Source organism: Xyrauchen texanus, chromosome 33 (genome assembly GCF_025860055.1).
Source record: "Xyrauchen texanus isolate HMW12.3.18 chromosome 33, RBS_HiC_50CHRs, whole genome shotgun sequence".
In the NCBI taxonomy this organism is placed as follows: domain Eukaryota; kingdom Metazoa; phylum Chordata; class Actinopteri; order Cypriniformes; family Catostomidae; genus Xyrauchen; species Xyrauchen texanus.
In genome coordinates this window covers 19,593,240-19,705,370 of record NC_068308.1, presented here as the reverse complement: position 1 = coordinate 19,705,370, position 112,131 = coordinate 19,593,240, and the positions used below count along the sequence as shown (strand labels likewise).

The 112,131-nt window shown below is 39.8% G+C and overlaps 6 protein-coding genes, 1 non-coding gene and 1 pseudogene across 16 annotated transcripts; 4 read left to right on the top strand and 4 right to left on the bottom strand.

Moving 5' to 3' along the window:
• Window positions 1–4,568: 4,568 nt before the first annotated feature.
• Window positions 4,569–8,234, bottom strand: LOC127626667 (desumoylating isopeptidase 1-like). Its single transcript, XM_052102646.1, has 5 exons — window positions 8,213–8,234; window positions 7,999–8,031; window positions 5,111–5,181; window positions 4,821–4,930; window positions 4,569–4,695 (listed from the first exon to the last, which is right to left on the bottom strand). Exons 1-5 carry the CDS (start codon window positions 8,232–8,234, stop codon window positions 4,569–4,571), a joined length of 363 nt encoding a protein of 120 aa, XP_051958606.1.
• Window positions 8,235–13,366: 5,132 nt separating this feature from the next.
• On the top strand, window positions 13,367–15,012 carry LOC127626666 (X-ray repair cross-complementing protein 5-like; annotated as a pseudogene).
• A 3,996-nt stretch (window positions 15,013–19,008) lies between these two features.
• LOC127626630 (josephin-1-like) lies at window positions 19,009–24,482 on the top strand. 3 transcript variants are annotated; one of them, XM_052102564.1, is made up of 5 exons: window positions 19,009–19,139; window positions 21,138–21,850; window positions 21,934–22,062; window positions 22,455–22,649; window positions 22,979–24,482. In XM_052102564.1, the coding sequence occupies exons 2-5, from the start codon at window positions 21,567–21,569 to the stop codon at window positions 23,076–23,078; spliced, it is 708 nt and encodes a 235-aa protein (XP_051958524.1). In that variant the 5' UTR covers window positions 19,009–19,139; window positions 21,138–21,566; the 3' UTR covers window positions 23,079–24,482. The 3 variants fall into 3 exon arrangements, with proteins under 3 accessions (XP_051958524.1, XP_051958522.1, XP_051958525.1); XM_052102562.1 differs by having other exon boundaries at window positions 19,015–19,139; window positions 21,120–21,850; XM_052102565.1 differs by having other exon boundaries at window positions 19,022–19,139; window positions 21,141–21,850.
• A 4,343-nt stretch (window positions 24,483–28,825) lies between these two features.
• LOC127626629 (chromobox protein homolog 7-like) lies at window positions 28,826–37,305 on the top strand. Of its 2 annotated transcripts, XM_052102561.1 has the most exons (7): window positions 28,826–29,089; window positions 32,208–32,243; window positions 32,374–32,417; window positions 32,650–32,715; window positions 32,832–32,898; window positions 32,994–33,282; window positions 36,910–37,305. In XM_052102561.1, exons 2-7 carry the CDS (start codon window positions 32,241–32,243, stop codon window positions 37,107–37,109), a joined length of 669 nt encoding a protein of 222 aa, XP_051958521.1. In that variant the 5' UTR covers window positions 28,826–29,089; window positions 32,208–32,240; the 3' UTR covers window positions 37,110–37,305. The 2 variants fall into 2 exon arrangements, with proteins under 2 accessions (XP_051958521.1, XP_051958520.1); XM_052102560.1 differs by lacking the exon at window positions 32,208–32,243.
• A 1,593-nt stretch (window positions 37,306–38,898) lies between these two features.
• LOC127626613 (histone acetyltransferase p300-like) lies at window positions 38,899–82,159 on the bottom strand. 7 transcript variants are annotated; one of them, XM_052102525.1, is made up of 31 exons: window positions 81,740–82,159; window positions 72,615–73,234; window positions 72,285–72,461; window positions 71,553–71,865; window positions 71,306–71,419; window positions 69,803–70,009; window positions 69,575–69,677; window positions 69,288–69,413; window positions 68,978–69,095; window positions 66,106–66,289; window positions 65,876–65,950; window positions 65,458–65,543; window positions 65,190–65,342; window positions 64,507–64,938; window positions 63,430–63,654; window positions 63,139–63,310; window positions 62,864–62,985; window positions 62,335–62,574; window positions 60,546–60,634; window positions 59,432–59,512; window positions 59,045–59,101; window positions 57,956–58,033; window positions 57,802–57,869; window positions 57,538–57,688; window positions 51,374–51,520; window positions 51,149–51,262; window positions 50,845–51,010; window positions 50,550–50,717; window positions 50,296–50,457; window positions 49,822–50,103; window positions 38,899–49,007 (listed from the first exon to the last, which is right to left on the bottom strand). In XM_052102525.1, the coding sequence occupies exons 1-31, from the start codon at window positions 81,831–81,833 to the stop codon at window positions 46,149–46,151; spliced, it is 7,983 nt and encodes a 2,660-aa protein (XP_051958485.1). In that variant the 5' UTR covers window positions 81,834–82,159; the 3' UTR covers window positions 38,899–46,148. The 7 variants fall into 7 exon arrangements, with proteins under 7 accessions (XP_051958485.1, XP_051958487.1, XP_051958489.1 ...); XM_052102527.1 differs by having other exon boundaries at window positions 62,864–62,982; XM_052102529.1 differs by having other exon boundaries at window positions 64,507–64,935.
• A 15,355-nt stretch (window positions 82,160–97,514) lies between these two features.
• trnaq-cug (transfer RNA glutamine (anticodon CUG)) lies at window positions 97,515–97,586 on the bottom strand. The gene has a single exon. It is a non-coding gene; the product is annotated as a tRNA-Gln (tRNA).
• A 251-nt stretch (window positions 97,587–97,837) lies between these two features.
• LOC127626616 (lethal(3)malignant brain tumor-like protein 2) lies at window positions 97,838–104,245 on the top strand. The gene is given in 18 exon segments (XM_052102541.1): window positions 97,838–98,545; window positions 99,594–99,759; window positions 99,895–100,028; window positions 100,345–100,459; window positions 100,600–100,679; window positions 100,815–100,932; window positions 101,038–101,172; window positions 101,772–101,860; window positions 101,960–102,209; window positions 102,400–102,476; window positions 102,604–102,708; window positions 102,799–102,946; window positions 103,049–103,131; window positions 103,222–103,456; window positions 103,570–103,635; window positions 103,829–103,863; window positions 103,865–103,985; window positions 104,124–104,245. Coding segments are annotated over 18 exon segments (2,448 nt in total). The 5' UTR covers window positions 97,838–98,176.
• A 531-nt stretch (window positions 104,246–104,776) lies between these two features.
• LOC127626618 (chondroadherin-like protein) lies at window positions 104,777–111,815 on the bottom strand. Its single transcript, XM_052102543.1, has 8 exons — window positions 111,315–111,815; window positions 108,027–108,198; window positions 107,716–107,910; window positions 107,284–107,585; window positions 106,381–106,882; window positions 105,611–106,297; window positions 105,243–105,409; window positions 104,777–105,074 (listed from the first exon to the last, which is right to left on the bottom strand). The coding sequence occupies exons 2-8, from the start codon at window positions 108,186–108,188 to the stop codon at window positions 104,789–104,791; spliced, it is 2,301 nt and encodes a 766-aa protein (XP_051958503.1). The 5' UTR covers window positions 108,189–108,198; window positions 111,315–111,815; the 3' UTR covers window positions 104,777–104,788.
• Between the last annotated feature and the right edge of the window lie 316 nt (window positions 111,816–112,131).

Below are 112,131 nucleotides of genomic sequence, written 5' to 3'. Positions count from 1 at the left end.
GCAAGAGGTTTGTTGCAATGGTCTGCGGGAAAAAGATGTGAGAGAACATCTCTCAAGAGTTTCTCATACTTAGTTTCTCATCTTCATTTTGGCCTGATCATCTGTATGAACATAAGATCTACTTTGCACATCAACAACAATGCTCCATATACAAAGCCCAATGACATATTAGCAGCCATGCCGTTGGGGCACAATGAAGAGGAAAATAAGTTGCCATTCTTATTTTAGAAAAGGGGAAATAGTCCTGTAACAAATCTGACAGACCTAGAAGCAATTCCACTAAGCTTTTCTTACAGCTCTCTTCCCCTTCTCATTCTCATTCCCATTTGGAAAATGTGCCATGAATAGTGAAAATGATAGTAAGCTCTTAATTAACTCGTAGTTTAGAACATATTCAAAACCTTGTAGCGGCATTTCAGCTGGATCTCTCGCATGTTGAAAATGAGAGGGATGAGTTTTGTTGGTGTAACCTAATTTAGTCAAATTTGACTTCAATAAGACCAGTTAATTTGTATGTTACCACATGAAGCACTTTTTTAGGTTAACGTTTGTTCATTGTAGACCAGCACTAAAACAGCATAAAGCAGCATGGATCAGTATGGAAATTCAAGCAGGCATAGAGATCCCTTCCTATTGTTACTAAACATTGAATCTGTATTTAGAGATAGTTTTCTTATTAGCTGTTACAAATACCTAAAAATAGCATTTTGCCTAAAATACAGATTTCTTTGCATTCTTGTAGGATTGATTAGACCTCCTTTATGTCCATTTTATAACATTCTTACATATACAGTGCACAAATACAGCTAATGAGCCAAAGGGTAAGAATTGTTAAAGAACTTGTTCACTCAAAATAAAACTTGATTATCTTTGGCTAAACTTGATTAAGTTGTGGACAGTGGTTCCACATGTTTGAAATTAGTTTTCTTAACTTAAAATTACTATGTAATCTCAACACAAACACTTTTTGTAGAAAGAACCTTGTTGAATCGGGTAAACCCAACAAAATAAGACATGTCAATGTAACAAAAATAAATCTCTTTTATTCCTTAAACAAACTAGTGAAAGTGATTGTTAGCATGCTAGTTACATGCTGGTTGGAAGCAATACAGAGTGTAGTTTAATAATAATGCTACAGTTAGCACAGCAATTGCTCAAAGAATCAAGCAATCTATTTCATGTGTGACAATCTACCTGTCCTCATTGAAAGCTCAAGCTCCATTCTTCTCCATAATGGTAACCCCCAAAACTCCATCATAACAGAAACTCTTCTAAATCTCAACATGCCAATACATTAAACAATAACAAGTATCCACCTTTATACTCATCTTGCACAAAAACACATAAAATAACACTTCATTTTAACATTTACTCTCCCTATTGAGTCCCATGTAAAGCATGCTGGAAAAAAGTAAATCCCCTGCCCAGTTTCATTAATGCTACATTAACACCACAACAAGTATCCATGTAGTCCAAACACAAATGGATTAAGTAAACTTCTATTTTTTCCTATTTAAATGGATAGAACACAATGAAATCAAGTTGTGACAAAATGTTCTAGAATTGTGTTGCTTTCGTTAATTTTAATTAAGTAAATTGAAAAGGCAGCACAATTATTTTTGCATCCTATCAAAATCCCCAGCTGCACCTAATATACCACAAATGTGCAATAATCATGCATTTTTATGACAATGTTATTGTGAACATTTTAATTCTCATAAAATTGCCAAAAGCATGGATAATTGATCCTTTCGTATTGTCTTTATTTTGTTGGAGATTGCATACAAATAGTGCCCTGATCTTTCAGCACCATTGTGTGTATAATGCACTAAAATTCCAGCTTCACATAACTCCATGCTGCAACATTCAAGAAGACATTCTTCCATAGCAGATTAGTTGCTAAGAGTGTTGAACAAAACCACAGACTCTGAGCTGCAGATGAACACATCAACAGTCAGATTATGTTTAACATGTTGCTTAAAATGCCTCCTACATTTTGTTTGAGGTTTAATACAACCTCATTATCTTTGCTCTTATTCAGACCACTTTCAAATTTCTACGCTTTTTAAAACATGCTAATTGTAGTTCAAATTATTATTTTCTAAAAAATATCTCTTACAAAATGTTAATATGAACAATGGTAACATGCTCTCTCCCTTGCCCTTTTATCCTCTAATTGTAATGTCAAACAGTGCACTGGCTGTACATTTCCCACATGATTACATGTCAAATCTTTTATCTGTTAGGACAGTAACAGATGACAGCCATTTGGGTGGGATCACACCTTAAAAAGCTTTAGTGGTTAATTGGTGCCATGGCCCATGAAATCATATAAATGTCTAGTGTTTTGTGCATGGACAGCTACTAAAATAATGCTGCCATGTTAATGCCAACCATAAATTATATGGAAGTGAGTGACTTTCTGATTTGGTGGGCTTACCTGGAAAGCAAAGCAAATCATTTAATGGTTTATTTACTGTAAGTAGATATAGATAAAAAATAAGTTATCTTTTGTCGTTAAAGAAATGCCTCGGTTAACATCAGCATATTTGAACTTATATGTATAAAGAAGGATGATGTAAGCAAGATGATGCAATTTAAATGCAACATTAAATGTACAAGTAAACTTTAACAATGGAAAACTTTTAGGACTGAAAAAGTTTTTTTGAATTGTTCATTTGAACCATCAGAACAATTTGAACCAGATTGTAAAAAGTAACATATGTAACTTAAAAGCTCAAATATGTAACTTCAAAGTAATCATACAGTTAACATTTAGATGATCAATATGATGATAATGTTTACACATCAAACAAGATAAATGCAGTTCTCTTGTGCCATTTGGACCTAACAAGGAATAAGGAAGAACAAAAACATGCACAAGCACTTCTTTAAAATCTCTTCAAAATGTCTTTATTTGTTTTTCAAGAAGCGACACATAAATGACTCATAAATACACATAAATGACTTATTTGAGACAAAAAGGAATAAAGAGCTCTTATTGATATTTACATATAGAATAAGACATTTCTGGCAGCATAACCTGAACATAATAATTAATATACTGTTAAATGTATTATTATTAATGTTTATAACAGAAAATCTCATATTAAAAAATTGTGCACACATTGTGTTTATGATTTTATCCATTAGGCCATTTAGAGATATTAACCGTTTTTACTGCTGGTTATATAATTATATTATTTATGGTGTGGTGTTAGCCCCACTCCTCTTAAATTTGCTATACCATAAAACCAAAGTAACAAATGTAAAAAAAAAACATAGGCATGAGACACAAGATTACAACTGTCCTGCTTGGTCCATGTTTTGCTGGCTTACTTAACAAGTTTTATAAAGCATTCATTAGCCTAATATTCATGACATGATTCTGGCTTGTTATTGAGCTTCCTGTAATGTCACAGACCCTCTTAAACCCTCTTGAGTATGTATTCACAGTAATCTAGGATTGATATTAGTTAGTTCTGAGTAAAGGTAAGTTCTGACAACTTAAAACATGGAAAAGGTCAATAATCAGCAGACTGATGGAAAGACTGCCTGAGTAAAAAGTGACATCTGAAAATGGGTTATGCACTCGATGGCCTCTAATAACAGTAAAAGAGCATGGATAGTCAAATTATTTTACACATAAATAAATGGCACTAAATAAAATTCCATTTAGTTCAATGTATATCATATTTTACCAATGTCTGATTGCTTGATTTAAAGTTTTACAAAACTAACAAATAAAATGCCTTTAAATTCAACACAATGCAAGTAAATCATGTTATTCCTCTTAAAGCTTCTGAAATAACAGACCTTACTGAGGTAGGACAGAGACACCTGCAGTCTAATAAAGGGAATTTTGCTTTGAAATTTCCTTTGGGCTTCATTTCTACAATTTAAATAGGTCATATTTCCATTGATGATTGTAAAGAGTTAATTCATTACTATCTGATGCTTATGCCAAGAAAAAAGGTAATGATACTTGAAATGTAATCAAATATACTTTTAGGTTTGGAGGATAACATTTTCCTATTTCACATAGGTTAGTAGTGCTAACATTTTTAAAATGTTTTGTCATTAATTAGTAATTACCTTAGGAAGTATCATTGTGTCTGATCCATCTGTCTGCACTGTATATCACTTAATGGAACATTAGATAGTTCAAGAGGAAAATCTCCCATCTCCTTATTATGAGACACTGAGAAGGAAATCTGGAAGACCTGCTTTTAAAAGAAAAAAATGTAAAACAAAAAATGTAAAAAATTTACACTGTGTTTACACTGTTCTCTTTGACTGAAAAGACACAACAGTGAACAGTGTAAACACAGTGTAAATTTTTTACATTTTTTGTTTTACATTTTTTTCTTTTAAAAGCAGGTCTTCCAGATTAAAACTTAAAAGACAACACAAACACACATGACGGACATGTCCGCTAACGATCTCTCTCTCCCGCACAGCCCTCTGCAGTCGACCTTTAAACCTCACGGAGGCATAATTAGCCTAATACGGGACCGGGTGTGTAGGATCACGACCCGGCCCCGCCCTCCGCCCTGCCACAGTCAGACTTACGTTGCAAGCACCTCAGATGGGAGATCAGTGATGTATGAGGGAATCTTGGCTCCAGTTAAAAACTGGGCCACCTCACAACTGAAGTTGTTGCAGTTGTGTTCAAAAAGGTGGTATTTTTCAGGTCTAAGGAAAGAGAGGGGAGCAATATGGGACAAAGTTGGCTGTAGAGATTTGTGAGGCTTTAACATAACTGAATTTGAACAATCAATGCAGTTTCCTGTTACATCCAAAAGCAAAGATATACTGACCTATAAGTAGACTCACTGAAAGAAGAGAGATATTCCAGAAAAAGGTCTCGAGGAATTTCAGTGTTTCCAAGATCCACAATGGAATCAGGCATACCTAGAAGTGTACCACCCTGAAACATGAGATAATTTCATAATTATGCTGGGTAACAATCATTAGGTCCAATTACTTTTGTAATGACTCTAACTTAAGACATACATACATTTCAGATATCTTCTTTGCTTTTCAGATACCTTGAAAAACAAGCTGCAGCACACATCAATTGCATAATAATTCATTAATCATCTCTTACCGGATGGCAACTTGAAATGCCCCCTCCTCCAAAGAAAAACTCTTCCCCATAAGCTACTATAGAGGTGTGCCTTTATTAAATAATCAAAGAACAATACATTAAAATAATGTGCATTTCTTGTTTAGACATAAATATGTACATCTAAGTATTTTTACAGTATATAATTAAAAAAAAACATTTAAAAATGGAAAATCATCACTATCATCACGGTCATTAGTTTATCAGCCTCATGTTGTTCCAAACCAATATGGCTTTCGTAATTGCATGTCAATGACCGTGTCTATCAGTCCCCATTCACTTTCATTGTATTGGAAAGTGAATGAACTATCCATTAAACCTTTCAAATCGATTTACAGAATGTTAAATGCATTTCTTACTCCTTCCTCACTGTGACAGGCACCAACATATAAGCTACAAGAGTCTCAGATGCAATTCATTGTTCAATCAAAATCACAGTAATAGCTACAAAACAATCGGGGACTCTTATTTTGAAATAATGGAGACTTGGCCCCATTACAGTGCTCTTTATTTGGTATTAATTCCATATAGCGGCATTTTTCTTTCCATGCCCTTGCTTCAATTAAATAAAAATACAACTTTTTAAAACAGTTCCAAAAAGCAACTATCGGTACCGATACATCGGCCTACCTCTAGTTGACACTACTCTTTCCAATACAATGAAAGTGAATGGGGACTGATTGACGCAGTCATTAACATCCAATTAAGAAAGACCTATGGGTTTGGAACAACATGAGGCTGGTTAAAGGGATACTCCAGGATGTAGCATTAAGCTTTGTATCAGTAGAAAACCAGTAGTATTTTCGAATTACCCTGCTTCCCCACCTCATATCCCCATGATATGAGAGAAAATTTCATTTTTAGTCTGGAAAAAAATCCTCCGACGACGCAAAAATCGTCATTTTGCGTCATCGGAGGATTTTTGGGACAGAGGCTTTAAACTACAGCCAGTATTAGTAGCTAGTTCCGCATGTTTTCACCATGCCCATATGAGGCGGGATCTTACTCATAGAATGTAAAGATAGTGTCAGCCATCTTTAAGCTAAGCTAACAGGCTCTTGCTCTGTAAAACTTTGTATAATAGTCTAATCACGATGGCGGAAGAAAGTTTTGAAGTAATGACAGATGGGGATTTCGAAGATCTTTTGTGTGAATCGGATGCTCGCGGCTACCTATACGAGCCGCAATACAGCGACGAACAGTTGCGGGAGATGGAGGAACAAGAGGCGGCTGCAGCAGGGGAGCAAGACCTGCTTGGCGGTCAGGAGGAAGAGCCCGGCCAGACTCGAGCTGGGGCCAACTGGTGGTGTCAGTGCTCTCGCTGTGCGTCTATGCAAACAGATAGAGAGTCTTATTGCTGTTGCGAATTTCAGCGATGCCATTTTCTTCTGCATGAGATCGCTGAATCCGCTGATGAAACTGCACCGCTAGCACGTGTAACTGAGCACAGATGAGACACAGGGCCTACGACCGATCTAAAATATCCAGATAGAAATGTATTGCCCATTTTCAATGGGAAAGTGCCCAAGCAACATTGCTCAAAAAGTTGCCCTGTGTATCATCACCTTTAGGCAATTCAGCATAATTTATTCATGCTGCAATGTATGCTGGGAGATATTGATGAGTTTTGATTGATGGCTCCCATCATGCACTGTACTTATATCATCACAGTTGTTGATGATATAAATTCCATTGTGAGGACCAGCAGAGCTGAAATATTCTTCTAAAATTCTTAATTTGTGTTCAGCAGAAGAAAGAAAGTCATACACATCTGGGATGGCATGAGGTTTGATTTTTGGATGAACTATCCCTTTTAGGTCCCTTTTAACAAATTCTCTAAATTACAACCTACCAAAACCCTCAATTAAATTATCCAGATAAAAGTTTAATTAATATGAAAAGTTTGAGGGCAATAGGAATCGTAGCATTAATAAAATGATCTTTGATATGACTATTTGACATTATTCTCCCTTGTATGTAGTGTGTGCGCAGTGTGTACACCAGTAAGATCATAAGCAATGACAAAGACCTGGCCGCTTTGGTATGGTTGGTCACTACCCCTTCATGCTTTCAGATTATGCATTTGTTTAGGTGAATCTTATCTCATCAAGTTGAGATTTCCTTTAAAGGAGCTCAGCGTGTGCAGGATATTGATAAACTGCATGGTGAAAAAGGAGCTGAGTTGGCTGCAGAGATCATAGGCAGTGGGGAAACTTCCCTCTGAGAGGCTCTGTGGTGCTGTTCCAACCTTTACAGTGACATAAAGCTGCGACTGTCACATAAATGCCTCATGATCTTCACTTGTAGGGACAACCCTCATGGAGGAGACAATGCAAAAGACAGACAAACTCGAACAAAGGCTGCTGACCTTAAAGAGACAGGTTGGCTCAACAGAAAAGGAAAATGACAAGATTTCATTGACATTCACTGGAAAGTGTGTAGCGTCTGCCCTTGCTGATGATCGTACCTCTGTTTCTTCCAAAAGTGTGGTTATAGATTGATGCATTTTACAAAGCCCGGAGGATTTAATGTTTCCATGTTCTTCTGTGATATTGTAAGTCCCCCTGAAGCGGAGAGCGAGCTTGGTCTTCAGCTTGAGCCCTGTGAAAAACTTGAGGACTTGCAGAAGAAGGTCAGAGCTAAAGAGTTAAATAAAAGGATTCAGAGCAGGTAAAGGGAGCACTGGATATGCCTGTCTACCAAGAAAAAAGAAGACTTTTATAGCTGCTAGTGTTTATTTGTTTTTTTTTTTATGGAGAATTTACTGTAGTTTACTTAAGAAAATAGTGTACGCATATGTGTTTATTTTTTATGACTGTCAAAACTCAGGAAATTAGTTTGTCTCTTTAATGTTGGAATTTTCTTATAGCAAAGCTTCTCTATTTCTTTACCATTTAAAATAGCTATAACATAATTCCAGAATGCAATCCTTTCATTTACTTGTTTGTTTTTACCGTGTCTCAGGTTAACATTCTTCCCCGGAGAAGGTGTCAATATAGCAGTTGGTGTATATGTGTAGTCCCGGACTGCCACCAAACCTTATGCAGTTAGACTTTTCAGAGATACTAAGGAACTTGTCCACACCTGTAAAAACCCTATCTTCCATACCCTCAATGGCAGCCTTCTTCTACCAAGCAACACAAAAGGGGCACAGGTAAATGCACCTTTATATGACACCATATGTCACCATAATCAAGCCATACTATACCTAAAGTGCCCCGTGGAAACTTGAGAAGTAATCTCAATGCCAGCCAGCTTTTCAAAAGACTTGAGAACTAAATGATGATCTAACTGACAACATAAATACGTAACCAGCCCACAAACGCATACAGCACATCGCAATATCTGCGTACGACAAGGCTGGAGCCGTTGTGTGAGTCCAATTCAGATAAATGATAAACAAGTGAGAAAAAGATAATATATCTATGTTTTGACTATACACTTAGCGTAAAGAATGAAGAACACTTACTCGAGCTGTACATCCAAAGAAAATATATAGAAAATATAAATAAACTCCAACTTTCCTCGCTTCCCGCTATCGCATTGGTGCGTCCCATTCAGATGTGATCATCCCTATGCCCTATTCCCTTCGAACACTATGAATCTTCACTGTGAGTGCTTCAGATGGCTGAAAAGTGATAACGGTTAGTCAGAACACACATTTAAAGCGATTCTTATTTGAAATTCTGTTTGGAACAACCTTACAGCATGCATTGTGCTCCCTTTGAAGTGCCCATGAAGGCATGATCAGCACCATTTAGAAAACAGCCAGACACACTGATCAGTTGTAGGGCGAGGGTCCAGAAAGGATTTGATTGGATAAGGTTTCTGAACCTCTATGTGACATAATGGTTGTTTCTAAGTCTTTTTAGCTGAAAGAGAGAGAATGGAGATTTGAAATGCAAATCTTCTGAAAACATTGGAAAGGACTAAATTGGAAAGGACTAAAAGCAGCAAAACTTAAATTTGTATTTTCACAGGGTATTTAAGCCTATATATTTGTTGCTTGCTATATCATTTGCTATTTGTGTCACTTATTTAAATTTTTTAACTTTATTATTGTGGCAGCGGGGGCGTGGTCAAGCGCCCGTCCGGGAGAGAAAAGCGGTAAGGGCGCTTACACCTGAGCTAAATTATGTCTAACACCTGTGTCTGATTGCAGTAAGCATGAGGAGAGCGGCATAAAAGAGCAGCAGCCACAGAGCCTCGAGAGAGAGAGTGCCTACACCCAGAGTAGCAACTAAAAGAACGTGTGTTATACGATTGTGTATCGAACGGAAAGTGTATAATTAAAAAATCTTACCTTGAAGCCAACGCTGGTTCCCGTGTCTTCCTTAGTGGAAAGCTTCACACTGGTGCCGAAACCCGGGAATTAGCTGAAAAATTTTCTGCAAATTATGGAACAGAGTCGCCCCATAGAGTCCTCCCAGCTGGCGGAAGTCCTCCAGTCCCTCGCTACTCTCCATCAGAGCCACCAACAGTCTCTGCTTGAGCTCCGACAGGACCAGGATTGTCGGTTCTTTGAGATAATGCGGGCTCAAGCAGAGGACCGGCTTGCTATCCGGGGCCTCCTCAGCCAGGAGGCCGCTCCAGACGCAGCCGCGACCCCGGACACCCGCGCCACACTGCCCCCACCCGCGCTACAGAAGATGGGGCCGGCAGATGATCCGGAGGCGTTCCTGGACCTCTTTGAGCGCACGGCGGAAATTTGGGGTTGGCCGCATAACCAGTGGGCAGCCCGCCTCGTCCCTCTCTTGTCCGGGGAAGCACAGCTCGCGGCACAACAGCTTCCGGCAACAAGCCTCCTGGCTTATACCGACTTGAGGAGAGCCATCCTGCAACGGGTTGGTCGGAGCCCAGAAGAAAGTCGCCAGCTCTTCCGGACCTTGAAACTGGATAAGTCCGACTGCCCGTTTGCGTTCGCCCAGCGGCTCCGTGATGCCTGTCGGAGGTGGCTGCTTGCGGGGGACCGCGACGTCGAGGAGCTCATCGATCAGGTGGTACTGGAGCAGTTTGTCCAGCGCTTGCCCCGGAGAACGGCGGAGTGAGTCCAGTGCCACCGCCCGGCGTCGCTGGAGGAAGCCGTACGACTCGCCGAGGACCACATGGCGGCGATTCCAAGGGCGGATGAGCTCTCTCTCTCTCCTTCCCCTGTGTCTTCCCCTGTTTTTCTCCCCTCCCCTCTTCCCTCTCGCTCTGCTCTCTCCCCAGGGTCCGTTCCTGCCCCCCGCAGGCGCGGAGGATTCATGAGACCAACTTCCCGGCTGTGGGAGAACCCGCCTTCCCCTTCCCCGTCCTTCAGCCGCTCTCCTCCTCAGGTGGGGGCGCCCGCCAGCACGGGTGCGGCCGTGGCGCCTGGGCCGGTCTGCTGGAGGTGCGGAGACCCGGACCACTTCCGGGATCAGTGTCCGCTGATGGAAATAGGGACGGTGGTGCGGGTCTCCGATGTCCCGCAGGCTGCCCCGATCGGGCTGGAGCGTGCCGTATTCGGTAAGGATCCAGGGGGTACATACCAAGCATTGTTGGATACCGGCTGTAACCAGACCACCATCCACCAACGCTTGGTTCAACCCGGGGCTTTGGGCTCAGCTAAACGGGTGAGGGTGAGGTGTGTGCATGGGGATGTTCACAAGTATCCCATGGTGATTTTGGCGATCAAATTCCGCGGAGAAAAACATAGTGTGGAGGCAGCGGTTAGTTCCCGCCTCACCCATTTATTTAGAAATTTATTGGAGGGAGTTTGTGCGGATGGGTCCTGCATGAAAGTGAAGAGATGTGTGATATGCGATGCTTTGGCAGGGGAGGCGGAGCCAGGGCCGTCCTCGGCTGCTCTGAATGACGAGGGAAGGGGCGAGGTTGTCACCCCTCCTCTCAGGGAATTCCCGGAGGGGGACTTCCCCTTGGAGCAGTCGCGGGATGAAACCCTTAAGCGCGCTTTTGACCAAGTGAGAGTAATCGATGGTCAACAACTCCGGCCGGGTGTCGCCGTTTCATATCCATATTTTTCACTTATTAAAGATCGGTTGTACAGAGTGCGCAGGACGCTCAAACAAAGGAGGAAGTGACACAATTATTGATTCCACGGAGCCGCCGGGAAATGGTTTTCCAGGCGGCTCACTATAATCCCATGGCCGGTCACCTAGGGGAAAGAAAGACACTTCTCCGTCTAATAGCCCGTTTCTATTGGCCAGGCATTGGCGGCGACGTCCGCAGGTGGTGTGTGGCGTGCCGCGAATGTCAGCTCGTAAACCCACTGGCCACCCCAAAAGCGCCTTTGCGCCCCCTTCCATTGATCGAGGTTCCCTTCGAAAGAATTGGAATGGACCTCGTCGGGCCATTAGAACGGACGGCACACGGACATTGCTTTGTGTTAGTCCTGATGGATTACGCAACGCGATATCCGGAAGCAGTGCCTTTGAGCAACATCTCAGCACGTAGTGTTGCAGGGGCACTCTTCAAAATAATCTCCCGGGTGGGGATTCCGAAAGAAATCCTCACCGACCAAGGCACTACTTTTATGTCACGAACACTTCGCGAACTTTACGAACTCTTGGGCATTAAGTCGATTCGCACTAGCGTCTACCATCCTCAGACAGATGGACTGGTGGAACGATTTAATAAGACGCTCAAAAATATGATTCAGTAAATTGCGTACCGAAGACGCTAGAAATTGGGATAAGTGGCTGGACCCTCTGTTATTCGCAGTACGAGAGGTCCCGCAAGCCTCCACGGGGTTCTCCCCATTTGAGCTGCTGTACGGGCGACGCCCACGCGGGGTCCTCGACGTCATCCGCGAAGCTTGGGAGGAGGGACCTTCTAATAGTAAAAACGAAATTCAATACGTTCTTGATCTTAGAGCAAAACTCCACACACTGGGGAAATTAACACAGGAGAATTTGCTCCAGGCTCAAGAACGCCAACGCCGGCTGTATGACAGGGGTGCTCAGCTACGGGAATTCGCACCGGGAGATAAAGTGCTTGTATTACTCCCAACATCAAGCTCTAAATTACTCGCCAAGTGGCAAGGACCCTTTGAGGTCACACGACCAGTAGGGGATCTCGATTATGAGGTTAAACGTACCGATAGAGGGGCGCACGTCAAATATATCACCTCAACCTCCTGAAATTGTGGAGAGAAGAGGCGGCCTCTGTGACGTTGGCAACGGTAGTTCCGGAGAGGGCGGAGCTCGGACCAGAGGTAAACAAAGCCCGCAATCTCAACACCCCGGTTCCTTGTGGAGACCACCTCTCACCGCGCCAACTCGCAGAGGTTTCCGAATTACAAAAGGAGTTTGCAGACGTGTTTTCTCCTCTACCGGGCCGCACAAACATCATACATCACCATATCGAGACTGAGCCGGGCGTGGTGGTACGTTGCCGCCCCTATCGCTTGCCCGAACACAAAAAGAAAGTAGTTCGAGAAGAATTGGAGGCGATGCTTGAGATGGGAGTAATAGAAGAGTCCATAAGAGATACAGCTTACGCTGCTGCCTATCTAGACGATATCATCATTTATAGCAATGATTGGCAGCGGCACATGCAACATCTAAGGGCCGTCCTGAGATCGCTGCGGCGGGCGGGGCTCACGGCAAACCCGAAAAAGTGCGTGGTTGGGCGTGTGGAGGTACGGTATCTGGGGTTCCACTTGGGTCATGGCCAGGTGCGTCCCCAAATTGACAAGACCGCGGCGATTGCGACTTGCCCTAGACCCAAGACCAAAAAGGGGGTGAGGCAGTTCCTGGGGCTGGCTGGCTATTACAGAAGATTTGTGCCTAATTATTCGGATGTCACCAGCCCGCTGACTGACCTCACTAAAAAGGGGGCTCGATTCGGTCCAATGGTCAGAGCAGTGCCAACAGGCGTTTACACAGATTAAAGCTGCACTTCGTGGGGGGCCGCTTTTGCATGCACCTGACTTCTCTCTCCCTTTTGTGTTGCAGACGGACGCTTCAGACAGAGGCTTGGGGGCCGTACTCTCGCAGGTGATTACAGTAACCATGAGGAGAGCGGCATAAAAGAGCAGCAGCCACAGAGCCTCGAGAGAGAGAGTGCCTACACCCAGAGTAGCAACTAAAAGAACGTGTGTTATACGATTGTGTATCGAACGGAAAGTGTATAATTAAAAAATCTTACCTTGAAGCCGACGCTGGTTCCCGTGTCTTCCTTAGTGGAAAGCTTCACAATTATCTTTTTACACTTAATCTTCTTATAAAGGTTTATGGGAACAAGTAGATTGTGATGGAGATGGATGAGGTGAATGAGATTAAGAAGTTTGATGATCCTGGTTTGGTGCTGATGGGGTTTAAGCCCATGGACCGCCTCAAACTGCACCATCATTTACGGCCTGCACACTTAATATATCCTGAGGAAGAGCAGATATCAGGCGAGTATTCATTTGTTCATGTATTAAGCAAATGTTGAAAAGAAGCAGACTGAAATAAATTCTTCCAGTTCTCAGATATTCATTAGGAACATGGGTCTCACATATTTTGGAAAGGTGTTGTGCAGTTTTATATTTTTCTTTGGTGTACCCTAGGAAGCTCCTGTAAGTTTACAGCTCTGCTTTTGAAGTGCAGTGAGAAAAATGTTTTTGCGTTGTGCAAATACATCCCTGGCTGTAACACTCCACCTCGGTTTGTGGCACTGGTTCCTCAAAGAGAAGAGCTGGATAAAAGTTAAACACAGGCAACACCTCCAGGTAATTACTATCAATCATCATCATATCACGAAATTATAACATGTATTGTAATGTGTTAAGTCTTCGTGTTATTGTGTATATTCATGTTAACAATTGTGCATTTCTGTAATTTAGGCTTTCATGTGATTTTCCTGCCCTATGCTCACGAGGGTTCCTCAGCCTCTGATGAGCTGGTGGACAAGATGAAAGATATTGTGCACATGCTCTGCTTTAAATACAAGTGTGTGGTTTGTCTTGACACACTGAGCACACTCATTCCAGAGCATACTTTACATACATGCCATTCTTCAGTCAAGGAGTGTTAATTGATATGTAAATCTTATGTATTTACAGTGTGATGCATTTGAAAACCCAGTGCTGCAACAGCACTACAGTAATCTGGAAGCTTTGGACATGCTTGCACCAGAGCCCATTGAGGATTTTACAAGTATTTGCAGTGTTCTGAATTGTTTTTTGAAAATATACTTTTTCTCTCTTAATGTATCGCACTCTTTTTACCCTCATTAGGGCCAAAGGTAAAAATTATAGATGATCGTCTTGGCTCGTTGACTCAAGAGTCTAAAGATTTAGTCTATCCTCCAGGCTATATAACCCAGAAGGAAAGCCTGCAGCTAAGCGCAAGCCTGGTGAGATTGGAGAGGATTTTATATTGATATAAAGAATTAATAAAAACACACTGGAGTACCACAAGTGCAAAAACAGAGCAGTATGGTTTAATGTGCTTTGAACTGCTGTCTTTCTTTAACAACACTGTACATCCTTTTGCACAGCTCAATCTGGTGGTGGTGGTGGTGGTGGTGGTGCTGAAAAGAAGCCAACAGTTGAGATGTCTGAGCAAGAGCTCAGAGACCTCGTGGCAAAGGGCACTTTGGGCAAACTGACTGTGCCTGTTCTGAAAGATGCCTGCAAGCAGTTCGGAGTACGAACAACAGGAACCAAGAAACAGGAGCTCATAGATGCCCTGACCATGCAGCTTTCTAAATGAGCTGTTGTTCTTAAAATCTTGCCCATATTTGGATGGGGAAAAAACTTATATGACACTTTGACATTATGAAGACTTATTTTCATACTTTTTTTTTTGTTGGTTTGCTAATTTTAAGTGGCTGTCATATTGAGTGTGTCTTGCCTATCTAGGCCATGTCAGACATAATTAGGTTCAACATTGTGACTGTTGTTGTAACATGCAATAAAGCTTTAATTTTATAGTTTTGACAGTGGCACTGATTGACCTTGTTTCACCTCATTTGTAAGCCTCAGTGCTACGAAATGACTTCTGATTAGGAATTGAAACATTGTTTTTAACTTGGTAGGTTATGCCTCAGTTAGCTATAAACACAAATTGATTTCTTGGGGAATATTGTCTTCCCTTGACCAGTTTCTGGAGGGACTAAAAAGGTATCAAGGCTGCTCTTGCTATTTGTAGCCAGTGAACAGATCCAGTAGTCATTATTCCTGGTAGTTTTGAGAGCAACAAGATGACCCAAGGTTTAAGAGTGCAGGTGAGAATAGTAGAAATGAGAGCTAAAGGATACTCCACTCATTTGTAGCAGAAGGGTGACTGCAAAACTTAGAGAAGTGAGGAGATGAGAGAGGACTTGATATATCAATGTCCAATCTGTGCCCACATAATTAGAAATGCTTGTAATTTGTAAATGTCACCTGCCCTTTGTGTTATGTTTATAAAAAGTCTGGTTATGCTTTCAGCTATCAATTAGTCTTAAGTATTCTCAACTCTGTCACATTTTACTATCAAATTCACCCTACTTGGTTTCCATGCAATTAAACACAATTCACACGAAAAAGAAATCAGGAAAGGAATTAAGTAAAAACAGAAACTCTTTATTGTGGCCCGATAGAGACTGAAAAAAGAATATGAGAACATATGAAATGTAAACTATGTTTATTCCTCATTTTGTTGGAAACTTATGTTAAAGACAAATTGACCCACTCAGTTTAAATACAATTAAAAACAGGTTATAACAGTAAACCTTTAATTTTATGACTTGTCACGGATTACAAAAGGAAAAAACGATATGAGAACATATGAAATATAAACTGTATTTATAGAGGGAAAAAATATATCTGCACAACTTAAAATACAGGCCCATTTATTTACCAATGACAAGTTATATATAGACTTTCCACAACAATTCAGTGTATTTACAATTTGCATGCATGTTCATGACCCTAAAAGAGCTATCAAAAAAAAGAAAACAATTATAATTAATGGAGAACAAAATAGTTTATCCAGTATTTTAGTTAAACTATAAACTCAAAAATGCAAATGAGCTAAATGTTACCATCTGTGTCTGACAAAGTATGTTACAGAAGTGTGTAAAATCTCATTTTTCCCCCTTAGAGGCTAATAGAGGGTCGTGAGAAACCAACATAACAACTTAAATCAAATAAATATTTTAATTTTTGGGCCTTTGAACATGAATGAATGCTGTTCAAATTGATCCGCAAACATCATAATCGCAATAGAAATAATGTATACACATTCTACATCACATCAGTGGGTCCACACTTTGCATGCATGTTCATGACCCTAAATTCAAAAGTCAAGTCAATTTTATTTGTATAGCGCCTTTCACAACACACATAGTTTCAAAGCAGCTTTACAGAAGATCAGCATTAACAGACGATAAAGCTGTAATGTCTATAAAGTCGATGAATCATCATTGTGTAATTTAGATAAAATACGATTCTTAATCGTGTTTAAAAATAATTAAATAATAGTTGTATTAATAACCCCAGTGAGCAAGCTGTAGGTGACTGTGGCAAGGAAAACAAAACTCCATAAGATGTAGATTAATGGAGAAAAATAACCTTGGGAGAAACCAGACTCACTGTGGGGGCCAGTTCCCCTCTGGCTAACATCATGAATATAATGTAAATATTAATTATGTATAGTTAAAATCATGGTTTAAAATTATTAAACTAAGTAAGTGTTAAGGGTCAGTGTTTAAACATCGATTGTGTTTGAACTGTAAGATTAATGACCAATGTATTTGAAGTCCATTCTTGATTAATTGCAGAATTTCACATAGATGCAATTGTCCTTGTTAATTGGCTGATGAAGGCTTTTGTTGGCAATAGTTAGTCTATGTATTCCATTTCAAGATCGTAGTCCATCAATAGACCGAGGTGATGCAGGTTGACAAAAAAGTCACAACATTTCAAGAAGTATTTCAGACAACACAAAAATTGAAATGGTTCAAATAGACCACAGCCAGGGGCGTACCTTTGTTTTAAAAATGAATGTGGGGACAGTTTAGGCAGAGTGCTGGTTGTGACATCACGAAACTCATGAATATTAATTAGGTTATGAACAGGTTATTTCAAATAACCTTTAACTGTTTTGATAAATAGTCATTCTTCATGACCAATTCAAGCGCTTAAATATTTCACATAATTAATTTGATAACTTTATCCCTATATCTGCAACTGTTGGTCCTGGGTTTTTTGTCAGTTTGTGGACAAATACATGTATCAACAATTTTCTACACATGGTGACTGATTGGTCAGGTAGTAAATATTTGGGAATGAGTTCCCAGTTTTAATCTGCCCTAGTTTTGCTATATAATATTAGAGCAGTTACATTCATTTGAAAAGCTTTAACATTTGTAATGTTTTTATAAGCTTTTTGTTTTGTGATCTCATGTTTGAAAGGCTTTCAAAGAATATTGTGAGATCAGTATTACAAAACTTTGACAAGATAATTAAAAGATTAAAAATGTAATTTTGTTTTCATAAAAAATATGGGTTTTGAAAACAAAGCAAAATATCATAAGGTTCTAAATAAAGAGTTTTGTTTATTTAATTTGTAATGTCTATTTTAAAGACAGTCCAAAAAGAAATAGACATATGGAGGATAAAACCTGCAAAAATAATAAATAAATACATAAATAAATAAATGTAATAATAAGAAAATAAATAAAGGAATAAATGTCTTGAAATATATATATATATATATAATTCGTTTTTAATAAGTTATTCCTGAATTTATTTTTGTAGACTTTTTTCCTTTATTTATTATTTTGTCTTTTTATGTTTATTCTTTAAAACTTTTTATTCTTTAATTTGTTTTTGTTTTTATTATTATTTATTTATGCATTCATTCCAACGTGTATTTATTTCCATATTTAAATATTCCCACGTGTATTTATTTTTGTATTTATTCTTACATTTCTGTCTCTTGTATGATAATTATTTGGGCGGGTCCTGCTTACCATTGGTTTATTGTAGATTGAAGCGTGTGCTTGATTACTCTTGACTTGTTTTGATGTGACGTTAGGTCATAGCCATATCGTGCAAACTAAAGCTGTTTGTGGGGCTAAACACATAAGAGCTTAAGTCAATCCAAGATTTATTGGTTATACTACAATCACAAAATAAATGGGGAGCTGTTTCTTCAACAAAACCACAAAATGAGCAAGTTTCATAAATGATATGATTTAATCTTATGCTTTTCTATTTTTCTGTGTATTTAACTTCATATTTTGATGTCCGCAAATCTATAATATTGTTTTCTGTTGTTATGATTGTTCATTGTGAAAGATACAACCATGCTTCATTTCCTGAACTGTTGGCCGTTATGAATGTCGAAGCACATATTGGATTGTTAAACTCTCTGCCAAACGTTTCCTTGCATATTCTAAATCTGTGTGAGTCAGGGGGTGCAAAGGTGGGACGTCCATCTGCTTTCGATAAGTACTATTGAGCTCTCAACCAATGATGCACTGGAGCTACGTAAGGACCGCCTCCCTGATTTCCATGTTGCACACAGAAAAGTAAAAATAAATACATGTATAAATAAATAAATAAATAAATATGGGAATATATAAATATGGAAATAAATATATGTGGGAATAAATAAATATAAAAAATAAATGAACACATAAATAAAAAAATTTAAAACAATGCAAAATAAATGAATAAATAAAAATAAAGTTAAAAATAAATATAGAAAATAATAAAGGAATAAAGTCATACAATAATAAATTCATGAATGCATTTAATTAAAAACTAATTATATTTGTGTTATCAAGACATTTATTCCTTTATTTTTATTATTGCATTTATTTATTTATTATTTTTGCAGGTTTGGGCCTCCATATAGACAGTCCCATGGGACGCAACCTGCTCATGACGCAAGCTCTGACAAGCCATCTTTTGCGCATGCTCATGTTGAGCCACAGAGCTGCAAGAGAAAAAGTACAAGAGACAGGATTAAACAAGGTGTGGAGGCGATAACATCAACTTTGAACAACGAAAGCAAACCAGATTATAAACAATCGCATGTAGGCAGAGGTAAGAGTTAGGAATGAATGTATTTAGGTTTTGGATTTTAGTGTTTTGTCCATTGCTACCAAACGAGTAGCACGTAGCCAGAGTGTCAATTTGGTATGAACGCAGTTGTTGTGATGAAATAAGAGAGACATTTGGAGAGACGGCGTACAGATGTTCAGCTTATATCAAGATACATTTTTAAACTTGTGCGTAAAGTGTTAAATATCGTTTCTCATCGTAACCAATTACTATACACCCATCTAGTTAGCTGGCAGGAAGTTTTGCACCATTCCTGATGCAGTTTTCCTGGGCACAAATTCACATTAGCCTTAAAGGGATAGTTCACCCAAAATTAAAAATTCTCTCATCACTTATTCACCCTCATGCCATCCCGGATGTGTATTGCTTGCTTTCTTTCTTCTGCAGAACCTAAACGAAGATTTTTAGAAGAATATTTTGAATGGGGTCCAAAAAGCACATCAAAGCAGCATAAAAGTAATCGTATCGGTTACCTAACGTAACCTCGGTTCTCTCTAGATGAGGGAACGAGTATTGCGTAAGCTAGCTTACGCTACGGGAAAGATTCATCTTTTCTGAGATATTGAAGCCAAAAAATTATCCTTAATTTTTGTATCCATTGTCAACGCAGTGCGGCAGCTGCAGACCTTGAGCGGGCTAGCTAGCGAGCTCATAGGTTGCTCTGCGGCAACTGCTGCAGCCTATAGACGAGCTTGGGCGAACTCGCATCCAATGAGAGGCGTCCGCGCGCTCACTGCAACAAAGCCCGCCAAAATGGGCGTGACTAGAGTGCATATAAGCGTAGTTCGTAGGCTGGAACCCCGAGTTTCATCTCTTCAGCGAAGCTCTTCGCATCTCTGAACTGGAAGCCGCGTCGCCGTTTGAGGGGCATCAAGCAAGCGTAAAAGTAATCCATAAGACTCCATGGCTGTTTCTCAATGTCTGTTATTTTTGATTTCTAACCTTCTTGTGCACTTGTTTGACGTCTTCACCCACCTCAAAAAAGAAAGTGGTTATGAGGTTGTTGAATACATCTCAAATCTCACATAGATGCATTTTATGCCCTTGTGTAATCCAAGTTCGCTCTTTCAAGGTAGTAAGCAAAGACTGATGTTCGCATTTTGCATTAAGAAACACCTCATGTCTTCTAAAGCGATCCAATTGATTTTGGGTGAGAACAGACCAAAATGTAACCCATTTTTTACTGTACGTCTTGTCATTGCAATCTCTAGGCACTATCATGATTCCAAGCATGATTACACTTCCTAGTGCTTGACACATGTGCAGAGTGCTAGATGCCACTAGGAAGTGTAAACGAGCTTGAAATCATGATCAGCAAAGAAGAATGCTGATGTCAAGATGAAGTGTAAATTGAGTTACATATTGGTCTGTTCTCAACCAAAACTGATTGGATTGCATTAGGGTTGCACCGATACCAATTTTTCTCTTCCGATTCCGATATCGGAAATCTCAGTATCGGCCAATACCGATCCGAAGCCGATACAATGTTGTTTTTCATAATCAGTTTAGAATATCTTTACATTATTGAGTGGAACTAATTGGGAATACTCTTTCATATGTAAAGAAACACAAACCTCTAACTACACATTATTTCAATATAAATATAAATCTTATTAAGAAAAACTTTATTATTAACTAGTATTGGACTCCTATGGATTACTTTTATGCTGCCTTTATGTACTTTTTGGAGCTTCAAAGTTCTAGTCACATTATATGGACATACAGAGCTGAAATGTTCTTCTAAAAATCTTTGTGTTCAGCAGAAGTAGTAGTCATACATATCTTGGATGTGGTGAGTAAATTAGAGAATTTTCATTTTTGGGTGAACTACCCTTTGAGTAAAAGTTTGTGTTCTTGTCCCTTAGGTAAATGTTAATTAATGCTTCATTTTGGAGGAAATATGGTCGCGTGTGTGGTGTGTTTGAATCTCTTTCTGTATTTCTTTCTTACTCATCTGACAAGGTTTTCTCTGCATGACAGCAGTGCTCACAGTGTTGTGACTACTATGGCAGTTGTTTGCCCTTCCAGAATTCTGCACTGCTGACCCATTTACTCCCAGTCAGCTGTACATGTCAAGCTACAAGCCTTTTCCTCCCTGATGCCACCCAAAATGGAAAGAACTGCTTTGCCCTAGTGGTTGCAATGGTACTTAGCATGTCTTCATGCAATAACAATATGAAGAACACAGAAAGAGGATCAAATCAGATTCTTAGCTTCTAAGAATATTCTATGGTTTCACAGACCACGTGTGCTTTCCTTATTTCCTTTTTTAATTAACTTTTAAATAAAAAGGTGCCCTGGCTAACTATTTATCCCAGTAGCTACTTCCCCTCCCCTTGCCACTCATCCCAAGCAGCTGAGATGTTGCTGTGGAGATGATAGTGGTGACATAGCAGAAACTGTGCAGGAATGGGGAGTACTCCATATTCTGGTAAGGGGAGGGGAGTGGGGGGTTTTAAAGATTTGGGCTGTATGCCATGGAAGGTCAGCAAGCAGAAAGGAGAAGCTGGTGGTGGACGTGGGACTGAGCTGGAGGAGAGACTGAAAGCTGGAACACCTCCCACCTCCTCACAACCTCCTGATATCTATCATGAAAAGCAGCATCGAGAACTGTGTGCTCTGCATGCCCTAAACAATGTCTTCCAGGATGGAGCAGCTTTCAGCAGGGATGCACTTCAGGACATCTACCAGAGGTCAGGGTAAAGAATTTAGTGCTTCTAAAAGAGGCTGATTTTGACATTTCTTTTGGCTCAGTTCTGTTTCCTCTCTGTTACAGGCTCTCCCCAAGCACTTTGGTCACACCCCACAAGAAAAACATGCTGGGTAATGGCAACTATGATGTGAATGTCATCATGGCTGCATTGCAGACTCGTGGATTTGAGGCTGTTTGGTGGGACAAGAGAAGGTGCTTTTTTTCCCCCTTATGCTGTCATAATTTTTTCAGCCAAACATTTATATTCTCTTATCATTTATTCACCCTCATGTTTTTCCAAATTTGTAAGACTTTCTTTTATTTCATTGAACACAAAAGGAGATGTTAGGCAGAATGCTGAGTACTGACAGCCTCAGTCACCATTCACTTTCATTGAATGGAGAAAAAAAAAGATGCAATAAAAGTAAATGGTGACTGGGGCTGTCAATACTTGGCATTCTGTCTAAAATCTTTTGTGTTTCAAAGAAAAAAGTCATAGAGGTTCAGTGACTGACAGAATGTTTTTGGGCGAACTATCACTTAAAACAAACTATCGCTGAAGCCTTTCCATTTCCCACACTAAATCTGTATATGTTGTCCCATAGGGATGTTGGCGGCATTGCACTGCCGAATGTCACAGGTTTCATCTTAAACATGCCATCCAATCTGCGCTGGGGGCCGCTGCGACTTCCGCTCAAGCGCCAGCACTGGATTGGAGTTCGAGAGGTAGGAGGAGTCTACTATAACTTGGACTCAAAACTGCGCAGTCCACATGCTATTGGAACAGCCGATGAACTTGGGTAGGTGTGGAGTGTTTAAAGGATAGTAACACCCAAAATTAAACTTCTGTCATCATGGACTCACCCTCATGTTGTTTCAAACACGTACAACTTTTTTTTTTTTTCTTCTTTTTTTCTCTCCATGAAACACTAATGGAGATGTTAGACAGAATATTATCCTCAGTCACCATTCACTTTAATTGCATTTTTTTCCCATACAATGAAAGTAAATGGTAACCAAAGCTGTCATTCTGCCAAACATCTCCTTTTGTGTTCCATAGAAAGAAAGAAAGAGATTTTTTATGTGGAGGTGTGCTTTATCTTCACTAGACATTGTATTGATTTCACAGGAAGTTCTTGCGTCACCAGCTTCGAGGGAAGAACTGTGAACTCCTATTGGTTGTGCCAGAAGAGGTGGAAGTCCACCAGACATGGAGGTCTGATACCTGATAAAAGTTTCACTTTTTGGGGGGGGGGGTTTCAAGTTAATGCTTGGGAGGGAAATATGAGGTTCAATCAGGGAACATTTTAAAGAGCAAATGGAGTTGCCCTCAACCAGTCATGAAAGCACACTGGTCAGACTTTGTTTACACACACACAACTGGACTCTTGCCATGGAGGCTAAAGCAGCACAGAACACGCAGGGATATCACAAGACAACTAAACACTAAACCGATTTATGAGAATTTTGTTTGGTATTTGGGAATCCGATGCATTCTTTTTTTACAGTGATTATTTATTTTACTTTGTACTGTTTCTGACTTGAAAGTGAGAGGTAATGGAAAATGTTGTGATGTGTTCTCCCTGTGCTTCAATTCTCTCTTTCCATGTGACTTCCCATGCGTCCATCATGTGATTGTTTGAACTGTCTGCCACACATCTTAACAACCTCTCTTGCATTACAGGTGACAGTTAAAGGTATATATTTGGCCAACTGGATTTTTAACACAAGGGTGCATATGTACTTATTTTTCATGAATTTAAAGATTTAGAGAATGAACACCAAAAGCCCCTGCATGACTATTTTTCTACATATTTAACGGAATAGTGACTGATGAGATGTCCTGTGTATCTCAGTACAGCATGGCACCACTGCTGGATGTTTCTTATAGCATTTATTACCAAAATGGTCACATGTTAATCTCTTACCGTAAAATGTTGCTCTAAACAACACTCTGGTTTTAATGTTCTTGTTAGAAACATTTAGGCTTGCTGAATCATGGACTACGTGTAGGGACATAGCAGGAACAGGTTAGAATTGGTAGATAAAATAGTTAGACTGCCAAAAACTCTGTACTTTAAAACAAGAGTTGTTCAACTCAAAGCTGAAAATATTTTTACATAGAAAGTGTAGTGCAAGAGGAAAATTAAGTTGACCGTTTCCTTCATTTCGACAATCTAGGCTTTTACCTTTTGTTTATTATTCATAAATTTTGATTGATATTTGATTAACATGACCTTAAACTGTTTACAGAGGGAGCAGAGTACACATTCAAAGGGAAGTCTATTAATGCATCTCAGGTAGATCCAACTTCAATTTTATTCACACTTGGACACCAATATTCAGTCTTCACATGGTGTAAAACACTGCTTCACATGTAAAGACTGCAAAATTGTTATTAATACTCTAATCAGATACTATCATTTAAAAGGAACATTCCAAATTTCCATACACAGGGTGCTTTGTAAAACTGTAGAGATGAATAGGTTCCTTGGCCATGACAATCTAAACCCCCCCCACCCCCACGTTTAAGGGGATAGGCACAGCGTGTGCTCATGCCATATTTTTCCATTCATATAAAATGCGTATGATTGCACTTTATGTACAATGTTAAATGTGCTGTGACATCATTAAAATTGTCTTTGTATGTACACAGTGTAGTTTTGTTTATTTACAATGTTCACACCATTTACATATTTGTGTGAGAGATTTGCATCATCGTTGTTTTATAATACAGGGTGGGAGAGTAACAGACTGTAAAGGGATATAAGGGAAAGGAGGGGGCGAGAACCGGCTTGACAATATACATAATAGTTTAATGAGAAACTTAAACAGAAGACACCCCCTCTTTCCCTGGGGAGCAGCATGCCTTCTACCCCATTTGCCGGCAGGTCATCCCCGTCTACCTGGATGAGGAAGGGGACAAGGGGAGGGAAACAGAAATAATTAAAATGGGGAGGGGGGGGTACTTCCTGTAACCGTGTAGTACCCCCAAAAAAAAACAGTAAAATTTAAGAGAGAGGGAAAAGGCCAACGCGGACCGGCAGTGAGAGAGGGAGAGGAGAGAGAGAGATGGAAAAAAAAAAAAAACTTACTCGCTGGTTCTCTGATACACGTCTCATGGTCCTCCATCACTCCTCCACCCTCTCAGGCGGACGACAGCCACTCCACCACGGCGGACCGGAGTCAGACCCACAACCCCCGGCAGACAGAACGCCCCTCCGCATTCCCGGTCACTTCCCTCCTCCCCTCGCGGACGGCGGTCTTCTTTCAACCCCTTCGCATTTCTGGGGGATGGCAGGGCTCTCCTCCGCCCCGGCAGCGGCTCCATCTTTAAAAGGCTGTCGGGGAGTCCAGTCCCCACTCGCCTCACTGACGGCGGCCGTTCACCGCGTCTGGCCTGTCGGGCTACTCCATCCCCCGTCGGATGGCAGTGACGGGAGTGTCGAGGACTCCGCACCGGGCATCCCTCCTCCTTCCCTGGTTTCGGCACCAGTGTAAAGGGATATAAGGGAAAGGAGGAGGCGAGAACCGGCTTGACAATATAAATAATAGTTTAATGAGAGAATTAAACAAAAAACACAAACACAAACACACACATGATGGTTAGCTGACCGTAAATGATCTCTCTCTCCTGCACCATCTTCCGCGGTCTGCCTTTATCCCTCTTGGAGGCTTGATTAGCCTAATAAGGGACCGGGTGTGTAGAATCTCCACACGGCCCCACCCTCCGCCCTGCCACACAGACTACATGTAATGGGATTACATATTTAAAATGCTAAACGTCTCTGTTACGTACATAACCTCGGTTCCCTGAGATGAAAGTAACAAGACATTGCATTTACTAACGCATATGGGAGTGCCTTCATACACAACCTATTTGAAACCTCTCTACAATAACGCAATATTCTAATATTGGTTATGGTGTTTGAGCCCCGACTGTTTTGGCGCGAAATTGACCGATCATTTTGCCGTGAACTGACCACTATAAAACAGGTGCACAGTCATTTCCTCAGAACCTATGAATGAGAACAAGGAGCACATTGCTTGTGCCTCAAGAACTCTTGAGTCTAGCGTTCACAATGTCTTGTTCCCTTCATCTCAGGGAACCGAGGTTATGTACGTAACCGAGACATTCCCTTACTACTTCAGTCCACTTGACATTGCGTTTACTAACACATATGGGGAACAGAATTCCATCACGCCGCACTACACAACATAACTTCCTAGATAGGAAGCATGGCTGCACAGTCTTATGGGACAGCGATCGACATGTGTATGCCGCAGTGAGTGATCCTCATGATGGTCAGGAGGAGAGTACTCATAATTAATATATGTTCTATAGCCATATAGTATGTATTAATCCTTATGAACCTGGTCAGGAAAGGAGTTTATTCATAATGAAGTGCTTGTGACTTATGGAATTATAACAGCCTGAATGCAGGTGGTTGTGTAAATGATGCGCAGCCCAAACTTCAAAAGGGGGCATAAGTAAGTATGTGTGTGTGTGTGTGTGTGTGTATAGAGCCAATGAATAGCAAGTGCTCTAAACAGAGAGGACTTGCGAAGAAAGAGACGTTACGTCTAGGTTGTAAAACCTTGCAAACGTGTTTTGCGAGGACCATCCTGCTGCAAAACATTTGTCTTAACCATTCGTCCATGCCCACGAGGAGGCCATACCTCTAGTTGAGTGTGCTTTAACACCAATTGGGCAATTCTTACTCTGCGATTCATAAGCCAGAGTAATTGCATCGACATTCCAATGAGAAAGTCTTTGCTTGGAGATGGACTTTCCTTTAGTGCAGCCTCCATAGCATATAAAGAGCTGATCAGACAAATGGTGTGTGCGCTCAACATATGTATGTAACGCCCACACAGGGCATAAAAAATGCAATGATTGTTCCTCATCTGATTTAAATGGAGGAGGGACGAAGGCCTGAAGGTCAACCACCTGCACTTTGAAGGGTGTGGTACATAGCCATTCCTGCGTTTGACAGTGGCTCTTGAAAGACCGGGGCCAAACTCCAGACATGGATTTTTGACTGATAATGCATATAGGTCACAGAACCTTTTTACTGAGGCCAGAGCCAGCAGTAATGCGGTTTTAATGGAGAGCATACGCAAATCAACAGCATACAAAGGCTCGAAGGGGGGCCCTGCGAGAGCTTTTAGGACTAAAGTTAAGTCCCAAGTCGGGACAGTAGCCGGCCGAGATGGGTTTATGGGAACTTTATGATTAAATAGAGGCAGCGGTTTCATGTGCGTGATAGGCAGATTTAGTTGCCACATATAGTTGACGGGGTGAGTCTAATCGCTCTTGAAGAAATATTACAATTTCATGTATAGGGCAGTTTACTTGGGTCCTTGCTGTGTGAGAGATGCCAATCAGCGAACACCTTCCATTTGAGTGCATAGAGCCATCTAGTGGCCGGTGCTCTGGCTTGTAAAATGGTGTTCATGACTGAACACATCAGTTCTGGTGCATATAGTGCGCTCCGTCCAGGGGCCACGCATGCAGGTTCCACAGCTGGGGCTGGGGATGCCAGATTGTGCCTTGCGCCTGAGAGAGAAGATCCCTCCTCAGTGGTATTTCCCATGGTACAGCATCTCCATCATTTCCGTAAACCATGGCTGGTTGGCCATTTCGGTGCAACTAATAGAACCGTTTCCTTGTCCTCTCTGACTTTGCATATGGCAGAGTGGATCATGTATACTGGAGGAAAAGCATATTTTTTTTATCACTGGCCATTTGTGTGCCATTGCATCCCTTCCCAGCAGGCCTTGGGGCTTAGAATAACAGAGGGGACAGTGGGCATTCGCCACTGAGGCAAATAGATTTAGAAATTTAGAAGTCTCTATTCGCCCGGTATCACCCCTTAGCGTGACCGTAGCGTGACCGTAGACCCACACCGTAATTCAGGCAGCCTGGGTCATATGTCACTCTCAGGTAGAGATGATGCTCGCTCCATAGGAGGGGGGTGACGCGTCATTCTCAACAGTGGCGGTGAATGAATTCTGCCTTGACTGTTTATATATGACACAACTGTCATGTTGACTGAGCAAACCAGGCTCACTAATTCTGACTGAAAGCCTTTAAGTCTAGAATTACAGCCAATAGCTCTAAGCAGTTGATGTGCCACGCCCTCCTCGCACCTGTCCAGGTGCCAGAAGTTGGGCGTCCATTGCACACCGCCCCCCAACCTGTGTTGGAAGCATCCATGGTCACCACTTTCTGCCTGACAACTTGAGACTTCGAGTACCAGAGGAGACCCTCTCCATGTTGAATAAAACAGCTTTTATAACTTGAGTCTTAATTTTAAAGTGAGTGGTCATGTTTTCCTACATATACTGCAAAATTACAACGCATGTCTTTTGGAGTTCAACTTTTTTAATGAGCAAGAAATTACTGTGTGCAACTTTAAAATAAGATCAGTTTGATTTATCTCATTTTAGAAGCAACGCTGCATAAGATATTTAGGCTTTTTCAGAGAACGTATTTTTAGTATGTGTATTTTGTCTTACTGTAGCCTACTGGTAGATTTTTTTATTGGTGAAAAAAGGTGACAAATTCGACCCCTCCTCAAGAAGTAATCCATAGTATTTGGATTGTTACTGAACGTTAGTAATCTAATGGAATATATTAGAAATTACATTTTGCAGCATGTAATCTGTAGTTGACTACATTTTAAAAGTAACCTTCCCAATCCTGTTAAAATCTCAAAGAAAATAGAAAAAGAAAAATAATCGATAGTTATTGTAATACAGCAAGTAATGCTAATAGACAAATATTATATTTTATTTTTTGGATTGCAAAGGGAACATATAAATGGGATGTTTCATGGTAAAGCCATATCTACTCTGCACAAAATATAAATATAGGCCTACTGTGACTCTTGCTGGTACTTGTGTGGCGTAAGCGAGTCAATCCTCTGTGTGACGCGCGGGGGCGCGCTGCAGATGTGTCGCAGATTTAAAAAGTCACTTCTCGGATCAAGTGCAAGGAAACGGAGCAGTGCAAAGCATGAAATATTAAATTATAAACACATCAGCGGAAAAGAGGGAAGGTGTTCAGGAAGAGAAGACAGACAGTGTGGTTTACAGTTCGTGATTACTTTAACGACAGCAAGGGAAAGCACAATATTTTCTTTATTTTAGGAGATCAACTTAGCCGATGGAACTGTCAGCAGTTGGTGAGCAAGTGTTTGCTGTGGAATCAATTATTAAGAAAAGAGTCAGAAAGGTAAATGAATGCGTGTGTAGCTGTGTGTTGTTGACAGTGTCTGTGCCTGCTTTGAGGATTTGACAGCATTGGATGTGAGTCAAACCAATGCACTCGTGCGTAACTGTCCCCACCGGAATAAAGTTGGTTTGATGCTTGATGTTTTTAAAACATTCAACCTCGAGAAACTTAAATCGATTACTACACGTTGAGCATAATGACATACATTTTTTTATTTAAATTTCATTAGAGTGCAGAAGAGAGAACACAACCTAGTTTGACGTTATCCGCATTGTTATATTGTAACGCATAGATGTTATAAATGTGTTGAACTGTCGCTGATGCAAATGAGGGACTGTTTTTTTCCCCCTCAATTGCATTAATTCTACAAATGAGAGTAAAACCAAACCCAAATTGTACCTCTAGGTGGCAATGCACATCCACTAGATATTGGATGAAAACTAAAGATTTTACATTATTTTCTAAAATTTCCAGTAGTATTTATTCTCCATTGAAGAATCCACATTAATATACACTCTGGAACTTTATTAGGAACACCTGTACACCTACGATTATCTAATCAGCCAATCATGTTGCAGCAGTGCATAAAATCACTCATGTTCACAAATGTTCACATCAACCACCAGAATGGGGAAAGAATGTGATCTCAGTGATTTCGACTGTGGCATGATTGTTGGTGTCAGACGAGCTGGTTTGAGTATTTCCTTTAACCGCTGATTTCCTGGGATTTTCATGTGCAACAGTCCAGTGCAGTGGTATTCAATTAAAGGTCTCAACATTTCCTTTCCAGCAAAGGTCCGGATAATAATATGTATCTTACATGTTGACAGTAGTTATGGCAAGGAAATTATGTATCTTTCCTTAATAGTTTTTTTTTTAACTTGCCACGTTGGCAGCAATAGTACTTTGTAAAAAAACAAAAAAGGCTAGAAAAAAATCCTGATGAGGATTGGGGGCCCAGAGCAGTTAAAGTAGTGGGGTCTAATGGTGTGTTCACGTACAACACTCGAGTTTGACCACTGGATTAAATTTGTGTTTGAACTCTAGTTTGCGCCAGTAACACACACCTGCGAGTATTCCCCCTTCTCTTCTGGAAAAGGACAGGAAGAGGTGCTTCTATGACAACTTATCTTTCCGCCATCAACCATGGTCAATATCACAATGATTGCTGCTCTGTATCTGTTGTGGAAGTCCCAGATACGTTGACGTTGTGTCATACAATTCCAGGTGCCCAACAACCATTTTTTCATAAATTTTTCCTGATTTCTTCTGCTACTAAGTCAGAACGTCAGTGACATCCAGACAATCACAATGCTGATAGACTTTCGCGTCAACGCGTCATGTGGATATTTCGCTCAAGTTGAAAAATTTTATGGTTTCACGTTTTCGCTTCGCGCCATTCGCTTCATTCGCACTGCCCCCTGCGAATTTGCGTCTGTTCGCATCTTTGCATTGACTTTGTATATAATCGCGCAGCGCGAAACGCTCGATTTGTGTTGTATGTGAACGCACCATAAGAGATCTTTTCTTCCAAAAGATCAAAATATTTAATCATGACTTCATCAGTCGAGGACACTTGGATATGAATATTAAACAATAAGATCAACAGTTTGTTTTGAAGCTGAATGACAGCAGTCCAGTTTTAGTGTTTAAATATTTTTACATTCAGAATCTCTACCTATGTATGGGACATAGGAGGCCTTTTGACAGATAAAATAATACTGTGGGTTCAGGGGTGTCCCCTGAGAGAAAATTTATAAAAATATAAAAGTCTGAATGGAACATTTTTATATTTTCCTTTGAGAATCTACTAACAACAAACAAAATAGGCTTAATTTAAGTATAAATAGGCTTTCTTAGCCATGAAGACATCTTGCAAAATTAGAACAAATATCTGTTTGTTTATTATGAAAGGCTCATAACATGCTGATTAATAAAGCTAAATTTAGAAAAAAACATTATAGTCTAAAGGCGGTACGTTAACTTGTCCTGAAACAGACCTGGCTTAGCTGAACTGTCTGAATCCCATATCAGACAGATGAAGATAGTTTCACTTTGCTTCATTTTTGTTTTCTGCAGTTTTTTTTAAGCTGTAGCGGTGTTTTCGCTACTATTGTTGAAACAACTGCTCCTGCAACTCGTACGCACAGTAAATTAGGCTTTATGGGGCGACGTCAACACGTATGCTTACACAATCACTTAGCCAGGTGTCTGATAACTAGCACAAAAATTTGGATCCGGACCGGAGTCTGCCTATTGAGTACCCTGCTCTAGAGTTTACTCATAATGTTGCCAAAAACATCCAGTGAGCGGCAGTTTTGTGGACAAAAATGCCTTGTTGATAAGAGAGGTCAACGGAGAATGGCCAGACTGGTTGCATCAGACAGAAAGGCTACGGTAAATCAGATAATCACTCACAATTGTAGTGAACAGAATAGCATCTCTGAATGCACAACATGTCAAACCTTGAGGCATATGGGATACAACAGCAGAAGACCATGCCGGGCACTTTAATAGGACCATGGTGTACCTTATTATGTGCTTAGTGAGTGGATGTGAGAATAAAACCACTTTAAGATTTTGAATATACATATAGAAGCGGTTCATGCATCTTGTGTGCATTGCATTTCTTTTTGAGTTGTGTGTTTTTAAATGACAAAGTCATATCAATACTTTGTAGACGGTCCCTATTTTGTTTCAGTGACTGGACAACACATTTACACAACACAACATATATGCTTTGCAATACAGGCAGACTGAATTAAGATGAGATGTCTAATCTCTTACTGATTCTAATCATTATCTAATGCAGTTCACATAAACCCATTTTTATGCCATTATGCCAAACTGCGATTGCGAATGATAGTCAAGTTGGCTGAATTTCTAAAAAATATTAAAACTCAAACATAATCAACTTTATTTTTGTCTCAAGTCACACATGTTATGGGGTGGCACACAAATGTCCCCCTTAGATTAACGTTAAAGTGTTGGTCTGAATAATCTCTGTGGACACATATCGCATTTGGAATATTGTGGTGATGAGAGTGAGGTAGACTACGCAGTTTTATTTTCCTTGGGGCTTCAATAACTAAGGTAAATTTGAACCTTTCGGACGCAGCCAACAAGACCTTCTATCTAGAACACTGTAGTTATGGTATGTTATGACTTCAGAGTACCATTACATAATCTTTTGTAAGAAAAAATAAACCAGGAAAATTCTTATTTGAAAAGAAAAAATAATAATGTTTTTTTTCTCTCTTTTGTATAAATTTCTTGCGGTTAAGGGACATGTCGAGTATTTGTTGAAGTGGAAGGGATGGCCTCCGAAGTAAGTTTTTATTTTTTTTATTTTATAATTTTTTTAAATCATAAGAAGGACAACAACAGTATTAAACTCCTAAACTTAAATGTCTTGATAGTTTTACTACTATTACCATTGTCTAGAAGCTTTGGAATTGTATGGAAATGTATGGAATATTTGTTAAAAAAAAAAAATGTTGGCATGCTCATCTAATTAAATATGCATATAAGACTTGTTTAACTTTTTATTGACTTAATAGGTACAGTACATGGGAGCCAGAGGAGCACATCCTAGACCCTCGACTGGTTTTAGCCTATGAGGAGAAGTGAGCAATTACTGTATAAAAAAAGAGCACTTTCTCAACAGTGAATTTTCCCTAATAACCACTAGTGTCTGAATCTGTCCCATCTGCTTTTTCTTATTATTTCTCATTTCAAACAGAGAACAGAGAGACAGATCAGTGTGCTGGCGTAAAAGAGGGCCAAAACCAAAAAGACTGCTCATGCAGGTAATTAAAACATCCAATTCCTCATTTCTGTGATTTTTTTTCTTTTCTAAACATTGTCTTTAAGTCTTGTCTACCCACATATTCCTCTACCAAAGAGTGCACACCAAGGTGCAGAGAATTCATCTGCACAACTGCCTATCTCAGTGACACGACCGCTTGACCCACAGTTTGGCATTGTGGATGAGAGGTTCCACTCCACGGGGGCATGTATATACCTTGGATTAAACCAGCACAAGAGAAAGAAGAAAGCATCCAGAGAGACTTCTGAGGAAGAATGGGATAGAAGGGAAGAAGATTATGACGAGGGGGTTATGGAAGAGGAGGATGAGGAGGAGGAAGACGCAAGACAGGAAGGAACTAAAACTGGCAGCAACACTTTAAACAGTAAGTGTGTTAGTTGTCAGAGGGCAGGCGTAGTCGTCACTTTGACCTAATTTTATATCAAGACTGCAGTTTTGCTGGCAATAAACCACCACTGCAAGTAAATCTCTTTTTTCTTCCTACTTGACTAGATCCATGATAAATTAGGTGTTTGTTAAACCTGAAAATGCAAGGAACGTCTACTTATTTTTTATTTTTTGATGAAATCAAAGCTGGAGTTTGTGTGGCTTTTAGTCCATTTCTGTTAGCTTTTAAGATGTCTATATGCAGTGCTGGGAAACGGATTATATGTAATCTGGATTATATAATCAAATTACAAAAATCAAGTACTTGAAATAAAATCAAATTACATTTTAAAATACCCGTAATCAGATTACAGTTACTATTGTATGGATAACTTGATTACATATTATTAAGGTAACGGCAGTAAATTTTAAAAACACTGGCCCCTCTCCACTGCCACTCCCCAAGAGCCCTCCAAAAAGGCCTGATAGCCTCCCCACTACCTGATGTATATATCCAGGTTGCCCAGCCTCCTATATACCATCTTCGCAAATGCCACCACCCTGGCCAACTCGAAGCAACACTTATGAAATGAGGGCGCACCAGACGACCTCCATCCCCTGAGGATTACCCACCTGCCAATCATCATGCCGGTCAGGACCCAGCTCTCCCTATATCTATCACCCACATTCAGGACCACCCCATCACCCAAAACACACAGTGTGAGGAAAAACGAAAACCAAGTGTCAACTGCATCACACACGAATCTGAACCTTCGACCAAAACTCTTGGATCTTAACACATTCCCAAAATACATGGGTCCCCGTCTTCTAATTGGCATCGCCAGCAGGTGGGTGTGTCTTTAAGACCAAATCTATACAATCTAGAGGGGGTCCAATAGAATCAATGCAAAATCTTAAAATGCATAAGGTGCACCCTTGCATCTCTAGATGTAGACTTGTTTTTTTTTTTTTTATCTTAGCCCACACTCCCTCCTCCAATACCAAGTTTAAATCTTTCTCCCAAAATCTCTTGAGAGAAGTTTAAGCTCCATCCCCCAGACACTAGATTAACAGGGAGTAATACACTGATGCCTCATGACCTTTTCCAAAAGCAGTAATCACCACTTCTAGAGTATCTGCCGCTTTAGGGGGGTGTATGCTACTCCCAAAAATAATACAGAGCAAGTGGTGCAGCTGTGAATACCTAAAGAACTGAGATCTGGAAATCCTAAAATGTTGAACCATCTTTTCAAAAGATCTCCACTCTCATATATGTCACCGAGCGTCTTAACCTTTCTCAGAATCCACTCTGACCAGCAGAAAGGAGACTTGTTAATACTTAATTTTGTGTTCAGCCATATGCTCGAGGCAACATTTAAATAATTGTCCGAATTAAACACTCTGAACACTTTTGTCCATACTGCATGCAAATGCGAGATAATGGAGTGTGACTTAACTTCTCCGGTTAGTTTGATAGAAAGGCTTTGCAATGGCAAAATAGGGGAAAGAACTTCCTGTTCAATAGAAAACCAGGGAGGGGCTCTCTCAGGTGGGAGCGACCAATGAGCCAAATGTCTGAGGCCAAATGCATAATAATAAAACAAACTCTTGGGTAGACCTAGCCCACCTCTGTCAACTGGCCTATGTAACTTATTGAAGTGTAATCTGGGATGTTTACCATTCCAAATGAAGGACTTTGCTGTTCTATAAAATTGCTTGAAATAAGAGAGGGGGACATCTACAGAGAGAGATTGTAGTTGTACCAGGTAGCTGAAATTTGGAATACAATTCATTTTAATAACATTAACCTTCCCAATAAATGTAATGAGGCCCACCTACTCACATTGCTCAAAAACCTTTTTAATAAAGGGTTGAAATTAACAAAATCATACAAATTTGCTGGGAATAAAATGGCCAAATACTTAATGCACTGTTTGAGCCACTGGAAGGAACCCGGCTGAAAATGTATCCCATTATTGTTCTGTCTTGCCCTGGAACCATTAGCAGCTGCGATAAGGAATTCCAACAATTTGGACGTTGTTTCGTTGATTACGATTCTCCAAATCCTCCAGTTTTGCCCAAACACGTTCCAAATCCACCGTGGTCGCTTGCAGATTAGCAGTTTCTTTCAGTTCACCGTCCAAATTGAGTCCGGGGCTTTCAGCCTGCCAATGAGGGGAATCGGCTTGAGCACGTAAGTGTCTTGTAATGTCTCCAGAGCCCGAGTATTTCGAATTTTTGGAAAATTGTTCCTAGAACAGTTAAGAAGCAGGGTGTATCGAATCTCACTGGTTTATTACACAAATAGTAATAAAATTAGCAAAGTGCGCAGAGCTCGCCATTCACACGTCTGCTCCTCGCATGGTGTCACATGACCTCTCATTCATAATTGTTTTACTTTACATTGCATATGTAAACTTCTGACAAACTCATTTTTATTATTATTTTAATTATCACTGTCATATAACCATGTGTCACTATGTCTTTGGAAAGGTTTTGTCCATCAAATGCATCTAAATGCCAAAATACACATAATTTTGAATTCACAATCTAATTTCTGGAGCAAGACCACATTTGTTATACAAGTTCCAGACAACCTTTCCATAATTCTAGAAACTCTCAAATAAAAAATGGCATTATAATCTTCTTTTTAAATAGGAATATTGATGGTGTGAATTATTCTTATCAGTTAAATGTGTTTTTGTATTTCATGACCCTTTAAGTGCCAGTTTCAATCATGAAGAAACAGACCAATAATGAGTAAAACACAAAAATAATCATATCAATTCTCACATTTTGATTTATTAAATTTTCTTAAATGCATTTTAAGCATTTTTTTTATTTTTTATTATTACCTGTTTTGCGGGTGGTAGGTGCTATATCACACCCTGGGTGCACATAAAAAAACGAACATTCATAAAATCGCTTGTAGAAAATGCTTTTAACAGCTAAGATCAATAGTTATTGGGAAATGAGCCCTAGAACTATGAATGCGTGTTTTGGAGAAGTGCTTCAGAGAAGGTACATCAGCAAAATATTCCGCATGAAAAATCTGCATTTGGCGGGTGTTCATTTCAAACCTTGTTCACTAGGAGTAGCTGTACGATACAAATATATACAAATTCGGAAGAAAGGAAATCAAAACTGTCATTGACTTCAAGCTTTGCAATCGCACCCACACTTACTGCTGAAAAAGTACCTCTAGAAAATTTTAAAGTTTCATGTGTTGGTGAATGGTGAGACACCCGGCGAGCCACTCGTGAGCCATTGGTTCCCGACCCCTGCTCTATATGCTAGTCTTCTCCTAAAAGTTGACAAATTTTACTTTTTGCAGATATGCAGATTTTACATTTGCAGTCTTGCTCTTCTGGCAAAAGGACAAAAAATATTGATGACTCATCTTGCAGTCACTAATTTTTTCAATAGAAATATATTTACACAGGAATGGAAACTGCATTCGTCAAGCAGTTTCATGGGGTCTTTAATGTATCTGTTACATAAATTTCATTGCCTAAAACAGTACCCTGCCCATACAGTGCATGACTATTTATGATCATGTTTATTTGACATTGAAATCATATGAGAAATTTGTTTATATGTATAAAATGTACTCTCGCTGTCTCAGAGCATATCAGAACAGAAGGCTGGAGTCCAACCACTGAATCAGAGAAAACAACTGCATCTGCTTTGTCAGAGCACTGGAGTCCAGTTATGGGCCCTGAGGAGGTAACTGTGACTGATATCACCATCAACTCTCTAACAGCGACTTTTAGAGAGGCCTTGGTTGCAAGAGGCTTCTTCAGAAGCTGGGATATGGAGTTCTAATAGGACGAGGAGAAGGTGAGGTGAGGATGGTGAGATTGAAAGAGTATTATTAGTACGTCCGTTTTAGCAGTTTTTATTATGTTGTTGCATGGTTTCTGGCAGTGTTTCAGACTAAGTCTATCTGTGCTGCAAATACAATATGAAACATATTTTTTATCATATACATGTATTTGCACTATACAGTCAGATCCATAAATATTGGGACATCGACACAATTCTAATCTTTTTGGCTCTATGCACCACCACAATGGATTTGAAATGAAACGAACAAGATGTGCTTTAACTGCAGACTTTCAGCTTTAATTTGAGGGTATTTACATCCAAATCAGGTGAACGGTGTAGGAATTACAACAGTTTGTATATGTGCCTCCCACTTTTTAAGGGACCAAAAGTAATGGGACAGATTAATAAATCAAACTTTCATTTTTTAATACTTGGTTGCAAATCCTTTGCAGTCAATTACAGCCTGAAGTCTGGAATGCATAGACATCACCAGATGCTGGGTTTCATCCCTGGTGATGCTCTGCCAGGCCTCTACTGCAACGGTCTTCAGTTCCTGCTTGTTCTTGAGGCATTTTCCCTTCAGATTTGTCTTCAGCAAGTGAAATGCATGCTCAATCGGATTCAGGTCAGGTGATTGACTTGGCCATTGCATAACATTCCACTTCTTTCCCTTAAAAAACTCTTTGGTTGCTTTCGCAGTATGCTATGGGTCATTGTCCATCTGTACTGTGAAGCGCCATCCAATGAGTTCTGAAGCATTTGGTTGAATATGAGCAGATAATATTGCCCGAAACACTTCAGAATTCATCCTGCTGCTTTTGTCAGCAGTCACATCATCAATAAATACAAGAGAACCAGTTCCATTGGCAGCCATACATGCCCACGCCATGACACTACCACCACCATGCTTCACTGATGAGGTGGTATGCTTTGGATCATGAGCAGTTCCTTTCCTTCTCCATACTCTTCTCTTCCCATCACTCTGGTACAAGTTGATCTTTGTCTCATCTGTCCATAGGATGTTGTTCCAGAACTGTGAAGGCTTTTAGATGTTGTTTGGCAAACTCTAATCTGGCCTTCCTGTTTTTGAGGCTCACCAATGGTTTACATCTTGTGGTGAACCCTCTGTATTCACTCTGGTGAAGTCTTTTAATTGTTGACTTTGACACACATACACCTACCTCCTGGAGAGTGTTCTTGATCTGGCCAACTGTTGTGAAGGGTGTTTTCTTCACCAGGGAAAGAATTCTTCGGTCATCCACCACAGTTGTTTTCCGTGGTCTTCCGGGTCTTTTGGTGTTGCTGAGCTCACCGGTGCGTTCTTTCTTTTTAAGAATGTTCCAAACAGTTGATTTGGCCACACCTAATGTTTTTGCTATCTCTCTGATGGGTTTGTTTTGATTTTTCAGCCTAATGATGGCTTGCTTCACTGATAGGGACAGCTCTTTGGGTCTTATATTGAGAGTTGACAGCAACAGATTCCAAATGCAAATAGCACACTTGAAATGAACTCTGGACCTTTTATCTGCTCCTTGTAAATGGGATAATGAGGGAATAACACACACCTGGCCATGGAACAGCTGAGCAGCCAATTGTCCCATTACTTCTGGTCCCTTAAAAAGTGGGAGGCACATATACAAACTGTTGTAATTCCTACACCGTTCACCTGATTTGGATGTAAATACCCTCAAATTAAAGCTGAAAGTCTGCAGTTAAAGCACATCTTGTTCGTTTCATTTCAAATCCATTGTGGTGGTGTACAGAGCCAAAAAGATTAGAATTGTGTCGATGTCCCAATATTTATGGACCTGACTGTAAGTGTTCTTGTGCACTATCAAACCCTCCAAAATGTTTTTTCAGGTTTGCGATCAGATCACAGTAAATTCTTTATCAATTCTTGCTATTTAATTCCCAATTAATAAATACTAATACATACAAAATCTTGAAATTCTCAATGTTAGGCATAGAACCATAAAACAAATTTAAAGCAAGTTTTCTGATGCTGGTATGTAATATGATCTTCTGTTTTCTTGTGCTGTGCAGAGAAGTTTAGAGATTTTCAACTAAGATAAACTCCATTTTGTGTGTCCAGGTGCTTACATAATTACAGTGCTAGGACAAAATATGAATTAGCTAAATTAAATATTTTTAAAGACAAGCTGTCAATTATATATATACACACACACACAGGCGGTCAAAAGTTTGGAATAATGTACAGATTTTGCTCTTATGGAAAGAAATTGGTACTTTTATTCACCAAAGTGGCATTCAAATGATCACCGTGTCAGACATTAATAACATGAACAATTACTATTCAAATTCGAAAAAAAATATCCAGAACTTCTTAAACTTCTTCAAAGATTTCTCATAAAAATTTTCTCCACACGCAGCAATGACAGATTTGCAGATTCTTGGGATTCTAGCTGTCAGTTTGTCCAGATACTCAGGTGACATTTCACCCCACACTTCCTGCTAGCACTTGCCATAGATGTGGCTGTCTTGTTGGGCACTTCTCACACACCTTACAGTCTAACTGATCCCACAAAACCTCAATGGGGTTAAGATCCATAACACACTTTTCCAATCCAATTATCTGTTGTCCAATGTCTGTGTTTCTTTACCCACTCTAACCTTTTCTTTTTGTTTTTTTGTTTTTCTGTTTCAATAGTGGCTTTTTCTTTGCAATTGTTCCCATAAGGCCTGCAGCCCTGAGTCTTCTCTTTACTGTTGTTCATCAAATTGGTGTTTAGCGGGTACAATTCAATGAAGCTGTCAGTTGACGACATGTGAGGTGTCTATTTCTCAAACTAGAGACTCTGATGTACTTCTTGTTTAGTTGTACATCTGGCCTTCCACATCTCTTTCTGTCCTTTGTCTTTGAAGACTGTAGTGTACACCTTTGAATGAAATCTTCAGTTTTTTTGCAATTCCAATCATTGTATAGCTTCATTCCTCAAAAGAATGATTGACTAACGAGTTTCAAGACAAAACAGTTTCTTTTTTTGCCATTTTTGACCTAATATTGACCTTGATACATGCCAGTCTATTGCATAATGTAGAAACTCAAAAACAAAGACAATGTGAAGCTTAATTTAACAAACCAAATTGCTTTAAACTTATGGAGGCCCAAACCTGCAAAAATAATAAATACATAAATAAATGTAATAATAAAAAAATAAAGGAATTAATGTCTTGATAAAACAAATATAATTCGTTTTTAATTAAATTTATTCCTGAATTTATTATTGTATGACTTTATTCCTTTATTATTTTCTATATGTATTTGTAACTTTTTTTTATTTATTAATTTAGTTTGCATTGTTTTTTTATTTTTGTGTTCATTTATTTTTTATATTTATTTATTCCCACATGTATTTATTTCCATATTTATATATTCCCATATATATTTATTTATTTATACATGTATTTCTTTTTTTACTTTTCTGTGTGCAACATGGAAATGAGGGAGGCGGTCCTTGCGTAGCTCCAGTGCATCATTGGTTGAGAGCTCAATAGTACTTATCGAAAGCAAATAAGATGGACGTTCCACCTTTGCACCCCCTGACTCGCACAGATTTTGAATATGCAGGAAACGTTTTGCAGAGAGTTTAACAATCCAAGATGTGCTTCGACATTCATAACGGCCAACAGCTCTCGTAAACCATCAATAAGCACTTCTACTCTAAATGAAACATCATTTGATGTGTGGTTATCGACTTCATTCGCTAAGTTGTGCAACTCTCTAGATATATGTGAAGCGTCAGCTATACATTTTTTTTTTTATTGCAGATGTATACATACATAAACGATCAGGGAAATGAAGCATGGTTGTATCTTTTATAATGATCAATCATAACAGAAAACAATATTATGGATTTGCAGACATCAAAATATGAAGTTAAATACACAGAAAAATAGAAAACCATAAGATTAAATCATATCATTTATGAAACTTGCTCATTTTGTGGTTTTGTTGAAGAAACAGTTCCCCATTTATTTTGTGATTGTAGTATAACCAATAAATCTTGGATTGACTTAAGCTCTTATGTTTTTAGCCCCACAAACAGCTTTAGTTTACACGATATGGCTATGACCTAACGTCACATCAAAACAAGTCAAGAGTAATCGAGCACACGCTTCAATCTACAATAAACCAATGGTAAGCAAGACCCGCCTACATAATTATCATACAAGAGACAGAAATGTAAGAATAAATATAAAAATAAATGAATGTGGGAATATTTAAATATGGAAATAAATACACGTGGGAATAAATACATCTAAAAATAAATGAATACATTAGTAAATAATAATTTAAAAAAAATGAAAGAATAAAAATAAAAAGAGAAAATAATAAAGGAAAAAAAGTCTACAAATATAAATTCAGGAATAACTTTAATTAAAAACTAATTATATTTGTTTTATCAAGACATTTATTCCTTTATTTATTTTCTTATTATTACATTTATTTATTATTTTTGCAGGTTTTGTCCTCCATATAAACTGTGTTTGATATAATGGCAAGTGATTTTCTAGTACCAAATTAGCAATTTAACATGATTACTCAAGGATAAGGTGTTGGAGTGATGGCTGCTGGAAATGGGGCCTGTCTAGATTTGATCAAAAATGACTTTTATCAAATAGTGATGGTGCTGTTTTTTTTTACATGAGGAATGTCCTGGCTATATTGTGATCAGTTGCATGCCACTTTGGTGAATTAAAATACCAATTTTCTTCAGAAAAAAAAAGCCAATTTTGTACATTATTCCAAACTTTTGGCCACCAGTGTATATACTCTTTGTCTCTCTCCACTGGCTGCCGGTTCATGCACGTATTAAATTCAAGGCCCTGATGCTGGCATATAAAACAGTCACTGGGTCTGCTCCAGCATACCTAAAAACATTTATGCAGAGCTACGTTCCCACCAGAAGCCTGCGGTCGGCTAAGGAACGTCGCCTTGTCGTACCAAAACAAAGAGGCACCAAAACACTTTCCCGGACTTTCAGTTTCATCATACCACGGTGGTGGAATGACCTTCCCAACTCAATCCGGGAAGCTAACTCACTCTCTATCTTCAAAAAACGGCTAAAAACACATCTTTTCCAAAAGCACTTAACCAGTCACTAAAAATTTTTTTTTTTTTTAAATACAATATTATTTACATTTCTTGATGCACTTAAATATGTTTTGTATACTATTATGATGATAGTGAAACTTTGTAATATGGCACTTTTTGTACCACTGTCTCCCTAAGATGATTCGCTGATGTTTTTCCTCTTTTGTAAGTCGCTTTGGATAAAAGAGTCTGCCAAATGAATAAATGTAAATGTAAATGATATACTTTGTAAACATGTCAGTATCTACATATATACTTACACAGAATTTGTGGCCTCTTGATACTTAAAATATCATGAGGCCAGAAGGTTTCTGTAGCTCAACTGATAAAGCATGGCACTAGAAATACCAAGATCATGGGTTTGATTTCCAGATAACACACAAACTGATATAAATGTACCTTGAATTCACTGGATGCCACTTTGCATAAAAGCATCTGTCAAATGCATGGAAATGTAAAAAGAAAACAAATGTAACTATCTGAAATACAACCTTAAATATGTATTTATTTTTACATTTAGGATTCCAGCTTTTACTGTCAATGTGCCCCTCTTTGAGACTGCATTAGCAACAATATGACAAAAAACTTTCTATTGAACATGTTCTATCTGCACAATGATGTTTTACAGTGATAATGATATATTTTACAGCATTTATTAAACTTGATTAGTGTTCATTTGTTAAAATACTACCGTTGGGGGTCTGGGTAGTTCAATGAGTAAAGACCGTGACTTCCACCCCTGGAGTCGCAAGTTCGAATCCAGGGCATGCTGAGGGTCTCCAGCCAGGTCTCCTAAGTAACCAAATTGGTTGTCACATGTGGTAACCTCCTCCTGGTTTCTATAATGTGTGGTTCTCGCTCTCGGTGTGGCGCATGTTGAGTTGTGCGTGGGTGCCGCGGAGAATAGCGTGAAGTATACACGCGCGCCATGTCTCCGAGGTAACGCGCTTTACAAGCCACGTGATAAAATCCGCGGATTGACGGTCTGAAGCGGAGGCAACTAAAATTCGTCCTCCGCCACCTGGACTGAGACTGAGGCGAGTCACTACACCACCACGAGGACTTAGAGCGCATTAGGAATTGGGCATTCCAAATTGTCGAGAAAAGAAAAACACTATATATTCTTTGTTCATGTTAGTTCATATATAAACGTATACAACTTGAATGTAAACTTGTTAGTATTTGTAGAAATTAACTTAAAGCAATCTAAAATGCTGTAAATTGTTAACTACTGCATTAACTAATGTAAACAAATACATCCTTGTTGTAAAGTGTTAGTATTTTCTTCTTCTTCATGTTTAAATACATTGCTCTCTTGTGCATACTCACCAAGTATGAATTTGCAACATATTGCACAGTAGTCTACAATGTTACATTTACTTTAAAGACTGTTTCTTTGTGGTATTACATGATCACCGAGGAGAACTGAAGACAAATTTGATGTATTTTTCTATATTGACGTGAATGTATATTTTGCCTTTAGAAATGTCATTCTCTTGGGGCTCAACTGTTTCATATACCTTTCGTAGTAACTGACTTCTTGTGGCATGTGTTAATTTGATAGATTTTGAAAATGCCTGTGGTTGCTTTTACTTTTCAGACTATATGCACTTTAAAACAGAAGACTTGGTGTTATAATAGAATAAATAAAACTTTTGTGTAATTTTCTCACTATCCATAAGAAATGCATGTTACATTTAATCAGTGATACATGGCACTGTATGGATTTAATAACTTGTAGAATCTGCCTCAAGCCATCTCTGACACATGTTGACATACTGCGTGCTCCACATTTACATTAGAACTGAAACCACACTGGTAGCCAATTATTTTTGAATAGTACAAACATATTTTAATGTACAATTAAATAATTGGCAAAAATCTGAACACCATAATAACTTAAAAAAACAAAACAAATAAACAGTAAACTACTGAAAACAGTTTTTTACTCCTTTTAGCAAGCACCAAAGAGTTAGCAAGAGAAGTGGTCAAAACTAGTAACCAAAAGGTTGTATGGTTGCTTTTCCAGTCTGTTTTATAAAGAAATAAAAATGAAAATTACAGATCAAAGCAAAGTTTTCAGTTGCCATTGTTTGTACAGTGAATCATAATGTATATACTTCTATATGCACGCATAAGACATTTCCTCAAAATGCCATATTTCTCAGCATTTCCACAGAGGGATGTATATGGTTTGACAGCAGTGTATTTTGCATCATCAATACATCTTTGAAAAAGTGTAATTTAATATCAACTTTTGCTTCAAGTTTTTAATCTCCAAAAAAATTATGTTTTAATATATATATATAAAAAACAAGTTTTGTTGTCCTTGTTTTTATAAAATAAGTCTCAAACCATATTGCCACTGTTGTGTGGTCATCCAGCACCCCTTTAACTAACTTAAGAATCATTAATTCAATGGATTTTTATCTTGCAACACCATAAAGACCATCCACCTTCTTAATATTAAAAACCAAAAACTTGTCTCTTTTGCACTATATTTGTGTGCAGGATGGAGACTATGACAGCCAGAATTGGTTTAGTACACACTAATGAAAACCTTTTCATTTAAGTACACATACAAAGGCGCATTGGTGCTTTTCTAACTTGCACTCATTATTTATCAAAATCTCTCAGGTTGAGCCTACCCTAAGCTGCCCATAGGTCTTCAGCACAAATAAGCTTAAATCAAGGGGAAAGATCTGTCCATCTAACTCCATTTACATATATATTTATATCTTTTTTTTTCTTTTTTTTTTAAACAAAGACCATTTTTCAGTAATTTATTTTCATTTCAAAAGTTTTTCTTTATACAATAAGCAGATCACTTATATCCCCCAAAGTTCAGAACAATAGAGATTCATGGGAAAAGTCAGAATAACACTAACTTCCTAGAGAGACGGGGAGGAAAGACTGGACAATGAGTCAGAAATGACAGAGGATAATTTAAGGTGATTATTTGCTAAATCCACAACCCTGAACAGCATTTTGACCACAGCAGTCTTTGTAGAGATCACTGCACTGTGCAGTGAGCGCACACCTGTAGTGTCATCAGTACTTTCAAGGTTCCATTGTTGAGAAGGGCATAGTGAGAACACATTCATGGGACTGGGTGTATGATGGAGGGAAATCTGACATGCATAGGAGGACAGATGTTTCCCATGCAACAAGCCATGGAAAAAAAAGACTTACTTCCCAAACACTATCAAAACTTAATTTAAGCCCCATCCACCCCAAAAAAAGAAGAAAAAAATACAAAAAGTAGAAGAAGAATATAAATTCATACATTTACAGTCAGGTTCTATCATTAACAAAAATATACTCTTTGTGAATTGTAGCAGTTTCAAATAGCATATGCCATAAACTGATCAAAACAAAAGAAAATATCTATTAGCCAACCAAAAAAGCTGAGTAATAAATAAGTTATTACCAATTCCATTATGATAATCATTACATTGGTGGGAACAAATCTAATACTTTCCAAAATGGATCAAACATTCTTGCGGAAAAAGAAACAAAATAGTCCATTTTGTTTACTCATTATGCCTTTTAATTTTATGCCACTTTTAAAATCTTAAAAAATATCTATAAAAAGGCAGACATCTTCACCCCTAAAATATTTCTGGTCATATACCAAGAGGAAATATTTCCCATCCTTAAACCCCTAACCCTTTGAACACAATTGGCAATATATGTGTGTGTGTGTGTGTGTGTGTATATATATAATTAACATCAATAACTTACCATTCATTTAATTTAATTTATTGACTTGTACATGTAGTATCTCCCATAGGAAGTTCAGTTCTTTTCAATTACGTAAGAAAAATAATAATATTAATAATAATAATGACATCCTAGATTCGATCTTCTACCAATCCCTGGCAATCAGGACAGTTCGAGTACTGCAACTACATTAAGTCTCATGAGTTGTGTTTTATGTTTGTCCCCAAATCTTGGTTATTAGTCAGCATGTCACTTGTCCCTTGCCCATGCAAGGCTCCCATCCCACCTAGCTGTGAAAGCATTGCACTCTGGTCTACTCCAAATAGGCCTTGGTCCATAGCATTAGCCTGTTGCTGCTGCTGTGATGACTGCTGCTGTTGTTGTGGAGGTGGAGGGGCAACCATACCAGTGTGGTGTGGAGGAAGATGACCTGGGTGAGGGGAACCTGTCTGGTTCTGGGGAGAGATGCGATGGGGTGACGGCTGGGGCTGCATGCGAGGAGATGGACTAGAATTTTGTGGCTGGGACTGGGGACGAGGCGATGGCTGGGGTGAGCGAACTTGGTTGCTAAGGGAAGTGTTTAACTGCTGACCCGGCAAGTGGGGAGACTGTGACATCTGTTGCTGTGGCTGCTGAGGGCTCATGGGATTGTTGTGCTGAGCAGGAGATCCTGCTCCTAAGTGTGACTGTTGTTGTTGGAGGAGCCTTTGCTGCAAAAGCATGGCTGAGGGTTGTGAACCAACTTGAGCTGATTGCATCTGCTGTTGATGGAGGGGACCACCACTTCCAGGACCTCCATCAGAACCTGGGAGCCCAGCCATAGCATTCTGCTGTTGCTGCTGTTGTTGTTGTTGTTGCTGCATCTGAAGTTGCTGGTGCTGCAACCTCTGTTGAAGAGCTGCAACCTGCTGATGGGACACAGACCCAGAGTAGTTCTGCTGAGTCCCAGATTGGGTTCCACCTTGTTGGTGCTGGAGACCACCAGACTGAGGTTGGCCAGGCTGCTGTGGAGGAATTCCAGATTGGCCAATATAGCCCTGCTGCTGGGGTGGTTGAGGATGCTGGAACTGAGCATGGTTTCCCATATGTTGCTGCTGCTGCTGCTGTTGCTGCAAATGCCTCCTCATCATCATCTCTCTGAACTGTGGGGAAATGTTAGACATGTTGACGCCCTGACTGGACATAACACCTTGTTGCTGCTGCTGTTGGTGTTGTAAAGCTGCCATCTGCTGTTGTTGTTGCAAATTACCACCCATCATAGGCCGCTGTGGAAGTTGCTGCTGCTGCTGCTGTAGCGGATTCATTAGCATGCCAGTTCCTTGTGTCATTTGCATACCTGCTTGAGCTGCCCCAGGATTTACATTCATTTGCTGGCTGTCAATGACTCCTGGAGCTCCACCGGGTCCTCCTGCTATACCTGCACCTCCTGTTCCAGGCCCGCCTCGACCAAGGTACCTGGGAACCCGTTGCCTGATGAAGGTTGCCATAAGCTGAGGGTTTGAACGTAGAATATTCAGGACTTGTTGTTGCTGATGGGGAGAGCTGGGTGACCTTAAGGTTCTTAGGAGTTCCTGTAAGGCAGCCTGAGAGTGATTTCCAGAGCCAACACCTGCAGGAGTGGCCCCTCCTTGGCCACCCATCATACCCATTACACCAGAATGCCCTTGCTGCTGTTGACTAACCATCTGCTGCGGTTGCTGGGGAGCGCCCATTCCTTGCAGAGCCATTTGGTTCATTAATCCAGGTCTCTGCTGAGGAGGCATGCCAGAACCCGGCCACTGCTGCTGTTGCTGTGAAGCCTGAAGTTGAGGTCCTCCTTGCTGAGCCTGCTGCAACTGGACTTGAGTGAGCGGAGTCTGAGGTCCAGTCTGCTGCTGGATGCCTGCTGTAATCATTCCCTGCTGCTGCTCCATGTGAGCTCGAGCCACTCCCGCATGAGTCTGGGATGGCATTCCCTGAGGTCCAACCATCCCAGACCCAGGAAGGTTTATGCCCATCTGGCTTTGATTTTGCGGACCCTGATGCAGGCCATGTGGAGGAATCATCCCTGGTCCCTGGTTCCTTTGCAGGATATTTTGCTGAGCCATTTGCCTCTGGGTCTCTGCCACTCGTTGAATCTTCATGGCAATTTCTACTGCAGCAGGTGGGGGACCAGTTGGCTGATGCTGCGACATCACTGGCTGTCCTAGGTTTGACTGTTGCTGTTGAGAGAAGCCACTCTGCCCTATGCCTGGCTTTCCCATGGACTGGGAATGTGGGGAGGATCCAGGAGGTCTTTGTACATATGGAGGAAGGTTGTTGGGATGCTGAAGCTGCTGAACTGATGTTGGCTGTTGCTGTTGTGGTATCAAGGGCTGCTGTGGGGAGTTCATCATCCCACCACCTCCAGGCATTTGCTGGTACTGATGGGCCATCCCTGCTAATTGCTGTGGCTGTTGAGATGGAACACCTCCAACCCCAGACTGGGGCACAGCAGGTTGGTATTGATGAGTTGGTGTCTGTGGGGTAGGGGGTTGAGTGCTGGGTGTAGGTGTGCTGGGTCCAGTAGTACTATTGTTCCCAGGAGATGGCAGCCCACCATTGCCTCCTGGTATCTGCTGGCCTGCCCTCTGCATGCTGGCCATTCTTCTGCGCACCATCTGAGCCTGCTGGAGCCTGTGCTGGAGCTGTTGCTGCCGCAATTTCTGCTTGATATTGAGGCAGAATGGCACAGGGCACTTGTTCTCTTGGCAGTGTTTTGCATGGTAACAACATAGTGCAATTAGTTGCTTGCAGATAGGACAACCACCATTGGTTTTGCGTTTGCAGCCCTTGGTATGCTGAACTACACGTTTCATTTTCTGGCAAGATGGAAGTGAGCAGTTGGCATTGCGGCACTGACAAGCATGCACCAGGGACTGAATGCACCTCTGGATACTGAGACGACGCGAGTCTCCAGGATTCTGCATTGAGGAACCAGCCTGGCTGTTACTTTCATCATCCAAACCCAGGCCCAGTTTTTCCATCTTGTGTTCGTGACATTTTGTATTGTAGCATGTGATACAGAGGTCATAGTCCTGTGAAAGAGAGGTTTAGAATAATAGTGAAATAGTGTATCAAGTACAAATAATTATCTATATAAATATGGTGACCAGACATCCTGTTTCTCCTGGAGCAAGTTTTGAACAGTTTTAGACTGTCCAAAGAAAAAGCAAGATGTCTGCTCATGCCATATAAATACACTCACTAAACACTTTATTAGGACCACCTGTACACCTGCTTATTCATGCTATTATATAATCAGCCAATCATGTGGCAGCAGTGCAATTCATAAAATCATGCAGATACGGGTCAGGAGCTTCAGTTAATGTTCACATCAACCAACAACCAACAGAATGGAGGAAAAATATGATCTCAGCGATTTCGACCGTGGCATGATTGTTGGTGCCAGACAGCTGGCTTGAGTATTTCTGTAAATGGTGACCTCCTGGGATTTTCACACACAAGTCACTAGTTTACTCAGAAATGTGCTAAAAATAAAAAACACCCAGTGAGTGGCAGTTCAGCGGATGGAAACACCTTTCAAAAAAGAATGGCCAGACTGGTTCAAGGTAAAAGGCCACGGTAACTCGAATGACCACTCTGTAAAACTGTAGCGAGAAGAACAGCATATCAGAATGCACTGCAGGTCGAACCTTGAGACGGTTGGGCTACAACAGCAGAAGACCACGTCGGGCACTTTATTAGAACCATAGTGTTCCTAATAAAATGCTCAGTGAGTGTATATTAGCTCTACAGCTTTTAACAGCTTTTTGGTGATAATTTAATTAATTCAAAATCGAGAACTGAGAGACTGCAAATGCTGTAAATTCCTTATTCTATATTCCTTACCTCACACACAGTGCAATGAAAGCGAGTCTCGACATGATGCTTGCACTCGTTGCAGGTATAGACAAAACGATCCTGGCTTTGGTTGTGTAGTTCCACCAGCATGCACATAGTGCTCCATTTGGATCGTCGTAGTGAAGAAAACTCCAGGTGCTTGTCTCGTGCGAGTGTTAGGAAGGCATCACGGCCATCCATCAAATCACATGCCATCAAAGGGTCCGGGTCAACAATGGGCGGAAGAGAATTGGAATTGGGCCCAGCAATAAGCCGGATAACAAAGAACACCTTACAAGCAAGAAAAGATGTGGTTACACTATGTCTATGCGTACATTAATGTTTTACCAAGATACTGATCAGAATGCCAAGACTATAGAGTGAGCTCAATACAAAACGTAAATTTAAAATGTTCAGCAAAGATTTCAACCTTTTAGAGGTCTGTACCAGTAATTTTTTAAAATGAAGTTCAAGTCCTCATACCTCTTTGTGCTTTTCCATAGTGGCATACAGTTTCTGTGAAAGGTCATTGGACACATTTGGCATCCCTGGCTTCTTTTTATTGGCTCGACTTAGACTGGTCTTGTTCTTGCTTGTCTTTTTGTTGTTCTTTTTCTTGGCATTCTTGCTATCACCTTTTGTTGTCTGGAGAAACAAAGACAAATATTAAATGTTATGAGAACAAACACATTTACAAAGGAACAGAACCTGAGATAAGTGAGATCTTCAAGACTAACATCAACACTCTCATTAGTCGTGCTGTTTTCCTCTCTCTTTCTTTCCTCCTCCTCCTGTTCCAGCTCTTTGATACTCTCTTCAAGCACATTGGGCCAGAAATCCCCCTCAAAATAGGGCAGTTCTTTAGCGCTGGTGAGACGATCCTCTGTTGCCTGTTTGAATATGTCCTGTAAACAAATACATGAAAAAAAAAAAAGTTACTTCCCTTTGCAGATCTCTACACGGTACACTGAAAAAGTTGAATATTTGTATTAACATTTTTAAAATAATATAATTGTGTTGTCCAAGTTGTACCTTGTAGTCATGCACAGTACGCTCCGCTACAGCTTTATCCAGCATCTTCCTATACCACTCCTGCAGCCGCTTGGGCTTGGGTATCTTCTGGTCTGCAGGGTGACAGTGGAAGATGTAATCATCACCTTCACTAGGAGGGCAGGCCCAGATGTGTCCTGTAGTGAACCTAAGAAACATATTTACAAAAAGCAAGCAACAGAAAAGGACAACGAAACCGATAAAAATATTGCTCAGTAGGGCCAATGACAGTTGAAGTATGATAAAACAGTATGATAAACAGATGGTAGAGTATATATCACCATACCCTTGTTTTTTGGCATACTCCATGTACCCTACAAGAATCTCATGGTACACTCCTGTTCTCAAATAGCGTGGTTGAAAGAAGTGGACACTGTCAAGGTAAGATATGTAAACCCGTCTAAAGGAAGGATAAAAAAGTTTAGCAGAATAGGACAGGCTCATCACATAAGAGTGTACAATTAATTTCAATTAAATTAGATAAATCAATGAAAAGAGGTAACTGCCTGACCTTTGATTAGGAGGCGGACAGTCTGAGCCATACTCTTGCACATGCATCCCGAAGAAACAAACATCAACACCATCGACATCCTCAAAGGCAAATAAAGCTTTGGTTCTGTATGGGAAAGACTCTGCCATCTCTCCACTATCAACAAACCTGGGAAAAGGAAAGAACATGAATTCAAATCCAAGCAGACAATCATTGGGAATAGTTTGCAAAAATTTTTAATTTTTTCTTTTACAGATTTACAATGAATTGATTTAATGAACTTATATCACACAAATCATAGTGAACAAACATGGCTTCACAGCAAGAATAACAATGTGACAACTTATTTGAAGGAAATACTCTTAAAATGACCAACAAATAAATGTAAAGGATGAAGTTACATTGCCTGGCAAAAAAAAAAAAACTCACAGATTGGATTTAAATAAGTAGATACATAAGAGCCTATGATTAGAACATTATTGCAGTCATTAGGCTGGCAACAAACATTTGAACCCTAACTGATGCAGTTTATAGCTTCTCATTTCTTAAACAACCATGTCAGAAGATGTATTCCGTGGTCGTGGAAAAGATATTACTGTGTTTTAGAAGGGGAAAATTATTGGCCTGCATCAAGCAAAGAAAACAACTAACACCATGTCCTAACCAGATGCGACACGCGATAAAAGGTATATTTTCCACGTTAATCTTCCTAACCAGCTGCAACAGCGTCAAGGCTTTCTATTTTTGAAATGGTTTATATTTTTGCTAGGGATGTGCACACATAGTCGAATATTCGTTCTGCAATAATTATTAGAATAGTAAAAATACTATTCACATTTTGTAAAGTTTTGCTTTGCTGGCCATATATACAGTGAATGCATGCTGACTCCTGAACACACAAACTAAAACTGGCAGTTATAACAGAATCCACTGGGTGGCGCTGTTGAGTGAGGACACAAGTTGATCACATTGGTTGAGCAAACGGTTCTGTCAGTATGTTCAGACAGACACCAAAAAAGCAGGTTCTTGTGAGAATGTGGCTTATTGCGAGAAAACTGGGTTCCTGTTTAAATGCATTGGATAAGCGGTGTACACTTTACTCTCGCATATGTGCAGCTCGTCAGAAAGCAGAATCCCTGTAACAACGTAATCCCAGTGACACTTCTGTTAACAACAAACATGGCATCCGAGAAAGACTACGCTAGCTGAGGTAAGGGACATTTCATTATTTAAACTAGTGTGTATAAATGAGTATAGTTTACTGAGCACGTGATATGCATGTTTTTCTCAACAAAAACATGATACAATATAAACATAACTATTATATGCAGAGTGTTTATACTCGTCCTGTGTCTACTTCATTAGCGGTTTCTTTCTCTATGCGTGAGCTTAAATGCTTTCATTCAATTTATTTTAACGCATTGCTTGTTAAAAACAAAACAAAAACACAGGACATGATATAAGCTTGTTCTGATTATAATTAGAAGCTTGGTTTTTTTTTAATGGTGACGCAACCTTTATGACAAAAAAAATTATTTTACTATGTCCCTTTCTCATTAGTTACATTCATTTAAATATTAGAATATTCTTTTTTTATGAGCTTAAATATTCAAATACTAAATTATTGATAAATGCCCATCCCTGATTTCTGCAACCTCACACCGCCAGCACGGTCACCAAATGGGTCTAAAATTCTTCATATTGCAGTATATTAAAGCCAATATCTCACTAGCTGGTTGACAACAACTTGATTTTGGCTGGGGGTGTCACACACCTACCAAATGTTGCACGGACGTATGTACGGACGGACGGACTCACTCACATTCAGAATGGCAGAGAGGAGACATACAAGCTCATTCTGCCTTTCTCTCCACTTCCCTGTCTTGTGGAGATCGGCGAAATAACAACAGGTGTATCGCGTTAACAAACAATTGTAACAGACTGAATTAGGATGAGATACGTAAAGTAACTTTGCGCTGTGTATGTGATTGTGCATTTACCCCTCAGGGTTTGCCGTAGAAAGAGAATGCTCATACGGAGCTTCAGTGAGAAAATAAGTTGCGTTCAATATGATTTCATCATTAATTGCTCCATTTACATTTTATTGTCAATTATCCTAATTTGAGTGTATTAATATTGCGGTGTCACATCAGGCCTGTTGTGGACAGACCGACTGAGTGTTGCTGGAATCTTATCGAGTCATGTTTCGAAGGTCGGACTGTGCATGTTGCTAGTTTTAAATACTTTTTGTATAATAAACTGCTGAGATTCGATACATCTTGTTCCATAACTGTTCTATGAAGTCAATGTCAAATAATTCAAAATCCTCCGGCTTTGGAGACATTAAAAGACACTTACGTGCTCAAGCTAATACTCCTGACAGGGCCGCCGACCAGGGACTCAGTTTGGACGGTGCGGTGGGGGAGATTGAGCGTCAACTGTCGAGCATGTCGGCAATGCTGGCGAAGGTCATTGCTGACTTTGAGGATTTTACTGTAATATGTTGATCGATCACTGCCATGGAGATGAAATTCTCGGAGAAACTGATCGATTAGCGGAGAGGGAATTAGCTGCTAACCTGCTAGCAACCAAGACGAACTTGGAGCGCATTTGGGAAAAATTGGAAGACCTTGAGAATCGTAACAGGCGAAACAACGTCTGAAATGTTGGAATTCCTGAGAATGAAAAAGGCAGAGATTTGGGGAAATTCCTGATGATCTTTCCTGAGTCTGCTTGACATAACAGGGCAAAAGCTGGAAATCGAGCGAGCTCACAGAGTTCCAGCTCGGAGATTAGCTGAGGGAGACAGGCTCCGATCAATTATGGCCAAATTTCTGAGATCATCCGATAAAGATCTTGTGTTACACGAGGCGAGGAGTTTTATTGGAAGAGCTGGTTCTCAGACTTTGCGAATTCTACAAGAGACAAACTTGATCGATTCAAGGAATGTAAGAAACTCTTACATCAACGTAAGGTCACTTTTGCACTCATGTTCTCGGCCAAATTGAGAATAGATAGTAAGAATGGCCGCAAAATATTTACATGCCCACAGCAAGCGATATCCTTCATAAAGTCAATGGAATGAGTAAGTCATTTGGCAATTTTCCACTGCACGTTACGGTTCAACTCGCCTCAACTCTACTCGCTTTAATTTTCTGAGCTTCCATTTCTACTGCAGTTTAGTGCCCCTCAACGTGGGTGGGATTATAGGATAATCATCTTAGCTGCGCCACCTCTACTGCCGTGATATCATCTTAAACAACACAAACTGACCAAAACAATAACACAACCGCTAGCTGTTAACTACTAGCTCATTGTGCTGAATAAAGCAGTTGTTGCGTGGTGATTTTACACAAGTGTAACAGTTAAATTGGTTGATTGTTGCTAACTTTAAAACTAGAAGGGTTAATGTTGTGTGTCGGAAATCCAGTGACACTGGTAGTGACGATTCTCCCTGACCAATCAGTGATCTGCAGGATTTTGACGTCACGTTTAGTATTGGCTCGGCTCGCTTGGAATCTCGACCAAGGTGGTACTAAAAAAAGTATCATGTACTACCTACAGTGGAAAACCCCCCAAAAAAGCGAGCAGAGTCAAGTAGAGTTGTACCGTGCAGTGGAAAAGCCCCAATTGTGTGATGATCTTGATGCAGCCGAGTGGACTTGACTCCCTGAACATTCACTTGACCGTCCGAGGAAACTAGGCGCCTTCTTTGTTTCTTTTTATCTTGGTTCCGACTAGTGGCTGGAGTTTGTTTTGTGGAATAACACACCTTCGGGACAGTTATGTGGATGAATCTAAACATTTTGTGTGCTTTATTCTGCCTATTGGCTGGAGTTTGTTTTATAGAATATTATCTGTTGTGTAATTCTGTCTCACAAAATTTGTGTAGAAGCACCAGACTTCAACAATCCGACAGCAAAGATGTCATGGGGGCTCTCGTAGGCATACATGGACTGTTTGAGTTTAGAGGGATGGACGGTGGTTGGCAATGTCGTGAGCAGGGTTTATGCGCACATTTGTATTTTATTTTGTTCTGGGGGAATTTCGGGGTTTGATTGTTGCACTAATGTTGGAAAGAGGTCTTTATAATTCTATTTTTGACACAATCTATTTTTTCTAATTTGTCAAAATGTCAAATGTTATTATGAGTGGCTTGTATCTCTTCACGTGGAATGTGAACGGATTGGGGCACCTCATAAAAAGAAGGAAGGTTACTTCTTTCCTTAAACCTAAGAAAAATTATATCGTGTTTCTTCAAGAATCCTTGCTGAAAAATTTGGGAAGATATGGGGTGGACATGTTTTCTTTAGTGCTGGCTCAAGTATTTTTGTTTTGTTCTAACTGTAGTGCGTGTTTGTGTCGGGTGGGGGGTTCGGGGGAGGGGTTTAATGTATATAATTGATTCCGTATTTTATGTTGTGTTTGTCTGTCTTGTGGATGGAATCAATAAAAACTGTTAATAAAAATTATAAAATTAAATCAACAGTACGAGTTAGCATCACGGCTATGTTTAATAGTGAAAGTAAGAGCGTTTCCACATGCACAATGTGACGAGATCTCACAGGAGTGGGACTAAACAGCTGTGTGGCCACAAGAAAGCCAACACAAGAAAAAACAACTTCAATATCCTAGATAGCATAAAGATTGGACTGTGGAGTAATGGAAAAAGGTAATGTGATCTGATGCATACAGATTTACCCCATTCCAAAGTGATGGGCACGCCATTGGTCAGGTCTAGGCTCAGCAACGTTATGTGGTCTGCTGACTACCTGAATGTACTGAATGACTAGGTTATCCCATCAATGGGTTTTTTCTTCCCTGAAGGCACGGCGTATAGCTTGTTTGCAGTCACGCGATTCTGATGACGTGCAAAACTCAGATGGAGGGCAGGAAGTAAAAAGCAGAATGGATGAGATGGAGGAAAGTTCATACTGTACTAGTTTAGACGCCATTACAATCAAAAGGTATAAACAGAAAAATCACAACATATGTTGGACGTGATCCTTATGTTATGAAGAGTAGCGATTTTTCAACTGAATTAAAATACTTGCCTGCCATCGAGGCAGTAGATATAAGCAACTACATTGTCCTCCAGTCATCCTTCTCCAGAAAACAAATGAAAGCATACAAAAGTATGGAGGCAAACAACTTTTTTGTTAGTGGTCAACGACCTGGGTACCAAGTTGCTCCACAATGACTGTCGTTTGGTCTTCGCCAGGGTTAGTGGCATTTTTTTTGGCCTGTCAACAAACATTAAACACTGCTGCGCCTCTCGATGTCATTTATGTAATTAGGTTAACCACCCTCAAAAGGTCCGCCGAAACACCACTAAAGATATGGATCATCGCGAAACGAGATGGAGAAGTCTTTGCAGCTCATTGCAATTGCATGGCAGGTAAGTTATTTACATTCACCTGCAGAGACTTATCTTTGCTAATGTTAGGTATTTTTTCCAGTTACAGGGGTACAAACTCAAACAAAGAATAGAAAAAACAATTAATTTAACCTTACAAAGTTTGGAAACAGCTAACCTTACATAAATATAACCACCTAAGTTGTATTAACTTAGCGTTTTTCTCCCTTATGAACAACAACTTTTGGTACACGATAAAAGCTCCTTATGGTTTCACAGTTTGAGCGATTTGAGCAATCGTAAACAATGCAAAACATAGGCATTTTGAGTTTGTGATATTGCTTCCCATGTAGAAAATCACTTCCTTCCCTCCATCTGCTATTCGCACCACAGCAACGCAGTGACGTGACGTCATGTACAATCAAGCTATTCTAGGACGACAATGCCAAGATCCATCTGAATCAGATTGTGAAAGGGTGGTTCAGGGAGCATGAGGAATAATTTTCACACATAAATTGGCCACTACAAAGTCCTGACCTTAACCCCATTGAAAGTCTTTGGGATGTGCTGGAGAAGACTTTATGGAGTGGTTCGACTCTCCCGTCATCAATACAAGATCTTGGCTAAAAATGATTACAACTCTGGACAGAAATAAATGTTGTGATATTGCTTAAGGTTGTCGAAACAATGCCATGACAAATGTGCATCGTAATCAAAGCTAAAGGCGGTCCAACGAAATAGAGTATGCAACTCTTTTTTTTTTTTTTTTGGGCCAGGCAGTGTATATCAAATTAATGTGAGTGTCTGGTCTTAGTCCATGATGTCTCACCTGGACTTCATGCCTGGTTTAACTTCCACCACTTTGTCCGAGACATGAACAACACGAATAAAGACTTCACCAGCCTCTGGGTGATTCTGTCGCTTCAGAAAGTCATTAACACGTCCTTCCAAGAAGTTGCTTAGTTTGGTATGTGGAAGCCCTGAAAGTCCCAAAAATATTTGTTTAATGTCATTACAAATTAAAATATCAGTGTGAAAATAAAAAGAGCACAGATTTCACATTTGACACAATTTTTTAAATGTGACAACTTACTTTTAGCAGCATATTTATTCTCTTTCCGGGTCTTGTTGGACTTCTTTAGGCAACCATCACACACAAAGCTAAAATAAGGAAACCAAGGCGAGATTAGAAATACCTTCTCAAACCACAATTATCTGACTATTGGATTAAATTTCAGGAAACTCACCCTGATGGCCAGATAGTGTCATTGTGCAAAACACAGATCTGATGCATCTTACGACCACAATCTATACATTCCACAAATCTAGAGGGGGAAAAAATTACTCCTCAGAACCATGCTTGGCAAACAGACTACCTCTACTTTACATAACACTTACTATATAAATTATTTTTGAGTACAGCCCAAAAAAAAAAGACTTTTAACAGTGCAAACAAAGGAATTAGAGCTGGGTGATATGACATTTTATATATATACCCTTTGGGAGGAGAAGGGCATCTTGAAGCAGTTTCAAAAGCCCAGTATCAGCTGTGTTTGTCCATATTGGGGTTTTGGCAGAAATAATATTTATTTTTTTTACTTTTTACTACACACCCTCACTCTCTCTCTCACTCTCCCTCTCATACACATCCATCCGTCTATCCTTGTTTATCCAGTGACATGGTAGAAACAGCACAATGGCCCTACATCAGCACTGCTGTGATTACCTACAGCCGAATCACAGCAGTGCTGATGTAGGGCCATATTGCACTCTTGCTCGTGTGATATTAATTAAATATATATCGTGGCAACGATATAAAGAGTCAATCAACAGAGATTTTGCAAAATATGCACTCCACAGCCTGCTGAGAAAGTTTCCTTATTTTGTAAGTCGCTTTGGATATAATTTTTTTGCAAGAGTTTATATTTATTTAATATTTATTATCTGCAAGTGTTTACATAATTTTGGATGTTCTGCAAGTGTTCATTTTCGTTGGAATTAGTATTTATTTGTTTTACATATGCATTTTCTTTTTTTTTTACTTGTACTATTATCAAGTTTCAAATAATGAGAAAAGAGGAAGTATTTCATTCTCTTACTGCATTATCCAGAAATATGCAGTACAAATGGTTTAATTTAATATATTAAAAATGTTCAATTGATTTTCCAAACAAATTTACTATATAGTGATATATATCATTATTGTGATAAGATTTTGGTCATATCGCCCACCCCTACAAGGGAAGATTATTGTAAAATTGTTATATTACTAGAAAAGAAGCAGATTTGACCCAGAGCACAAAACAAGAATTAGGGATGAAGATATGTGAACTTACAGCTCAGGGTCGAGTGTGTCATTTTTCTTCTTCTCAAACTGATCCTTGTTGATTGATCTAGAAATATATGCAAATTGTTGCACTATTAAATCAAGATGCATGACATCCAATGCATTGTGATGCAATTCTGAAGGGCTCAATTTCATAGGACAACGGTTCATGAAAGCATTCAATAAGATATTCTGTAAAATCCATAAGGAAAAATCCTTTGCTTAAGTTAAATGATTTATTGTTGTGCTGCCCTTAAAACAACACTTTACCCAACATTATTAAAAAAAATCTAACTTTAAAATAAACGTTCTAGAACAGCTGAAGAGAGAAGACAAAAATAAAATCAAGCTTTAATAGAACACTGATTAAAAATATTGTGAAAGAGGAGTCACATACGTCTGAGGTTGGGATGGGTCATCTCCCAAGGACACACTATCACCCTGGATCTCATTGAAACACTTCTCGCAGAAGTGGTACCTGTCAGCAAGAAGCCCATATTTTGGTGAACTACACCATGTGCCAACATCACAGCCATTCACAGAGAGGCAACGAGGAGGTAGCCATCAATCAGTGCAGGACAAAGCAGGGCAGGGTAGGCAGGCCAAATGGGAAGCGCAGGACAGGGTCATCGCCAGAGGAGCCAATCATGAAGCAGGATTTTTGAGCAGGGAGGGGTTTAGGTGCAGATGATTGGTCAGATGAAAGCAAGCGACAGAGGACACAACAAACATCAAAGTACAGGGAAGAAGAAAGGCCAACATAAAAACATTAGACAAGACATGAAATGAATGGATAAAGGTGGGAGAAAACAACAGAGACAAACAGAAAGCCAAAGCAAAGCACAGATTAGCATTTAAACATACAATGAGAAAAACCATTACAGCAAACAGGAGCAGAATCAATTGCAGGGAGGGGGGAGTGGGACTTATGGACACATGAGCACATTAAACATGAATAACAAAATGCAGCCAAAATGTCGAAGCAGACATAGGCATTTTAAAGGTGTCCTTTTGAAAGAATTGAATTGTTAAGAAATATGTTTTTAAAGACAAATTAAATGGCTGAAAATCATTTATGTACATAGAAAGTGGTTGAATCATGAAAATAAAAAAATTATTTTGGTGGAACAGTTCAATTTACAATGAAGACATTCTTTCACTTTATTACTGGACTCCAGAGGGGGCAAAAAGATGCCTTACCCCTTTTTAGAATGTAAAAAAATGCATGTACGCTTTTGGAATATTTACATCTACAAGAAAAGGACAACACTTTAAAATGCCGGAGTGTTTCACATACATAGGATATTACAATGGGTAAGGACTGATTGGTGGAAAATGTGGCATATCAAGACAAGCAAACTGTCAGTTCCCTTTATGTGGCTAGGTGGAAAGACATTCAAGTTATTTCACATGCTTTTCTAAAAAATTATCTTTGTTTTCTTTCATGTGGGTCATTCAGATTATATTTCCATTTATGTTCATTATATTGACCCCGGGCTTAAGTTCCTCACCTGTTCTGATAACTAAAGTAAGCAGCATCTCGTGGTATAGTGCACAGTTGCTTCCCATAGCAGCACAGAGTTTGGGGGGAGAACTCAAGCTGTGAGAGAGAACAAAAATTTTAGCCAGTGTTACGCTGGTGAAAACAAATCAAAGATACTTCCAAAGAGCAAAACACATATGACAAATACACTACTGGTCAAATGTTTTGAAACACTTGACTGAAATGTTTCACATTATCTTAAAAATCTTTTGATCTGAAGGCATATGCTTAAATGCTTGAAATTAGTTGTGTAGACAAAAAAATTATTGTGCCAACATATTAATTTATTTCATTATAAATCTAAAATTTTATAATATATTAAAAAAAAATTTTAATTTAAGACTTGGACCAAATAATAAAGAAAAGCAGACTATAAGTGCCCAACATAGATGGGAAATCCTTAAAAAAAGCATCCCAGGGTGATACCTCAAGAAGTTGAGAAAATGTCAAGAGTACATTTCTGCAAATTCTAGGCAAAGGGTGACAACTTTGAAGATGCTAAATAACACAGTTTTTATATAATATATAATAAAGAATGAGTAAGTGTTTCAAAAACACTTTGTTTACCTTTCCTGTAGTGTGTTATATAGCTGTTTGTGAATGTAAAAAATTCTGCAAAGTTTCAAAAATCAAAGTGTATGACAAATGGAGATATTGACTCCCAAAAGAAACGATTCTGAACACCTGAAATTAGTCATTAGTAATTCCAGACTTACTTCCTGTACTAACCCATGTAATTTGGTTACTAAAAACCTGCCTCTTGTCTTCATTGGCTGCTCGCGAACAGCTTTGACCCGCCCTCAAACAGTACACTAAACGGTAGACCAATCACAACAAAATGGACAAAAACCTGTACATGGTGGATGGTAACATTTGAATATGAAGAAGACTTTGTTTCACTGTTTAAATATTTATTTGATTGTGGTTGAACTGAAAAAAGGTCTCAGTTTGGTTCTTTTAAAGAGGGTTCAAATGTGAAAACCCCAGCAGCCTTTTTAAAGTAGAACATGTGGAAAACATTACCATCAAAATCGCAGATCAAATCGCGTCATCATGTGACTCTACCCTCCCTAGCAACTGGGCCAATTTGGTTGCTTAGGAGACCTGGCTGGAGTCATGTAACAGTGTTTTTGACAGATAAACGAAACGCTCTACCAAGTAGATAAATGTGAAAATGCCATCTTAGCTTTGTTGTGTGGACAGGGGAAATAGAGATATCTGAAAATAATATGACAGTCATGTGATCCATTCAACCCAAAACAATAAAGATGGTAGCCCATTTTGTAGCAGCTGTGTTTTGCTATTCACTTTGATATCGTTGTTAAAGATAAATGTTACTTTGTACATCCTTCGCATTGAATTCCTTCAAAAGCAAATGGAGGTTTATTCAAAATTGCTGTCCATCAACGACACATGAGGATAATTATATTTCAGACCATACATGGCATGGCAAATTTTTTTATTAGTTTCAGTGTGGACAAGCAACTTTAGGAAAATGCTTGGAAACGGCAATGTGGATGGAGAGCGTTTCGAAAATGAAAAAACAGTTTTCAAATTTTTCTGGATTAACTTGGACATAGCTGTGGACGTAATTGACTAGTCGGTTGTTGGACAACTCAGCGACTATCATGACCCATCCCTATAATCTACACCATTGAAATTATTACTGCATTAGCCAGACGGTTGAGCTTACAAAACAGGCACCAAAATAGAACCTCTTGGAGTAGACAATGTAATGTTTGCACTCTCTGCTATACCTTTCTCCCACAACAGTAGCCGAGGCTTTGCATGACCGGGTCAATCTCTTGCTCAAACACCTCCGCTAGTTTGGAGCAGTACTTGTAGACTCGTGATGTCTTGCGGTTGTAGAGCCAGGCATTGTTGAACATGAGCCAGATGTCATCCACATACTGCCATGGCTCTTGGTACTGACCCGTGTCAAGCTTACGTTTGATTGTAGACAGGTCCATTGGATTCTTCACAATGTCAAAATAGTCCTGTGAGTAGACAAAAGTGAAAAGGTTTAATATCAGGTCATACCACCAGTTTAGTAAGTCACAGTGGGAATGAGCATCCACATAAATAAAAATGGACTGCTGATATAATGAAATATGATTTACTAGCCATTTTTTTCAGGTATTTAAAAATTATTTGATATCCCACAACAGATCCCTCCCAACAATACACATTTCCAATTTTATACACTTTTGATGAGTAATTGATAATATACGTTCAACCTCAAACAGGGCTATATCAAGGAGATAATGCAACAGACTGCAAACGTACTGGTATTCCCAGTAGTGAAGGGTCCACAGGCTGGCGGAAAGGCAGAGACTCTGGGTCCTGGCGGTAAAGAGACTCCAGTGTGGGCATCAGGGCCTGCCTCAGCTCCTCTGGTTTAAAAACTGCTGAAAAGTGAGAAACATATACAGTGTTACTACAACAATTCAGTTAATAAAACCTGTGCTAGAAACATGCAACTGTGAATATTTAATCCATTCACATTAAATCAAGTTGTTCCCAAATTGTGGTGCTCACAAAATTATTTTCATTGACCATACTTTTCTTTTTGTTAGGAACTCCAGAAGGTGAGTTGTGGGTAACTGTGGACCCTGAATCCTCTTCTTTAGGCTCAGTCTTTAGCTCTGGCTTTTTGTCCTTCCCAGATTCTGTAGATGATATCTCCATTGGACCACCTTTACAGTCATCACTATAAGGCTCCTCTTTCTTTATCTGAGAGGCCAAAAACAAATAATCATATAAAACTTGATTCTGATGTTGGATAATCGATAATCAACACACCATTCTTAAAACCTTTACTCTTTACTGAAAATACAATTTGAACTGCTTACCTCAGGTTTTTCTTCAGTTTTAATGTCTTCCTGCTTTCCAGTTCGTCCTCCCACCATACTTTCTTCTTCCTCCTCCTCTTCCTCTTCTTTCTGTTTGACCTCCTCCTTGAGCTCCAGGGTGGCTGTGGAGTCTGACGGGCCCTGCTGAAATGAGGCATCTGCACTGCTGACGGAAGCAGGTGTAGCAGCCTGGCCGTCCACTGGCAGAGAGCCCTTATGAGACAACTTAAGGGAGAAGAAAAGTCTATTCATAAAGGGTGAACGGAGTAGATATATCTACTAGAGAATTTGCCTAAATAATGCTCAGAGTATTTCAGTGAAAATGTAGGACTCAAATGGCCTGCCGTCCTGGGGAAAATGTGAAAGTGTTTAAGACCAAATGACGGAACTATCACTTGTCTTAATGGGCCAGTGCTGCATCACTAAACCTTATACATTCACGTTTTTATGCCTTGCAAACATAAACATTGGATTTCTGTGATGTATTGAACATTGTTGTGCCGAATTCTGATGATTTAAATCAAGTAAACATCTTCTAGCTTGCCAACACTGATGAGGCTGCACATTTATGATAAAAATCATAATTGATGATTATTTCCCTTGATATTGTAAAATCTATTAATTTTAATGAATATAATTTTCATTAAAATGCTTATTTTTCGTGGATCACCTGCATGCTACATTCTTTGTTGACTACACATCCAAAACAGGCTGAGAACTGTGTTCCTTAATTAACTTCATGGACTGCTAGAATTGACAGTTTTCACAATTAGTTAATTGAAAGGTGGTGTGGTCACCATTCATTTGCATTGTATGGAGCTACAGAGCAGAGATATTCTTCTAAAAATCTTTTTGTTCTGCAGCAGAAAGAAAGTCATACACATCTGGGATGGCATGAGGGTGAATACATGATGAGAGAATTTTCCTTTTTGGATGAACTATACTTTAAATCTTGGTTTCTGATTTGCAAAAATAGCTGAAAATAATAGCTTTAGATTAATCTGAACAGAAAAAAAATAATCTTTACAGTTGAAATGGCACCATGATTTTTGTTATACATTGAGAGCTAATACTCACAGGAGTACGTGGATGCTGGCTGGCATTTGGCGTTGAAAGCCCGCAATGAGGCACTGAGGAAGGAGATCCTCCTAATGACTGCATGGCATTGTCAGAAGTGGCGGACGGAGGTACCTGCTGCTGACTGCCGGTCATGGCTAACTGGGGTAGGCCAGGGGTGTGTGGCTGGGGCGTCTGAGAACCGGACAGGCCTGAAGGTGGCGTGAGGTGTGGTGTGGGTGTGCGGCTACGTGCTGGGGAAGGAGAATTCTGGCGAACAGGCGGGCAGTGCTGGAGGCTGATGGACTGTGATTGGGTGGATGACGGAGGGACCCCAACCATGCTGTTGGGACCCAGAGAGCCAACCGAGGACCCGCTGCCTGCCCCTCCGGCAGACCCAGGCTGGGCTAATGGACTGCCAACTGGCAGAGATGACATAGGCATTTGCCCCTGCTGGCACATTAAAGAACACACAGGACAATCAATGAATAGGCAAGGACAAAGACCAGGATCCTTTGTATTGCAAAAATATAACGGATAGGTATATGTGTCCGCATGCAAGTTTGTATAGTAATGGTTCCCCAATTAAATCAAATGGTTTTCATGGTACATTAAGAATATGGCTGATATGGACAAATAAGTCTCTTGTGAATTCAAAGCAATACAATCCAGAGAACAACTTTATTCCTAGGTGAGTTTCTTACTTGAGTGGTACCACTCTCATTTCCTGGAAGTTGCATGTCAACAGGCACAGCACCAACAACAGGACCTGAACCTGGAAACTGTCCTTTTGGCATGTACTGATTTCGCATCTGTGCAACATTCGGTTGTGGCATCCTCCCAGTGCCCATGCTCGTCTGAAATAGCATTAAAAAAAACATTGCCAAATCTCAGAAACAATCTCCCCAGAACAATTGCACTGTAATACAACAGAAAACTATGAAGATATGACTTCCCAGTCACAGAAATTACCTGGTTAAGAGGTGAGCCAAGTGGAAGAGGTGGTGTAGATCTCTGGCCCATGGACTGCATTCCCATATGGTTAAATGGATTCATCCCTACAATGCACAGATAAGGATTATAGGAGTGAGTTTACATATAAAGAGGTGTCCAAATGTCTGAAGCCAGATTGATAATCTGGGATGTGAAATCACTGAAAACAAAGTTTTGGGATTTTAAAACTATAACATGAAACAAAGAAGAAATATTTAAGATTTAGCAGCTTTTCTAGGTTACTCATCAAATGTAAGAAAACGTGTGACATTGGCCATGTTAACTTCTTTACTTAAAAGGTCAGCTTTCTTTCAGACCCCACTGTATACATGTAATTTTTACAGTCTTCCATAAGGGTGACAGAAGGCATTTAACACTCTGAATGAGATATACAAACCAGCAGCATTCTGCATCCTGTTCATCATCTGGTTCGGTCCAGAAGGCTGCAGCATTAAAGGATCCGAGAGAGGACCTTCAGTTGGAGGTACAAAGAGAGAAGTAAACAGGCAGTGTTACCATTACCATATTGCAAGTCAATACAGTCCAATTAAATGTAACTAAGCCTAAGCTCCTATATTTTTAACAAGCCATCTTCAGTCATGCTAACTTTCAAGGATGTCTACTCACTAGGTGGCAGTCCTGTGGGTGGCCCTGGCTGGCCTATCCCAGTTGGCCCTTGCTGTAGGCCAGTGGGGGGCATACCGGGCTGAGTGGGCATCATACCCTGCTTCTGTAACCGTGTCCTTCGCTTCTCTTCCAGTTCCTTCTGTATCTTATAGATCTTCTCTGCCAGCAGGTGGTAATACTCTGCCTGAAAGCAGGAAGTAAAAATATTTACAGGGCTGTCAATCAATTAAAATAATTCATAAGAATTAATAATTTTTCAAGATCACACATTCTATTCCTTTCTAAGGTAAAAGATAGAATACAAAATGGGTTTGGCAATTAGTTTGGATAATAGGGATGGGCATTGATGCAGATTTCCAGATCTGAATTGATTCAATTCACATGCTCTCAATTTTATTCTAATTCAGTTCGATATCGATTCATATGGGTATATTTCAGTTATAATGAGCCCAGACCAAGTATTGAGTGCATAAATTAACATACTTAGACCTAAGAAGGTCGACATTTCTGTTTTATAAATTCTTTTGGTAAATGGTAAATGGTCTGCACTTATATAGCACTTTATTATTAACCTTAGAGGTTACCAAAGCGCTTTACACTGTGTCCCAATCACCCATCCACACTCACATTCACACACCAATGGCTTTTAAAAAAACGTTTCCACGATATTCAAAATTTTTTAGTTACAAAAAATTAGCTACAATAGCAAGTTCTGTGGTTGTCGATAAAATTTTGTGTCCTGGTGTTTATTATTAATATAACAGATTCATTTATTCATGGATTTTGATTCCAGTGAAAAAACTTGCTGTACACAAAGCGAGGCACGCACCTTCCGGGGCAGTCTAGCAGCTATAATATATATAGGCCTATGTATGTGTATAGTCTAGCACTATTATATATTACAAAAAAAGATCATATTATGTAAGACTATCTGCGTTCACTTGGCGCTCCATTTGATCCATATTATTGTATTTTATTCAATACATTTTTAGGGTGATGACGCCATAAAATATGACGACAGACATTAGAAGCTTCATTCTAAAACCTCAATAGAAGTTTTGAATGTAAATATGACATGACATTTGGTACAGTCTAGTATGAACGGTCAGAATGACCACTATGGCCATTCTAGTAGTTATAGACTTCCGGTAGTTCTCGTGTTAAATGCAAGTACAAGTCTATTGCTTGATTAGTGTCCTTTGGAAGATCAAAGCGTGTCTCAGCCATGACAGTATTACAAATGTCATAGACAGTAATGTCTTTGTATTGAAGGCCAAGTTTAAAATATATCTCTATAAATTCATGAGCATCCAGCTAAAATAGAGCTCCTGGCAGGATTTTGAGGGATCTCATTAATTCAGAAAAACAGAACAAAATATTTTTTTAATGAAAAATGATCTCATAATTCTGAGATAATTAACTCGTTAATTCAGAAAAACAGAGCAAGAACTTTTTTTTCCATGAAAAATTATCTCGTAATTCTGAGATAATTAAGTCGTTAATTCAGAAAAACAGAGCAAAAACTTTTTTCCATGAAAAATTATCTCGTAATTCTGAGATAATTAACTCGATAATTCAGAAAAACAGAGTAGATTTTTTTTTCTCAAGTAAATGCAATACGATTCCATACATATATAATATATTATTATTATTCTTGTTGTTTCCACAACATCACATCAACTAAGACAATAGTTAATTTGCATTTCTTGAAAAAGTTGAAAGGTGATTAAGATTTTTTTTTTAAATGCGTTTGAAGAAATGCTGACTTGTCAAAACACCTAAAATACACACTTTCCCTTGTATTTTCACGTACATTTTTACCTAACATCTGTTTGTTGGGAAAATGTTTTTTCAAATACTATTTGTCTGAGCTATAAAGTGCTTATTTTAGTGCTTTCTCTAAAAAAATCCACTCATCACATTTACAGTTGTTTTATACTTTGTAAAGTTATGACAATTTTTGCACTGTGAGGCCCATTGTCATGAGTAGCAATCAAAAGAAATGTTCTTTTCCAACACAAATTTGAAATTGAGCTGGAAAATGAAATCAATGAGCCGGTATGTTATGGTGGGGTGTGTTGCAGGCCAGAAAGTCCAGGGCCACTTTTTAGTCCCTGTCCACCCCTGTGCATGGATCTCATCTTTGGACATGCATTACACAGAACAACTTTTACTCTCAACAAGCAGCGAAATGATATCTCTGCTGAATATTCCACCACTATACTACACAATTACTGGTGAGAAAAATTTTAACATTTACCAGCCAGTTGCCAAATATACACATTTTAGTCACACTGTGTGAAATTTGGTTGCAAAATCTAGTGATTCCCTCTCATTGTAGTAAACGGTACAAGATCGTTCTTAGGATTTAAGAATCACCATTGAGATCGTTCAAATGAAGTGCATCGAAATGCATCATAAAATCGATATTTTATTGGACTACACTCCTAATAAAATATCTTTGCATATATACTATTACATTATACAGGCAACAGACAGATGTAGGTTTTTGCATTAGTGCCTTATACTCGACACAGATATTATGTTTCTCTAAAAGCTGGATTTGATTAGTAAATAACTTAGCTGTTAAAAAGGTATTTTTCCCTTTACTGATAAACAAGAGCACAATAGTGTATATGTGTTTACGTACTGAACGTTCTGTTGCTCTTGAAAAGTTCTTTAGAAATATCACAGAACAGAATGAAAATTTGATAATGTTAAATTGAATGCGTTAACTGTGTTGTTATTGTCATCATCTAGATTTACATCGCACAAGATATTATGTTAATATTGAAAATCCTACTAAATAGAATTATAAACTTGTGTCTAATTTTAGACGGCAAATATTTGATGGACAGGAAAGTATCCTCACCCTGCTGTTAGCAGACTCATACATGTCCCCCTCCACTTTACGTGCATAAGCCACTAGATTCTCCATGCGTCGATCCTTCAGTGCAGCTGGGTCTGGAGTCGGGAAAATAGCCTGGACTCTGAAGAGAGAAGGCAACAGCAAGGCGAATGGAAATGATAAATTAACTGGTGTTAAACCCAATTGAGTGTATTCTTCCTTGAGATTCACTATCAAATAAACTGGAGCTTTGTTTGGTGATTATAACAAAGTACTTCAATAAAATGAGGGAATAATTTCACTTAACACTTTCACAGAGCAGGGTTGGACTTACAGTTTGTGCACCAGGTGGTTGCGTAGATCCTGAGTGATGTCCTCATGCCAGCCTTTCCTCATGCCAGCACTGGCAGCTGGATTGGCCACAGGCATAGACCCCACAGCATTGCTGTTATTCATCAGACTGGGTACGGAGGATTGAAGGAGAAAAGTGAGGGCCTTTTATTTGTACATTAACTTTTCCAAACTGACTAAACCATACTGCAGTGGATTAGTGTGATTTAAAGACATACTCAAGAAAGAATAGTGACTAGTTGCATGAGATGTAACTAATGGTTTGCCTACCCTGGTGAGCTCATGTTCAGGTGCAGCATTGTATCCTGGAGAAGGGTAGACTGATTCTGAGACTGACCACCCACTGACCCATTTACACCCAAGGGATTCCCTCCTGTTAAAAAAGGTCATGAGAAATGGCATCCAATGCAAAACTTTCCATGTCTGATAGAGAAGCTGAATATTGCCTATAATTATTGAAGACAGTTTCATCAAAATAGTTGCCCTCTTTGACATTACCTATAGTGTTCAGTGCCCGTGGTGTTTGTTGGACAGACTGAGGGGTTGCCTGATTTCCCTGGTATGTGAGGCCCAGGGCCGCATAAGCCCTCTCGATGGAGCTGGGGTCTATCTGTCCTGGGGTGTTGAGATTGGGGGCACTGGGTGGGCCACCTGTCACATTCCCCAAAGCAGTACTTAACCCCACACTAGCAGAGCTCAAGAGAGCTGAGGAGATGAAGTTGTGAAGAGATAAAGAAGAAGTCAACCAAAATTAGTGTCCGTTTCAACAGAACAGGAAACTGGAATAGTAGTAATAACAGGAATATTTTTTATGTACAACATTGCTACATTGGGGATTGAGCTGTCACTATTCTGTAATTTGGCTGATTGTCAAACAAATAATTGCGATTGTAAATATTAATTGTATGTTTCAGGTAGGGCTGCTTCCGACCAAAGATTTTCCTAGTCAACTAGTAGTTGTTAGTTTAAGCTATTACTCGACTAGTTGTTAAACATTTATGATATGAATTGAATTACTTAAATATATATTTTTTGGGGGACATCAGAAAAAAGTTCCATGGCTGAGAAAGAATGTTATAAGTAACATCGCTAACACTGTTTTACATGACAGAGAAATACTAAACCGTAATAATGAGCCTTTAAAATAAAAATTTTATATGCGCACACGAAGCGACCCGCAGCGACAACGGCAAAAGCGGTAATGATTCTGAATGTGTCGGAAAAACCAGCAAGGAGACTGTCTGAAAATGTTGTTAATTAATAGAGAAATGCACATTAGAGTTGTGCAACAGACGATCTCTGGGATCGACGATGGTCAGAGTGATCAGCAATAGCTGATGCCTTCGATGATGTCAAGATGATATTTGGCTTGTTTTCCCATTAATGTATTAAACTATTATTATTATTATTATTATTAGGCTATTAATATCAAATTAATATTACAAATAATTTGCCCGTAGACACACAGACACGTGCTTGAAGAAACACTTTTTGTTCCCAATTTGGAAAGCCCAATTCCCACTACTTATTAGGTCCTCATGGTGGCACGGTTAGTCACATCAATCTGGGTGGCGGAGGACAAGTCTCAGTTGCCTCCGCTTCTGAGACAGTCAGTCCATGCATCTTATCACGTGGCGCATTGTGCATGACACCAGCATGTGGAGGCTCATGCTACTCTCCACAATCCATGTACAACTTACCATGTGCCCCATTGAGATCGAGAACCACTAATTGCGACCACGAGGTGGTTACCCTGTGTGACTCTACCCTCCCTAGCAACTGGACCAATTTGGTTGCTTAGGAGACCTGGCTGGAGTCACTCAGCACACCCTGGATTCGTGAGTTCGAAGGTAGGGGTTAACTAACCCATAAAGATTGAACAACAATTACATAACAGCTACATATTGTATGTAACTTTCTATGTTTGTATGTTCGAATTAAGTGAGAGAGTATGATTGACATGCATGAAACAACATCTTTTGTTTTAATACACACACTCACACTGCTGATTCCTCTTATCTCCTGCATTTTTTAAAGGTAGACATACAGGGCAGTCATGCCGTGTGCAGTTCTTCCAGTGAGAGATTATCTGTCTGGACGAGGCACAGTGCGCCACTGAAAAAGAAAGAAACAATAAAAACACGAAGCCCAATAATGGTAATGGCCAATGTTAATGGGCAGAATTGCAGAACAACATAACAGAAAGTGCCGTGTTTTTTTTCCAGTTTTGTGCAGTTCATACACTTACCTTGGCAAGACTTGCCAGCCTGGCAGTGCGTCATGTGATTAAGAACATTCTTCATGGTACGACAGTGGGGCAAGCTACACTGCCTTACTTCCCCATTGGCCTGCTCCCGCCTCTGGCATTTGTGAGCATGGAGCAAAAGCACCAGCTGCTGCTGTATGAGTTTGCGCTTTTCTGGGTCAGCCGTTGGAGGTACACCTCCCACTGCTGCTGCAGTCAAGGCTGATCCAGGGCCGAGACTTCCTTGGGTGTTGGGCACCATGCTGGCCGATCCTGCACCTCCGGCAGCACCTGCTGGGGAAGGCTGAGAAGCCTGCTGTGAACACGATGAGAGATGGAGATAAATCATAAAATACATTTTAAAGGGTTAGTTCTCACAAACAAATTAATAAATGCAATTCTAAACTTATTTACTCACCCTCATATTATTCTAAACTATGACTTCTTTCTTCTGTGGAACACAATGGGAGATGTTCGGCAGAATTCAGGGACTGATAACCTAAGTCACCATTCACCCATACTATGAAAGTGAATAGTGACTGAAGCTGTCAGTCCACAAAAGGAAGAAATTCATGTTGTTTGGAACAACATGATGCTGACTTCTGGGTAAACTATCCCTTTATATCTTGTACATTTAAATAGTACACAGAGAACATTTATGCTACCGATAAATGCTACTACTTAAACTATATACAAGCATGTAGATGAATATCAAAGTGGACACCATGTACTAACCATGCCAGGTATGCCTTGCAAAGGCTGAGGTTTCTTGTCAAGGTTAAACTGGGCCGGATTGTTGGGCAGACCTGGTTTGTTCTGAAGCTGAGGGGCCAGCCCTGCAACACCCAGACTCTGACTGGCAGGCTGACCATATGGGCCTCCATAGGGGCCTGAAGCTGCATTCATCCCCATCTGCAACAAATAAAGGAAATTGGAAAACATTTTTCAAAAACTGCTCCTATGAAGTTCACTTTGCCAAATTAAAAAAATATTAATTAATAAAAGCACTATGAAGAAGAGGTTCCACCACAGTGTGTGTGGTTTTTTTTCTTCAGCAAGGTTTACCTTGTTCATTGCTCCAGGCTGCTGTGCCCTCAGTCCACCCTGGCCTCCTGCTGTCTGCTGCTGAAGAGCCTCTGCCAACAGGTTGCTGTTGCTGCCTATGCCCGGATTGTGATGTCCCATTCGGGGCGAGCCATTCATCATCTGTCCTCCCAGCATGTTTTGTTGCTGGGCAGTGGGCCCTCCTGGCTGCTGCTGTCCATTACCTTTCTGATGTCCGAGCATATTCCTGTTTATGCCCACCATCCCGGTAATCTGCTGCTGTTGCTGCATAATTGTGGTCTGTTGAGGAGAAAGATGTTGCTGCCCTTGTGGGCCCAAACCCTGGGGACCTGGGGAAGCCTTCATATTACCGAACAACCCCACTGAGGTTCCTGCTGGACTGCCCATTGCTCCCTGTTGTTGTGTAGCAGGTGTGGATCCATGCCGGAGAAGTTCTGATAGCTGCTTGTGCTTGGCTGCTGCATCCTGGCCACTGGACACAAGTCCTCCGATGGCCCCGCTCCCACTACCCAAGTTGGTGTGCAGCTGGCTGAGGTCCCCTCCATTTGCCAGACTCAGCTCTGAGGAATTGATTAGCTCATCTGGGAGGTCATGCTCTAGGTCAAAAAGTGAGCCAAAATCTACAAGAGACATCAATAACGAGAATTAAAGGAGATCATATCTTTCCCTAAAATTTTACAAGGGAAAATTATGGACTTGACTCTGAAAACTAGCACGAGTTATTAGATGTCAAGCTCAAACAGTATGAGACCAATATACCAAACTCTGACATGTGGAGATTTGCAAGCATATCTAATCACAAGTTAATTGATAGAAAGCAGGGACAGCGATAAAATGGTACTCAAGATAAACAGTGATAAATTAGAGGACGGTCGATAGTGTATTTTGCCAATACCGATAACTAACATGATGGAAAATGCAGATAACCGATTAATCAGCGAATAGCTTTTAAATTACATTTATTGAATATTAAAAAAAATATATATATATATATTTCCTTACTATGACGGGAACAGACCTAGAGGCTGCAAGAGTACAAAATAAGTAAAATCTCAAATGCATAACCAGAAAAAAATTAAGATTTGGCACATAACACAGGACTTGAGTTTAAGCAAACCTGAAATACGCTGGGGACTCTAATTCTGAAATGTCTGTGCTTCTAGCTTATACAAACATATAAGGGGGAAACAAAACAAGCACTCTTACAATCATCTACTATATAATGGTCTACAATCTAAAAGAGTTAATGTTAATGAATGAGATTCGATTAATCATTAACAATAACAATAATAAATAGTGAAAAGTGGTCAACAGCTTGAAACTCCAAAAATACAAGACGCATGTTTTACTTCAATCAAAGCTTTATTTATTCAAAGTTTGATTTTTGACTGACCAACATTTCTAATGTAAACTTGAAAACATCAACATTGCATTGGAGAAAAATTCCTTACTGAACAAGAAATGGAAATGTGAAAACGTGACACAGCAACTGAAGTAAAATCTGCATGCCATGTAGCATACTTTTTAAATATAATTTAAATAAATAAGAAAAGTATTGGTATTTTCCTCTTAATACATTTTCAGTGTATTTATTTTTTTTTTCATACATTCAGACCATTTAGTATACATTTGTGAATTGTTTAATTTACTGTTAATGTTACACTGTTAACAATAACTTGTACAGAAGATACAGATTTGAGTTCATGATTGTACATTGTGGGATATTTCAGGCCTGTATTTGTTTATTTGAAATGGAGTCAAATTATAAGCTGTGTGAATACAGTTAATAACATACCTCTACACTGGTGACAGTGACCTTGATTCCACCTAGTATTAAGATCTGTTTCAGTAACACACTTACATAGTGATTGATGTTGTCATGAAACAGAGTCCTTCCCCTCCAAATCCAAACACAAGTGGTCACAGGAGATGCATTTAAATGACCAGGTATAAACAGTGATGTGTCACACCTGACCAAATGTAATCGGATCACCAGAGAAACATCGTAATACCATGTGAAAATGGGGTCGGTGAGATTTCAGGTGAATGTTCCTGCTCTCTCAGCACAAACTGATGTTTGGGTCAGTGTGGATTATACAGGGAGATCGGCGGATCAACAAAGCCTGTTGTCATGTTGTAGGAGTACTTTAACACACTATCAATGTTTATGCAGTAAACGTAATGTTCATCTATAGAGAAAACGCTCCATTTATCACACTTCATCTTTACAAGCAAGGAAGTGAATTAGCCTAAGTCTCGCAAGATCTCATTCGCTGTTACTAAAGTTAGATTTAGGGTAGGTTTAAGGTTAGGGTTATGTTTAAGGGTAGGAGTAGGGTTTCTGCAAGACTCCAATTCAACAAACACAAAATTCAGTATTTTCTCTATTTGCTGACATGAATCCTGAACCATTTGTACTAACATTGATTCATAAAAAAAAAAAAAAAAAAAAAAAAGATTGATCGATCATTGATTATTCATTAACATATCTAATATGAGCAGTTCTTTTATAATTTTTTCAAATGTATTTGTTGAATGTTACATTTTTTTTTAATTCAGTCTTTCCTCACTGTGACGGGCAGACATAGAAGCTGCAGGAGTCCAAAATGAATAAAATCCCAGATGTAGTTAATAGTGCAACCAAACTCCCAATAACAACCAGAAAAAAAAAATGAAGATTTGGTGCACAAACTGGGACTTTTAACAATTAGCCTAACAAGTACAAAATACACCAGGGACTCTTAATTTGAAATGTCTCTGCTTCCAGCTCACACAAACACATAAAGGGAAACAAAACATGCACTCTTAAAATCATCTATAATGTATTACAATAAAAACACTATAAAGTTCACATGCTAACACGATTCCATATACAGAAGTCGCATATTTCTTTCCATGCCCTCGCTTCAATTTAGAATACTTGATTATCTAATCAAAATAGCAAAATAGCCATTGAAGTGAGGATAAAAATATGGATGAATATAGACAATGATGACAGATGTAGGTACTGCAAATCCCCACAAGGTGTTAATAATGTTAGAAATGACTTGGAAGCCATTGGCTCCTAAACTGAAACATTAAGGAGCCAAATGCCAGTTTTTAGTAGCCAAAATCACAGATTTTCTCAATTTAGATTGCTGATCAGAAACAAGATAGAAAGCCAAAGAAAAGGTCAGCTGATAACAGATTCATCGAAAGTTTAATAAACAGAATATTTAGCTGGGAAGAGAAGTTTGCATTCCCTTTTGTCTCATAAATGTTCACACCCCTTTCATAATTTATACAAATATAAGAGATAACAGATTGTTTACGATCATATTATTGAACATAAGACAATCATTGGCATACAGTTCACAGCAATTCATTTCACAAGTGAATTTGTCAGTCAGTTTGAGATTTATTATAAGGGTTTGTTTAAGGACCCGTTAACTCTTTCCCCGCCAGCGTTTTTAAAAAAAAGTTGCCAGCCACCGCCAGGGTTTTTGACGATTTTCGCTAAACTTTAATGGCCCCAGAATATTTTTTTCCATGAATATATGAAGATGCTATATATCAAAATAAAGATCTGGGCCTCTGCTTTTAGGCAAAAAAAAAAGATTTTATTTTATCTTCATTTGTTCTTTTTTTATTGCGACTTGAACAGTGGTAGGTTTTGTCAAAAAACAACATTTCAGACAAAAAGCTGAGAAAAAGGCATGTTTATGTCTGATATTTTGAGCTTCTCAATACTCCACTTCTTCATGTTTGAGACGATCGCAGTCTGTTTCTTTGATCAAAGAGTTGCGTACTCTTTCAAAACATGCGCAGGGGTCTTCCTTACCGTATAACACCTAAAACACGGAAACCCGGAAAATTCCGTGTTTGGCGGGGAAGCGTTTTTTCATAACACACGGAAAATTCTGTGTTTGGCAGGGAAAGAGTTAATGTACACCTGCGTCAGACATGCTTGTGTAGCGTTTCAGGTCCGTTGCATCATAAACATGACATTTTTAATTATAGTTTAATACTTAGAACACATCTTGAGATCCCTTAGTTCAAATTTGCGCTCCATCAAGTGTTTTGAACACAAGAACATAATGCATGTTAGTGTTGTGCTGCCTGCTGAAGGGTTGTTTTGTTCCCTGTATAATCTGTGCATTGCTCATACAGCTGAAATTTCACTTACTGCCCTCTGGAGTAAACAGGTGGTACTATAAGCTTGTATTTCTCATGAATCTTCCTTATTAAGGTCTGGGGGCAGTGTGATTAATTGCGTTAATTAATTTTTTTAATGCGTTATTTAAATGTTTTATGTATGTATAATTTATATATTATACATACATACATACACACACACACACACACACACACACACACACACATAAAAAAAATGCAATTAAAAAAAAAATTAAAAAGAAATATACATATTTCTTTTTTTAATTTATTTTGTATTTTTTTATATAGACTTTCTTTGTGTCTGGGGCCATCCGGTAACAGTAGAGACTGTTTATTGTGCTACTCTGATCCCAATAAATAATTACCAGGGGAAAAAAGTGGTACACAATACAGGACTTTCAATTATAAAGAAGTCCGAAATACTCATGGGACTCATATTTTGAAATGTCTGTGCTCCCAGTTGTGAGCTCACTGATGGCTGATTCGCTGAGAAAGTGAATCTTATTCAAACTGCTAACCTGAGCTCCTGAGTTCAAACCCTCAGTTCTATTCGGATGATTCATGGAAAAGATCCAGTTCAAAAGAGTCTTTTGTTCACGACTTTGTCTCACCCTCTATGGGTTTGTTGTTGCGTGCGGTGCAGCGAGCTCTTCAGAAACAGAACGGGTGAAAAGTGGCACGAGATGCTCCGGTGGTGCGCATTCTAAAAATATATTCAATAACTCACAAGATGAAATCTGACGAAACTGCATATGAACGTACACAACCTGACTGTCGCCAATGGTGAATAGATTTTAAATTACTGTCGCAATCAATTATTTTTGGTCTCATTTGGGACCATATTAGTCACAATCAGGAGCCCTGATAATAATAAAAAAATATCTGCATTGATTTTTACTGATAACCAATATTTCAAAAAAGTAGCTAAAAAAACTATAGGCACCGAATAATCAATTAAACCGATACAGTATATCGGCCAATCTCTAGTAATTAATCAGCAGTAGAGCATCATCCATTAGGAATAGATTATCAGCGATTGCTTATACGTGTGTTTTTTTTTATAACATTTTGCTTGGACAATCTTGAACTAGTCCTGATGCTGACACAGACATGGCTCAATTTCAATGCTCTTTAAGTAAACATTCCCCTAATTTAAGCTTTTTGTTGCCCATTTATTCTCCTGAAGGTTTTTAGCCACAGAAAAACTATCAGTGTTTGTTTTTGCAGATAACCATTGGTTCTAGAAAGCAACTATCGGCACAGATTATTCAGTCAAACAGATGTATCGTCAACCCCTTAAAGTAAAAGTGCATAAATATGGATCATGGACAACTGAATAGGATAAATCAAATCTTTCCAATATACCGCAGTGGTTCTCAAACCGGTCCTGGAAGCCCCCCAGCACTGCACATTTTGCACGTTGCCCTTTTTTTGACATACCCAATTCAAGTTTTTGAGTCTCCACTAACAAGCTGATGATGAGTTGAATCAGGTGTGTTTGATTGAGGAGACATCCAAAATATGTAGTGTTGAGGGGCTTCCAGGACAGGTTTGAGAACCACTACACTAAGGGGCTTACATCAATTCTTACATCACAACCTAACTTAAAACCATCAGAGACTTTAATGGTGATTCACCATTCAGAGACCACAGTGACCACTTTCTATTATCATTCTGTAGAAACATTGGTTTGTTTAAGTGCATCTCAATTCTGGTAACAAAGACCCGGTTTACACCTGGTATTAAGACACGTATTGGGTCATCCAATCACAAGTGGTCCAAGCTAAATGCAGGTGGAAACGTGATCCAAAAATGCATGTGACCAGATTGGAATTAAGGTGTGAAACGCAATCTGTCCTGAATGTGTCCCGGTCAGCAGCGATGCACCAGCCCACATCTGTCAAACCGCTCCACTAGAACAAGAGTTAAAGCTTTTCTAGTTATGTGCAACTTTAAAAGGAAATAACCATCCGATCGGACAATCAGGCCCAGAGCGGCTGTGGGGCTCAGGTGGTAGAGCGGGTTGTCCACAAATCGCATGGTTGGTGGTTTGATTCCCAGCCCACACGACTCCACATGCCAACGTGTCCTTGGGCAAGACACTGAACCCCAAGTTGCTCCCAATGGCAGGCTAGTGCCTTGCATGGCAGCTCTGCCATCATTGGTGTGTGAATGTGTGTGTGAATGGTTGAATGAGTCACAGTGTAAACCGCTTTGAACCGCTAAGGTTACAGAGACGTTATATAAGTGCAGACCATTTACAATTTGAAAAAGTGAATACATATACAAGCACGAGAACGTCACAGATCTTCTTCCGTGTTTCTGATATCAACATGCAGACAAAGATGACAAACGCACACATATGAAGCTCAGGTTAATCCACTTAAATAACATTTTGCAGACACTTATCCAAAGCGTTAAATTTAATCAGTTTGTGTGTTCCCTGGGAATCGAACCCATGATCTTGCCATTGTTAGCACCATCGTCTAAAAGTTGAGTTAAGGAAATTATTTCAGCTGCATTCATGCTACCCCTTGTGTGACGCAAGAGCGCTGGCATGTACAAACGAAAGCAAAACCAATGAACCTTGAGAACAGCGTTCTCTTGTAAACAAATTGAGCTGCACTTCCGGTTGTATTGCGACATTTCTTGGATGAACATGCCAACGCGATTACATCACACGAGAGGCAGCATAAATGGAGTCCCCTCCTGGACGTGCATCAGAAAGTAAACAATTTTAGAGAAAAGGACTTAAATAGTGATCTGTTTCTCACCCAACGTGATCTTTACGGTATAGAAGACATTAATTGAACCACGGGAGTCGTACGGATTACTTTTTTTACAATTGTCTGTGCTTTTTGGAGCTTTAAAGTGTTGATCACCATCCACTTGCATCGTATGGACCTACAGAGCTGAAATATTCTTCTAAAAATCTTAATATGTGTTCTGCTGAAGAAAGAAAGTTATACACATCTGGGATGGCATGAGGGTGAGTAAATCATGAGAGCATTTTCATTTTTGGGTGAAATATCTCTTTTAATACCAGGTGGAAACAGGGACAGTGTCATCTCTCTTTCCAATTATGCAGGTCTGTAATCCACGCCATCAAAATGAGGTTCACTTGAACAGTCACATATCTAATTAACAGGCATGTTTATTAGGGAATACATTAATACATAATTATGGTTTAAAAGGGAGCCAAAAACAGATATATTTGACATGTTGTTTGAGGGATTGGGGTGGTCACCACTGACTGTCCGGTGACACTTGCAGACATAAAACACCATTTGATAAAATAAATGCATAAGCAATTGCACTATATTTGGACCAAGCTTGGTTTGGGAAGTATTTTAATGTCCATCCAAACAGATCACTAACTGACATTTAATTGCATCAATTCAAATGTTTGACAAGTAACAAAAAAAACATCTTATGCTTTCCCACATGTCTTTTCATATATAACTTGGTCCAATCTGCTAAATTGGCAGCTGACATAAAAGGGAAAATAGTTAATTTGCTCACAAAATTGTCAACTGTGATGGTCCGACACATTCACTACTCAGACAATACAAATTATGCTGAACTTGTTACGCACCAACATTTTTGAAATACGCTAGGCACAAGCATACATTCATGTAACATAATAAATTAAGTTGTTTCAAGAACTGATCAAACTCGAGCAACAGAGGTTGAAAGACATGAGAGACATCAACAAAGGACCGTAACTCGCCTTTGATACATCCAAGTCGCCGCATATAACCAGAAACGTTCACGAGTAACACTTCATTACGTTACAACATGAGACCTGTGTGGTTATAACTCGGGTTTCTTAGCCTACAGATGAGTTTTACGGTTTGTTTTTAGGAGACAGGCTCGTCAGTTATGTTATTGCTGAACAATGGAAATCAAGATGCGAAAAAAATGACCGACGTCCACGAAGGGCTATTCTATTTGAGCCAACAGGCTAACTCACTCCAACACAATACAAGTACATTTGTATTGTCTAAAACACACAAAGGTGACGTCCCTACCATTTAAGCGTAATAAACAGTGTTTCAACAAGCTAATACATTCAGCTTAAACAGTGAACCTCCCTTTCAGACTTAAAAATAATCAAAAATTATTTGATATGCAACCAGCTAACAATGGCAGGGAGTCGAGTTGTTGTGTGGGCCTTCAACATCAGTTTGTTATTAGCGGACTAAGCTAGCGAACCCAATTTAATCACGTTTATTAATTATAAAACGAATACTAGGATACTTCCAGGAAAACACAGGGGGTCATTTAGTGGCCAGAGATTGTGGTCTCTGCACATGAGCAGTTGGTGAAAACAACTGTGGTCAAGTGCATTCAAAAAGTTTCGATGTTGATTGACTCATAGTATAGCAGCCTGGCTAATTAATGTTAATCGCCGTAAATCAAGCCGTGATCTAATGCGAACATTGCATTTTCTGAAGACACATGCAATTTTCACATTATTTTAATTGCACCGCAAATCTTTGAATATTTTTTATAAATTTCCATTTTCATCTGGAAGACTGATCCAAACTATTTGCAAGCAAGAACGGCAGCAAATCAGGCGTTAATGAAATTATATCGTTCTCGCGGCCGTATACACATTATATTCTGATTTGTAGCCACACTGCTCTACATTTACAGCGGTTGACACCGAGCACAGTCGCTGGCTAAGTGCACCGCTGTGAGGGGCCAGAGGAACAGCTCGCGCTAATGCTAAACACCATCCGCTCTGTGCGAGCTGCAATGACAAGCTAAAGCTAATCTCATGCGTATCCGACGTCGTTAGCTTCCCAAACTAGCCTAAGCTTGCAAGCCCGTGACAAAACTGAAAAAGAAAACACACAACCATCTTCACGACTTATCTGTGCACAGGCGTATACAAAACGGTCATAAATAAGCATTTCAAAAAAATATCGGTACCATGAGAAATGAAACGAAACCATAATATTTACCGTTTCCATCGCTGGCTGAGGCTGATAGTGCCGGGGAGGACAGTTTAGGCCTCTTTGCTGAAGGCGGGCCAGGGTCCAGAACGTTCTCGGCCATATTTTTTTAACGAATTAAAATATATATCCTCAGAGATAGGCGCCCGAGCCTATTTGTAATCCTCGGTTTTAAAAAAATTAACGCCTTTAAATGTGACTTTTCCCCCTCCTTTTTAGGGACGAAGGGGGGGAAAGTCCCGTGTAAAAAATACTCCTCTTTCCTGGATTCGCCTCTCGATTTCAGCTTCGGCGTATCTATCAACCCCCTCCCCAGCCCGATTTTTGTTCTTTATACAATACTGCAAGCGGAGGCGGCTCTATGAGAACTCTAGTCCCATCTAAGAGTTGTAGTATTGACCGATCATGTATTTAAAATAATTTTCTTGGTCTGCCCGTATCTGTTCGCATCGTTTGTTTTGAAGACTGGATTGTAGGTCTGGTTGGAAACGAGAGTGACATGCTTTAGTTTGATGAATGTTAACTCGAATGAATGTTATCTATTTTTTATTCTTATTTTTATTTTTATTTTTTTTATACAGAAGTCATTTGTTATTTAGTAATTGAAACTCTTAAGTACAGAATTAATAGATTAAAGACTTTGATGATAAAACACCTTTCAAATTCCTTTGATCATATGCAGTTTTAATTTTGAACATATCACAAGTCAAGAAGTAATCAAAATCTAACAAACTACATTAGATTTACATGGTTAATCTTAACATGATTTAGCTGTAATAGTATTATAGTGCCCATTCTAATCTAAATTAATCTACACTGTCCCACGTTGGTTCTGTAAAATATTAGTTAAAAAGGGCTAAAACAACTGCTAAATGAAATATTTTATTTTAAAAATCGCATAATGACATTCTTAGTTGCAGAAAGAAAAATTTGAAATGCTTGTGTAGGTTCAAATTCATTTATGCATGAATTCTGATGTAGTGTTAGGCGAAAAGACAGCCAGATAAAAGCCATATTTTTATTTAGTTTTCTCCAAAAACAATAAATGGCAACAAAACCTACCACAACACTTTCCTAAACTCCTGTTTGTCACTTTACACTGCAAAGTATCCCTGATCCATGAGATTATTTCATGCTATGTATGACATTTGACTTTGGGGTAATTTTATCTAATAGTTAATCATTTTTAAAATGTGGCATATTTATGTACCCTAAATTATCACATTTATTTTGAGACAAAATACTTAATTTGTTATGAAAATTTTTAAAGTGTGCTCACATTGACTGATCCAATGACAATGGACATTAATTTGTTAGAATACTTGGTATGTTATAAAATGCCAAATGTGATTGATGTTAACATTAAATGGCTCACCCTTTTAAGAAGTGGTCATTTTGAATAAGTATTATCTAATTTGTTGCTCAAAAAAAGCATCTTTCTGTCTTAAAAATATTTGTATAACTTGAAAAATGTTGCCATATAACTATTGTCTCTATATTTATCACTATAACCCCCTCACCACAATAAACATTTATTTCAATCAACCTTGTTGGATGACAGCTATATGATATATAAATATATATTATTATATTTATTTAGTTAACAGATTTTCTAGCCATTAGTAATGTCCTTATAATATAATAATGTATGCAGTTGGCACATAAGCTGTTAACCATTACCGTAATATATGAATAAAAAACACAAAAATTGTTTAATGCAGCAGTGTCTTTGGATATTAAGTCAAAAATATATATATATATAATATTTAAAATGAGAAATCAATAATTTATACAAATACAATAGAACCAAAATCCAACTTTCCATAAGAAAAATGGCCATTTAGGGAAGCTAGTAAGAACAGCAATGCAATTTTCTAGTGGTCCACTTATAAAATGTATAGTAGTGAATTTCTACCTCAGTATACTTAGTATATTTTTTTTACACAGGGAAGCAATATTACAGCAGGCTGTTATTATTGACTTTACTATTCAAGGAAGTATTGAAAATAAAATGTTGCAAAAAGAGTCAAATTGAGTAAAATTGTTCTCGGATGCATTATCTTTAAATTAAAGTAATTAATTCACTATTGAAAAAATATATTTAAATATTCTGAGGAAATTTTGGTAGCTTATTTTATAGGCAATAACTGGATTAAACATTTGCCAAATTAGCACTGCTGAAATTAAATAAATTCAAGGTGATTAATCAATTTCATCATGATATTAGATGAAAGGAAGAGCTGGAGAAAATGGCTTAACAATGTGGATAATAACTTCTTGATGGAATTGTTTCACAGTCACTGCAGGTCAACAATTCACACAGTGGCCTGAAGCCAGCAACATAGAACCTAGACTTACCAAGTTAGAAAGAAGATAAACACTCAGAGTCCCAAAGGACACCGTAATAAGGCCAGTGCCACTTGCAATCTTTGCTGAATTTCTTAAATGCATTATTAATGGAGACACGTGATGCCATGTAAGCTTCGGACGTGTGAACAACGAGCTCTGTGCACTTAGCTAGTTTTGATACTTTTTGTGTCATACACCAGTGAGATTCAAAACACCCTGATCCATAACTGTCCTAGGAAGACAATATGTCAAAGAATTAAAAATCGTCAGGCTCTGGAGACATTAAAAGACACTTACATGCTCAAGCTGATGCCCCTCCAGATGCCTTGAAACAGGGAGTTGAGTTGGCTGGTGAATTGAAGGAAATTCTGTGACAGTTGAATGTGTCGGCAATGTTGACGAAGGTCGTTGCTGACTTGGAGGATCTTTCGGCAATACGTCAATCGATCACTGCCATGGAGGTGAAATTCATTGAGGTGGTTACAAGAGTGGGGGATGTCGAGAAACAGATCGATTACCTGGTGTCTTCAGAGAAGGAATTAGCTGCTAATCCGCTAGCGACCAGGGTGGATTTGGAGCGCGTCTGGGAGAATTTGGAGGATTTGGAGAATTGTAACTGACGGAATAACATCCAAATTGTTGGAATTCCTGAGTACAAAGAAGGTCAGGATATATTGAAATTCCTGGACGGGCTCTTTTCGAGTCTGCTCGACATAACAGGCCATAAACTGGAAATCGAGCGAGCTCACAGAGTCCTGGCTTGACGATCTGCTGAGGGAGACAGACCCCGATCAATTCTGGCCAAATTTCTGAGATCATCCTATAAAGATCTCATGTTACGCGAGGCGAGGAGTAAAGGAAGGCTTTCTTGGAAGAACCATAGCATTTTCTGTTCCCAGACTGTGCAAATTCAACAAGAGAGAAACGTGATCAATTCAAGGAATGCAAGAAACTCTGACACCAATGGAAGTTCGCTTTTGCACTGATGTTCCGGGACAAATTGAGAATAGATACTAAGGATGGCCGTAAAGTATTTATATGTCCCCAGCAAGCCATGTCCTTCTTAAAGTCAGTGGACTGAGTAATTTATATTTTGGTTCTCACATTGCAGCCAAGTGAACCGACTCACTGAACATCCACTTGATTGTCTGAGGAAGCAGAGGGCCTTTTTTGTTTCTTTTTGTGCTGGTTCCGCCTAGCGGCTGGGTTTTGTTTTGTCTAGCAGCACTCCTTCAGGACAGTGTTGTGGATGAATCTGCACGTTCTTTGTGCTTATGCCTCCTATTGGTTGGAGTTTGTTTTGTGGAGTATTTCTTGCAGGACATTGGAGTGATTGGGACTTTTGTAGCACTCATGTAGCAGTTGAACGTGCCGACTCACTGAACATTTGTTTGATTGTCAGACGAAACTGAATGGCCTTTTTTTTCATTTATTTATTTTTAGTGTGCTGGTTCTACTAGAGGCTGGAGATGTTTTGTGGAGGACACACCTTTGTGACAGTTATGTGGATGAATCTGAATGTCTATATCTATCTCTATCTATTTTTTCTAATATGTCAAAATGTCATGTTATTATGAGTGGATTGTCTCTCTCCACGTAGAATGTAAATGGGTTGGGGCACCCCATAAAAGTTATTTCTCTTCTTAAACATGAGAGTTATGATATAGTGTTTTTTCAAGAACACATCTTTCCCCGCAGGAAGCTGAAAAATTTGGGAAGATATGGGGTGGACAGTTTTTCTTTAGTGCTGGCTCAAGTAAGAGCAGGGGAGTCATAACACTGATAAGTAAGCATCTACAATTCAAATATCTTAAACAGATTAAAGATAAATTAGGAAGAGTCATTATTGTTTTAGCTGAAACTCTAGCTAATATTTACGTACCTAACGTTGATGATCAGGGCTTTTTTATAGACCTTGAAGGGATGTTGCAAGCCGCTGGCACCCCTCATGATATTATATTGGGAGGAGACTTGAATCTTTTGATGGACTCAGTCCTTGATCATAGTGAAGCAAAAGTGTGCAAGCCCCCTAGAGCAACATTGACGATTCACAGGATGTGTAAAAATGTTGGTCTTACAGATATTTGGAGACTTTTGAAACCATCTGGTAGGGACTATAAAAAAAATTTCATCAGTACATAAGATTTACTCAAGAATAGATTTTGTTTTATGTAAGTCCCTTATTTCATCTGTTGTTGATTGCTCAGTTGGAAACGTTTTAGTCTCAGATCACACCCTGTTTAGAGATGTTGCCATATACAGAGAAAAATAAATCATATAGTTGGTACTTTAATATATCCCTTTTGCAAAATCCTGATTTTTTTATGTCTTATGCTACAGAACTGACTCCACTTTTGCTAGAAGTTTATACGGAATCATTAAATGGAAATGGAAAGCTTCCGCAAATCGTGGTGCAAGCCCACATCATTCTGATTCTTAAAAAGGACAAAGATCCAAGCAAGTGTAAGAGTTACCGTCTGTGAACGATCTAAGTTTGTGGGCAAGAGAGGAGTCAGGAGACAGCGAACAGTTGAGGTGAGTATTTATTTTCTCCACACTCAAATCAAACTAAATATTCATAGCTCTCAGTGGCCAACTCGAATAAGGTCTTTTATCAGTCTCTCATAAAGTTATACAGTTCTCTTGAACTCTCTTTCTGGTGCTCTCTCCTGCTCTGACGATCTGGCGTGGCTTTTCATGTCTCCCTCCGCCATCACTATAATTAGAGACAGGTGTTAGCTTCATCATAACCCAGGTGATGATACTTACTGCTCTCTCTCTTCTGCAGATTGACATATTTCAAATTTGGACACCGCGTTCACGTTCCAGTAGTCAACACAGAATCGGACCGAGCTGTCACTCTATCTAGGCTGGCCCTATCACTGTGTATCTCCTGTATTATGCTCATTTCAAGCATTGCCTATAATTCTTCCTGATTTGAAAATGGTGCCCTATAAGTTTTGTGTGCGACCGGGAAGGGGTGAAAACATATCTGTGAATTCTGCTTGCAACCGGGCAATGTCTGTAAGCTGTGATAGTGAGAGGTGGTCTCCATAAGGGACCGGGGTGAATAAATGGGGTGTGGGAGTCACCTCCGGCATGAGCTCCGCCCTCTCCGGAATTACCATCGCCAAGGCTAGAGGCACTGCCTCCCTCCATGGTTTGAGGAGGTGGAGGGTGTAGATATTACATGCCCCTGCGCTGTCCATTCACCTAACCTCATAATCAAGATCTCCAACTTGTCGTGTGACCTCAAAGGGTCCTTGCCACTTGCGCGTAATTTGGAGCTCAAAGTTGGCAGCAATACAAGCATTTTATCTCCCTGTGAGAATTCCCGTAGACGAGTTCCCCAGTCATACAGTCGGTGTTGACGTTGTTGTGCTTGGAGTTTTTCTCTAAGCTCAAGAATGTATTGAATTTGTTTTTTGCAATTCAAAGGTCCTTTCTCACAAGCTTCCCATATGATGTCAAGCATGCCGCATGGCCGAAGCCCATACAGTAGCTCAAAAGGGGAAAACACTGTGGAGGCTTGCGGGACCTCTCGTACTGCAAACAGCAGGGTTTCGAGCAACTTATCCCAATTTGTAACATCTTCATGTACAACCTTACGAATAATGTTTTTCAAGGTCTTATTAAATAATTCAACCAACCCGTAGGTTTGTGGGTGATAAACATTGGTGCAAATTGATTTAATGCCTAGTAATTCGTGCAGTTCACTACTGTTGTGCCTTGATCAGTAAGGAATTCCTTTGGAATCCCGACTCAGGAGATAATTTTGAACACTCAAATCAAACAAAATAAACACGGCTCTCAGTGGCCAACTCAAATAAGGTTTTTAACTGTCTCTCATAAAGTTATACAGTTCTGTGGAACTCTCTCTCTGGTGCTCTCTCCCGCTCTGACACTATGGCATGCATTTTCAGGTCTTCCTCTGCCATCACTATAATTAGAGACAGGTGTAAGAGTCATCATAACCCAGGTGACCTCCTTACCGCGCTCTCTCTCTCTCCTGTAGACCGACACATGACCATGTCCCCCCCACCCCATGTCACACCATCCAATTTCACTGATCCAGCTAGATGTAAAAATATTGTCAAAAATGTTTCCCAACCGATTAAGTAAAGTTATGACATCTCTTATGCAAATAGATCAGGTGAGGTTTATTCAGGGCCATAACTCTTCTGATAACATTTTTAATTGGCCAGTGGCGAATGGAATCTGACTCCTGTCGCTGCCATCTCACGTGATGCCAAAAAGGCATTTGATATGGTAGAATGGGATTATCTTTTTAAGATATTGGAAATGTATGGTTTTGGGAATACTTTTATTGGGTGGATTAAGTTACTTTATAGATAACCTGTAGCGGAGGTTCAAACAAATGGATTAATTTCAGATTATTTTACTCTGGATAGGGGCACCCGGCAGGGATGCCCTCTTCCCCCCTTATTGTTTTGTCTTGCTCTGGAACCATTAGCAGCCACAATAAGAAACAAGGATGATTTTCCAGGGGTGGTGGCGGGAGGCGTTACGCATAAGCTTTTGCTTTACACAGATGATAGGGTCTCTGACCCTACTAGATCTATTCCTTGCCTCCACAGAATTATTACTTAGTTTTCTAAGTTCTCGGGATACAGAATTAATTGGTCTAAATCAATTACTGCCCAGTAACGCTTTTCAGCCGGGCGCTTTCCAGTGGCCCAAACAGGGCATTAAGTATTTTAGATATTATTTTCCCAGAAAATTAGTGTAATTTTTGTTAATTTTGACCCTTTAATAAAAATGTTTTTGAGTGATGTGGGTAGATGGGCTTCATTACATTTATCTATGACTGGGAAGGTTAATGTTATTAAAATTAATTGTATTCCAAAACTCAACTCCCTGCTACAGTCTCTCCCTATAGATTTCCCCCCTCTCATATTTCAAGCTATTTGATAGTTTAGCAGTCCTTCATTTGGAATGGTAAATGTCACAGATTACATTTCGGTAAGTTACGTAGGCCGATTGACAAAGGTGGGCTAGGCTTACCCAAGATTTTGTTTTATTATTGTGCATTCAGTCTCAGACATTTGGCTCATTGGTCGCTTCCACCTGAAAGAGACCCTCCCTAGTTTTGTATTGAACAGGAATTTCTTGCCCCTATTTCACCCTTGCAAATCCTTTCTATAAAGCTAACTGGAGAAGTTAAGTTATACCCCATTATCTTGCATTTGCACTCAGTATGGACAAAAGTATCCAGAGTGTTTAATTCAGACATTTATTTAAATGTTGCCTTGAGCATATGGCTGAACCCAAAATTATGTATTAATAAGTCCCCTTTCTGCTTGTCAGAGTGGATTGTGAGGGAGGTTAATACGCTCAGTGACCTATATGAAAGTGGAGTGTTCAGATCCTTTGAAAATATGGTTCAACATTTTGGAATTTCCAGGTCTCAATTCTTTAGGTATTTACAGCTGCACCACCTGCTCTGTACTATTTTTGGGCGTAGCATACACCCCACCCCCTAAAGTGGCAGATACTCTGGGAGTGGTGATTACTGATTTGGAAAAGGGCATGAGGCATCAGTATTATTCCCTGTTAATTCAGAGTCTTGGGGACGGAGCTTCAATTTCTCTCAAGTGATTATGGGAGAAAAAATGAAACTTGGTTGTAACACATTCAAGCTCGGAGATGGAAGGGAGGAGACGGAGAGCAGTGATGCAGTCAAGAAAGGCTCTTAATTTCTCTCCCCTCAACACTCTGTGAGCAGTCTTCTCTGTGCTTTTCTCAGTTTAATCAGATCAGTGGAACACAAACTTTGTCAATATAAACTTCTCTGTGTTTTCAGCTTCACAACAGGTACTTGTCAATATAAACTTAATTTCTTCTTCACAAGTTTTCATTGTTAGGTAATAATTAGAGAAATTAGGTGAATACAAAAGCAACCCCCTGCAAAGTGCGGCTTTAACCTGCGTAAACGCTTGTTGGCACTGCTTCGTCCACTTGACTGGGTCTGGAGTCCGCTTTTTAGTGATATCAGTCAGCGGACTAATAGCCATCCAGCCCCAGTGAGAACTGTCTCACCCCCTTTTTGGTCTTGGGTCTCGGGAAAGTCACAATCGCTGCAGTTTTGTCAATTTGGGGATTCACCTGTCCATGCCCCAAGTGGAACCCCAGATACCGTACCTCCATCCGCCCAATCGTGCACTTCTTTTGGTTTGCTGTAAGCCCCGCCCACCGTAGTGATCTCAGGACCGCCCTCAGATGCTGAATGTGCCGGTGCTAATCATTACTGTAAATGATGATATCGTCTAAGTAGGCAGCGCCGTAAGCTGTATGTGGCCTGAGGATTCGGTTCATGAGACGCTGAAAGGTAGCTGGGCCTTTATTACCCCATGTGCTGTTCTCTATGAACATTCTGCATTTAGTCTATTAACAAGTGTAGTAAAGTGACCCCTTCTGTACAAAGTTAGCTATTGCATATAGTATTGTTTAAGTCTTTATATGATGACATCATAATTGTGAGCCTAGTTTCAGCAGCAGCAAGGAAGAGCTTTCGGTCATGGCTACTATTGCTCCTTGATTTAAGTTGATTTGAAGGCACTTTCGCTATGTAGATATTGCTACATTATTCCTTCTATGCATATTTACTTTGTTATATCTGTTATATCTTATATGCCAAATGTTAATTTATTTTCTGTATTTTGTAAATTGCATGATCGTTTATAATTTAGTTGATGCTAACTATATGCGATGTAAAAAGCCTTTTTGTGCTTATGTAAAAATGTTATTGACTCCGTACACTTAGAACTCTGTTTTGGTATTTATTACAGTTTTACATTATTCCTTGGACAGCAGTAAAGCTTGAAAACGATTCCTGTGTCTGTTGTCTTTGGGAGACGTTATCTAACTGCAGACTCAAACAAGGCATTTGGGATAAAGGGCAGAACACCCCATAACAAGCATTGCATCCAATTCTTCCCGAACTATTTTCTTTTTGTGTTCGGGCAAGCGATAGGGATGGCTACATACCACCACTCCCGATTCGGTCCCGATGTGGTGCTGGATGAGGTTTGTACAACCCATTAGAGGGGAGAACACATCTGCAAATGCTTGTTGCAACATGGCAACCCCTGGGAGCTGATACGGTGAGAGATGGTCTCCGCAAGTGACTGGAGTGTTATGACTAGGTTTTGTATTCACCTCTGGCCCGAACTTCGCCCTCTCCGGAACTACCATAGCCAAAGTCACAGGGATCGCCTCCCTCCATAATTTCTGGAGGTTGAGGTTATATATTTGACATGCTCCCCCTCTATCTGTTCACTGAACCTCATAATCGAGATCCCCCACTCGTCGTGTGATCTCAAAGGGTCCTTGCCTTGCCACTCGTAATACGAGTACTTTATCTCCCGGGGCAAATTCCCGCAGCCAAGCTCCCGTGTTATACAGTCGGTGCTATCGTTCTTGAGCTTGGAGCAAATTCTCCTGTGTTAGTTGCCCCAAAGTGTGGAGTTTTGGTCTAAGATTAAGACCGTACTGAATTTCATTCTTGCTATCAGAAGGTCCATCCTCCCAAGCTTCGCGGATTACGTCAAGCACCCTGCGCGGGTGCGACCCATATAGCAGCTTGAATGGGGAAAACCCAGTGGGGGCTTGCAGGACCTCTCGTATTGTAAATAAAAGGGGAGCCATTTATCCCAATTTCTAGCATACTCGTGCACAAACTTACAAATCATGTTTTTAAGGGTTTTATTAAATCACTCCACCAGGCCATCTGTTTGTGGATGGTAAACACTGGTGCAAATTTACTTAATGTCCAATAATTCTTAAAGTTCACGTAGTGTCCGTGACATAAACCATGGTTTGATTAAACCTATGTCCACCAATGCTTGGTGAGTACCCCATTTGATCCTTACTGGTATCCGGTACGCTCCGGCCCCGGTCGGGGGCAGCCTGCTGGTTGTCGGGGATCTGGACCACTGTCCCCAGCTCCATTACAGGGCATTGATCCCGGAAGTGAACCCCGATCCCCGCAACCTCAACAGGCTGGCCCAGACGCCATGCCCACACCTGTGACGGGTAGATGCAGGGGGCGCTGTCCACCACCTCGCATGGGAAACTGGCCTCTGAGGCAGAGCTCCTCGCCTCTGCGGGGGCAGGAACGGGCTCTGGATAGTGAGCAGAGTGAGAGAGAAGGGGGAACACACAGGGGGAGGGGGACAGAGAGAGAGGAGGGCTCTTCCTCTCTCGGGTACGCCACCATCTGGTCCTCCACGAGTTGGACAGCTTCCTCCAGCGATGACGGGTGGTGGTACTGGACACATTCCACTGTTCCTTTTGGCAGAGGAAGGATTAGCTTCTCCAGTACCAGCTGTTCGAGCATGACGTCACAGTTCCCCGCCAGCAGCCATTTCCGGCATGCGTCTCTGAGCTGTTGGGAGAAGGCAAATGGGCAGTCGCTTTTCCCAGGCTTCAAGGACCGGAAGAGCTGGTGGTACTGCTCCGGACTATGACACATCCCACAGGAGTATGGCCTTCTTCAGGTCATCAAATGCCACTGGCAATTGTTGGGCAGAAAGCTGGGCTTCCCTGGACAACAACGGAAGGAGCCCCCAGATCTTGGCGGTCCGTTCAAACAGATAGAGGAAGGCCTCTGCGTCATCTTCCTCCCCATTTTCAAGAGCTCAATTTAATTTTCAAGGGTCACAGCTGGGGCTCTCTCCTGGCCGAGAAGGCTCCGGATCACATGCCGGTCCTCTGCTTGAGCTCGCAGGATCTCAAAGAACCCGTGATCCTGGTCTTGGCGTAGGTCAAGCAGGGATTGTTAGTGGCTCTGATGTAGGTCAGCAAGGGACTGGAGGATCTCAGCCATCTGGGAGGACTCCATGGGGGGTTCTTCCAGATCCCGGGTTTCGGCACCCGTGTAACACGTTCGAGGGATGGAAGGGAGGAAACAGAGAGCAGTGATGCAGTCAAGTAAGGCTCTTTATTTCTCTGCCTTCAACACTCTGTGTGCACTCTTCTCTGTGCTTTTCTCAGTTTAATCAGATCAGTGGAACACAAACTTTGTCAACATAAACTTCTCTGTGTCTTCAGCTTCACAACATGTACTTTATCAACATAAACTTCTCTGAATTTTCAGCTTCACAATAACATACAACACTCAAAAAGACACGCCATTCACTGGTCACTCGTGTTGCTCTCTCTCGTCTGGCGGTGGCATGGCCATTTATATGCTGCTCTCCCCATCCTCACTGGAATTAGAGACAGGTGTTAGACATAATTTAGCTCAGGTGCAAGTGCCCTTACCACTTTCTTCCTCTCCGAACGGGTGCTTGACCACGCCCCCACTGCCACATTGGTATTTGTGGCATGGGGGGCGTAGTCATGTGTCGGTATGTGGGAGAGGGAGAGCGGTAAGGCTCTTCACCTGGTTTGTAATTATCTCTAACACCTGTCTTTCATTATAGTGATGGCGGAGGGAGACCTGAAAAGGCTCACCAGAGCATCAGAGAGAAGAGAGAGTGACCAGCAAGCCCAACACCACAATCAGAGAGAGTGCTTTAATTTATTTAGTGTTTATTTGTTTTGACGTTTACCATCAACTTTGTGAAGCTGAAGAATAAAAGACTGACATTGAACCGGCTTTGCTGTCTCCTCCATTGCCCCCAAACTAAGATCCAATACAGTGGTGCCGAAAAGCCAGCTTTGGAGGATAATGCCATTAATGAGTCCTCACCACTGGGTGAAGTCTTCAAGACCCTCACCAGCATCCTGCAAATCCAGCACCAGGCCCTCATTGAGGTATGCCTGGAGCAGGAACAACGCTTCCAACTCCTGCTCCAGGCACAAGCAGAGGACCGGCAGGTGCTCCGGAGCCTGATCGCCAGGGAGGGTTCTGGTGCAGCGACCTCCCCGGAGCCTAGCCCACCGGTGGCCCACTTAGTGCAAGGCGGGGCATTGGATAAGAATAAACAGGTGAGGGTAAGATGTGTGCATGGTGACATTCACAAGTATCCGGTGGTTACCATTGAGATACAATTCGGGGGAAAAAGGCATAGAGTCGAGGCTGCGGTTAATTGTCACCTCACCTATCCACTAGTTTTGGGAACCAGCTGGCCTGGATTTAAAACACTATTGAGGTAATGTGTGTGGATGGGTCCTGCAAAGCAGTGTCGTGGTGTGTGACATGCAGCGCTATGGCTGGAGATGCGTTGCCAGGGTCGTCAACGTCGGCTCTGCATCACGATGACACAGACAAGGAGATTCACGTTCTCAGGGGCTTCCCTGAGGGGGATTTTCCTCTGGAGCAGTTGCGTGACGAATCCCTCAAACACGCCTTTGACCAAGACAAAGTAATTGATGGTCAACAGCTGATTGATGGAGCTCCATACTAATGCTGCGCTCACGTACTTTTCTATTTTCAAAGTGCAGTTGTATCGAGTGATGCAGGACACTCAGACCAAAGAGAATACAACCTAGCTGTTAGTACCAAAGAGCCATCGGGAAACACTCTTCCAGGCAGCTTACTATAACCCAATTGCTGGCCACTTAGGTCACAAAAAGACTTTGAACCGTATAATGTCCCGTTTCTTTTGGCCGGGCATTCACGACGACGTATGCAAATGGTGCCCGGTGTGCCGGGAATGTCAGTTGGTGAATCCACTGGCCACCCCAAAAGCGCCCTCTGCCATTGATTGTGGTCCCCTACGAGAGTATTGGCATGGACCTCGTCGGGCCATTGGAGTGGACTGCACGCGGCCATCACTTTGTACTAGTTCTGGTGGACTATGCAATGCGATATCCGGAAGCAGTGCCCCGCGCAACATGCGCAAGAACGTCAACGCCGACTGTACGATAGAGGCACTCGACTACGGGAAAATAGACATTAATAAAAATCTGGTCCCGATCCAGTCCAGCGGACAGAGTCGTGCCAACAAGCTTTCCTTAAAGTAGAGTCCGCACTGTGTGGAGGGCCGCTTTTACATGCACCTGATTTCTCTCTCCCTTTATTTTGCAGACTGATGCATCTGACAGGGGGCCGGGCGCGAGGCTTTCGCAGGGGGTGGGTGGGGAGGAACGGCTAGTGCTATTTATTAGTCGCAAGCTCTCTTTCAGGGATACAAAGTTTAGCACCACTGAGAAGGGGTGTCTTGCGATTAAGTGGGATGTTCTTACCCTCCGCTACTACCTGCTGGGGCGGGCCTTCACCCACTCGTCCGATCACGCTCCTCTGCAGTGGTTCCACCGTATGAAGGATACTAACGCACGGATCACCCGTTGGTATCTGGCACTTCAGTCCTTTATGTTCAAGTTGATCCAAAGACCGGAAGCACAGATGGTTGTGGCTGACTTTCTCTCAATAAATGTGTGGGGAGTAGGCAGCCCGAATGTTGCCCCGGCCTGAGTCAGCAGTGGGAGTATGTGGCATGGGGGGCATGGTCTCCTGCAGGAGAGGGAGAGCAGTATGGCTCATCACCTGGGTCGTAATTATCTCTAACACCTGTTACTCATTATAGTGATGGTGGAGGGAGACCTGAAAAGGCTTGCCAGAGCGTCAGAGAGAGGAGAGTGACCAGAAAGCCTAACAACACAATCAGAGAGATATATTTTATATAATTTGATTCCGTATTTTCTGTTATGTTTATTTAATTTGTTGAAGGGAATTAAAAAGATAGTGCTCATTTTGTTTCCCATTTAGTTTATTTATTTAGTACTCCTCAACAATGCCCACAGTGAACGGCGAGCCGCATGCCAGCAGAGTCTCCTGCACGAAATCGCGGACCGTCCAGCCGCGCGTCGCCGGTGGCAACCGCTCCTTGAGCAAACTGGTCAGGTTGTCCCGGAAGAAAACCACCAGGGAGGAGTCTGGGAAGTCCATGGCACTCGCTAGCTCGAGAAAATCACGGACATGGTCCTCCACCGGACGATTTTCTTGCCTCAGGTTCAGCAAACGACAGTTTGCTCGAAGAACCACTAGATCCATAACGGGTTGATCGTTCTGTTATGAGTGCAGACGAGGGCAGACGAGGAGTGGGGATCTAAATGCGGGTTCTTTATTAATTAAAGTGAACACAAAACAAACAGGAACAAATGAAACATCCACGGGGGGAAAACTGAAACTAAAACATGAAAACACATCCACGGGCAGGCGAAACATGAAGAACAACCATACCATAAACATTCGACGATCGACAAGGAACGGGGAACAAACAGGGTTTAAATACACAGACACAGGATGATCACAAACGACAATCAGGTGCGAACAATGACAGAGTGCTGGCAGTGATGAGGGCCGGGAATTGTGGGAAGTGGAGTTTTTTACAAAGTCTAGTGAAACACAGGGCAGACAACAAGGGAATCCTGACAGTAGGGAATACATGAACAAAAACTTTTCCATGTCACAGCCTCGATGAGGCTACTACCACACAGTAATCTGTAAAGCTTCAATAACTATGTTTCCATCCAAGCATTTTTTGCAGAAAAAAGTTTAGCGCATCAAAATAAAACTAATGGAAACGCTAAAATGTCACAAATGTCGACATATTTTATTTCCATTTAACTAGCACATAAACTCTATGTCGATACATCAAATGTAAAAAAATAAAACTATTTGGAAACACTTTTTGTCGATAAAATTGGCATTAACGCAAAAATGTATTGTCACATGACAGAGTTTAATTAGTGTTAATCATGACAACAGTATTGAAAGACAATTTATTGTACGTGATAATGGATTGATTTTTAAAGCCGATCCGCCGATCTGCAAACTTGACACTTCCAGGAGTGCCAGCTCAAATCGTGAACATTGAACAATTGAATGGCCACTGTTTGCGATTAATTTAATCGCAGTATCCATCCGTTTATTTACTAAAGATTCTTTTCCACACCATTCAAAATAATAGACGGCAGTCACGGAATTAGCCCATAAAACATATAATTTCATATCATATCATTGTTCGAATGAGCCAATGATCTAGAATTAATTTATTTATTTATTTTTTTTTCATTAATATCATCCTTTACATGATTGCAAAATCTGTGAGCGCGGTAAAGTTCGACAGTTTGACGTTCGACATTCGTTGCATTCGGTTTAGCAGATGTAAAGGACCATCTGAAAACTCCCTCTGATTGCTTTTATTTGTTAATTAAAATTACAGTAAAATGGCTAATTTCAATGAATTGTCTCAATAATCTCCCCATTTTACCTAAACTTCAGATGAAACAATTAGGGACATCTGGGAAGCGAATTAGCGATAAACACACATTTCTGAATTGAAACTTCAGGGCAGATTTGTTTTGCGCTAAACCAAAACCAATGCGACAAAGTATTTTTTTAGGCATTTTCACGCATATCACTTTGTCGATAACGAAATAGCGCGAAAGGCGGATTGAAACTAGGACTAATGAAACAATACATCTTATCTTGTGATAAGTACCATTGAAGGGTAAAACAATCAGGTTCCACCGAGATTTGAACTCGGATCGCTGGATTCAGAGTCCAGAGTGCTAACCATTACACCATGGAACCTTATTGAGGCTGGTGCAGCTAATATTATTTATTATTATATACACTGTGAAATATGTATGTATTATTTTTTATACGTGACATAAATATTTTGTATTGATTACAGCTCATATTACAAACAATCGTAAGTGTACACGTTCTGACAAATTAACGAAGCCATTTTGGAGTATTATCTCTTGCTCTCCTGCCCGATTGGAGGCGGTAATGCGCTGTTCACGATCAGCAAACCACTGTCTAATGAGTTTTATGAGAGGTGAAGCAGGTGAGAAACGGTTAGTTGTTTTGATGTATAGTTTTCTTAATTCTTCGCGTTCAAACTGTTGCCCTGGATTCCTCGTTGCCTTAAGTCATACTTTAACAATGATACTGGTGCAAGAGATTTTCTTCAAATCGTTGCTTATATGCTTGCCGCAAATGAATGAGCCCTAGACTCCCAGTAACATTAAAGGCAGCGAGGTGGTAAATATTATCTGCTGGAAATATTTCAGTTCCTCTTAAACGTATATTTTCAGTCAACTTTTGAACCCAGCTGTGGACGACAAGACCTGACCAAACTTTATATGACCCTACACCTTCATTGAAGAGGAGCACAAATGCCTAACCGATGTGTTGCCTATGGTTGTGGAAAGTTGAGCGGGCAGAATGTGTCCATGTTCAGATTTCCCAAGGACCCAGAGGAGTTTCGCAAATGGCAGAAGCAGGTTCAAAGGACCCGCAGGAATTGGGTTGCCAGGACTTTCTCCCATTTATGCTCTGAACATTTTAGTAAGGACTGCTTTGAGCCTAAATCTCTTGCTAATGCAAAGGCTACGGGATTCAAAGGGCTAAGACTGAAGGAGGGCGCTGTCCCGACGATTTTCCTCCGCCCGCCGTGCAATAATTGTGGCGGTGCATCCTGTTCCATATGTATCCCAAAGGGAAAGAGACACAGTGTGACCACTGAACCTAAAGAGTTTGAATCAGTGAGTATCTGATGCCTTTTATTACATAGTCTTTAAAAAAAAACGAAGAGGAGTCACTAGGTTGTATGTATTTGTGAATAAGTTGAATGTATAACATAATTATAATACATATACATTGGGGAAGTTATCATCATTTCATCCATAAAAGTTTGGACCCTGCATTTATAGGTATAGTTCACCTAAAAATTGAAATGCTAATTTACGAACTCTTAAAGGAATATTCCGGATTCAATACAAGTTGAGCTCATCTTCCATTGTAAGTGCCTCACTGTAACCTTGATTTTTGCCCCTTTTTGTTTTTTTTTTTAAGAAAAGGTGGAACAGAGCTAAATACATTTTTGTCACAAATTCTCTCAATTGAGCTTAACTTGTATTGAACCCGGACCATTCCTTTAAGAAATCCCAGATGTGAATGACTTTCTATCTTCTGCTGAACATAAACAAAGATTTTTATAAGAATATTTCAACTCTGTAGGTCCATACATTGCAAGTGAATGGTGACCAAAACATTTAAGCTCCTCACATAAAGGCAACATAAAAGTAATCCGTACAACTCCAGTGGTGTAATCTCTTATGAAGCTATCTAATTGGTTTCGGGTTGGAACATTGCAGTCTTAAGTACTATAATAAGTTTAAACTCGATTACACTTCCTACAGCTTGATACATGGACAGAGCGCTAGATGGCGCTTGGAAGTGTAATCGAGCTTAAAATGAAGTCAAGATTTAAAGTGAAAAAGGAGTTAAATTTTGGTCCGTTCTCACCCTAACCCGATTGGATCGCTTCAGAAGACATGGATTAAACCACTGGAGTCTAATTGATTACTTTTACATTGCCTTTATGTGCTTTTTGAAGCTTCAAAGGCTTGATCAACAGAGCTGAAATATTCTTCTAAAAATCTTTGTTTGTGTTCAGCAGAAAAAAGTCATTCATATTTGGGATGACATGAGGGTGAGTAAATGAGGAGATCATTTATATTTTGTGTGAACTATTCATTTGAAGCATTGCTTTGCTTGTTTGATGTATAAATAACATTACTCTTCCTAAAGGATGAACGGGAAGTTAACTCTAGGAATGTCAACTCGGACACATGGGTGCAGAGAGAGGGAGAAGACGAGGTACTTGATGAAGCAGATGATCATCAGCTCTATTCAGACAATAACAGTGTTAATAGTGCTGGGGCTTATTCTCTCTGGGCAGACAATAATGGCATAGGTGAATTCAGGAGTTCTTGTACTAATGAGCATGGATAATTACATGCAGCACATTTCACAAATAACCCACGATAAAAGTTGTGTATTACCTCTTTGTCATGTTACCTAAACTCCACTCAATTTCCTGTGGCTGCAGTAGTGTGTGAAATGTGTGGAACCACTGGCACCAAGGACACTTTCTACTCCAAAACCAAGCGCTTTTGCAGTGCATCATGCTCTCGGTCATTCTCCTCCAACTCAAAGAAATCCTCAATTCTTGCACGGCTGCAGGTGGGGAAAAAGGGATTTTCTGTGAAGTATGTGTGACTGCCATGAGATGGCATCTTTTTCTGTAAATGAAGTTTCAAAAATAAGATACATAAGCACATACACGCATACACCAAGTGTTTGAATGTATTTTTTTCAACCATAGTTATATGTTGTTTCACCCAAAAATAAAAATTCTGTAATCATTTACTCACCCTCATGTTGTTCCAAACCCATATGACTTTCTTCCATGGAACAGAAAAGGAGATGTTATGCAAGTTCATGGGTGAACTAGCCCATTCAGAACCTATAATTATATTTTGTATGTTTTTTTACTCAGGGAAAGCCACCTATAAAGAAGTCAACAAACAAAGCCTCTCTAAAATCACTGACTGAGGCTTCTCAGTCAAAGGTTATTGAGCCACAACAGCAGAGCAGAGCATTTGGACAGGATGGTGAGAAAACACTCCACACGTACATGGGATGTCACATCTTACTGTCTTCACTACAGAGAGCATTACAAGTCTACTTTCACAGGATTATATTGATTTATTTCAGCTGTTTGAATGCTTAAGTTGTCCTATCTTCTTCCAAGCTACTGTGGCTGGATTTGACTGGGGTAGTTACCTTGAGAAATGTGGCTACCTCGCTGCTCCACTATCCTGCTTCAGACATGTGAGTGTCTTCTATCCCCCAGTGCTTTTCCCTTTAGAAATGTACCAGTGCAAGATAGTTGTGGTCGATTGAAACAATGTACCATTCCCATCATTGTAGACCTGTTGCACTGACCCCTTACTGTTGATTTGACAGGCACCACTCTGCACTCAATGGGAGGACATCTACGTGGGGTTAAAAGTGGAGGTTCTGAACACTCATACAGCCTTGCCTAGCAAGGTCTACTGGATTGCCACTGTAGTACAGCTGGCAGGTATAGTATTTATTTTTTCATATGTATGTGGAGCAAGGCCTTTCATTCTGTTTTTCAAATATTATTTTTGATTCAAACAGCATATTTGTTGTCTCTTTCTCTCAGGCTATAAGGCTCTTCTGCGCTATGAGGGTTTTGAGGAAGATGATAGCTGTGACCTTTGGTGTAACTTAGGCACAGCTGATGTTCATCCTATAGGGTGGTGTGCAGTGAATAGCAAGCTCCTTGTCCCCCCTCAAGGTGACTGTTGGCTCCATAGACACTAATTTGTATACTCCAAAAGATTGGGTAGATATCACTGATGGTATAAAGGGAAGGAGACGGACCGCTTGTAGAAAATAAATAGGAGAAATCATATGGCGGCTCTAGGAATTAAAGTCTAGGAATTAAAGTCACACCTTTTAGTTAAGCTACAAGTAAAGCTCAGTCAACAGCATTTGTGGCATAATGTTGACTACCACAAAATCTAATTTTAACTTTTTTAACCCAGATATTTTTTTTAAATCTGGGTTACACACATATAGAAGCAAAAACACATCTCACATCACTCACATCTATGGCCAGTTTTGAGTTTCCAATTCACCTGCATGTTTATGGACTGGGGGGAAACTGGAGCACCCGGAGGAAACCCACACCAACATGGGGAGAACATGCAAACTCCACACAGAAAGGCCCATGGTCATCCAGGGCAACAGTGTCAACCACTGGGCCACCATATCGCCCTGGTGAAAACATCAAAACTCCTTGGTTCTTGTCCATCTCATGACCAAACATCATGACGCTAGAACCAATGTGTGAACTATTCCTTTAATGCTGTTGAACACTCTCTTTTTCTACAGAGGTTCACCAGAAGATTAAAGACTGGAAATCTTACCTGATGGAGAAACTGGTCGGCGCGCACACTCTTCCTGTTGACTTTCATGTCAAGGTGACAACAATGCTAAATCAATATTTCATTGGTGCCATCTGTTTTCTTTTCATATCTGTATAATGATCTCTTTTTTCCTCCTGTCTTTCTCTGTTGCAGATGGCAGACAGTATGAGGTGTCCATTTAGGCAGGGTGTTCGGGTGGAGGTGGTTGATCGTTCACAGGTGAGCCGCACCCGCTGTGCCGTGGTGGATACCATAATTGGGGGTCGACTCAGGCTGCTATATGAGGATGGAGGGTTGGGAGCCTCGGGCGAAGTGCTCTCTGATTTCTGGTGCCACATGTGGAGTTCTCTATTACACCCTGTAGGCTGGTCTGAAAGAGTGGGCCACACCATTAAAGAAACGGGTGAGATGAGACTGTTGCATCTTTGCATGGCAGCAAGCCTAGAAGCAGAAAGAGTTTACAAATATAAAGACAAGCTGTAAGAAATAAGAAAAGGAACTTTATTGATTTTGATCCACCACTATTTTTGGATCAAAGTAATTTGTGATGTAGTTATCTGTAGATATTATCATGCATGATATTTCTGACACAGATAAGAACGTCAACATGAGTAGCCATCCAGCATTTCGCAAGGTTCTTCAAGACAGTGTGCCAAATCAGTTCAAGAAGGTTAGTGCTTATTCCAATTATAAAAATGTTGTCAAATCAAATGTGAAAATATATAAACATGAAAAAAATTTCTTTGTTGTGATTTTGAGTGTAATTCTTTGCATAATTAATTTCTGTGTGCAAACAGTTAAGGACTGTTTACATGGGAGATACATTTTTTGAGGAAGGCATGAAACTTGAAGCAATTGATCCTCTGAATCTTGGAAACATCTGTGTTGCATCAGTCCGTAAAGTAGGATGTTGCCACCATTTATTGTTTATAATGAATATTGGAATGCACATTTCCTTAGCAAGTGCACTCACCTGGTATCTTTTTGTTCAGGTGCTGCTAGATGGATACATCATGGTTGGCATTGATGGTGTTGAGATTGGTGATGGTTCTGACTGGTTTTGCTACCACGCCAGTTCACATGCCATCTTACCTGTAGGATATTGTCAGAACAACAACATAATTCTCACTTTACCTCCTGGTAATGTGCTCAGCTGATTCGCTATTGCTATTCAAATAGATATGTAATCTAAAGCTTTTCTTTTTGGCTGTTTCAAGCAATGATTCCCTCCCTTCTCACCAGGTTATGTTCAAGAATCATTCACATGGCCAAAGTATTTAGAGGAAATGGAGGCTGTGGCTGCTCCACGGAGACTTTTCAACACAGTAACATATTCATTTCTCCATATTGTGTCAATGCGTTTGGCAGGTGTGTACCATTTAGTGTGGCTTTACATTGTCATCCATTTTCCATAGGATGCTGTGGGCCATGGCTTTGCCGCAGGTATGAAAATAGAGGCAGTGGACCTTATGGAGCCAAGGCTGGTGTGTGTGGCCACTGTTAGGCGTTGTGTAGGCCGGCTTCTCCTTCTGCACTTTGATGGCTGGGAGCCGGAGTTTGATCAGTGGGTGGACTGTCAGTCCCCTGAAATTTACCCAGTGGGCTGGTGTGAAATCACTGCCTACCAGCTGCAACCACCCATTGGCCCAGGTAGAGGAAAATAATAAGAAAGCTTCTTTTCAATTTTGGCCATGGAGAGACAATTTCAGATTATCTCATTGTAAACTTCATGCTATTCATGTTGTATTTTGCTGTCTGTATAGAACCACCTCAGGGTCAGGAACGCACCAACTTAAGCAAAAAGCAAAAACCTTATATGGGGAAAAGGAGTAAGTTTCATTCTTTATTATTTATTATTATTATTCTTTACATTCAAAGCACTCCATTTTGAACTATAAATGATTAAAGTACAAATGTAATTCCATCCATAACATTTAACTTGAATAGTTTTGTATTGTGTCTCATTTCCTCCCAACACAATCTTTCTCTTATGATTAATTTTTTATTTTTTTTTTACTCTAGGGCGAAGATTTATAAAGAAAACACGAGCATTAAAACACATCTAAAACCCAGCTCCCTCATCCGACTGAGAATTCAGAGACAAATCAATCAAAAGAGGCACTAGCCCCCCCTGTCACACCCACCACTGTACAAATCAAGACTGAACCAGTGGAAGAATGTATGTATTAATAAAAATAAGTTGTCACTTTTTGGAAGATTTTTTTATTAAAATTTTGTATTTGTAAATACAGCATTTTTTAAAATGTATTTTAGCTTTATGCAGTTCATATTTGGTTTCCCTGTCTCTTTACCTCAGTTATTGCAGTAAAAGTGAAGGTGGAGGACATGGAAAGCCCAATACTACCCAGCGTACAAAGCAAAGAAAGCAACAACTTGGAGGCCTTTTCGACCTTCAAACAGGAGGACATCTCCATTTAAACCATCGCCTATATCGATGAAAGTTCTTCATCACTACTCTCTAGTTATATAAAAAACAAAATTGTAGGCTAAAGTGTAAAGCTGACTGTCTATTGTGATGTGTTTTTTACTATTAAACACTGGTAGTTAGTTTATTAACCATTAGTTATTAATTTCTTTAACACTGGTAGTTATTCATTTATCCAACTGTAGTGTAAATAAAAGGAACCATTGAGGGAACATATATATTGCCTTGGAATGGTATATTATGTTTATTTCTTCATTTTGTTTTAAATAGTATTCATTTTTTCCACATTACTGAAATCTTGCAATCCTGCATTAAAATGATTTACATTCATATTTTGTGATTATTTTTTTTGCACTGACAACACCATGTATGTTTTGTATTTATTCAAACAATACAAATATTTATGAAAACAAAACAACTTATAACACAAAGTTTATCAACTGCAAATAGATGAAAGCTGTGTTTAAAATATAAGTGTCAAGGTTGCATTTACCTAAATCAGTAACAGCAATGCAATAAATGCAGTAATATTAGGTTCACACAGACTTGCTTTTCTTGGTGGAAGTTTTCTGTACTGTGTGAGGTTTTGCAATTTTGCGTGGTTTGTCTTTGGCTTTAACTATTTTAATGACTTTTGGAGGACTGATTAAAGCAGATTCGGGTTTTGTGGTCCTGGTTGGTTTGAAGATTTTAGGGTCCTGAGTAGGAGGATTTTCCCCTGGGCAGCTCTTAAAGACATGGATATTTTTGACCCTTTGACCTCTGAGTTCTGGTGGGTGGCCACAGGTAGCTCTGACCTTCAGATTCACCTTCTCAATCCACCTAGTGGCAGGAAGAATATGCATGTGTATGAAGGGTCATATATAGTATATTTTAGTATCCATAGCCTCTGCACCATAATCAAAAAAAGACTACTGGCACAGGAAGATTACATATGAAACAAATGTAGTTACTTGATCGATGTCCATTCAAGAAGGTTTATTGACTCACCTACGAAGTGGCAACAATGGGCAATCACAGAACAGGGGATTTTCTGCCAAGTTTATAACCTCAAGGCCTGTGAGTGGATTCAAGTCGGGCAGTTCCTCGAGCTGGTTCCCTTCAAGAAACAGACTCCGCAGACCAGACCCCAGTCCAGCTAGGGAATCCTTGGACATCTTGAAAAGGAAAGAGATGGAGGAGGAATTTAAAAATTGGTTTGGAATTTTTGTAATAATAATTATAATAATTCCTTACATTTATATAGCACTTTTCTAGGCACTCAAAGTGCTTTACATAGCATAGGGGAATCTCCTCAACCACCTCCAGTATGCATTGCATTGTATTGTAGCATTAGAGGGTTTTCTTTAGGTTCTCACCTTTTCTAAGCCCATATGATCAAGGTAAAGATGTTTAAGTGTGGTAGCAATTGGCTGAAATAACTCTGCTCCAATCCAGCGAATAGGATTACGGGAGAGATTAAGCTCTGCCAGGCTGTTGGCTTTAGAAAGGGCCTCACTTGGCACCTCCTTTAGTTTATTGCTGCCTAGATCTAGAGTATCCAAGTCAGGTGCAGGATCAAAGGCCCTGGGGGAAATGGTTGTGATGGCATTTGAAGTGAGATAGAGTCCCCTAAGTTTCTCGGAACCTGTCAGAAGCCCTGCTTCCAGCTTCGTGATAGCATTGTTCTCCATGTGTAGAGCCAGCAAACCAGTCAACAGCTTGAATGCTCCTTTAGGGAACTGGGTGAATCGATTCTTCTCCAGGTGGAGATAAGTGAGTTTGGGCAACCCCTTAAATACCTCAGGACTCAATGAGGTGAGATCATTTTCTGAGAGGTAGAGGTAAACCAGACTCTTCATACCATTGAAAGCCCCGTTCTCTACCTCATGGATCTTGCAACGCTGCAAATGAAGGGAAAGCACTTCTGCAACACCAGGGAAACTATTCGCAGGGATGTAGTGGAAATGGTTGCCTCGCAAGTCCAGCAAGCGTGTATTTGGTGAAAAACCACGAGGGATTTTGGAGTGGCCTTTGTTTTCACAAGTTGAGTGGTGGTTCTCAGCCTGCAAAATGTTCATAATCTAAGGTTAACATTTCAGTCACTTCAAAAGACATTTTGCATAAACCCAAGTAAGTTTTCACTTACCTTACATTCACAGTTGGCTGGGCATTTTACTTTATCTGGGGATGGGGTTGTGAGCAATGTGGGTAGTTTTCTCAGCTCCTCCAGCTCAGCCTTCAACATGGCCTCCTGGCTCTGACAGCGCAAATCAACTGGCTGTACTGCCTCTAAATCCTCACCAGACAGATGTGGCGGACCTCCACACATGCCGCCCAGGCGGATGCGCTCCCATATCGCCCACTCACGCAGAGGCCGCATGTAGCAACTGCAGTAGATGGGGTTGCCTGCCAGATTGAGGCGAGATAACTTGGGAGAGCCAGGGGCCATTGGCTGAAGGACACGCAGCTGGTTATGGCTAAGGTCCAGATGGGCAAGACGAGGTGAGAGCAGGATAGCTGCATTTGAAAAATCCTGCAGGGAGTTGTGATCCAGAAACAGATGAGTGAGCTTGGGCATGGATACAGAATCCTCTCCAAGGTAGGTCATGGGGTTATAGCTTAATTCTAAGCGAGTTACTTCTGGAAGTCTGAGGAAAAGGAAAGAAAGAAAGCAAAAAAAAAAAAGCTTGGTCCTCCTCAAACAAACACTTGACTAAAAGGTCTCTACTTTCTAAAGGCATAAGTGTTAGCAACTGTTAGTAAGACATTTGTAGATAGATTTCACCTAAAGGTGTAACTCTGTGGCACTACCAAGACATTCCTGCTTGTTTGAGCTGCCCGTCCAGCACAACACAGTAACATGGGCTCTCAACTAATGTTGTGGCTTTGGGATGGGACTATATGTTTATATGGCTAATGGAAGACCGAGGGAATTTTCTAGAATGTTTGAAGGCTGACTATTTTTGCAAATTTGTCTGTTATGCTAGTGTCACAGAAATTACACTTCACCTTTAATAGAATGAAATACTGAATGTTAATTCAAGCGTACCGTGTCATTGTCTCAGTGGGAAAAAACTGCAGTTCATTATTGTCCAGGCTCAAGCGGGTAAGAGTAAAGAGGCTAGCAAAAGCCTCTGTTGCCAGATAATTGATGGAATTGTGACTGAGGCGTAACCATTTGATGTTCTGCAAACCCTGGAATGCCAAGTTAGGTATGTACACCAACTGGTTGTGTGTGAGGGAGAGTAGGTTGAGAAAGCCAAGCTGTGAAAAAGCTCCAGGCTGGATCTCCTCCACCCTATTCCGGTCAATAAGTAGCTGCTTCAGGGACGAAAGGCCATCAAATGACTCCTGGATTAAGTGTAAAGAAAGAGAATTATCAGATGCATCATAATTTCTTTGAATGAAAGCTTGAAGGTGAATAAGAACCATTTTCCAGGTTACATCTATATAGACCAACCCACTGTGCCTTGCTTCTCACCTGGTAGAGAATCTCAATGTTGTTGTTGGCCAGGTTGAGTAAGACCAGACGGCCAAGTTTGCGGAAGGCTCCTTCCCGCACTTTTCGGATGTTGCTGTTCTGTAGGGACAGGTGGGTGAGGTAAGGTGTGTGTGAGAATGCCCCAGAAGGTAGCTCCTGCATGTCATTTCCTCTCAGGTCCAGTTTCACTGTTATCTTGAAGATATACAGAGCAGACCATATAAGCAGTGCAAATATAGTATTATCTATAAAAATAGGCAAACGTTGCAGGGAAAATGTAGACAAAGTGATCAGGGTACTGCACAAATTACCTCATCAATGGTAGTTGGCACCTCAGTAAGATTCTTGTTAACGCACGCAACTGTGAGCTGGATGTTGTCACAGATGCAGAACTTTGGGCATTTGCCTGGCTGCACTGTATGGAACCTCAGGGCAAGCAACATTAGAACTGGCAGTGTGGGAAGGCTAATCATTTTGGTCCGCCTGTGTAAAATGAGGAGAATAACTCACACCCAAATCAGGTAACAACTTTATTTACTTTAAGACTTTTAAGATTACTCTAAGAAAAATCTTAGTATACCTGCTTCAAACCATACAAGTTTATTGTGCCAGTGCTGTGTGACATGAGTGGGATTTAGTGGGTTGAGCTCTGTTGGTATGTTTAAACTGGCTGAATTAAGAAAGTTCCAATAATTTATGGTTGAATGCAACTCCTTACTGCCTCAAAACTAAATGCCAAAACAAGCACTTGAGGAGCAAACCCCAATGTTATATCGGAAAATAGGAAAACTAGGTTACATTTGTCCAAATGCCTAATCTTGGGTCTGATAATCATATTTGGCTAAAACAACAACAAAATTAACAAGAAATAAAACATTTCTGCAATAAAAAAAATCCTTCCTTTTTAAGGTTACAGTGAGGCACTTACAATGGAAGTGAATAGGGCCAAATTTTCGAGTGTCTAAAGGCAGAACCGTGAAGTTTATAATTTTATAAAAGTGCTTACAATAATTCTTCTGTTAAAACTCATGTATTATTTGAGCTGTAAATTTGTTTAAATCATAATTTGTACAGTCGTTTTAGGGTTTGACTACATGCTTATGAAGAATGTACACAGAAAAGTTTAATAAGTTAATCTATCACACTAAAATCATGTTAAAATACATATTGTTTATGTCTTGTGGCTATACTTTTAAAATAGTATTTTAACATTTACAGATTGACCCCATTCACTTCCATGATAAGTGCCTTAGTGTAACCCATATTTTTAAAATGTTTTACTTGTATTTACACCCAGAATATTCCTTTAAGAAGGAAATAGTTCTGTTGTTAGATTCTTTCTTTTAGATTAAAGGGATTTTCCGGGATCAAAACAAGTTAAGCTCAATCGACAGCATTTGTGACAATGTTGATTACCACAAAAATACATTTGGCTTGTCTGTGCTTTTCAGTGCCTCACACTTTAACCTTGATTTTTGCAAGGATTTTTAAGAAAAAGACGGACGAGTCTAAATAAATTTTTTTTGGTATTCAACATTATGCCACAAATGCTGTCAACTGAACTTAACTTGTATTGAAGCAGGAATATCCCTTTAAAACACACAGGGTTGGGAGGGTTACTTTTGAAATGTATTCCACTACAGATTACAGAATACATACTGTCAAATGTCATTTGTAACATATTCTGTTAGATTACTCAAGGCCAGTAACATGTTTTAAATACTTTGGATTACTTCTTCAGCACTGGAAGATTTTTTCACTTGATTTGACTATAAAAATCTGCCAGTACAGTGAGTCAAAATACATATATTAAAAATACATTCTCTGAAAAACCTAAATATCTTATGCAGTGCTGTTTCTAGATAAATCAAATTGATCTTGTTTTAAGGATTTTTAGATATTTTTACAGCAAAACAACAAAAATATTGTTTTTGCCTTAATATCAAAGGTCTTACGAGAAAAAGAATTATGATCCAACATAAATTTTCCTGATAAAAACTATGATCGTGCGTGCCTGGTAACATGAGCATGTACAGTAAAATGGTTAGAAATAGCATTTTAGCTTAGAGTAAAGTTGACAATTTACACGAGGTTTATTTCTATTTCTTCTGCTCCAAACTTACTTCTCTGTCTGCTCGTATGAATGTAACACATCATAAGAAAGTGTTTCACCGCTGTTCAAATGTACGGTGGCCCAGTAGTGCACAACACAACGAAATTCAAAAAGCAAACATAAGTTCACAACACAACGGAAACAAGCCACAACGCAAAAAAGCCGCAACACAACGGAAACAAGCCACAATACAACGGAAACAAGCCACAACACAACGAAATAGCCACAACACAACGGAATAACCACAACACAACGGAATAGCCACAACACAACGGAAATGATCCCGACCACTAGGGGGCAGCGTCGGCACTAAAAAGCCGATATTTCACACACACACACACACACACACACACACACACACAGCGTCAAACTCGGAGGAGAGGAGAGGAAAAACACATGTGAAAACAAAGCAAAAGCAGGAAAATGAGTCGGAAGCACAGCAGCATTTGGAACCACTTTAATGATGTGGACAATGTTAAAGCACAGTGTAGAATTTGCCAAAAAAAAAATATCGCATAAAGCCGGTTCTACGCACAACCTACAGTTCGCATATGCGAACTGTGCACCCAACTGTGAAGCTAGCGGAGCTTCGAGAAACAGCTTTTTCTTTAATATGGGTTCTATTATGTTCAGATTGTATTTGTTTTGAATGTTGTTTCTATACATTAAAAAGTTCTAATGCAAATGCTTAATAGTATTATTTTTTCATAACAAATCAATGCATTTTTAAAGAAATTGTGAGACATTGCGAGTATGATTTCATTTAATAATTGAATTAGAATTGTTTTCACACCTATCATAGAGAAAACATTTTTTTTTAAAGAGCCGTTTGTGAGCCAAAAGAGCCGACTCACGAAAAAGAGCCGGATTGCCCATCACTAATCCAGACCGCCAGCGATAAAGCATGGGAGATTGAGAGCAATTTACCGTTTCCGGAGACCACCTGTCCCCCTAGTGGTCGAGAGCATTTTCGTTGTGTTGTGGCAATTGTTTCCGTTGTGTTGCGGCTTTTTTGCGTTGTGTTGTGGCTTGTTTCCGTTGTGTTGTGAACTTATGTTTGCTTTTTGAATTTCGTTGTGTTGTGCACTACTGGGCCACCGTACTAATGCAATTTGGGTCATATAATTCATGTGTAGAAATGTTTTCCATCCGAAAGGACTAAATATTAAATTAAACCATTGACAATAAAATACAAAGTAATCTCTTCAATTATCAAAATACTTTTTGAATGTAACTGTATTCTAATTACCAATTATTTAAATTGTAACTGTAGTGGAATCCAGTTACTTATATTTTGTATTTTAAATAAGTAATCCCGTTACATGTATTTCGTCACTCCCCACACCGGAAACACAGAATAAGTGGATTTGAAGCCACTCTTCCCAAAGTTTATGCATAGCAACTGAGATTTTTAAAGAACTCGTCTGAAATAAACGTTCAACAATAAATTCCAAAAGAGCAACACATAATGTTTAATTTTCCATACCTTATTACCAAGAATGACTGAATTCTCTCACGCTTCTGCGGCGGCGTGAAGCATTAATATCCGTAAAATGAAGTTGGACGTTAAGAGAGGACTAAGGATTAACTCAGTCGCTTAGTTTTATATATAAAAAGAACCAATGTAGAAAAAACTATAAAAAATAAAATTCTTTGAGGGGTAAAACTCAAACTTAAGAGTACCGAGACTGGAGCATACGCAAAAAGTACTTTCCAAATGTGAAATATGCTTGTTGGAGTCCCATGTGGCAGGTTAACTTCAGTTCTGCTGGTACACAAAGACGCGCACTGTTCTGTTCTCAGTCTGCCCACCAGTCAAATAAACAAACAAGTGGAGGACAGAAGCTTCCCTTCAAGTGGCTCAAAGCCTAAATCACTTTTATAATCTTTATCACTCGTCTTAATCCATATAAAAAGATATCGAAAAAATAAACCAGATTCGCTTGATGTGTTGGGTGAGGTCCTCGAGGTAAACTCGCTTTGACCACTTAAGCGTTGCGTAAAAGCGCATTGAAGTGAACAGCTGACCTACAGGAATTTAAAGCGATAAAATATCTTTGGCTCAATGCAAAAAACGGCTTTAATTTGTACATACGTTTTGTGTGGACATTTGGGTCAAATAATGGCGAACACTAATAAAACACAGCCAGAGTCTTTCTCCAATGAAAATAACTGTTTAATATCAACAAAGTGGAATGCTGCAAACAGAACAAACACAGAGTGTATTCAAAATACTACTCATGTTTTTACCAGTGAACTGTTTCTTCACTTTAGTCAAAAAGAGTCCAGAAACACTTTACAAT

Coding starts and splice junctions, on each gene's coding strand:
- LOC127626667 (XM_052102646.1), bottom strand. CDS start 8,234: ATGGAAGATAGGGTTTTTACAG. Junction 8,032..8,212: donor GGAAGATAGGGTTTTTACAG/GTGTGGACAAGT, acceptor ATTATGTTATAG/CTATTTTAAATGGTAAAGAA. Junction 5,182..7,998: donor TAAAGAAATAGAGAAGCTTT/GCTATAAGAAAA, acceptor TTATTTAATAAA/GGCACACCTCTATAGTAGCT.
- LOC127626630 (XM_052102564.1), top strand. CDS start 21,567: ATGGGGAGTACTCCATATTCTGGTAAGGGGAGGGGAGTGGGGGGTTTT. Junction 21,851..21,933: donor CTTCAGGACATCTACCAGAG/GTCAGGGTAAAG, acceptor TCTCTGTTACAG/GCTCTCCCCAAGCACTTTGG. Junction 22,063..22,454: donor GTTTGGTGGGACAAGAGAAG/GTGCTTTTTTTC, acceptor GTTGTCCCATAG/GGATGTTGGCGGCATTGCAC.
- LOC127626629 (XM_052102560.1), top strand. CDS start 29,021: ATGGAACTGTCAGCAGTTGGTGAGCAAGTGTTTGCTGTGGAATCAATT. Junction 32,418..32,649: donor TGGAAGGGATGGCCTCCGAA/GTAAGTTTTTAT, acceptor TTGACTTAATAG/GTACAGTACATGGGAGCCAG. Junction 32,899..32,993: donor CAAAAAGACTGCTCATGCAG/GTAATTAAAACA, acceptor CCTCTACCAAAG/AGTGCACACCAAGGTGCAGA.
- LOC127626613 (XM_052102525.1), bottom strand. CDS start 81,833: ATGGCCGAGAACGTTCTGGACCCTGGCCCGCCTTCAGCAAAGAGGCCT. Junction 63,655..64,506: donor GCCAGCATCCACGTACTCCT/GTGAGTATTAGC, acceptor TTCTCCCTTAAG/TTGTCTCATAAGGGCTCTCT. Junction 63,311..63,429: donor AAACTGAAGAAAAACCTGAG/GTAAGCAGTTCA, acceptor TTGGCCTCTCAG/ATAAAGAAAGAGGAGCCTTA.
- LOC127626618 (XM_052102543.1), bottom strand. CDS start 108,188: ATGATTAGCCTTCCCACACTGCCAGTTCTAATGTTGCTTGCCCTGAGG. Junction 106,298..106,380: donor CAGCCAACTGTGAATGTAAG/GTAAGTGAAAAC, acceptor AACATTTTGCAG/GCTGAGAACCACCACTCAAC. Junction 105,075..105,242: donor CCATTGTTGCCACTTCGTAG/GTGAGTCAATAA, acceptor TCCTGCCACTAG/GTGGATTGAGAAGGTGAATC.